At 35.4% G+C, this 144,179-nt stretch overlaps 2 protein-coding genes across 2 annotated transcripts; both read left to right on the top strand.

Moving 5' to 3' along the window:
• Positions 1-55,058: 55,058 nt before the first annotated feature.
• Positions 55,059-55,771, top strand: LOC149183197 (pathogenesis-related protein 1B-like). The gene has a single exon (XM_089414864.1). It carries the CDS (start codon positions 55,059-55,061, stop codon positions 55,566-55,568), a length of 510 nt encoding a protein of 169 aa, XP_089270990.1. The 3' UTR covers positions 55,569-55,771.
• A 2,262-nt stretch (positions 55,772-58,033) lies between these two features.
• Positions 58,034-106,586, top strand: LOC149183196 (cold-responsive protein kinase 1-like). Its single transcript, XM_089418686.1, has 6 exons — positions 58,034-58,216; positions 58,320-58,435; positions 58,522-58,735; positions 58,840-59,071; positions 59,173-59,323; positions 106,074-106,586. Exons 1-6 carry the CDS (start codon positions 58,162-58,164, stop codon positions 106,413-106,415), a joined length of 1,110 nt encoding a protein of 369 aa, XP_089274812.1. The 5' UTR covers positions 58,034-58,161; the 3' UTR covers positions 106,416-106,586.
• The last annotated feature ends 37,593 nt before the right edge of the window (positions 106,587-144,179 follow it).

Here is a 144,179-nt window from a genome sequence, read left to right as displayed (position 1 = left end):
ATGCGAAAAAATCTGCAAACCTAAAAACTATGGAGGGCTTGGATTATATAATCTTGAGATTCTCAGCAAGGTTTTAGGAGCTAAATTATGGTGGCGATGGGTAAAAGACCCAGTGGGCTATGATTTGGAAAGAAAAATATGCCATCAATTGGCAAAACAATGATCTAATAAGAATGTCAGGATATAGAAAGGGATCACATATTTGGAATAAGGCATGGGATAACTGAGGCTTAGTCCAAGGAAATAGTTTTTGGGAAATCAGAGATGGTAACCTGGCCCTATTCTAGGAGGATAGATGGCAACAAGAACCTATTTTGTTAAAAGAAGATCTAAGGGATCTCAAGGAAAAGACATATACCAAGGGGTCACCTAAATTAAAAGACTTTTGGGATCAAACCAGCAGTATGGGAAAATGGAAAACCTAGAGGAACTTTGATTTTAGGGATGACAGCCTCCTGAAAGCTAAAGCAGAGACTGTAAAAAAAATGATAGAACAAAGGAAAATTTTGAGGTCAAAGGGGCAAGATCAGGTAAGATGGGGCAACAATAATGAGGGAGCCTTTAATCTCAAGGAAGCTAAACTCATTCTCCTTGACCTTAACTCTCAAGCTTCAGATAATATTTGGCAAGGCCTATGGAGACATCAAGGCTGGATGAAAATTAAACTCTTCATGTGGCTGGTTCAACATAGGAAAATCCTGACCTGGGAAAATATTAGGAAAAGGGGAATCCTGGGCCCTTCCAAATGTCAGCTCTGTGAAGCCCAAGAGGAAACTATGGAGCACCTTCTCAACAACTGCATTTTCACCTCCAGTTTGTGGGATACTTTTGCCACCATTTTCCAACAGACTGATAGGGACAAAGGGAGTATCATCAATACCCTAAAAAAATGGAGAAGAAACTTTTCAGATAATGAAATTCTTGGCTTAGCATGGGCCATCATTCCAAGCTTCATTATAATATCTAGAAAGAACGAAACAATAGAATCTTCAAGAATGAAAAGGATCCTTCCCAATTCCTTTTTGAGCAGATCTTAAAGCAACTCAAGGAAACGGTTGGCTCTATTGTGAGAACTCTTCCTAAGAACCCACCTTCAGTTGCTGATTTGAGAATTCTCACTGAGTTGGGGTTGCAGGGACTTATTCCTCAGGGACTGGATAGGACTGTGTCCTTCATGGTTTCTGAGCAAGATTTCTAGTATCCATCCCCTAAGGTATTTTTGAAATTCAACATTGATGGGGCTTCTAAAGGCAACCCAGGTACTGTAGGTTATGGAGGAGTGTTAAGGGATGAGAATGGAAGTGTCCTTTTTATCTTCTACTGTCATCTAGGCAAAGCCACCAATAACATGGTGGAATTGATGGCTATGGAGCAATGTTTAGATCTCCTCGAACAGGATAATCGACAAAATGTGATATTTGAAGCCGATTCTGAATTAATCATCAAATCGGTTAAAAGGATCAGTTGGGGAATAAAGCCGGAAAAAGTCTCAAGGAACTGGAGGCTGATCCAGGGCTTTCAATGGATTCAGTAGCATCTCCAAAGCCTTCGTACAATTAGCTTCAAACAGGTACGAATATTTGCCAATAAATTGGCGGATCTTCTGGACAATCAAGGTGTGATCAGCATAGAGAACATGATTGCGATGAGCTGGCAAGAGTGGCCTCAGAGTAGGATAAAAGCAATTTTTAATGACCAGGTAGATGAAGACAGGTTCGTGTTTCGGAGTAGAGCCTTAGAGGCAGAGTTCACCTAATTCTGTGATTCCAGGTGGCAGCTAGACGGGTGGCTCTGGTTACTCGAAGATAAGTAGGTCAGCGAGCTTTTCTTCTTGCCTCAGTTCTGGAGGAGAAGACAATATGGAAGGACATAACCTGGGCACTATCGACGGCTGCATTACCATGGGTTTTCCAACCGAGCACAATATACCGGGTCGGGGGCGGTTTTCCGGCGATCGCAGGCCTCGCAAGTGAGAAATGGTATTTCTGTTTTGGAAGCGATTCCATACAGTAGGCTACACGTGGCGGTGGGGTCGGCTAAAATACCGCCCTCATCGCATGTTAAAATTCAGCGATATTGGCTGGCACGATATGAACCTCTGCCATCGGATCAAGCGAGGTGGATCGACAGCTACGATTGATCATGCAAGTTGTTTATCTAGGCATGTAAGTATAGCGCTTCTTGACTGGGTGAATTAGTCCTTTGCCATCGGATTGGGTCTGCTGGCTCAATGGTGACGATTAAAGCGGCTTGTCAAGAGGTTGGCGGGAATTATTTAAGCTCCTTTTTCTTGGCGGGAGGATTTTCTCACAGGCGGGAGGCTAATTGTTTTGGCTTCGCCGTAGGCTTCTTCTTTGTTTTGACTTTAAGAGTTTAGTAGTTGGGTTTTCAGGGAAGGGGCTTTTGCCTCGAGCTTGTTCTCTGTTGGGTTTGTGGGTGTCTTCCTTGGTCCACAACTCCTTGTGGATAGTTGTAAATTCTATACTTTATTAATGAAATAGAAGGTCCGACTTGTGCATTAGCAAAAAAGAAAGTATGGGTTTTTTAAATTGGGAAGTTGTATTGAGTTCATATTAGTAGGGGGTTAAATAATGTTATTTTTAGAGGTATTTTCCCATATGTAGTCAAATTAAAGGTATTGTTTAATATGCCACAAACACACATGATATGACAAAGGTTCACACAATGAATCCCGAGTGAATGCAATAATAAATTAAAAAAAATAAAATTTATGTGATATTCAATCTACCAAAGTTGATATTTTGATTAAAAGTAAAGAATTATTAGAAATTAATGTTGATTTTTTAAATTATACAGTGATATTGCCATGATATTATTTATTGTTATCATTTGGTATAAGATAGTTTTAAAAACATTGAGATTTTAATGCCTCATTAAAAGGGACACTTTGTTTTGATGGTTGACTTTTAGGTTTTTGTTGTAATAAGATAAGTTGTCTTAGGCTACAATTTGAAAAGAGCTACAATGTTAACCTTTAAGATAAAAAATTTTGTTGGAATAATGAATCTTTCATTTCCTTGTTCATTTTTGAAAATTGTTTTAGTCATATATTTTTGTTCATAATTTAATGGTTGAAATATGTTAAAAACTTAAGGTTTTTAATTTCAATGTTGAAGATTTGTCAAAATATTAAGGTTTTTCTGAGTTATGATATTTTATCTTTAATGCTATTGTTGAAAACAATTACGATTTTAGGGTTTTTACAGTCAAGATATTTTACCTTTAACAATATGGATGGAAATTGTTGTAATTATCAGGATTTGAGACATGATATTTTATCTTTAACATCATGTCCATGAATTGTTGGAATTTTACAGTTTTTCAAAGTCGTGATATTTTATCTTTAATTCCATTGCTACAAAGTGTCAAAATTGTAACCCATTTTTTTTTGTTCCAACATCAACACTTACTTTTTAGGGTGTTTTTTTCATCCACTTTGCAAGAAAAAGTTGGTTTTTAATTCCATTTAATTTATTTTTTGAAAAATTACCCATAAAAAAGCATCGTTATGACATACACAATTTTCATTTTTGGGTTGTTTTTTCATGTTATTTTGGGGTTTTTGGGATAGAGTGCCCATTTTGAAGTAATAGTTCCCGTTTGATTGGTAACTATATTGTAAGAAATAATTCCACTAGTTGTAGTTTCTACGGTTTGATCTATATATAAATCTGAGTGTCTGTGTATGATATCGAAAATCTCTTGAATGAGTCTTCATTTTCTGATATGATAAAGACATTTGACAATGGAAATCCTGAATGGAGATTTACTTTCATATTTATTCTCGTATAACTAGATTCTACCTATAAGAAATATGTTTACAGTAGAAAGATGGTTCTTTTGTTCTGAAGGAAATTGATTTCTTGATAGACCTAATCGTTGACTATGAAGATTTAGTGAATCATCAAAACACCACCGTCCAACTTATATGTTGATATGATCAGCTGATGCCTACTCTACCTTGCCATTGAGCAGAAGTTACTGCTCCTTTCTTGATTTTTTATGGTGACATCCAAGAGTTGGAACATGGGAATTTCATTGAGGTGAGGGAGTGTGTCTAGCTTGTCCTGCCGCCGAATCCTCAATGGATGAATGGAGATTAAATTTCTGTGATGGAGTTGGAACATGGGAATTAGGTTGAGGGGAAATGAGAACAAGCAAGGGGTTGTGATCAAGTCAAGAGTGACCATCATATCAAAGTGATTTCCATCCTCCTGACGGCACAACTTTAACAAAAGAACAAATATTTTTACTTATAGATAGTTTTAATGGAGTTGGAACATTTTGGTGGGGTTGAGGCTCCAGAGAAGCAGCAACCAAAACTAAGTTGTTTTCCTTAGACAATAATGTCTTCATATATAGGGTGAGAGCAGAAACCAAAAGAGTAGACACAGTAGCTTTCATTTTCATGAGAAATGGCATCATCGTTTAGGAAGCTAATTCAAAGGTAATGTAAATGTATATGAATTAAGGAAATTAGCATCATCCCCAGTGTTAAATTGACTTCAACCAATGAGAAAGAAAATATTCAAGATATATACATAGAAACATGTTCCTAGATGTACAAAAGATAGGAAGCTTATTCAGAGGAAATGTAAACGTATATGAATGTGTGAAAAGGTTTTAAATATTTCCCATAAATTATGTTCTCAAATCTTGGTTCACATTAATCACTGATATTTCATTTAGAATAGACTCGAAGATTTTGAAAATCACTTTCAGTTGTTCTAAATTTGTGTTTTTGCATTTAAGACAAACTCTAGACTCAAGAAGAAATCAGAAAACATTTTTAAAATACAACCCAAAGTGTCTATATATAGAGATATTTTTTTAATATATATAGAGAGATATATAAAAGAGAGATGGTAGCCATCTAGGTAAAACAAGAAAGAATAATTTTTTTATATGTTAATAATACTATTGTTATTTATGATGAATAAATGTACTGATAATATAGGGAGGTGATTAAATTAAAAGATTTTTAAAAATTTGTTAGAGTTTATGTATAGGTTAACTATTCACATAGTTTTATGAGTCATTTATGGTGTTTACAACTAATTTATTCAAAGATATTATTTATTTAAAAAGCTAATCATTAATATCATAATAATAATCACAAACATAACTGAATAATAGTTTGCATTGTATTTTAACTAACAATTGTATCACATGTTGCAAAAGAAACATCCTAAGGTGGTCGCATATGAAATAGTAGCATAGAAGAAAGAATAAAAAAAATTATGGAATTTTATTTACTTACAAGCGTTTGTTTGAGAAAAAAACTGAAATTTAAACTTCACATAATTGAGCTACAATAGTTAGGAAGGAAGGTAGTTTGCGGACTATCATCAATATCTTCTTTTTTAGAAGTATGTTCATTGATAATGTGTCAAGATAAAAAAAAATACTCAAGCTATTAGATTCCTATGTTATGTTGAAAGCAAATGTAGTACTCCCTAACTCCATTATGAAAGAGTTCATCATGCCAAAACCCTCACGCTGAAAACAATGGTGCTAGACCACACACCATATGAGAGAGCCAGACACCCTCTTTGTAAAGGACAACGGTATGAGAAACTCTGGCAAGGCACCTCACTAAAATGTTCATAAACCCAAGAAACCTAAACTAATATGGAGCCATGGAAAAAATCCTAGTTAGTGAGAAAAGTATTAGAAGAGAAAAATAGCCGAAGTGTGGAAATAGATGAAGCCTAGATAAATTAGTTGCAGTGAAACCCTGGGTAGTCATTCACTTGGATGGACTGGGAAATATGAGTCAAATTACCAACCTTGGTGGCGAGCTACTTCCTGGGAACCTTCCTTTAGTGGAATTATGAGTTGTTTTCTTGGTATGATCCATGGAACCAAACTAAGCCAAACTAAACCTTCGAATAAGGATTAAAACTAACAACCTATGCAACAAATAAAGGCATTGCAGAGAATTCAAACTAATAAACATTATAGACAATTTGAATTAATAATATGTGTAATAGATAAAGACACTACAGATAACTCTCTGAGAGAAGTTGATATATCCCTAGAAATCAAGGTCTCTCAGAGGATAACATCCAATATCCAAAATCGACAAACAAGAATATCAAACATGCATACCTCCAAAAATCAAACTCGTGATCATGAATATCCAACATGAAAACCTCCATATGGTGTTCAATCCCTAATTATGTGTAATATACCTCTAGATCATAAGTTTTTTTGTAAATTTTCTCGTTAACTTTAAACCTAGTCCCACAAACAATTTGTGTTCTTTTCTTTGTACTCATAGTATGAGAAACCTTCAAATAAATTTTAGCTCTAATGTTTAGTTCTTTAACCTCATTCCTTTAGGTTACAAGTTTCTACACTTGACCTCCTCTTTGTAGAACACTAAAACCTATTTACTTTTGAAATTTAATTTCCATATGAGTAATAGATTCATATATAAAAATTATATTATCAATTACGGTTTCTACCAAGGTTTTGGTTATACTTTCATATAACTATATATTCTTAGTTTAATACGATACATCATATAATCGGTTGGAAAATATGATGACTCTTACCTATTTTTATGGTATTCACAACATCATTTCTTTATGTATGTTCTGACAACATTATTAACTTATTTGAAATAGAATTCCCATGTAATTGTTGTTTTGCGTGGAGTGCTCACATTCCTCCAGGTGTGTTCTCACATGTGATAATCATGTGGAAACATGTCTATATCTGTGATTATGAAGCACTTTAATATGAACGGTTCTGTTCTTCCACCAGAAGATTGACGATTCTAGAAATTAGGGTTTACATTAGGTTATACAATGCATTCTTTCAAGTTTTCTATTCGGACATTATGCGAAGATCCTCAGTTTGGTGTCTTCTTCACTTGAAACATTGTCAATTTGCTATTTGATTCGCTTTATGAATATTTCATAGTGATGCAACCACCGATTGATATAAACCGATTGATATAAATGTATTTTTCTTCATGATATTCTATCAAGGTAAGTACTTTTTATTTTTCTTTTACAACGTTGAATTATTTAAAAGTTCAGGTTAAAAGTATTACTACGTATAAGACTTTTATTAGTAGGTATCTATACTTTGTTGTTGCAAGTGGTTGAACGGTTAGCCCTTGGTCTAGGTTAAGACCTCTAGGGTCTTTGTTGAGATGAAATTGTTTATTTTCAACTCCTCAAAATATAGAAAAAAATTGTTTTTTGTTGGCAAGGTTTATTTTTCTCAAGCCTTCACTCAAATAGGTAATTTCTTCCTAAATTATTTTTCTCAGAGTATTACTCTTGCATTTTTGGTTTTTATGAAAACGGTACTAAAAGTTATTTCTTTTTTAGCATGAACTAAAATTACCTTTTTTTAACATGTATTGTCCGCCGGTTCACTAGTAGTTTGAAGAGTTTGGAGTTCGATGACTTTTGCTTATACAAAATAGGTAATAACTGATAATTTGACTTTATACCGCTCAAACTTGTTTCATACTCTGCCTAGTAGCTTTGTTGTTATTCTTCCTCTAGAATTTGTATCTAATTTTATTCTTTTTATGTGGCATATACTACATTCCCTTGGTCTCGTTTCAGTTTAGTGCAAAATGTGTCGAAAAAACTCTTGGATTACACAAGTAATTTTAGAAAAATAAAACCGTAGTTAATCTTACAACTTTGTTGTTTTACCATTAGTATTTCAGGAAACCGATGGTTGCTACCAATAGTTTTGATTTTCTTTAATGGATCATATATGATACTTGTAACATCTTGTATTATAAAATCTATGAGTTATCTATAGTATCATTTATTGACTTGAAAATCAACCTGGTGTTTATGGAGAGAGGACTCTTTAGCTTCAAAGATTTTGAATAAACATTTCTCTCTGCTTCCTATCTTTTTTGTCTTTGTCTAAATTTTCTGCTAGTGTACCTATCTAATATATGAATTTTTATTTAGTTGTCATTTTTTACTAGGTTCCTTATCGAGCGAGGGTTTTAGTCCAAATCTTGTACAGGTAAAAAATATTTAGCATATTCATCTTGTAACTGTTTAATTCATACATTCTGTTAATCTATAAATATTTACATTAATGGTTCTTTGTCAATTTTTTTTTATTGATAGGTAACTTCAAGGAAAACCCCATTTTATTGGCATTAGAGTTTTATCGAACCAACTCTATCAATTTCACTAACTATTGAACTCTATTTTCCAAGTTGGAAACCTTGTACTCATTCCAAAATTTCCATGTCTGGTCTTTTCTCTCGTACGGAAAGCAAATCCCTCTTTCCTCTGTTAAGGAAAGCTATAGTTTGTGGTCATATTAAGACAAATAGTTTTTAAGCTACTTTGGCTTAATGTTTCAGAGACGTTTCCTTATTTTTTTAGTGGAAAATTTTATTTGTAGCTTATCGCTACATGTCGACATATTTATTTTAATGGTGCAACAACACTATAATGTTACATGTGTATTCCAATTTCCAATATTATTGTTTTTTATGTATATTATTTCATTTCTCTCTTCTTTTTATGCATCCATATATGTACAAAGTTGATTCTAACAACTTTAATATCTATTAAACTTTACTACCCTAGAGGAATGATTTCATGAAGCAAAGAAAAATATTCTCACATAGAGAACAACACATATATTGTATTTCTTATTTTTCTATGGCATAGAACCCTTCTTTGTTTTTATTTTACTACTACAAGAAAAAACATACATTATTTATTTATTTATTTTTATTTATTTTTTTCAGTTACCTCAAAATACAATTGTTTTTCAAAAAACATTAAAAATAACACTAATACAGATGACCAATGTAACCTTTTGAGGGGTTTTTCAACTACACCATAAAATTTGTGATCAATAATGCATATTCAATTTGTAAACATAATATATAAAAATGAACATAGTTTAGAATTACTAACTTGACTCAACTTGACAAATTAGGACTGAAAATGATTAGTTCCTCCCAGCCATGACACCTTTCCACTGAAGGCATCTCAAGCAAGCCATGAAACACACACACATATTTATTTATTTTTTCTTTTCTTTATGTTGTATTTTTCCTTCTCTCCTATAATCAGAGTTACAAGTAGTGTATTCGTACTAGTCAACAAAAACAAAAAAGTCAAGAGCTCCCCTCTCCTTCATCATTTTTCCTTTTATTATTACCCTCGTACCACTCCAGTGTTAGTTAATAGCTACCTCCACCACCTATTATGATTCAATGATGAAAGATCATCTAATCGTATAACACACAAGATCAACGACACACAATGGGACATAGTGGCATGGGAGGGGAGTTCTTCTCAAAGGAACACCTTATGATGTAATTAAGTTTTGTTTATAGATACAATTTTAATTTTATTGTTATTTAAAAACTAAATATATGATATTTTTAATTTTAAATATTAATGTTTAAAATATATTAAAAGAAAATTGATCATTTAAGTTTAATTAAACCATTTATGTAAAAGAAAATTAGATTAAAATAAATGTAAAAATTACCTTCATTTTAATTTAAAATTCACATTCCAAATACTTCACCCATAAATAAAAGAAGCATTATTCTTTTACTATTATAGACACATAATTTTAAAATTAAAATACTATAAAATATAGAGTATGTTAATATTTAGAATATTATGAGAGAAATAAATATAATGATGAAGAAACAATACATAAATCATGTACATAATGATTTACCTTAGAAATCCCCAACTAGAAAAACCAACCAACTATAGATATATTATTTTTGTTGGCTAAAATAGAATCATGACAACAACTTGAGCTTTTACCACTCAGCTTTGGCTCATTACAATGGAGAATACTCAAGCCATTTAATGACTTCAACTACATATAATACCACAAGATTAATACTATGAGTCACCAATACCAAGTGCCAAAACAAATAACTGCTAAACATAATTGTTGGTGCAACCTCAAATCCACCATTGGGTCAAGTTTATATAACAATCCCCCTCTTAAAATTGACTTTGGGTTTTCTTTGACCAAATATGGCTAAACTAGCCATGTGAGCTAACACCGCTCACCTCCAGAAAAAAATACTTGTCGTCTCTCTTCACATGAAATATTAACACACATTTCTAAAAAATTGGGGCATTAAAACTTGCTACACACTTATTAGCTAGAGAATTGCATGGAACTAATAGAAGGTAGTTTTTTAAACCACCCAAATGATTTCCTTTGGGAGCTCAAACATAAAGAATTGATTCATTTCCAATGCCATGGTGGATGATCACCCTCCCCAGGTATTAATCCATGCTTCAGAACGTCACTTGAAAAAATACTCACATCCAAACTCTATTATCATGTAGCTTGGATTATATGAAAATCACCTGGGAAAACAACATAAATAACATACCACCGAATTATATCAGTTGAGGGTCTTCCTCCTATAAGAAAACAAAATTGGAAACCAACTCAAAAGTATATTAAGAATTTATGTCAAAGAATGATGTACACAATGTACATATAAATACATAAATAATTTGTTGATTCAGTTTTCGAGTCTTCCTGGACTCTAATAACCAGTCACCATAACAAAAACCTAATACCAAGGATTAGTTTCCTAACATTCCCCCCTTAATCCAAAGGTATGTATCAAAGTCCAAGAATCAAAGCTAAAAATGAAAAAAATCATATAAGCCAAGAGTTGAATGTCTCTCATAAATGGATTTTAAGGATGAACATAAACTAGGGATGTAGGTTTTAAGAGAAAGCCACAAATTATACCCACTTATGGAACCTTCATAGTGGTTCTCAGAACAACAAAAACTGTCAACTCTGAAACCATCAATTTAGTTCCTTGAACAGTTCCAAATCTTGAAGTGCTCACTCACAAACAAGTCACTCAACAAAAACTAAATACTCTTTGGCTACAAATCTAGTTCTAAACTGGTACAGATAGTGGCTCAAGCTCACTTATGGATCTCTGGTTCAAGCTCACTTAAAAAATCTTGGAACCTGTAGCAGAGCATCACAACTCTATCAATCCCCCCTGTGTCAGATACAAGGTGGGAATATGAAGTATTCTTCATCATTGCAAGGATTGTCAATACTCTCGAACATATCTTACGGTATGAATTATAAATATTCTTGTATTCTTTAGATCAAACCCAAGAAGCAATCAATCGAAAATTAATTACCTTCGTTGCAGTAGTCTTCTTTCTAGAACATATGTTTGAATGGTGATTTCGATTTCCACAATGCTCACATGGGTGAAGATCAAAACACTGATATTTCACATGTCTAACTCTATCGCAATGTTGGCATCAATCAATTTTTTATGGAACAACTCCATCCCTAAATCCATCACTATGAAATTTTAGAGGTTTAGAAAAATTAGGCACATAAAAAGAAACATCTTTATCATATCGAACACAAATTCTATTTTTTTTATGTGTAATTTCTTCCCAAGGTATTATAATAGGTTTCACATTGATACTTTTATTTGCATCCAAATTTGCTCTTGAAATGACTTCATTACTCTCTGACTGCTATTTGGAATTAGGATCATCTCGTTGTACTTGATACTCATGGAGAAGTTCAACTATCTCTAATGCATCATGTAAATTGTTTTTGGCATCAGCACGACTCACTTTGCTGACATGTATAGTTTCATCAGTAGTGGAACTAATGAGATTTTTTAATAATTCTAATACATTCTTAATTTCAGTCATTTTAGTCAATCTCGGGTGTGAGGTTCAACTGAAAATGCACCCATTTACAATGTAAAAAAAAAAAATCATCAGACAACACATAGTGACATGCTCAGATAAAAGTGGAATTGTTGTAACCAAAATGCCCTCTTCTTGCTAGCCAACTAGTGTAGTGAGTATTACAAAATTCAAAATTAACTTCCTTTTTGTTTGTAAAAAAGGAATTATCAAGAATAAGGATTTGAACTTGTGACATTGTAATCTTTAATATCCCAAATTAACTTTTCTAACCACAATTCCTTCTTTCTCCCTTATTAAAATTAAAGTAATATCACTCTAATTAAACCAACAAAAATGACATGTTCTTCCTCCATGAATGCCAACCACACATAGCTTCATCACAATTGTGTAGAGTTATTTTCCGAATCCATCGCATTTAATATTGTTAGAATCGATGTTTCAAACCATCCTCTGTGGTTCATCATCACGATAGATCAATATGTGTATAAGTTAGATCTCAATCAAGTGTATAAATAAAGGTATGAGAATGTGATTGGATGGAAATGATAGGGAGCTGACATGACCTACAGGAAGGAGAGTGAATATTATGTTAAAATTATTTAATTTTGACAATTAATAATTAATTTTTTTTAAATAGTCAATTAATAATTATTAACAATTAATACTAATTATTAATAATTACTAAGAATTTAATAATTATTAACAATTAATACTAATTATTAATAATTACTAAGAATTTAATAATTATTAAAATTAAAAGTTATTAATTTGTTATTTAAAAAAAAATTCTTTCATTGTTTATAATTATATTTTTTTTTTGTGAACTTTGGCAGAGCTGCTATCTATATTCATATTCAAAAATTTACATCTATTATCTATTGCACGTGGTTAACTTTCCTGGAGGAAACCATGTCAGCACCTGTCTGCATTAAAACTAGCCCAAAACATGAAAAGATTCATGTCTATGTATCTAGCATGTCTGTTCTTACTATCTCTACTCATTAACCTATCGTTTATTTTTAAGTTAGTACATCATATTCCAGTTTATCACAAAAAGAAAGCACTAACAGACTTAACATACTGCGTCAATCCTCATCCGAGCAAATTATAGGGACAGGCACCTTGGTGCTTGATCCAAGGATCTCACTACTCTAATCCATTGTCCATTTCAGGCATTTGTTCAATTCTTCCCAAAATGAGGTTGTTGCGAGAGGCCTGAAATTGCATTACTGCAATTTCCTTGAGTAGCATAGACTTGATGTTTTCCATTTCATCCTGGATCAAGTTCCTTTGGTGTTCGTTCGGCTACCGCATTTCTTCTTCTTCTTCTTCTTCTTCTCGGGCATCACAATTCAGGTTCATGGCTCTAGCCACCACATGCTTCATAATCCAGTATTGTTGCAGAGTTTTGTTGAAAAGGGAATTGCGGCTCCGCGTGTTACCAGGGTCTGGCACCATGCATTCCCATTCCTCCCTGGGGACCTCTTGGTTCTTGCTGATAGAATTCAGCTCTCTCTCCCAGCCAACTATCTGCTCTCTGATTTCAGGTGGGTTCCTAGCCATGTACGCATCTATGATGCTCTTCATGTGCTCTACCTCAGATTTTTTGTCTTTCCTTTTCGTAGTTTTGCTGGTGCCCTCTTCCTGTTTTGGTACACATTTCGCTTTCCTCGGGGCCATTTTCCTTCTTGGCTGAGAGTTTGTTCCCTTTTTCTCCTTGTCTCTGAACTGAACGCTGCACTTTACTGTATGTTTCTTACCTATCAAAACATGATAACATAAATTAGTAACACGGTTTAGAATTTGATTTTTGATCCACTTACCTACCATCCTTTCCTTGCCAGGATTCTGGTTTCCCAGGATAGGAGAATGGTATAATGGTGCATCCCACCCCGGGGGGCGGCCTTTGAAATGGCCCATTTCGTTTTCCCCACTCAACATGGCTAAGGGTACCCCCTGCTGCTCAGGTTTCTATCAGTCTGAGGGCCTATACAGGTCGTCTCTCCTCCCTGAATGCCTAAGGAGGTGGCTTTCTCTCCTTTTTACTAGGGATTTCCTACCAATTCTTCCTCTGGCCTTTTCTCTAAATTTTCCTGGTAATTGGGTCTAGATACTTACGGGAGTACCTCTCCTTCCTGAGATCCCCTCCTTCCCCGCTCGGATAACATTCCTAGAGTTGGTCTTTCCTTTCCTCAGGGGTCCATAGGTATTTTTCCCCGGATGACCAGTAGTTATCATTGGAGCGAGGGCTTTCTGGCCTGCTCCTCTGAGAAATTATTTATAATTATATTACATTAACTTAAAATTAATAATTATTAAAATGAAAATTAATGATTAATAATTTTTGTTTAATTAATAACCCTAATTTTAATTTTAATTTAATTCTAAATAAAAATTATCAATTATTAATTTTCATTTTAATAATTATTAATTCCTAATAATCATAATGGTTAATTTTTAGTTAATGTAATTTAATTTTAAATAATGAAAGAAAAAATTTTAAATAACAAATTAATAACTTTTAATTTTAATTTTAATAATTAATAACCTTTAATTTTAATAATTAATAACTTTTAATTTTAATAATTATTAAGCTCTTAATGATTTTTAATAACTAGTATTAGTTGTTAATAATTATTAATTGACGATTTTAAAAAGTTTAATTATTAATTTTCAAAATTAAATAACTTTAACCTAATGTTCACTTTCATGTAGGTCATGTTAGCTCCCTATCATGTCCATCCAATCATATTTTCATACACTTATTTATACACTTGATTGAGATCTGACTTGTACACATATTGATCTATCCTAATGATGAACCATAGAGGATGGTTTGAAATGCCTATTCTAACAATATTAAATGTGATGGATCTGGAAAATAACTCTACAAAAAATATAAATCCATCACAGTTACTGTGCAACCAACACTTCCAATTCAATTCCAATACATTTGAATGTCTGATTCACAAACATGGTTGCCTTTAATGATAAATTTCACATATGGTCATATCCTAGTCATTGAGTGTGATCTACTCCTTATTCCTGTGCACTTACTTTCACCAAATAAACCACTTCATATACCTTTTCAAAGGATTTCAACAATTTTTTTTATTTATTTTTATCTCATTATTAATTTTGCTTCAATTATTCTTAGTAAGTGTTACGATAACAATAGATCTTGACTATACTAATTATGAAACTTCTAATTCACATGACCACGGATCAATAACCACATGCTATAAAACTTACAATATCCTTCCCTAGAGCTTCTTTCCAAAAATAGGGAAGGATGCACATTATGGTGTTGGCAACTCTATTACTAGAATCCTTTTTGTCAGGACTGAACGTTAGACTCTTGCACATGGACACAAAAATTTATCTAGCAACAAACTATCCTCTATTTTACAAAATGAATCATTTCAGAAGCTACTTGTCATCCTGCCATCCTCTGGTGCATCAAAAAATAGAATCATTATCAGGGTACATGAATGAGAAATATTGTTAGCAGATTCACCATTTTGATTCACATGCTTTCCGTTCTTAACCTGTTAGTCCCTCCGATCTTCTTCATGAAAATAAAATTAACATTCTACATCACCAACTTTCATCGATATTTTAAAAACTTGAATAGTTTGAAGAAACTCCAAAGAAGGCATAATCATATGATGAATATTATGAAAAATTACAGGAAGGAAGTGAGGGTTAATTCTTAGAGGAGTCGGTTATCAGCCTCCAATGTTTCTGCTAGTCACGAATCATCAATTTTCCCCAAAAGTGGCGCCAGCCCTACTATACGTCCCAGGTCTAGGAGAACATACCAAAATATAGGAAGAATTATTCTATAGAGGACTTCAAATTGGAGAAAACTTGAGAAGTTTCACTAAATATGATTGTTGGACATGATGATGAAAGATGGCATATTATTTGAAAAGGAAATAATGGACTTTGGTAAATGAAATGATTAGAGTTAATATTTATGTCCTGGAATCACACACCTACAACAACAACTAAACTCTACCATATGCAATCTATTCAACACAAAAACTTTTTATTTCACTGTGTAAGAAAGTAATGGTAAAATCAGTGAAGAAATTGCAACATCAACATCAATAATTTTCAAGCTTGTAGACCCATATTGGAAATATCAACTCCAAAACATCTTAGTCACAATACAATTTTAACGTCGAGCGTAAATTCAAATAATGTTGTTGGGTTTTTGAGGATGAGTTTATATCTTCCATAACACAGAACATAGAAGAATACCTAATCATCATTGAGGAAAAAAATGGGTAGAATGTAAACCAAAAAATCCAATTGATCCTACTAGACCTTCGAGACAAAATAGAATGAGGTCCACACTATAGTTTCACCAAAAAGAAATTCAACGCTTTCCACGCATCAACAACAGTTTGACACACATGTAGGAAATGATCTCCACACTGTGAGGAAACAATGGCAACACACTCATGAAGGCCACAAACAAGTGGCTCAACATACTCAACAGGGTGAAGGAACCTCCGCTCTGATACCACTGTAAGAAAAAAATTGGAAACCAACTCAAGCGTAGATTAAGAATTCATGTCAAATAATGATGCACACAATGTACATATAAATACATAAACAAATCGTTGATTCAGTTTTAGGGTCTTCTTGGACTCTAATAACCACTCACCATAACACAGACCTAATCCCAATGATTCACTGCCTAACACCTCCTTAGAAAATTCAAAGGAGAGACACAACCTAGGGTAGGAGAAAGAGTTTCCTTCTTTATCCCCCTTCTCCACTGTGATTTCCTTTAACCCTGAGACACTCCACTTGTGCTTCCATATCCTCCATTGACATCACTTGTGCATTTAATTCTTCATTTTCTTCTTTCTCCTCATCAATCCATTGCTTAAGAAACCTTGCTAATTTGTACAATGACACATTTCTCACACAACCCTACTACTTTGTGGAATTAATTCCATTATTTGGGACATTTCATTGATGGGAAAATTTTCATGAGATGAAACATATAGCGCTTTCATGTTATGCTCACCACTAACTACCATTGTGTCCACAAGTAAACAAAATATCTACAACTTCGTGATCTAGTGGTGTACAAGCTCTCTCTATGAGAAGAGAACCCATATATTTATCTTGTGAATATAGTGGTTGAAAAATTCACTTCCTTCTTTTTCTACAAATGGCCATCTCAGTCCTTAGATTTTGTTTCTTTCTTGGCTTAAGATGTTAGAAGTTATTTTTTTGTTCTCATTATGATCGGGATCGTCCTTCAAGGATCCTCAATAATAAGAGCTTTGATTCCACTTTTTAATATTCAAAGCATCATGATATAAATAATTATAATAATCAATCAACAATATACACCATGATTTACCCTCGAAAACCCAAACTAGCGGAAAAACTAGCGAATAATAGATATATCATTGTCCTTGCTTATTTCAACTCTCAATTCTAGCTCATTACATTGGAGAGTGCTCAAGCATTTGAACGACTTCAATGACCTGTAGTGCCATGATCTTAATATCATGATTCACTAATATTAGGTGCCCAAAACCCTAAAATTTAATCACAACTATTGACACAACCTCAACTCCACCATTGGGTCAAGTTTATCTAATAAAGTATTTGAAATTTCAATTTCATATTCTTCGGATTCTTTTACTCCCCCTTTTATAGTTATTTCCTTAAAGACAAAAGGTTATATTTGTGAGTGTTAGTCCTTATGTGTTACTTCAAAGGACATTATTTTAAAGAGATGAAGTTGGATAAGTAATGGGTGGTTGTAAGATGGTGATGCCACTTCATGATTTGTTAGTTGCAATGTAGACTAGAAAAACAACAATATGTTAACTTGAGGGATGACCAAAGGAACTTAACAATGAATTTAATGGTGTAAAAATATGAAATGTTGGATAATGGATTTTCTTTTCGAAAATATAATGCTTATTTATAGAAAATATTTATGTGAATTTTTTGTTTTTCTAACAATGATATGTTACTTTTTATGAAAAATATAATACATATGTTTTTGTTAATGCAACCTTTAAGTATCAATGATGGAACCTTGGAATAATTTTTTTTGGAGTTGCACAAATCATATTGTTCTTGTGGATATCTACTTTTCCAAAATTTATAATATTATATTTATATTTTTTTAAACTAAGAAAGTCATTATATCATTCAAATTACAAAGCCCTTCATTAAGGAAACCTAAAAGGATCTTAACATTATCAAATAATTCTTCCTTTTAATATTTTAGGTCATAATGTCCTCTAGATCACCATAATTTTTATTTAGTTGAAATAGATGAGCGATGTTTTTAAATATTTTGATATATCTCAAGAGAAACATGTATTAGAAATAGTAAACATATATATTATATTTTTGCAAAAAATATATATTTGGAATCTATACAATGAAACTTATATGTTTCTATAGTTTTATGGACAAGGAATTCTTTATCATATACAAAAACAATTTCTTATATATATATATATATATATATATATATATCTACAGATATATATATATATATATATATATTCTCAATTATTGATGTTTTCATGTATTTTCATCCCAAACCACTAAGTTCGTGATCTTGAACATGTGTATGAAGAAGTCAATTCCTAATGCATGTAATATTTTATTTAGAAAAACGTTAAATTTAAAAATCACATGCATGTTCCTAGCACCAAAAATGCACATGTTATTTGAGCCAAAAATGTAGGCATATTTCTAGCGCTATCAATGTGCAAGTGTTTGTACAATTAGTGGCTTTAAGACATGGGAAAGGTTGAGGTGGATTTCGGGGCTAGGGAGGGAGAGAGAGGGAAAGGATCGAGGGGTGAAGAGATACAAAGAGAGAGAGAGAGAGAGAGAGAGAGAGTAGGGGATGTGGAAGACTGGGTTGGCTAGTGAGGGGAAAGAATGAGTGAGAGTAAAAAAGTCATAGGTATAACAAAAAAGTGTGGGGAAGGGAGAGGGAGAGAGTTATTTGCAGTCGACATAGAGAGAAAGAGTGAGAAAATTTTGGATGGGGTTGTTTTGAAGGATGGATGAAGAGAGAGAGTGTGTGTGAGTGAGTGAGATTCGTGGGGAGAAAAAGAGAGAGATAGGAAGTGTGAGAGATAGGGAGATTGCATGATAGGAAAGAGAATGAGAGAGGGGGAGGGAGAGATAGAGAAGGGAGGGGGAGAGAGAGAGAGAGATAAGAGGGGGGTCTTTTTTGAAGCACAAACTAAGAAGGGATGGAGAAATATAGGAAGGGGTGAGGAGGAGAGGAGATAATGAGAGAGAGATGGATGAATGGGAATATGGAAAAGGAAATAAGGAGGGAGATAGAAATAGAATTGGAGGGGAAAGAGAGAGGGAGAGAAAGTGGGGGAGAAATTGAGAGAGAGAGAGGGGGGGAAAGAAGAAAGAGGTAGAGAGATAAAGAGAGTGATGGAGAGGGGAGAGAGTGTGCATGACACAGAGAAGGAGAGGAGAGAGAGAGAGCTACAAACATGGAGGTGGTATATAGAGGGAGAAAAATAGGGGAAAAGAGAAAGAGATAGAGATAACAAGGGAGGGAGGTGGAAATGTAGTTAGTAGGTGGAGAATAGAGAGACAAAGAGGGAGGGAGATAGACAGGAGATTCAAGAGAGAGAGAGAGAGAGAGAGAGAGAGAGAGAGAGGGATGTAGGGGAGAGAAGGAGAGGAGGGAAGAGAGAGAGAGAGGGAGAGGATATGGGATGAAGGAGAGAGGGCGAGATATAGCTCAAAGGGGATTTTTGTGAGGGGAGGTGTTGTAGTTTCTACAAAAAACCAATAAATTTTTCACAATATATAATGAACGTTTTGGGTCCCCTCTCTCTTTAACAAGTTTTCATAGATATTACTGATGCATTTCTTAGAAATACTCTTCGAAATGTCCTAATCACCACCAAGTGCAATTTATGAATGAGCCACGATCATACTCAATTTTATTTTTGTGTAGGTTTTATGTATTCTCTTACGATACTTCATCATCAGCTCTTACACTTGTATTTGACTTTGAAGATAATTTTCAATACAGGTGTTCAAATTGTTTAATTCATACTTGAAGGAGCATGGCCATGAAAATGCACTGAGGCTTGCTATAAAATTTTCTTGAAAGACAGGTCTTGTGTTGTTTCAACAACCATGAATGACGAGTCTTGAATTTATAGGATCAAAAGTTTTGTTTTTTGAGAGGATCTTCTTAACTGGCAATTAGTTCTTATGATTTCTTACATTAATATTTTCTTGCAATCAAATTCTTCTTAAAACAATTACATCGAAGATATCAATAGTAGAAACAAAATCTCAGTAAGATCATAAAGGGATAACCAAGAAAGAAACACGAGAGTTTACCTTGGGAAAAGCCCGACAATTTTTTTCCTTAGAGAAATCTTTTAACTATTAACAATTCAGTTATGTATATATAATAGTATGTTGCGGTCAAGTTTATCTGGGTTAATCTTTATATTTGGACTTTTTAAATGATATGCTAGTAATTTCACTTCCTAATTACTTTTGTGATGATTCTAAGGTGACATATCTACTACACTTTCTTTTTTTGCTAATAAAACTAAAATAACACTATATCTATTTACATAGAGAAATTATATATATATATATATATAGAATTAGTATATGTGTTTACTATTTAGGAAGCTCACACTGAAATATATATATATGTATTTCAGATACACCTATTGGCCTATTGTAAGAATCATAACTCCTATACATACACTACTTCATGCAATGATTTTAACACCTAGTTACCATAATATGTCCTATGACTTGTTCATCATATTGGTAATCGAATACAATATAACACATGCAACTTATCCCTTTCTTACTCTTTCGAATGCCAATATATAAACTTAAGTAGGTGCTTAAACTTTTTTAAGTATATGATTTCCCCTAACAATGATGAAAGGCACCATTAAAGCGTTTATTTTGAATAAACGATGGAGCTAACCAAAAGAAACATTTACCAACTGCAATGAAATAGAAATGTTTGTGAATATCATCAAAATTAATCAATGGTATGCAACTTTGAGGGTAAAAATTCATTAATATCAATGAACCATCGTTATAATTTATAGGGGAATTTCTATTTTTAAATATAATTAATAGGGGAATTTCTATTCTTAGGAACAATTGTATTTAAATTAATAATTAAAATTACTTATTGGAAAAGGACTTTCAAACCACTGCATTTACCCTACGAGAGAAATAATGAGTAACCATTTAAAACGAAAGAAATAATGAGTAAACATTTAAAGCAATATAAGAGAAATAATGATAAACACAATTGACAATGGAAATTTACATTCATATTTATTCCCGTATAACTAGATTCTACCTACAGGAAATATGTTTACGGCTGAAAGATGGTTCTTTTGTTTAGAAGGAAATTAATTTCCTGATAGACCTAGTCGATGAGTGTGAACAGCTAGTGAATCATCAAAACGCCCTCGTCCAACTTCTATGTTGATATGGTCTACTAATGCCTTCTTTGCTTGCCATTGGGCAGTAGTTATTTCTCCATTCTTCATTTTTGATGGTGACATCCAGGAGTTGGAACATGAGCATTGCATTGAGGTGAGGGAGTGTGCGTACCTCGTCCTGCTGCTAACTCCTCAATGGATGAATGGAGATTAAATTTCGGTGATGGAGTTGGAGCATGGCCATTAGGTTGAGGGGCAGCGAGAACAAGCAAGGGGTTGTGATCAGGTCGAGAGCGACCATCATCTCAAAGTGATTTCCATCCTCTTGATGCAACGACTTTAATGGAAGAACGAACATTTTTTCTTATAGACAGTCCTGACGGAGTTGGAACATTTTGGTGGTGCTAAGGCCTTGGATAATTAGCAACCACAACTAAGGGGTTTTCCTTAAACAATAACGCCGTCATAAGTAGGGTAACAGCAGCAACCAAAAGAGGAGACATGGTAAATTTCATTTTCATGTGCAGTGGCATCATCGTTCTTACACTTATGCAAAAGGAAACCTCTTATATGAATCTTTGGCGGATTGATCTGTTAGGTGGTTGATGATGGGTAAATACTTAAGAGAATGGGACTTTTGGAGACGTGATTTCCTGATGAGTTGTACTAGCAGATGAAATATTTCGTGCATCCATATAATATAATAATCATATAAAGGGATCGCCTATAAATATGCGAGGGAGAAGGAGCAGAGAAGAAATGGACCCGAGCTTTTAGATGTGAGATAGCGAACAATCTGTATATTGTATTGAATAAGAACTAACTGTAATATCGGCCATGGACAGATTCTTCGTTCGTAGAGCACACGGGAGACAACATACACGATTGTTTTAAAATCGCTCTGCCAAGAGGCATCTAACGTTCAACATTCTACTGTTACATGAATGGTTTCAATTTTGTGCGTTGAATGTTTGAATGTGGGGAGAGAGCGTGGAATAGTAATGTCTGACCGGGTTGGGTTGTTTGACAAGGTCCTCGAAACTGTTTATGTCATCCCCGATGTTGAATTGACTTCAACCGATGAGAAAACAAAGCTTCAAGATAAATACATAGAAATATACTCAGAGATGTACAGAAATTAGGAAGCTAATGCAGAGGTAATGTAAATACATGACTGCGTGGCAAGCAGGGTTGGAATTTGGATTCCTCTTTACACATAGTACAATTTTTTTTTGACGTTTTAGGTCTTTATGCTGCCCTTCAAGAAACGTTATGTTTAAAATTTTGCCCTTCCAAAGGTGATGTTTTGATAATAAATTAACGTTTTACTAATAAAGGTTTCATTAAAAACGCATATCTATCATAAGAAAAGAAAAAACAAAGTGACCATAACACATAAATGACTTATTGAATTCTGAAATTTGGTTTGAAATTATATGAAACACTCACAATAAAATCTGCATAACTCTGAAATCAAATGTCCTTGACTAAGACATGTCATAACATGATATTACTAAGGAGTTCTTATGGGACGTATAAGATGACCAACAAAGTAAAACTATGAGATGGACTATCCTCTGCATCCTCTCCATGATCATAATCACATGGAATCAATGTGAGGGTCCACCATGGAGAGTTTGTAGTCAAATAAGTACAATGTATAAAAAGTGTTCTAGTATTTCATAAGCTTCATGAGCCATATCTTTCAAATCTTTTAAGTGATATGTTGAGACACTCGATATCTGGTGCAAATTGTAGTCGAAGCGACACTTCCACTGTTCCGTAGGTGATATTGTGACATAGGATAACTTTCATAAGTGAGTGGTGAGTCGGTGACACTGTGACAGACCTCTCGCCCAAACAATTCAATAAAGGTGGGTGGCCAATACACTCAGGGAGAGTAAGTGGGAACAAGCAAGATTGTGGTCCAAAATTATTGTGACAAGGAAGAGGTTTTGTTCTTTTAGCTATGTAGGTTCGATGATGCACTAACACACTCATGAATTGATTGTTTGATTCATTCAAGTGAGAATTTTAATGATGTTTGCATAAGAGGTAGATACATATTCATTGGATTTGAAGGAAACTATTTGGACTTAGATTCTAATCCAACTTACCCTTATCAAATGAATGAATTGTGAGTTATTGAACGACATTCCTTCTAAGGAGTACGAAATATATATGTTTTCTTCCCCTTGTACCTTCTAGGTGACACTTATGGGAATTCAATCATATTAAGATTGAGCATTTGAAGAGATCTCATCATGAACAAAACACTTCAAACCAAGCCAAATTTGTTGTGTGTATATATATATATATATATATATATATATATATATATATATGATATAAAGTCTCTATTAGACTAGATGCTTATTGATCACTTAGTTTTGTAGACATATATTTAAGGAGACTAGGTAATAACCTTTGTTGAATGGTCTCAAATCCATTTTCCTGGTTGTGTGTCCTTAGGCTTTAGGTGCTTTTGTGCTAGTTGTAAGTATCGTAATTCCTACTTTAATAAAAATATGTTTCACTTTCTATGTGTGTGCATATTCGAATTCACTTGAGAGCTCTCTTCAATTGGCATGGTCCACTCACATGCACCTCAAGCTCATCAACAAGAAAGCAAATCAATGAAGGTGAAAGGGGCCTAAATGGATTTACCCATGGAAAATTGAAATCTTGCAAAATTAATGGCACAAAAGAAAATAGAGAAAGACCGAGAATGTGAAGCCTATGAATAAAAATACGCAACATTGTTATCTATAAGTTTATAATTCCTATTTGTAATCATTCCTAAAGTATAAACGAGCCAAACAAAGGTCATTTCTAGAAGGTTTTGTTAAAAAAAGGTTTCCAAGGTAAGATATCGACATTATCATGTTTACAATTGAGTTCTTCAACACCATTTCTACATTTATTAATTCTAATAAATTAAAAAATAGTTTTCAGTGATGTTTTAGATGGTATTGTACAATTAATAAATTAGGTTTTGTTTTACTTGAACCCACTTAACGTATTACAAGTATGTGTTTCAATAACACACCTTGTTGGTGATGGATTTTGTAAAACATAAACCATTAAATATACACACACTTCTTACAAATTTTTAAAAAAATTGTGTTTATAAATTGGAATTGTTGACAATTTCTTTTTTAGTTCTATGGTATGCCTTAAAATTGCTTTTGTTTGGCTAAGAGTTTGATTTCATGGAATGTAAGGAAATAGGTTAATAGGCCAAGACTAAGAGATATTTGGTAAGAGCGAAAGTCAAACTCGGACTCGGAGTAGAGTAATTCCAGGGAGGGGTAATTCCAGGGAGTGGTTTTTCTATAATAACCATGACGAGTCAACCTGCATTATGAATTGCTGCCAGTGAAACCATGATGATTCAACCTGCATTATGGATAGCTCCCTCCTAGTGATGATTGTCCCCAGTGTGAATTTCACCACTGAATTATAATCATTTTTCCCAATATTTGAAAAAAAAAGAGAAAAAAAAAAAAGAAATATTAAAATATTATAGAAAGCAATTCACTAAATTCACTTAATAATATATTTCAAGTATATTTTTAACTAAAACATCATAAAAAACACTAAACTTTTTTAAAGAATTATATTTACCAAATTTTAATTATTTAAAATTGGAGAGATTTTTAAATATACTTAATTAATTTAGACATTAAAAAAATAAAAATATTTAATCCACACAAATCTACAATTTCTTGCAATTTCTTTAAAAGATACTATACTTAATTCCAATCCAAAAAAACCATAAAAATTTAAAATACTTAATAATAACCGAACTCTGAATAGCGGGATGGCCATGAATAATATCTTTCAGCGATCGAAACCACAATCACGGAATGAATAATATCTTTCAGCGATCGAAACCACAATCACGGAACTTATAATGCAGACGAATTTTAATTTCAGCGGACCATTTCTGTAAACTAAAGTCGAGGAAACTGCCCTCTAAAGTACCCGGTTTTTTTCTAAAGTTCATTTGTTGATAAGATGATTATCGATTTATTATAGTGTTCCAAGTTGAAGTGGAAAAGTGTGATTCTTGGGATATGATATTAATAACGTTTTAAAAAAACCTTAACCATCAAAAATATGTTCTGCATCCTTCCCAACACATCAATTCAACGTATTTTACGGGTAAACTGGTCTCTTACGGGCAAAATGCCTGTCAAATTCCAACCCTGGTGGCAAGGTATTAAATCTTGCCCATAAATTCTGATCTCAAATCTCGATTCACATTAATCCCTGATTTTGTACTTAGGACAGACTCTAGAAGATTTCGGGAATACTTACGGTTGATATGAATTCGTGTTTTCGTATTGAAGACGAGCTCCACAAGAAATCGGAAACATTTTCAAAATACATCCCCTTTTTTTTTTAAATATAAAATATTGTAACCTCGCCAGCTAAATATGTAAACCAAAAAATAATATATCTTTTTTTTGTATGTTAATAATAATATTATTGTTTATAATGAGTAACTCATTGATAATATAGGTAAGTAATTCAATTAAACGAGTTTTTAAAATTTAGGAACTGATCATGATAGTATGGGGGAGTAGCTTGCAGAGTTTATATGTAAATTATCTATTCACATACTTTTTATGAACCTTTCATAGTGTTTTATATTTAAATCATCCATAGATATTAGTTATCTTAAGAAGTATTATTTAATATTATAATAGTACTCACAAACATACATGAACTAACATGTTTTAGTGTAGTTAATTTTTTTTTTAAACTTAGATTCATGTTATGATATCTTAGACTTGAAAAATGGCAAGTTGTTTAAATTAGTTTACATTGTATTTATACCATTTAAATTTTAATATTGTTCAAAAATGAATGATGTAATATTTATTATGTAATTATAATTTTAATATTGTTAAACAATGGATTATGTAATATTTATGTTTTAATTAGTATTTAGGTATTTAGATCATCTTACTAGCTCATTGTTCTAGAAATTCTGATTTTTAGTAGTAATTTTTTTTGTTGAATTTCAGCACAAGATAAGGAAGCACTTGAGTTGATTTAACTTGGATTGAATCCTAAAAACATTGAAATTGATAACAAAATTTACCGTGCCGTGTTTTTCTTTGATAAGCTTGGGAATTTGATAGGTTAACTCGAGAAACATGCATCTTGTAGCAATCTTGTAGCAACTTGTAGCAGTTTGTTTTCAACTTCTTATTCACTCCAAATTCATGGTAGAATAATATTTATAACCTATGAATGCTCGTAGGCCAATTTGTTTGATTTGATACTTGGTAAGGTCGACATTTAGCTTTTACATTGCTTTCTTCTTGAATGTTAATTTCTGCAATTAGTTTGGATTGTCTTTCCACAATTTACATTAAGCAAAGTGTGATTTCCTTCCTGCAAGAGTAATCTAATAGTTTCCTTTCCTGAAAAATACAATAGATTTGTTTTAATGGCATTTCCTTTCTAGCATGAACGATTAAACTTGCTTGTTATCATTTTTCTTTACACTTTTATAAATGTAATAGATTTTATATATGTCATTTACTTTCTAGAAAAAGTAGAATAGATTTGCTTATTTTTATTTACCTTTTACAACGTAGGATTGGCATCTTACCTAGCTCTTTACTCATTTGAAGTTGTTTAATTTCCTTCTTTTACCTACATCAAAGGGAGTCAGGCTAGGAAGAGGAATGTGTTTTTTGCACATGCAATGTTGACCCCTTTTAAGTTTGTTGGAACCTTGGGTTGATAATTGAAGGTTGTGGTCTTAGGATTTGCAGAATTCATGTTGCAATACTCGGGCTCATCACATTCTGGCATCGTTGTCAAGGAAGGTGTCAAGGAAGGAACTCTCTTGTTCTATGAATGATTCCTTCTTTCTTTTATGCATCCATATTTTCTGCAAAATAAAAAAAAATTTACATTAGGCACCTTTCATTGCATTTGTATTCCCACTCAATTTTTTTATATATATAAAAAAATCTTCAATACCACAAACCCCTCCACTTAATCATGTGGTCCAATCAGAAGCACATATCCATCCATTGTTGCAGGTAGAAGGAGAAGAGGTGGCTGAGAAATTGGAAGGAGGCGTGGGGGAGCCTACTTCGTTAACTCATATCAACAAGATATGAACTACCCCTCCTCTTTCAATACAAGCTATAATTCACAAATTCAACCTTGCTATCCACCTAACACCTCACTTTAGTCTCCATGGTCTTATCCTTCCCAATGGGGTTATTCATATTTCCCTCAATATTCATGGTCTTGTCCTCCCCAATATGTCATTCCTCCTTTTCAACCATATCAACACCAATATCCTTAATGGGTTGATCCATATTTTTCTCAACATCCTCAATATCCTCCATACAAAACTCAATTATACCCATACCATCCACCTCCACCACAATCATAACCATTTGAGAGATCCATTCCCACTCCACTACCTCCACGGCCATTGTCAAACTTAAACAATAAAGTAAACCCACTTACAATGTTGAGGTACAAAAATTCTAAACAGATCCTCTTGATCTTCATCTTAGATTTTGAGGAATGTTGGAAAAAATAAATTTTCTTACTACAATTGAAGACCAACATTAAGAAGATGAAGATACAAAAGAATCCTGGACCACATTTGATGGAGAGTAACTGTTGGAGCTTAAGATTGAAGAATTCCTAGTATTCTTATCATCAAATCCTTTATGTGTTCAAGGGACTAATAGAAAAATAATAGAATTTTTGAATGGCATGGAAGAAAAAGAGATACAAAATGATACATATAAGAAAGTGAATCAAGGACATAAAAACTATATTGAACTTTGGTTCCTGACAATCACTAAGCAGGAGCACCACTCTTCTCAATAGCATTTGGCATCATCAAAGTCAAAGCAATTGATCTCTCATATTCTAGTATATATCAAAAGCATATATTTCAAACCTACATATGAGTTTATTTTCCATCCTGGTATGTACACGGCTACATTGGAAGTATATATATATATATATATATATTTCAACTAAAGTGGGATAGGGAAAAAAAGAAATAAAAGGAAAAAAATTAGGTGAAAACCCCCTTTGAGGCGTTTGATATTGGCTCATTGATTGAAAACCTCTATGAGGCAGTCAATGTGTTGGAAAGAAGAGGAAAAAAAGTGAAAAAGAAGAAGAAGCAAAAAAGTAGGAAATAACACCCTTGGTGAAAGCTTCCTCTGAGGCCCATATGTACACCTACTAGTTAGAAACCTCATTGAGGTAGTTAGTAGGGCTAGGAAAAAAAAATTGAAAAAAAAAAAAATATATTATTTTCTCCATGTAGGTTCTCTCCAACTTGTGCAAGCAACAATAATAAGTTAGCACCATAAGAAGAAGATGATCAGAAATCTAGTCAAGGGAAGTCAAACTTGAGTTTTCACCTCCTTTGACCAGATGCTCCAGTAGGCCAAAGGTTGTGTTAATTCATCACCTGCATCCATTTCCAACATTCACCCATCATTCCCATGTATTTCTCATTCATTTTCCTCATTGTCCTATAGCTGCTACATGAAAGTTTTGCGTTGCTATAGGATATTCTAGAATGGCAGAAAGACATAGGGCAAAAATTGTTTTAACCACATCTCAAAAACCATGGATCCATTGTCCAATTTGTTGTATTGGGAGATGCAAAAGGATTATGATAACATGTTTAAAATGTTTCAGCAAATTCCAGTGAATATTTTTTGAGAATTTGTGAGCCATCACCTACGACTCTTCTTCATTTTCTTCAAGATTCAACATCCATTGGCCAAGACTTTTTATGGGGATATGAATAAGGATGATGGAAACATGCTCAAAATTATCTAGGTGAACCCAAACTAATTTTTGAGAGATATGTGTTAAACAAATATCTTACAGTATTATCTCACAACTGCTACATGATTGACACAAAGTGCTACATGGATTTTTTGGATTTTCTACAAGATTGTGATGAGTACAAAAAGAAGGTAAAATTTGTGTGCTTTCCACTCAGGAACAAGGGTGGGGGGCCACCATAGCCTCATAATTTATTTTACACACCACCTGACATCTTCTCCACCTTCAGTCCCACTTATGCCCATAAAAAACACTCATTTTCACACCTTCTTCCACCTCTTCCACCATTGAAAAGGAATTTGACCACTATCAATAATTTATTCATGAATTATTAATGTTTTTTGAGGAAATGCCTAGAGGAAATTTTGATCCTATAAGGTTTTGTGTGACTGCTAAATGAAGACATAAAGTCTTGTATCACTCTACACAAATCCTATAGGACCTTGGCTAGAGCACCATATCGAAAAGGAAATCGTCATGGAAACACTAGAGGACTACACCTTTTATCTTAAGTTTCTAAAGGCTTCCTATTCTCCAACAAGAAACAACTTCTGATCCATAATAATACCTTAGTCTTGAAGAACCTGCATTATGAAGCCTCAATCAGCAAGGAACATCTAAAAAAAATTTCTAGCAAAGAAATGCATGGACAAATGGAAATAAAAAGATGACATCTTAGAAGACATGCAAATTAGGCTCACGCCTATTCAAAAATTCCGTGCAAGCATCAACTAGTCAATCATTAGCTACAACACTCACATCGAGATCATCTCAATAGAAGTTTTTTTGCCATCTGAACGAGAGATGTGAAGCAACAACAACAACAACAAAAAGACCTGTAATACCTCTAGAAACAAGGCTATCCCAACTAGGACCTCTAGAAAATTATCACATGCAACTTCAGGATCATCAAAGGAATCTTCCACATTTACAACAACATCTTGCACAAAAAAACACTCATGGTAAGGCACGGCTATGCAACTCTTTAACCTCATTGTTCAAACGTATTCTAGCTTGAGAAATTAAAAGTGTGAGAAGGAAAGGTATATTATAGCCAAAATTAATAGCAAGAAGCCTCCTCCTTATCTAGCAGGTCACTTAACCTTTCTCGAAAGGACACCCACACGTGTGGGAGATAAAAGAGAAAAGTAAAAAAAGACTTAAGAAGGTGGGATGTTATCGTGGAGTGAAGAAAGTAGGTGGGGCCAACTCAATTAACTCAAAGTGCTCCAAGTTTATTTTGCATGCAATATCATTAAGGGAAAAAAGAAAAAAATATAAAAAATATAGGTGGGGCCAGCTCACTTAACTCAAAAATTTGAAAATTTTGCATGTAATGTAGTTTGAAAAAATGTGAAGAATACTTAAAAGAATATGTAAAAATAAAAGTAAAATGGAAGACCCACCACCTCTTAGTATGCAAACCAACTGCTACAAGATCCTACAAGCACTACTGTAGGATACAGATAGGCTGCTACAAGATATAGATAGGCTATTACACGATCCTACAAGTTGCTATAAAAAGCTGACGAAGTGCTACGGGAAGGAAAATTTCGCCCATAACAACTATAAGAGCCTCGACAAGAAAGGAAATAAGAAATAGTTCACTGCATAAGAAGCTATAAAGTCTATAAACCAGTGTTGTAGTAATGTTATAGGCTTCTACAGGAAAGTTATAGGGTGTTATACGAAGCTTGGAAATGGAAAAAATTTCTCTCAAGCCCTAAGAAGGAGGAAGGAATCATTGGGGAAATGGTAAGAACAAATTTTCTCACAAATAATTAGCATGAAAGCGTGAAGAACTCTCTCAATTCTAAAAAGTATACTCTGTAGTTACCACATTTTTAAATCTGAGTAAGAAAGATCAGTGAATTTATGTCATGAACATGTTATAGTTAAGGATAAAGTGTTTTTGTCTGTAAGGTGAAATATCCCTTCTCCTTATCATGATGAAAAGAACATTTATTATTCCTCTAAACACTATTACACAAGAAACTTCAAATTTTGTAGCAAATAAAAGGAATTGAGGAAAGGATCATAAGGAAAGATGGAAAAAGGCATAAATATTTCTTGAGCCAAAGGTAAAGAAAGAAATGGAAGAGAATGCAAGCTTTCATTCAGCATGGAAAACTACATTAGCATGGGATTTATGAAAATACATTATAGGCATACATTAAGAACAACAAGAAAAGGATATGAGTAGGTTTCTCACAGTATGAGAAACATTTTCAGCAGGGGACATATGATGGGCCTCAAAATTGGATACAAATTAAGGCCGATATAACCTTTCCTAGGCACCTAAAGGGTATATTCAATACCTCCTTCTGCACTTAATAATGTTTTATTAGCTTTAATGAGTTTTTAGGGAGGTTTAGAGATCATTTCTTATTATGTGCCTAATATAATTTATTTTTGTATAATATTGTGAGAATATTGGGAAAATCTTAAGATTTGGAAGATGACATAATCTAGGGACTTGTTCCCTACCACAAGATGGACTAATAAATGAATTAAATATCATGAAATCATTGACAGATTTTGGAGCTCCACTAATTGAGAAAATCTAGAGATGTGTTTGCTACTATAGGAGAAACCAGAACTGAGTGTTCTCTACTATAGGAGAAGTGAGAACTCGGTCTTTAATGAAGATTCGTATTGTTGGGAACCAGATCCACTTTTTGAGGTATTTTAGAGGGGAAATCTACCTCCTTCTGAGGATGGTTCCCCGTCAATTTTTATAAGTACCAATTCGAATTATCCTCTAGGGGAATATATTTTTTAGTCTTTTTGTGAAGAAACCTTGTTATTTAGCAGTTCTACTTTCATTTCTAGTAGGGATGTACTTGCATTGACTCTAATGATGAAGTTTGATGCCACTTTTAGCTTCTAAGGTTTGGTTTCCTTCATAGGAATCTGAGTATCCTTTGGTTTGAATATTGCAAGAGCCTCAGAGCCTTGCTATACAAATTATTTATCTTCTTTGAATGTTTTGTTCACTTACATTTCTTATTCTTACATTTCCTATTTATGCACTTGATATTCATGCTTCATTTTCTATATGTTTGATTGATTAAATGTTTAAAATATATGGCTTTTTGGGTCATTTATGCAATTACAGGTATGATACATCCTTATAATAGTTATGCAAAGTCATATGCATCATTGAGCTACTTGGATTGGTTAACTAGTTCACAATTTTGGACTTTATGGAAGTATCCTGTAGCAAAATAGTAATAATTTCTACCATGTTAATGAACTTCATTGAAGATTTTTCCACTAGTATTGAAGCCTAAAAGAATCCAACCTAATAAAAAAATTCATCCCATATCATTTTCACATGATTAGCTTATGTATTTGGGTACTTGGATCATCTCACTACATCATTGTTTTAGAATTTCTGGTTTTTAGTAGTTGCCCTGATACCACTTGTTGGGAATCATGATTTCCATTAGACCAAAACTCGTAGGTGTTAGTCAACAATTGCATATCCAAAGATAAGGATCCATGAGAGGTGGTTATTCCATGTTGCGAAACACATAGGGAGCATTGGTTTATCCAATGTCCAACAGTGTTTATCCCCCTTAAGTTTGTATGAACCCCAGGTTGATAATTAAAATTTGTAGCCTTCGTATTTACATCATTCTTGTTTTAATATTGAGGCTCATCACCATTACCTTCTATCTCTTGTCCATCCTAGCTACTTCAATCTCCTACAACCATGGTATTCTGCCCATAATCTTAAAAGATATTTAGGATCTTGAATGGGCCTTTCATTGTGGAGAGAGGGAGTTGCAAAAAGGATTGAAAATAGGGTTTATTTGCATGGTACATGCTCCACAATCCCAAAAGAGATAGGTAGCATGGTTTCATATATCATGTATTCATCAACAAATCGCTTATTGCAAAAGCCTAGTGGGATTACATCAAAAAAGAAAAATAATCACTAGAGTACAATATGGGAAGTCAAAGATGTTCTTACCATCCATCCAAAATATTTTATTATGTTTGATGGAACAATATTAAATTCATTAATATGGAATAATTCCTAGACAAATGGAACCTTGGTTCCACAGCATTAATTTTGGCAAATTAGATGAGGAGAGAAAACTTGGTATTGGGAAGATGCATGGAAATAAGAGCCAAAATTTCAAAAAATTCCCCACCTTCATCAAATCAAACTCAAGCCACTCAAATTGTGGTGGCAGGAAGGTTTCATAGTGTTGGCTCACTTCCCCTTAAAATAATATTTGAATATTCAAAACTCATATCACAGGCACAACCTAGCATACATCTCTCTCGTTCGAGAAATCAATTCTCTTCAATGATTTTTACAAGTTTGGAAAAACCACAACTAATAACATATTTATATTTTAAAGTGGGAATCTTAACAATATGGAAATTTCTAGAAGCACGACATGGTGACTTATGAACCCCATTATTTCAACACGAATGTTGCAATCCCTAAGGCTATCTATTTAAATTATCAACTCGTGTTCGTACAAAATTAAGAGTTGTCAACACTATATGTGCAACATGCAATGTGTCCTTCTTTCATTAATCTGATGCAATGAAGTGAATGTTGTAAAATCAAAGCTTCAACTAATTGTAGAAATAGAATGAGACTATTTTTTCAATAAATAGAAATGATTCTTGCTCAAATGTAAATGCTAATCCTAAGTAGAGAAATGTAAAGGTTATACCTCTTGCAGAAAAGTAAACATTAAGCTAGAAAATGTAAATGTCACGTTGAAAAAACCTAGTATATGGAATGGAAATAACAATGTTTGAAAGAGAAGCCATATGTTAATAATAAAAAAATAAAAATAATCTAACTCACATGAAGGAAATAACATGTAATTAATCACGGCATTCCAAAGGGTTTAGATCCATTGACAGAGTTCATTAGATGTGGCAATCAAAAAAATCATTATTGTGTTATCTTATTCATAAATCTCTCCACTAACACAAATTGCAGAGGTGAATTTTAGCGGATAAGAGGCAAGTATCAAGAGTTATTTGGTATTATTAAATCATGGATTTAGAGACTAGGGGTCATGATTCAAGCCTTAGAGACATAAACCATTCTTTTGGAGCAAATTTGGTTGTGTTTACACATGCTACAAGGTTGCTACTCCTCGAGAGAACTTGCCCAATGCCCAAGAAAGTCAAATGAAAATAAGGTGGGATTTTTTTTATTATATAAATTAAGATTTCCTAAGAGTCCATTACAAGTGGAATCACTAAAAAATACCCTGTCTAACACGTGCTAAAAAATGGAAGAAAATTACTACTCTAAAAACGGGAAATTTGAGGATTAGTGAGCTAGTTAACCTACCAAATTCTTAACCTAATCAAGTGAAATTGTTACGGCATGAATTTTTTTATTAACTTGAATTATTTTATGACTCATTTGAATCAACTAAAATTAATCTCATTAAAATATTCTAAAAAATAGTATAACATTACTACTATTTTGCTACAAGAGACTTCCACAAATTCTAGATTTGTGAACTAGTAAACCAATCCAAGTAGCTCAATGATGAATATGAATTTTAAAAAATGTTCTAAGGATTCATCATCATTGTGACTCTGTAAAAAACATGCAAAAAAAAGTCACTTAAATCATTTAACCAATGTAACCTACAACAAAGAAGCATTAATAGTAAATGGAGAAATAAGAAATGCAAGTGAAAAGGACATTCAAAGGAAATAAAGAGACTTCACAAGAGGGCTCTGAGGCTCTAGTGATGGCCAAGCCCAAGGAAAATCAGAGTCCTATGAAGGAAACCAACATTTACAAGCTAAAAATGGCACCAAACTTCATTATTTGAATCAATCCAACTACATCCCTACTAGAAATGAAAGTGGAGATAGTAAATAACAAGTTTTCTCTACAAGAAGACTAGGAAATACATGCATCAAGAGGAAAATTCGAATTGGTAATTACAAAAAGTGATGAAAAAACATTCTCCTTGAAAGGAGGTAGCTTTCAACCCCAAAATCCATCAAAAAGTAGATTTAGTTCCCAACACCAGGAATTTGCATTAAATGACAAGGAGCACATTCCTAAATTTTCTCAATCATAAGAGCTCTAGAATTTATTCAATAATTTCATAATATCTTGTACATTTATTATCAAATATGATCCCATCCTATAGCAAGGAGGAAGTCCCAATATTATCTCTGCCTCCAAATCTTCATAATCTACCAAACATTCTCACAATATTCTATAAAAGTAAATAATATTAGGCACAAATATGCAATTTTCTATAAACCGTCTTAATGAACATATTAAAGTTAAAAATATTTCAGATAATTCAAAAAGATAGGTCTAATATGCTCAAGTATGGTAACATGGGCCTTAATTTATGTCTAATTTGGAGGCCCATCATAACCTTCTACTGAAAGTGTTGCTCATCCTCTGAGCAACTTAGTGACTTAATTATACCTCATTCATGGTCCTAGTGGCCTCCTTGATTTGTCTTGTAGTTGTCTAATACTCTCCTATAGCAATGTTTTATCTTTTTGTAGTAGCTTTCTTCATTCCTACAACATCTTTTTTTTTCCTATAACAACTTTGTTTCTCATGTACGAGCTCTGTTTCTCCTATAGCACATCACATAATCTATCACATCTTGACCAAAATTTCACCTCATGCCTAATTTTTTCTTCCTACCTTTCTATAACATCTTTTAGGCCATTGAAACAAGCTATAAGAGATCGGTGACACCTTGAAAAGCCTATTTTCATCACTATGGTTCGAGTTCTATTTTGATGGTAAATTTCTTCTTTCCTTTTGTTGCCTTATTCTTCTCTTTTTTGGCTTAAATTATTTCTCAATGGCCTTTAGATTTCTTGATTTTGTTATTTGTGTCACAACAAGTTTGATTAGTTCTTTCTTAAGCACTGTTATTTTAGTGTTCAGCACAATTTGTGCCTCTTATTCTCATTCTTCCTCGATCCTTGTTTTCCTTTTGTCTTGTCTTCCTATTATCCATACTCTACTTGATCTTTATTAGCTTCTTCTTCTCCTTCTTGGTCATGGGCTCAGTTTTCAGAGCAACTTAGAGTTTCAGAGTAAAGATAAGAGGAATATTTCTCTTTTTTTGATTAGGGGAAATGAGGTTTCATGCCCAACTCAAAAAAATCTCATTATCATACAACCATGCTTATCTTACAAGAAAAATGTAGACCTTTAATTTCTTTTCACTTTTAGGAGTTTGCTACAGGATGCTTTTGTGGACAAAATCTGAATAATTCAATTTGTTTTTTGTGCATAGGAGGTGAGAATAATTGGTTACATATACTTCCCTTGGAGGCTCCTTCAAAATTATAGGGATTTGTGGCAATTAATTCTCAAGACAGTTGGGACAATCTTGTAGCAGACAAAGTGTCTCCTGTAGCACCTACTCTGTCTCTTGTAGCAACTGGTCCTAAACCTGTAGCACTTTCTTTTGAACCTTGCAACACCTTTGTAGTAGCCTAGGGAACCCCTTCTAGTGGCTAGCTTGGCTCTCAATGATGTAGTGAGACCCTCTTACCATTTTGGGAATGAAATATTAGTACAAATGAAGTTCAGGATTGTCCTTTTATTCTTCTTGTGGTAGTGGGCTTAACGTGTTGGGTGAGCTTGCTGCCACCCACCACCTATGTATTCCCCTTATACACCTGTTGGCCCACTCGTCATAATTCTCACCCTCCTTTGTTACAACTTTACATGTTGCATGTGTTAGGGAATTAGCTGCACTAATTTTTTCTACGGTGACTGAGACTATTGGCCACCTTATTCCTACAAAACCTTCTCTCTTTTGCATTGACAACAAATTTCTAGCCATAATATGCTCAAGGTAAGAGGTGAATAATGTTCCATACCTATGCCTACATGATGGTGTGTGGTTTCCTTGATGTCTGCATGCTACTTAAGAAATTGTGGTTGATCTGCTGATTGTTTGGAGGTTCCATTTTCTAGGCTATTTGCTTCATGCTATGGCCTTGATTTGAAAAAAAAAAGTTGTATTTTTTTTATAGGCTTCTGACTAAGAGAAATTTGTTGATGCAGGTTCTTCATATGGTGCATCAATCTACTGATTTTAGAGATTAATAGTGACCCTATATCAGTTCCTTAATAGTTGTGTAGTTGTCGAGGATCAGAAAGTTGGTCCTTAAATGCTTTAGGAACGTTAATTCTTCACTTTGGTGCTGTCAAGTGTCTCCAATTGTGGTTCTGTACGGTTTGAGGAGGATGCTATAGGATTTGATTCTTTCTTGTAGTAGTCACATAGACCCCTCTAATATCATGATAATATTCATGCAATTCATTCAAAATCTTTGATAATTAATGGTGAGCTCATGGGTTGGGACTAGAAGTTTCAATGGTGGTGAAAACTGTGGAAGAAGGGGTGAAATGGGATTTTTCATGAACAAAGATGATTTTTTGGGTGGAAAAGTGACTAAATGGTGTGGAGGATGGATGATGAAGGTGTGGTAGACTGATATTTTCATTCCCCTAAGGAAAACATAGGATCTGACCTTTCTCTCTATGTTTATCATAATCATGCTTATCTTACAAGAAAAATTTAGACCTTCAATTTCTTTTTACTTTTAGGAGTTTGCTACAAGATGCTTTTACAGAAAAAATATAAATAATTCCACATGTTTTTTGTGCATAGGAGGTGAGGATAATTGGTTACTTATACTTCCCTTGGCGGCTCCTTCAAAATTCTAGGGTTTTGTGGAAACTAATGCTCAAGACAGGACCTCGTTTTTATCTCTTGGGACAATCTTGTAGCAAATAGAGTCTCTCTTGTAGCACCTATTATGTCTCTTGTAGTAGTTGGTCCTAATCCTATAGCACTTTCTTTTCAACCTTGCAACACCTTTGTAGCATCCTAGGGAACCCCTGATGGTGGCTAGCTTGGCTCTTAATGATGTTGTGGGACCCTCTTTCCATTTTGGGAACAAAATCTTGGTACAAATGAAGTTCAGGCTTGTCCTTTTATTCTTCTTATGGTAGTGGGCTTAGTGTGCTGGGTGAGATGGCCACCACCAACCACCTATGTATTCCCCTTATAGACCCGTTGGCCCACTCCTCATAATTCTCACGCTCCTTTCTTGAAATTTTCCATGTTGCATTAGTGAGGGAGTTAGTTTCACTTAAATGTTCTGGGGTGGCTGAGACTGTTGTCCACCTTATTCCTACAAAAGCTTCTCTCTTGTGCATTGACAACAAAATTCTAATCATAATATGCTCAAGAGAAGAGGTGAAGAATATTCCATACCTATGCCTACTTGATGGTATCTGGTTGCCTTGATGTTTGCATGCTACTTTAGAAATGGTAGTTGATCTACTGACATTTTTGAGGTTCCATTTTCCATGCTAGCTGCTTCATGGTTTGGCCTTGATCTGAAGAAAAAAAATTTGATTTATTTTGATAGGCATGTGACTGAGCGAAATTTGTTGATGCAGGCTCTTCATATGGTGGATCGATCTACTGATGTTAGAGATGAATACTGACCCTATAGTAGTTTCTTAAGAGTTATGTAACTGCCCAAGGTCACAAAGATGGTCCTTAAATGCTTTAGGATGGCTAAGTCTTCACTTTGGTGTTGTCAAGTGTCTCCCACCGTGGTTTTGTATGGTTTCTGCAAGATTCTAAAGGATTGGATTCTTTCTTGTAGTAGTCACATATACCTCTCCAAGACCACAATAATGTTCATGCAATGCACTCAAAATATTTTATAATTCATGGTGAGCTCATGGGTTGCGACTAGAGGTTTCAGTGGTGATGAAAATTGTGGAAGAAGGGGTGAAATGGGATTTTTCATGAAAAAAGATGAATTTTTGAATGGAAAAGTGACTAAATGGTGTGGACGATGGATGAAAGGTGTGGTAGACTCATATTTTCATTCCCCTAAGGAACACATAGGATCTGACGTCTCTCTCTATGTTGATCACAATCCCGTAGCAATTCTGATCAGTCTTGTAGCACTACAAGACAATCTTGTAGCAAACTTGTTTAATCCATATCTCTCAAATGGTAGATTGGATTCACCTAAATGTTTTTGATCATGTTTCTATCATTCTTATGCATCTCCCCGTAAAAAATCATGGCTAATGGATTCATGAATATCGTGAAATTCTATAAATATTAGTAGGTGATGGTGACCAATTTCTCGAAAATTGTGCACTAGAATATGCTAAAATTTCTTGAGCATGTTACCATCATATTTATACATCTTCCCATGAAATAGCTCAAAAAAATTGTGCCTGGTCTTTTAGATATGGTCAAAACAATTTATGCCTTGTGTATTTTGACAGTCATGTAGCAAAACAAAACTTTCTTGTAGCACTTCAGGACAACAAGGAAAATGAGTCGGAAAGGCTTGGAAATGATGGTAAATTTCATGGAAATGGATGTGGGTGATGGATTAACATGGCCTTGTTCCCGTTGGAGAATTTGGGCAAAGGGGGAGAAAGCCCAATTTTGACTTCCTTTTACTAGGTTTTTTACCAATGTTTTTTTCTTTTGGTGTTAAATTTCTCTTGTTGCTTGCAAAGGTTGGAGAGAACCAACATTCATTAGAGATAGATACATGGAGAAAATAAATTTTTTATTTTCATTTTTCTTTTGTTCATTTTTTTTTTCCACAGGCCTATTATTTGCCTCAATGAGGTTTTCAACTAGTCGGTCTGCCTAAGTGCCTCAAAAGATTTTTTCAACGAGTCGGTTTGCCTAGGATCTTATTTCTTTTCTTTTTTAATATTTTTTTTCCAATCCATTGACCAACTCATGGAGGTTTTCAATAAATGAGCCAATATTAGGTGCCTCAAAAGAGGTTTTCACCTGATATTTTATTCTTTTTGTCTTATTTTTCCTTTTTCCATTTTTTATTTTCTTTTTCTATCCTACTCTACTTGAGAGAACAAAATCTATTTCAAGTGTAGGAATAATTACAATGGAGGCATGTGAAAATCAAGATGACAGATAAAATCGTGTGTAGGATCGAAAGATATTCTTTGACATGTGCTTGAATATGAGAGACCAGCTGCTTTTACTGATATGAGATCAAAAATTGTTGAAGGAGAGCATGTTGCTGTAACTTAATAATTGTCTAGAACCATATTTCAACATAGTTGTGACGGCCCTAGTCCACTTGCACATTTGGATCTCTTTCTGTGTCCTATTATACCATGACATTCAAATATTCCTCTTTTTCCCGATTATTCTCTTGAACACATCGAGGGTTTGATAGTAAACACGAGGGACCTTTCTCAATCTTTGATTCTGATGTCTGCTCTTCATCAAGTGTAGCCTATGATTCTTTGGTCTCCTCATTTGAATCTTCTTTTTTTGAATGTTGTCCTTCAATGTAATCAAGAGAATATATTTTTTTCAATACTCTTTCTAACCTAATATTAATTCCATTTATATCAAGAGGAGTTGTTTAGAAGTTTTGTACCTAAACATTGTAAGTGGGTTGAGTTACTAGAGTGTTTGAGTTTGGAAATGGTGGTACAGGTAGTTGAGTGGGAGTGGATGTTTGAGATGGATGCGCTTGAGGTTGTGGTTGTGGTGGGTGTGTATGGTAGGGATATCATGGAGTTGGGTATGGATTATATCGAGAAGGATATTGTATATTTCTCCCATAAGGTCCTTGCCAACATAGTTTCCAAGATTGGTTTTGGGGTTGAGATGGAGGTTGAAAAGGAAAGGGTGTGTTCCAATTACTTTGAGATGGATGTGCATAACCTTGAAATTGTGAATTAGGTTCTTGCATCATACCAAGTTGACTAGGCTATCATGTTCCTCTTGGAGATACATAATAGAGCTGCTTTGGTGATTGACTTGCTCCATTGTCTTCTTGGTAAAATTCTTTCAACCTTGGTAACGATGGGAAATATTTAGTAGGATGTGATTCTGCATGGATAACACAAATATCAACATCTTCTTTTTTATATTTTTGTATTCTTAACACTTCTACTTGTTCACTTAGAGAATTGCTAAAAATTTATGTTTTAAAGTTATCAAGCAAATTTCTAAGTTCAGCTTGACTTACTAATGTTGATGTTGATTTACTTAATCTTGTCCTTCCTCTTGATATGTGCTTTCATATTTCACAAATTTCTTCAAATGATAATTGATATACATCACCTTTACTCATGAGTTCAAGGATATCAATCCACTCATCCCTAATTTTTCTAAGTAAGAAGGTTTTTAGTGTGTCAAATCCTAATTGATGTAATCTTTCGCTCTTAACATTATGCATAAATTTCTCTATTAGATCCTTAAGGCTCTCATCTTCTTTTTGATTCATTATAAATATTTATTCTTTAAGATCGTGATCTTTATATTATTCTAGAAATATATTTGTCATATAATTCCATGATCTTATACAATTAGTTCCTAAACTCATGAAATATTTAAGAGTTCTATCCTTCAATGTTGCCAGAAATAAACTCAATTTTTGAGTGTTTAGTAACTAACCATAATATCTACAAAGGATTTTAAATTCAAAGAGAAAGGTTTCTGGATCCTCTGACCTCATACCATGGAAGTTGGTAAGGAAAGGTGGAGGGATGTTATTTAGATGAACATTGATATATGTATATTGAATGTAAAATCCAAGATGATTTTCCTCAGTGTCATCATTTTCATCCATTTCTTCTACCTTCTCTACTGCATCTTCTTCTTCTACCTACAAAAGTGGATGGTGATTTGGTTCTTACTGCACCACGTGATATAATGGTGGGGTTGGTGTTGGAAAAGTATTTTTATTTTTTATTTTGAATAATAATGCTAATGCAATGCAATTTTATGTTTTTCAAATGAAATATGCCTAATGCAATTTTTTGTTTTGTTTTTGTAGAAAGTAAAATAAATGAATCAACTAGGGAAGAAAAAATGCATACTTTGACACCTCCCTCACAACAACACCAAAAAGTGATGAGCCACAGTATTGCAACAAGAATGTTGAAATTCCCGAGGATATCAATTTAAATTATCAATTCATGTTTCTTACAAACTTAAGAGGTGTCGAAACTATGTGTGCAACATGCAATGTGTCCTTCTTTCATTGATATGATGCATTGAAGTGAATGTCATAAAATCAAAGCCTCAACTAATTGTGGAAATAGAAATGCTACTCTATTTGTAATAAATGGAAATGATGCTTCCTTAAATGTAAATTCTAATTGTAATTGCAAAAATGTAAACATTAAGATAGCAAAATGTAAATGTTGCATTGAAAGGAAACCTAGTATATGGAATGGAAATAACAATGATTGAAATAGAAGCCATAACTTAAGAATAAAGAAAAAAAACTAATCTAACTTGCATGAAGGAAATATCATGTAATCAATTACTACATTCCAAAGAGTTTAGATCCATTGACATAGTTCATTAGATGTGGCAATCAAGAAAAACATTATCATACTATCCAATTCATAAATCTCTCCACTAACTGAAATTGCATAGATGAATTGCAATGGAGAAGAGGAAATTCTTAAGAAGTCTTTCGTATTACTCAATCATGTATTCAAAGCCTAGGGGCCATTATTCAGGCCTAAGAGACAAAAACCAAGCTTTTAGAGTGAATATAGTCAAGTTTACACGTGCTACATGACTACTACTCGAGATAACTTGTTGAATCCCCAAGAAAAACAATTTCAAATGAGATGGGAATTTTTTTTTGATAAATTAGAATGTCCTAGGACTCCATTCTGAGTGGAATTACACAAAAATACTGCTATTAACATGTGCTAAAAAATATTAGAAAACTATTACTCTAAAAACTAGAAATTCAAGGATTAGTGAGCTAGTTAGCCTATCAAATTCCTAACCTAATCAAGTGAAAATGATATGGGATAAATTTTGTTATTAAATTGAATTTTTTTTATGAATAAATATAAGTATAATCAACTCAAATTAATCTCATTAAAATGTTCTAAAAAATCGCAGAAAATTACTATTATTTTGCTACAAGAGACTTCCAGAAATTCTAGATTTGTGAATTAGTAAATGAGTCCAAGTATCTCAATGATGAATATGAATTTTCAAAGATATTTTAAGTATGAATCATACTTGTTTCTTTGTAAATAACCCACAAAACAACTCACTTCAATCATTTAACCAATGTCACCTACAATAAAGAAGTATGAATAGTAAATGCAGAAATAAGAGATGCCCATAAAAAATACATTCAGAGGAAATAAAGAGATTATACAAGAGGGATTTGAGGATCCTATGATGGCCAATCCCAAGGATACTCAGAGTACTGTGAAGGAAATCAAGCTTTAGAAGTTAGAAATGGCACCAAACTTCATTATTTGAATCAATCCAAGTATAGCCCTGTTAGAAATCAAAGTGGAGCTGCTAAATAACAAGTTTTATCCACAAAAAGACTAAAAAATATATGCCTCTAGAGGAAAATTTAAATTGGTACTATATAAAGTGGCAAGGAAGAATTCTCCTTGAAAGGAGACAACTTTCCCCTTTCAAAATCCCTCAAAAAGTGGATCTAGTTTCCAACACTAGGAGTTTGCATTAAATGATAGGGAGCACATTCCTAGATTTTATCAATTATTGGAGCTCTAGAATCTGTTCAATAATTTCATAATATCTCTTTCATTTATTATCCAATATTGGCACATTCTGTAGCAAGGAGCAAGTCCCTAAATTAGTTGAGCCTCAAAATCTTCATAATTTGACCGATATTCTCACAATATTCTACAAAAATAAGTAATATTAGGAACACATATGAAATTTTCTCTAAACGTTCTTCATGAGCATATTAAAGCTAAAAATATTCCATCTAATGTAAAAAGAGAGGATTAATATGTTGAAGGATGGTAAGATGGGCCTTAATTTATGTCTAATTTAGAGGCCCATCATACCCCCCGACTAAAAGTGTTGCTCATCCTCTTAGACACTTATTGACCTAAATGTGCCTCATTCATGGCCCTGGTGGCCTCCCTGATCTATCTCATCATTTTCCAACAATTTCCTGTAGCAATATCCTATCTTCCTATAGTATCTTTCTGCCTTCCTCTAGCATCTGTTTTTTCTCCTATAGCATCTTTGTTTCTCATGTATCAGGTCTATTTCTCCTGTACCACACCACAGAATCTATTATATCTTGACCAAAATTGAACCTCATGTCTAATATTTTCCTCATACCTTTTTGTAACATCTTCTGAGCCATGGACACAAGCTATAAGAGATCAAATATCCCTTGGAAAGCCTCTTTTCATCACTATGGTTTGTGTTCTATTTGATGGTGAATGCCTTCTATTTTGATGGGAAATTTTGTAGCATCATTCCATCTCATTCAGGAGGAAGTCTAACGGTATAATAGATCATGTGGTTGGCTTAGGCATGGATTTGATAGATCAACATTCAGTTATCCATTTGGATTCTCTTAATAATTCCATACTTCTAGAAGAATGACTTAGTACCAACCATAGTGATAAGACTCAACTAGGTGAGATGTTAAGGACACTTCCAAAACCAATCCTCACCATGTGATGAGCATACTAGGGCACTTAATGCATGTTAGTTCATTGTAGATGCCTCCATCCTTGGTGAGCATGAGTAGATGTGTGGTGCGGGACATATGTTTGGTCTCTGTGAATTGATCATGGAGGGATGGTTTGATAATGTATCATTGATTAGTTCAAAACCTAATGAGATTTGATCTTGATGAATGGTTGATTTATGTTGATGTGATGCACAAGGATTAGTAATTCTTCCTTCCCCTATCCTCAATATAAATATATTGACATAAAATGTTTTCCCTAAATATTTAAAAAACCCATCTTTTTCTTGGTGCCACTTTGGAGGAAAGCCCTTTTTAGCAAAAGGTCTAAGAAGTTTTTCTCTTAAAATTTGATAAAAAAAAAACATTCTTACTAGACATTTAGATCTCTCAACCTTTCAAGTAGACTCTTATTTTGAAATTTACCTTTCAAGATCTTACTCTCTACTTACTATCATCTTTGTCTACCTCCAAGGTTATTTTTTAGAAATTTAGGAATATCGAGAGAACCTTTCCCCGGGAAGGGGACGGTAAAGAAAGGAAATGGGCTTTCATGGCTTGGGACAATACTTGCAAAACCAAATTTCTTAGTGGATTAGCTTTGAGGGACATTAGAATTCCTAGGAAACCCCTTGGAGAAAAATCTTGGTGGACTTGAGTTTGAAAATAAAAATATGCATTGAATATAGAGGAAACACAACTTATACACATGGAAGGAAATATCAGTGGTTTACATATTTGTAATACAACTTGGAGAAACATGTTTCTTATCCAAAATTGTAACTTTTGGGAAGTTATAGATGGAAACTTATCTCTTTTTAGGGAAGAGTTGTGGCATGAATGGCCCAAGCTAGGGAAAATATGGGAAACCTAAAATATAAAAAAAAATATTCACTCAAGACAAAGTCATTATGGGTAAATACTAGACTCACTGCTAGGAGTAGGGACAATAAAAGAAATGGAAACATTGCTCTCTCTAGCCAATATACCTAAACTAAGACACCTAAACTAAAATAACAAGAGAATTGAAAGAGAGGAAAATACAAACCAAACAAGGGCCAAATATTCTAAGATGGCGTCATGGTAATGTAGGAATTTACAGGGTAAGTTCCTCAGAAAGAACACCAAAAGGACACTGCTCACAACTAGATCACAGATCAATACACCAGTATTTTTGACGTGGTTAAAACCCTCAAAGAGGGAAACAGTGCACGGCCTGCGCCAACGTGGCTACTACAGGCAATTTATTAATCAAATAATGAAAATTTACATAATCTTCTCTCATGCACGGATTACCCGAACAATGACCCTCCATGCGCTTTAAATAGAACTCATGGACCAATCGGGTGTCAAGCCATGGATCAAGTGTCGGTAATACCGAGGAGAGAGAGAACCGTCGGATCACTACATATCGTGACCGTCGGATTGTAAGTTACAAAATGTACAACGGTAAAGAAACACACTTTACCTAACTCTATACTAGACCAAGTTGAACTTAACTATTTCCTATGTGTCAGAATATCCTAACATCCCCCCTTAAGAACAACTTGGGATAGGATTGAAGGATTTACAAATATGACACAATAGGAGAAGGAAGGAGGCACTAGAGCCTATCCCCCCTTAGTGACAACTTCCTGAATTCCAAGCATATATCGAAGTTTAGTGAACTTCGCCTCTGTGAGAGCCTTTGTGAAGATGTCTGCAACCTGATCATCTGTTGAACAATATTTCACTTCAAGAACACGGTCATGAATGAGCTTTCTGATGAAGTGCATGTGTAGTTCAATGTGTTTGCTGCGCTGATGCTGGACTGGATCTTTGCATAGCTGAATGGCACTTTGATTATCACACCAAAGTGTGGTTGGATGATGCTGCTCAAAGCCAAACTCTGATAGGATCTGACGAAGCCACAAGGATTCCTTACTAGCTTCCACGGCACCACGATACTCTGCTTCTGCTGACGAAAGAGAAATGGCAGCCTGTTTCTTACAAGCCCATGTAATAGGTCCTGAACCAAGAGTGAAGACATAACTGGCAGTAGACTTCCGATCATCAGGGTCACCAGCCCAATCAGAATCAGTGAAACCACCTAATAGAGGAGCTGCTTTGGCACTGTAATGAATCCCAAACTGTATTGTACCTCGAACATAACGAAGTATTCTTTTGGCTGCTTTCCAATGACTTTCACGGGGGTTTTGCATAAAACGAGCAACAAGGCCAACAGCAAAGGAAAGGTCAGGACGAGTATGGGTTAAATACAAGAGTTTTCCTACAAGTTGACGGTATAAGGTAGCATCAACTTCAGGAGAAGTACAAGAGACTGAAAGTTTGACTCCAGACTGAAAGGGAGAAGGGGCTGGCTTACAGTCTTCCATGTGAAAATGACGAAGAATATCACAAGCATACTTGGACTGGGAAAGGGAAATACCCTCCTTGGATTGCAAGACTTGAAGACCGAGAAAATAGTGTAAGTGTCCTAAGTCTGTCATTTCAAATTTCTTTTTAAGGCTGGACTTCACATGGTTGATAAGGTTGGGATCACTACCAGTAAGAATAAGATCATCAACATAAAGAACAAGGATGATAAGAGAGTTGCCCACTTTCTTGGTGTAGACAGTATTGTCAGAATAACACCGAGAAAAGCCAGATTCTAAAAGAAAGCTATCCATTTTGGCATACCAAGCCCGAGGAGCTTGCTTGAGACCATAGAGAGATTTCTTAAGTCGACATACAAGGCTGGAGTCTGTTTGGATGAAGCCAATGGGTTGTTCCATATAGATTTCTTCATGCAAGTCCCCATGCAAGAAGGCAGATTTAACATCCATCTGATGGACTTCCCATTTTAAAGAGGCAGCAAGGGAAAGAACAAGGTGGATAGAGTTCATTTTGGCAACAGGGGAGAAGGTTTCAGTGTAGTCAATGCCTTCAACCTGTGAAAAACCCTTAGCAACAAGACGAGCTTTATGTTTATCAACTTTCCCATCTGGTCCATACTTGGTTCTGTAAACCCATTTACATCTAACAAGTTTGCGTCCCTTTGGTAGAGGAACAAGATCCCATGTATCATTTGTCAACAATGAATGATATTCTTCATTCATAGCTGCTTCCCAATGTGGATGGCCTGAAGCTTCTGCAAAAGTGTCAGGATCATGATTTACTGGAGCTTGAGCCAGTAAAGAAGAGGCTCTTTCAAACTGAGAACGTGTACGTCGCTGATCTGTAGGATCACCGGCAAGATCACCTGCTGCATCCCGAGTAGCACGGACCCATCTTGGAAGTTGAGGATCCTGAGAAGGTGGGGGAGGATTGTCATCCTCACTTTCATCATCTGAAGAAGAAATGTTTTCAAAAGTAGAAGAGATAGGAAGAGGTGGCACATCCGCCGGACTAGGCTCGCAGGCCGATTTATTTTCATCAAATTTTACATCTCTTCTAATGATAACATTTTTGGACTTAAATGGAATAAGTCTATAACCTTTTACATCTTCAGAATATCCAACAAAAGTACATTTCTCACTCTTAGGTTCTAAAGCTTTATGTTTTTCATCTGGAATATGGGCCCATGCTTCACTTCCAAAAACACGAAAGTGACTTACATCTGGTTTAATGGAACTCCAAGCTTCTTCTGGAGTGATATTCTTTAGAACCTTAGTAGGAGTGCGATTGATTATATAATTTGCACAATTAATTGCTTCGGCCCAAAAACTAAGACTGAGTCCTTTAGATTGCAGCATACAATTAGCCATTTCCTTTAAGGTGCGATTTTTCCTTTCAGCTACACCATTTTGTTGTGGAGTGTATGGAACAGTATGTTGCATTTGAATTCCATTTTCGGTGCAAAAGTTGATGAAGGTGTTTTTAACATATTCTCCACCATTATCAGTTCTTAGCTTAAGAATTTGATGTCCAGATTGTTTTTCAACAAAGGCTTTGAAGGCCAAAAATGTGTTAAATACTTCGCTCTTGAGTTTTAAGAAGTATACCCAAGTGCGTCTGGAGAAATCATCAATGAAAGTTAATGAATACTTGCAGCCAGAGAATGAAGCAACAGGAAGTGGACCACATAAATCATTGTGCACAAGATGTAAAGGGGCTGAGGCGTGCCAAGAGGCACGTTTGTCAAAACTGTCCCGATGATGTTTTCCGAGTACACATCCAGAACAAACACCATCTCTGCAAGATACCATAGGAAGACCTGTCACCATATTTTCTTTACATAGATGTTGAAGGGAGCGATAGTTTAAGTGACCAAATCGCTCATGCCAAAGTTTGCTCACTTCATCATTATGAGCAACAAATACTGAGGGAAGATTTGATGACCCAAAGTTGTGAAACTTATACAACCTTGTGGAATCATCAGCAATACCAGTAGCTAGAATCTGTTTAGGATCTCTTAGATCCTTGATTACAACATCATGAGGTGAAAATTCAACAATTTTACCTTCACCTGAATGAGTTATCTGATATACAGATAGAAGGTTGCAGGATAATGTTGGAACACATAATACATCATTAAACTGACCATTGTCTAGATGAACAGTTCCAGTCCCTACAACATTAAGAGATCTATCATCACCAACATATATATTTTTGGTGTTACAATCATTTAAAGAAGAAAACATGGCTTGGTTTTTGGCCATGTGATAAGAGGCTCCAGAATCAATGAGCCACTCATGAGAAGGAGAAGAAGAAGATACATTTAATGCATAACCAGACTGAGATGATTGACAACGACATGCAGAAAGTGCCATTCCGGAAGTTGAAGTTGAAGTATGCTCCACATGGATGTTATGTTTCTTCATTGCGGCTTCCATCTTCTTAAAGCATTTAGATTCTAAGTGGCCATCTCGATTACAAAAGTTACAATGTCTATCAGTCTTCTTCCATTTGTTTTTATTGGTCTTATCATTTTGCTGAAATGATCTTTCATTTTGAGGCTGAGTTTGCTTAGGACCCTTGTTTGGTTTAGGACCATTCTTTTTAGGATATGACTTCTTAGGATTCTTTGAATTTGGTTGTTGCTGGGCGGCTAACGCTTTCTTGGAAGAGTTTCCAAGATTAAGAAGACCAAGGTGTAAGAGTTTTTCTTGTTCTCTTATTAAGGAATCACAAAAGGAGTCAAAGGAAGGGGCCTTGTAGTCTTTTCCTTGACAAATGAAAGCTTCCCTTGTAGAATGGAAAGTGGAAACAAATACAGAGTAGGCTGGTCCCAACTTAGTAAGGATGGAATAAATAAGGTTACTATCTTCTTTCTTAACCTTAACACCTTCCAAGAGATATCTAAGGGTCTTGAATTTGGACAAGAAATCTTCAATGCAAGAAAAATTATTAGGATCCAAAGTAAGCAACTCATTTTCAAGTTGATGGGCTCTAATTTCATTTTTAATCCCAAAAACTTTAGTGATTTTTTCCAATGCTTCATGAGGAGTCTCAAGTTCTGCAATATGGAATCTAAGATCAGGAGAAATAGACATCCCTATCAAACCACGTGCTTGATCTTGTCTATTTTCCCATTTTGCAGCCTTGTCTTCATCTTTTGGTTTCTTCTCTTGGTCTGTGGCTATTCTGTAGAGACCTTTACTTCTAAGTAAATCTTCCATGTAGGCTATCCATTGGAAGTAGTTAGTGCTGTCAAGAATGACTTGGCATGGACTTTCCATTTTTTAAAAAAACTGAAGCTAAAGATGCTGAAAGTAAGTGTTCCAATGGATAGATCTCGAAAAATTAGGCTGTTTAAAAAAAACGGCTCTGAAAAAGGCTTCCGGATGAAGAAGTTATGGCTTTTTGAAAAAAAATTGTTGAAGTTGCCGGCAAAGTGCGCGAATGTGCGGGAATGAAAAAATCCGCCCCCACAAAATGGAGACTTGAACCCAAGACCTCTACTCTCTTAAAATAGCTTTGAACCAATTGATCTATTCAAAAAATTTGAGAGAGAGAGAGAGAGGGGGGGGGGGCCTTGGTTTGCATGCTTGCCTTGAGAAAGCTCTTTTTCCCTACAAAACACAAAACACAAAACCCAACACGGACATGCAAAGAAAACGAACCTTATGGCTCGAAGTTAGCTTTAGCCAAAAAACTAGATATTTTTAAAAAATGAACCTAGTTAGCTTTAGCCGAAAAACTAAATATTTTTCTCAATGTTTCTGATTTTCCGAGATCACACTAAGGTGCAGGGAAAAGAGCATACGCATGAGAAAAATCCTTCCTTTCTGTTTCTGATTTGCCCAGATCACATAGAGTCGCAGGGCAAAGAGCATACGCAGAAATGAAAGGTATAGATCCGGTTAGAAAAAAAGCTAAATAAACCGAAACCGAAATAAGCAGAGAGAAAATAACAGTAAACTGCAAATAAAGACTGTATACCTCCCGATCTGAAAAATGACGCAACTAGGGCTACCGGAAACCTTTTCGCGTGAAACGAAAGGGGTTCCTCACTGGAACAGATGCTCCGAACACAACAGAGCAGTCCTCTCAGCCCGAAAGCAGTCAAAAACAGCAGATCTAGGAAACGGCAGTCGGATGCAGTTCTACCGGCTTCAGATTTGGATCACCAACGGACGCGGCCCTCAAATAGCTCTGATACCATGTAGGAATTTATAGGGTAAGTTCCTCAGAAAGAACACCAAAAGGACACCGCTCACAACCAGATCACAGATCAATACACCAGTATTTTTGACGTGGTTAAAACCCTCAAAGAGGGAAACAGTCCACGGCCTGTGCCAACGTGGCTACTACAGGCAATTTATTAATCAAAGAATGAAAATTTACATAAGCTTCTCTCATGCACGGATTACCCGAACAATGACCCTCCATGCGCTTTAAATAGAACTCATGGACCAATCGGGTATCAAGCCACGGATCAAGTGTCGGTAATACCGAGGAGAGAGAGAACCGTCGGATCACTACATATCGTGACCGTCGGATTGTAAGTTACAAAATGTACAACGGTAAAGAAACACACTTTACCTAACTCTATACCTAACTCTATACTAGACCAAGTTGAACTTAACTATTTCCTATGTGTCGGAATATCCTAACAGGTAATTCAAGGAGTTTTGATATGAATAAATCCTATAAAATTCGTTCATGCATGATAGAATAAGATGCCCAAATTGGAGGCTTAAGCTATGGCATAAGATAACTTTATTTCTCTAGTTTCTTATGCTTAACAAAACATTAACCTTATATAAGCTTCATAGAAAATACTTTCAAGGACCCTCTATATGCCACCTTTATTCTACCAACCTTGAGACTTCTAAATAGATGTTAGTTTCCTTCTGAGTTATGTGATTGTATTTCTATTGTCCTTCAATAATTAGATCAAAATATAATTAACATTTTATCAACCATAGAGGAATGAATATCTACCCATTTCTCCAACCCAATACTAAATGTAGCTTGAAAATTATTTCTATGGTTTATCTTATGGGAAACATGGAAAGAAAGGAATTGCAAAAAATTTAAAAATAAAATAACTCCCATGGATTTCATTTGGCATTCTATCTTGAATAAAGATTAGAGAAACTATTTTTCTAATCCCCTAGACCATCGAATATTGGGATTGTAATCATGAGGAAAAGCACATTCATTGTGGATTAAATCTCAATCAATACATGAATTTTCTTCAAGCTCCTTTGTCCCCTCCAACCTCGTCGAACTCCCAACTATTAGCATCTTCAACTCACTAGTGTCCTAAAGCTAAACTTTGATTGGGCCCAAAGGGTAATAGAGGACCGACCATTTTTGGGGGTCCTTTTAGAACAAGTCTTGGTCACATAATCCATATTTACTCATGAGATATCAAGATAGACAATAACAATGTTGTTGAATTATATGCTTTGGAATAAGGATTATTCATTGCTAGAAGAAGCAATTTTAAAAAATTTGTAATAGAAGGGGACCTCAAAAACAATAATTCGGATGACTAGAAATCTCTAATATGACACACACACTTATAAAGTCTTAAGAAGTTGGAGAATTCATTGTAGCTAAGTAAGCATAGCATAAATGTTGGAAGGAATTATAGATGTCATTCTATCCCATGCTCAGAGAAATGGAAATAGAATTGTAAATATATCAGCCAACAAAGGAATCATTCTAAAATTGATACCATGGAGTCAAGCTCGAATAAATACATTCTAGACTACCTGAAAGTATATTGCAAGATATTATAAATTAGAGTCTCGTTCCCTAAATTGGGTGCTTGAATGTGGGATCTACATCAAAATCAAAATAAACTAAAGAACATGGATAATCATTTCAATATTGGCAAGAATATGGAAAGCATCATGTTCACTCCATTCGATGAAGAAAAAGACTCACGACAACCAATCCAAGTAGACTCTATATCTAGATAACATGATCATACCAACTTGCATTTTTGCTATAGGTTTTTATAGCGGAAATGGGATTGGAAATGTGTTTTTTTTAGTTATGTTTATTCTTTAGATGATAGAATTATGGTGTTGGAAATATAAAATGTTAAAAATTTGTGACTCTGCTAAAATTTCATTTTCCCCTGAGATGTCGACCTCTCTCAGCTCTATGGCAAGAGTGAGGTTGTTAGTAGAAAGGTAGCCTAGTTATAGTCACTTATAAGGCATGTATTAAATCTAATCATGTCACTAGTGGAGATTAGAACTTAGGTGGGGAGGATAACAATCACTGTGGCCCTCTCTCAGCTCTATGGCAAGAGTGAGGTTGTTAGTAGTAAGGTAGCCTAGTTATAGTCACTTATAAGGCATGTATCAAAGCTAATCATGTTAGTAGTGGAGATTAGAGCTTAGGTGGGGAGCATAACAATCATTATGACCAACCATCTGACATCCCAATTAAAAAATACACTTTTATATATCTTTTCACATTATAAGGAAAACATTAAACACCATGCGCTTAACCCATGATCAACTTAGTGCCTTTTCATCCTAACACTTAGCTTTGAATAAAATACTTAGCTTTCAATAAAATGGCATTCAATAAACAAAATAAAAAAATCACCAAATCAACCATTAACTCGGTGCATAATGCTTAACATTCAAATGCATTACAGAGAAAACGGCATACTAATATCTTATATAAATTATAATCATAAACTTACATGAATTTATTTCTTGAAACTTTTAAATTACATGTTTAAGTTTTTCGTTTTTCGTTTTTAATTGCTTACCGTATATTGACTTCTTTGGATGTTTCACGAGCCTGTGGAAATGAAATAGTAAAATGCCCAGATGGGAGGTTTCTATTCTTTCTTCTCCTGGAAGGCACTCCTTCGCTGAATACGACTAGTCAGCAAATTAAAAGTTTCCCTATTTCAATGACCGTATATTATACGACGCTGGACTTTCTCCGAACGCGTGAATGGACAGCGCAATCGTCGGGGCTGATAGTGATGTGAACTCTATCCGTTTAATCGAAATCATGTTTAGAATTTTTCACCGACAGATAAGGCAGGATGGAGTAACGTGATTTCTTAAAACCCTGAATACGAAAATTTGTTGAAAAGGTTTTTACGTGGATATTTAATCTTTTAATAAAGGAAAGATTTATTCTAACATTAATCATTGTTAGAAACAGATACTATTTACTCACTTAATTTGAAAAATTATAATCGTATCCATTTGACGATTTAATAAAGTTTTTTGTACAAAAAAATTAAATTTAAATGTTGGAAATTTGAATGTTGGTCTGGATTTTCACACTTATTGGGAATATAGATTAAGTAGACTAAAGCCATTTTGAACCATAGTTTGAAAGTTTACTAATGGTAATCAATTTTAGTATAATAGAAAACTTGCATGATATCACAGCTAGATTTTCAATCTACCCCACCTTATTTACCAAATCCATTCGATTGACGGATATCCACGGATTTGTTAATATCTATGCAGAGCGCCGCGTCCTCTAAATCCAAAATTAAACCCAAAATAAATGGCGGTGGAGATGGGATCGGAACTATAACTCTGTAGGCGGGTAGGATGGAATCAGAATTGAAAATTTTTCATTCGAATTTTTATCTTATATCGGAATTTAAATTCAAAATGGGTAACTATGCTGTACAGTATTTTTTTTATCTTATATCGGAATTTGAATTCAAACGGGGTAACTATGACCCAGAGCAAATGATTTAAATAATGGTAATGATTTTTACTTCAATTTCAAATAAACTAAACTAAGACGATTTGAAGACAGTCAAGACACGTCGTTCTCGTCGAGCAGAAAAATTAAAAGAGAAAAATCAACTCTTGACTTTGGACTTTTCACCTTATAGTTTCTCCACATCTTCGACTCACATGGAGTCCCACCATATGTTGACAATGTGGGAAGGAAGGAATGTGATGCGTGGTAGTAGATAGGCGATAAATATCGATAATGGCTTACATGCTTTTGACAGAGCAAACGGAATGGGCAGAGAGTGATCCTCCTTTTTTCTGTATTTGGCGTTAGGGTTTAAAGGGTTAGGGTTTTCACTATGAAGTGGTTATTCCAAAATGTTTTTTCCCTGCTATTAACATGGTATTGCTTGCAATTTTCGGTTTTCGCCCACGGCGCAACTATTCAGCAGCAATTCTTATCTCCTCACAATGACGCGCGAGCCCGAGTGGGTGTGGAAGCTCTTGTATGGAATAACACGGTCGCGGCTTACGCACTGGATTATGCAAACCATCGAATAGCAGACTGCGCTCTGCAGCACTCTGGGGGTCAATATGGAGAGAATCTTTTCGAAAGCTTCGGAATATCAGACCCCATCGGAAGCGCCGTGTCGGCTTGGGTTAACGGGGGGCAATACTATAATTACTCTTCCAATTCCTGCGCTGAAGGCAATGTGTGCGGGCACTATACTCAGGTTGTGTGGAGAGATACGCGGAGGCTGGGCTGCGCTAAAGTAAAATGTACCAACGATTGGAATTTCGTTATCTGCAACTATGACCCACCTGGTAATATTGTTGTTGGACAGCGGCCATATGAAGAAGGTAAGTAAATAAATCGTCATGTCGACCGCCTTCCACGCACGTTTTATTATGAATGCATAAATCGTCTGCATTTGGTTGCTAGAGTATAGAAAAATTCGATATCATTGTCTCTGCTTAAAGTAGTATGCTGTAAAATATTTAATGCCGGCTAAACTCGACAAGGGAAAATGTCAAAAAACACTTGGATTAATCTATGTATCTTCAATATATTCGTCCATATTTTATGTCAAGCATATCTTCATGCTAAATGATTAAAGGCCAGGGATAGGCGCTTATTCCTTACCTTTTCCGAAGCTGTGCGCCTTATCCTTTGCCAAAAAGTTTGAAAGGCCAGGGATGAGATTTTATCTCTGGCCTTATTCCCCTCAAGGTCAATGGCTTTGGCAATGTTGTTGACCCGAATTTCCTAGGTTTATTTTTTAAATGGTGCTATTATTAATGGTAGATAATAGAATAATTTATTATAATTTTGTTATCAGATAGGGAAAATTTTGTTATAATTTAATTATTAATTAGCAGTGGAGAGAGTTATTTCTAATTGTAATTTTCTAATGTAAGTATACATTATTGTCTTAGAAGTATTTGTTGGTGATCTATAAGTGATACCTTTCACCGGTACTAAATATCTCTAAATTTTAGATGGTTAATTTGTTTTTAATACCTTAAAAAGAGGAACCCTTTGCCCATCAAAACTAATTTTAAAACATATTCCAACTATTGAAATTGCCCTATTATACCTTTATCATAAAATTTTATTAAATAATTATTTGTTTTACAATAATTGAAATTATTTATATAATTTTATTTGACAAATTTCTAAATATTATAACTTTACTTTCATTTATTTTATTTTATTTTTCGACTTATGAATTCATTTTCACAGTTATTATAATCTCTAAATGAGCACAGCCCTAACCCAGTTTTGAAAAAAAAGTAACAACTAACCCTCAAGTTTGCACAATTTCTTTGTGTCACTGAAAATGAGAAAAGAAAACTTAGGCCATTTAACTGTCGCCCGCAGAGTTCTTTTAACTGCCAACTAATACTCACAAAAGAGGAAGCGGATAGAATTAACAGCATACTTTCCGCGATAGAAATAAAAGCATACTGTCCGCGTTATAATGGTACTGGGATTCTTCTGCACGTTGTTTCCTACGACATCAGATCTCTAGATTTTATGTTTAGAGATTGGGTGTGGGTTTTCCTCTGGCTATTGTTCATTCCTTTACAAACAACAGCAATCCACACGATATCTCTTGAAAACCCAAGGCTGTTTTCTTCATCCTAAAAAGGCATATATATAATCTTATCTAAAATTAGATCACAAAACCTGAAAGGTTCAAACCTCACCACTTAACCTTTGAAACATCCTAGGGATTGAAAAACCAGGACCTTACCCTTACAAATATTAACCGACGCTTCTGCTAATATCGGTCATGCCGATGGCTTCATATATGGTCTTGACCAGTATTAGCCTTACCTAATCCTTAGTGATTGCTGACGATACTTGAAAGGAGCTGGGAATAAATTTCATAACTGTTCATGTAAATTATACGATTTGAATTTATTCTGACCTGATAAATTATTAAAGCTCGTATAAAAATTAACTCCCAATAAAGTACACAATTTGATATTTAATGGGGTTTACTTATATATATTCATATTTATATATTTCTTAGATTTTTTGGTATCTGAATCTGGTTGAAAATTTTGAGATAAAATTTTGATTTGTGTTATTTAAATTAGTTTTTAAAGTATATATAGATTCAACACTCTGAAAAATATTAAGACACTTAGATTGAGCAAGAGTTACTCATCAAACTTATTATTTCAAAAAAAAAATTGCACGATTTTAAAAAAATTAAAAAAAAAACTTATCAGAAAAACTTCCCAAAAAAATCACACTAAAAACAATCAGACTTAAATTTAAATAAGTATAAATCTAAATCTAATGGTAAACCTACTCCATTAAATATACTTTTTTACCAGCCTCTACAGGAAAATCCTATTTCCACCACTATAGGATCATTAATGCGCTCTTACACGCGCGGGAGATAGACGTTTATAACTAGATAATAAAAATAAAAACGGGGCGTTACCCCTGCCCGTGTTATAAAAGTCTATCTCCCGCGCATATAAGACCGCATTAATGATCCTATAATGGTGGAAATAGGATTTTCCGCCTCTACATACCTTGCTTTCGTACCAAACTTTGTTATTAGATAGAATAGTAAATAAGCTTTGCCTTCCGTGAAGGCCATCGTGTCTAGGTGGGCCTGTTTTATTCGCTACTCAAATTATTCGCGTTTCACTGATAACGAGAATCTAGTTGAAGTTTTTTGTTTTTTCTCATATATATCATAAATACATGTGTTTACCGTTTCGTCATGGTAGAAAATGTATGTTTGTTGACTCTTTTAGTTGTGTTTGAATGGTAATTTGACAGCGCCGCCGGCGGATTTGACCAAGCCGCCCAAATCGACGAATTTTCCACGCCCTTTGACACCGTTATCTGGGAATTCGACACATCCTTCCGCTAAAACAACATCGAAAACAGTGTCTATAGTATTGGGAAGCGTCGTCGGAACAGCTCTAATTGTGATGTTGTGCTTGGTATTCCATCGATGTGTACTGTGGAAGAGCTCTGTTAGAACAGGTCAGTATATATGATTGCCTTATATCCTGCCGTTTTACTTTTTTATTTTTCACAACTTAGTCGGATTCGATCGTCCTGAATAAAACTGTTGTTGTGAATTTAGATGCAAGGAGACATTTTGGGCAAGTCTCTTTTGATTACAAGGTTCTCAGAGATTCGACTGGGAACTTTGACAGAAACAACATGCTTGGCAAAGGAGGCTTCGGTGAAGTTTATAAGGTATAATATCATAGGTGATTTTGATGCCTCTGTTCAATTATATGATATGTTCATAGATTAATTGTAATGAGTTCGACAATCTGCAGGGAAGACTTCCGGATGGGAGGTATGTTGCCGTTAAAAAATTGAATGGAAAGCAGACTACTCAAGCTGCCGAGGAATTTCTGACGGAAGTGAAGCTCATCAGCAGCGTCCGTCACCGAAATCTTGTTCGTTTACTAGGATGTTGCAAGCGAGGGCACAAACGCTTGCTGGTTTACGAATTTATGTCAAATAACAGTCTTGACAAACATTTGTTCGGTACGTATTTGGTACTAATGCCACTGTCTTCAGAATTCATGTTGTTTTCAGAAATCGTGTAACTAGTACTGAGGCTTTGAAATAGTATTACTGGTGGTCTGCAGGTGAGATAAGAAATGCTTTGAGTTGGGAAATCCGTTTAAATATCATAGCGGGCACAGCTCGAGGCCTTGCATATCTGCACGGGGAATCCGACGTGCGCATTATACACAGAGATATCAAATGCGCAAATATACTTCTCGATGACAAACTTGATCCTAAAATTGCAGATTTTGGATTAGCTAAATTTTTCCCAGAAAGCCAAACACATGTTTCGACAAGAGTCGGAGGAACAATGTAAGTTCAGCAGCTCATTTATTACTTATTTTCAGATGACTTCTGTTAACTATGAAAGCCGGGCATTAATTTGTGTTTTTCACGGATTTGGTATAAGTCAGAGGCTACACTGCACCAGAATACGCTGTTCACGGGCAATTAACTGAAAAAGCTGACGTTTATAGTTATGGGATCATGGTTCTTGAGATCGTGAGTGGGAGAAAATGCGTGGACGCAAGACTACCCGCCCCGCTTCAACTTCTGCTGGAATGGGTGAGTGTCTATTTCAAATAAGTTTTTTATAATTTTACTTTCCATAAACTAGCAATTGTCTCAAAATGCGTAAAGAAAAGTTTACAAGTTTTTTAAATGGCATGAAGAACGCATTCGTAGATCTTTATGACATATACCTCATATATTTTAATGTTAAAATATATAAATATTGTAAAAGATCTTTATTATATATCATAAATTATATATATATATATATATATATTATTTCAGAGCTTATATTAAATATATTAGTTTAATATATTTTTAATAAAATATTAAAAATAGAGAATGATCACTGTAATAAATTATAATTTATTTAAAGTGATTAGATTATAAATTTATAATAGAATTATTATGTTCACAATAAAAATATTATTTTTATATTATAGTGTGAGCAAATCTCTTTTCTCCGAAATCTCCAAAATTTGACGCAGAAATATCGGTGAGAAACATCGGTGAGCAAGTTTCTTTCCTCCAAAATCTCAAAAATTTGAGGCAGAAACATCAGTGTAAAACACTTCGTGTAGTTTGAGTTTGTTGGCTAAGTGTGCATGTTGTTTAGAATTGAAAAATGGTTGAAAGGGTTGATATGAAAAATCCTGCATCTTGATGTTATCAAATTATTAATAAAATATAGTTTTATGGGGTTGATAATAGATTGTTTTGGTGGTTGGATAATTATAAAAATATTTTTGTAAATTATGATAATGAATAATGAATAGCATTTTCATATTCATAAAAGTCTAAAAAAATTGATGTATAATATAGTAATGAACATTAAAGTAATAGAATCTATGGGAGTAATTCAATTAGCTATGACAATGTTATAAAATAATATCTAAATTATGAAATTTAATGTTTAAATTCTCATAGATTAAGCAGAAAAAAACAGAAGTATTGACCAATTTGAAATTAAAATAATGAATATTTGTATATTTAAATTGTCTTCGAGAGCTCTCCATCAATTAAACTCCGATTTCATTGAACTCTTGGAATTATGTTCATTGAACTCTTGAACTTCCCGCAAATATAAATTCTGGTATTGTATTCCTTGTTTGGAAATATAAACTCTGGTATTGTATTCCTTGTTTTGTCACTTATTTATGGAAACCTAGGATGGTATTGTATTCCTTGTTGGGAAATATAAACTCTCACTTTGTTCTGTCACTAAGTATTTATGCAAACCTATGATTCTACGAACACGTTCATCAAACATAAGCAAAGTGTTCTATCATCAAGAGCTTCAAGGGTTAAAATTTCACTTTCATTTAACTTAAACACAACAACAAATCAAATGTCCTTAATATTGTCTTGGGTGATATCTTACTAGATTTGCTATCTATGTTATTGGAAGGGTTAGATCTAAGTGTTATAGCACTGTGGGAAAAGGAGAGAGAGTCATCTCCAATGAAAGAAAGATGCTTTAGTATCATTCGATGATAATAACTATCTAGTGAAGTCATATCATTCATTTAAAAATTTATGGATATTATATCATAGTAAAATGGTCATAAATTCAAATAAGAAGATAAAACTATTTCTTAAACCAATATAAGTTTTTTCCAAATCTTTAACTTTGAAGAGGACCATCCTGTTTATTTCCAACTGCACATTTTACTATTACATCACATGTCATAAAAATCGTTATAAAAAATAAAACTCCATAATTAATAGAAAATCTAAATTTGTCATCATGAAAATCAATCGATTTACTTTTTAATTTAAATATTTAATAACAAAATTATATATAATGATGAAAAATTTAAAGAAATTAAAATAATTTATTTTCTATATAAAATTAAAATATAAAATAATTTAAAAATAAAATAAATATCATAATTTTTTTTTATAAAATATTTTAGAAATGAAAAATAAAAAATATAAATATAAATTTTAATAAAAACTACTCTGTAAAACATATTAATTAAAATTCAAAAAAATAAGTAAAACATTTGCGCTGATTTTAGGTATCCAAACAGAGTGAAAATATCCCTTACAACCCAAGTTAGTAGTGACTCGATTTTTCCTTATGCAATATTATATGTGAATCAAACATTTATGGATAACTTTTAGCAATGACGCATCCCACTCATGGATATTCTATAATATTTAATTTCCTCACTTTCTGAAAAGTATATATATATAGATAGAATAGAATTGAATTCAACATAATAAAATGATCCATGAGTGGGATGTGTCATTCCTAAATGTATAGATTTTTAATTCATATATATGTATATATATAATTGTCCTGTGCTTTTGTGTATTTATGGGTGGGTCAATAGTAAATATTGGCTTTCCTTACACGTGTAAATTAAAAAAAAAATATCATTTAGTTTCAAATGGTTTCATTCTAATTTTGAATTTAATGCAAATTGATGTTCAGTTGGTCTATATACCAAATTAAAAATCCATACGTTTATGGATAACGCTTAGGAATGACACATCCCACTCATGGATCGTTTTATTATATTGAATTTTCGTACTTTGTAAAATAATATAAATTACACGAGATTCAAAATTAAAATGAAACCATTTCCAACCTAATTTTTTTTTTTTTACCTAATTACACGAATTCAAAACTAAAATAAACCATTTTCAACTTAAAAAAAATAAATTTTTACCTAAAGATGCAGACCAACTGAACATCAATCTGCATTAAATTCAAAACTAAAATGAAACCATTTCAAACCAAAAGTTTTTTTTTTAATTAAAATACACATATAAGGAAAACCAATAAATTTTTACCTAAAGATGCAGACCAACTGAACATCAATCTGCATTAAATTCAAAACTAAAATGAAACCATTTCAAACCAAAAGTTTTTTTTTTTAATTAAAATACACATATAAGGAAAACCAATGTTTACTATTGAGCACCGTAAATATTCGTTGTCCAGACCAATCATTACGTCAATCTGCATTTGCATTTATTATGGACCATTTGCGGATAGCCGGCTGCGCTGGTTGGGTTGCTTGTGTTCAATGAAAAATCAAATCCAAAAGCGCTCACTGTCTGCGAGTGTCGGATATTCTCTCTTTTTTTTAATTGCATCATGTGTCCCGCTTCTGAATCTCGAATGGTTTTGAACGATATTCTCCCCTTTTTTTAATTGCATCATGTGTCCCGCTTCTGAATCTCGAATGGTTTTGAACGATGCTTCCAAGCTCACGGCAGTGCTCCCAATGGTTCTCATCGTCTTCAGAACTGTTCGGAAGAACAAATTTCTTGATTTTGTAGGTTATCACTTTATTCATCACTTTATTTGCTGCAAGAAATTTCGCATTCGTGCGCTCCATAATGATCTTAGAGAACTTAAATTTTCACTTCTTGAGCTCCCCACTTTTCACTTCTTGTGCTCCCCCCTCTTTGAAGGAGGACCCAATTCAATACTTTTCCAAATTTCAATATACTGCATGCCCTTAATTAGTGGAGAAAATTGAAGCTAGAATAATAATTAGCATGGAACGTCCTACGTGGAGGAGAATACCACCTGGATTTGATAGTAAAATGAGGAGCGGTCCCAGTAATTGTACCGAGAGTTGCAGGCATAGAGCTGATGTTAGATAGCTTTGAACCCTTTCACGGAGTCCTGCTTTGTGAAGGAGAGGACACTGATCCCTCTTTATACGAGAACGAGATGTGGGGTTTTCTTCTGAAGAACTTGAAGAAATTAAAAGTTTGCACAGCAGCGATAGTGCCATAGACAGATCGAAGGATTCTATAGAATTGCAGCTTGCACGACGCTGTGTGGAGAGAAATATATCGTTTTTTGGTCTATGCATTTCTTAATGTGGCTTGCGGATGAATGAAAGGAAGCTCTCTAATTTTTCCCTAATATAAAATCACAAAGCACAGAGTTTCAGATTTTGGATATTGAAATTCAATACGTTGCTTGAATTTGATTTCCTAAACTGAGACATGACTTCTCATCACGACACCTTTCGCTTATTTCAGAAGACTAACTCTCAATTCGTGGTATTTATCCCGGATTTCAATAAACCAACAGTCACGTAGTTAAATAAATGTCAAATTATGAGCAAAAGTGTCAAGGTGAGAGGAGAAGAGTCGCCATAAAAATGTGTGCGAGATGTCAAATGGAAAGTAAAAGTGCAGATAATAATGAGAAGTGTATTGATCAGATGTCAAATGGAGAGTAAAGTGTTGACAAAAATGAGAAGTACATTGAGGCCTAATAAGCTCCATGTATCATATTCATAAGAGTGTGTGATATTTTAATATTTACATATTTGAATGACTATCGGTGTGATGTGATACAAATTGAAATTACTAAATATGTTCAATACTAGTCAATACTCCGACCGAAAGGTGTAAATAGGGATGGAATTTTTAAATTCAAAAATTTGTACACTAAATTTTATAATCAATGAATATACAAATTATTTAAGATAAACAAATAAAATTATGTTTATAAAAATAGTTATTTTCTTTCAAAATTTTATATTAGAGTAAAAATTTAATAAAATTTACATAATTAACAATACAGAAAATACATATAAAAAAAATTATATAAATATTAAAATTACTTAACAAATTGGATGCATCAATTAAATTTGATATTCTTAATACATCAAGTAAACTTGATGAAATTATTAGCATTTTTCATAATAATAAAAATTCATTTAGTTAGTAAGGAATTGAGAAAAAAGAAACACAAAGAGGGATAATATACAACGCCAGTATAGATAATATTGCTTTTGAATTTACTCTGACCCCACATTGCAGGAAAGGTGTTGATTGTTGGTCATGGAATTAGAAAGGGGTTAATCGTGAACCAAAATAGTTGGTCATGCAATCATGTGCCATGAAACTTGCTGGCGGAGTCCTAGAGCTACCTTTCGAAAACTAAGTGAGTGGAAACAACGAGTATATCGATGTAATACAATACTTAGAATAAGGCGAAACAAAAGTATAACTTCCTTTCAACCCTCTGTATTTTTTGTAAATCCAAGATTCTCCATTGATTAAGAGGCTATCAAAACCCCCTTCACACAGAAAGGAAATATGCCCTCGAACTTTGACACACCTGTCACCTTATATTTGTTATTGAAATGGAAACCTGGAGTGAATCTTCTAAAATCCTTATACTTCCTCCATGATATTTCCTTCCTACATCTCAACCTCCATGTTATATCACATTCATTCGGTTTGGACACTTGAACAGGCAATTAATAGCTGGGGTTGGTGCAATAGCAATAATATCCTCACCAGTGTGCAGTATGGAGTCATCTTGTTTAAATGTGGCATGTTCTACAACAGAGAAAACATTGGACATTATGTTTGATGACTCGAGTCATGTTGTTTAAATGTGGCATGTTCTACAACAGAAAAAACCTTGGACATTTTGTTTGATGATTCGAGCCAAGGATGTGGTGGTTGATAAGTTATTGCAATCACTGTGATTACCAATACAACAAGCACAAAAAATTAAACTTAATTTTTGTGACCACTTGAGAATGAAGATATCTCAAGGTATATGTTTCACTTGTCAATGAATATATTCAATTTTATTCTTAAAGAAAGCCTATTATTTGTTGGTATTTAGAGCCTATAAAAATTAATTAAATCAGAAAGAAAAATACACAATGAGAAAGATGTAGGACACACAAAACTGGAAACCAAATCAAATGTATATTAATTGATAAATCAATGATGTACAATGTGTACATATTAATACATACAAGAAACAATTGAGTTAGTTTCCGGGAGTTCTTGGATTCCAATAACTACCCAAACTAACCCAAGGTTAATTCCGAGGATTAGCTATTTAAAATTCCCCCCTTAATCTGAAGGGATATACTAAATTCCAAGAACGAGAACTCAAAATGCAAAAATGCATCTCAGCCAAGATCTGAATGTCTCTAAAAAATGGTTTTTAAGGATAACCACAAACCAAGATGGGAGAACTCAAAGTCTCAACCAACACGAACTCTAGAACCTTCATAGTGGTTCTTAGAACAACAAAAAATGTGGTTTTAAAGTGACCACAAACTCTGGAACTATCATAGAAGTTCCTTGAATAATTCCAAAAATGGAAGTGCTCAATCAACTTGATCAATTCAACTCTGACTCAGGCTCACTTGACATCTCAAACTTGAACCTGTAGTAGACCATCAACCATGGAAGTGCTCAATCAACTCGATCAATTCATCTCTGACTCAGGTTCGCTTGACATATCGAACTCGAACTTGTAATAGACCATCAACCATTCACCCCTTGTCGGATATAAGGTGAGAAGTACTCTTTATCACTGCAAGGCTGGCCATTGCTTTGGAACATATTCTTCAGTATGACCTGTAAATCTTATTGGTTGTTTTCGTCCAATCCCAAGAAGCAATCAATTTGAAATTTACCTTCTCTCTTGTTGTAGCCTTCCTTTTCGAACATCTATTTGTATGATGATTTCTCTTTCCATAATTCTCACATGGGTGAAGATCAAAACACCGATCTTTCACATGTCCAACTCTGTTACACTGTTGGCATCAATCAACTTGTTTTGGAACAACACCGTCAAGAAATCCAACACTTCAGAATTGTATAGGTTTAGAAAAATCTGGAATGTGAAAAGATACATCTAGAATATCCTCGTTGTAACCTAAACAAATTTTGTGTTTATTGTGTCTAATCTCTTTCCATTGTCTTATGAAAGCATTTGGAATAACAGGCTTCTCATAAGAACATTCAGTTGCATTTGCTTTTGAAATCACTACATTAGTTTGATAATTTTCTAACTGATGATCGGGCTCAAAAAAACTATTATTCTGAACAAGAACAGGTTCAAAAGTCTTCTTTTGAATTTATTCTCCTTGAAACTGTGACTCTAGCTCCAAGAATTCAATTTTGCTTTTCGCATTTTTCAAACATGACTGCATGTCAGAGAGCGTGTCCTTCCTAACTGTGACATTGTTATGAACACTGGATGACATTAAACTGCGTAATAACTCCAACAAATCATCGAATTTGGCCATTTACTTTAGCAATCAACTTTGAAAAAAAGGGTGTCGGTTACCACTGAAATTGCACCCAATATAAAAAAAAATTACGATGAATTAACCAGGTTTTGGGTTCAATCGAAAATGCACTCATTTACAAAGAAGATTCAAGAATAAAGAGATTATATAGCTGTAACTACACAAATAGGAACTTTTGTCTTTGCTCCATACAATGAATACCATGAAAACTCAAGTTTGTTGTGAGTTATATCCAATATGCATGAGTTGCAAATTTATAAAATAGTGACATGCTCAGGGTCGCCAACTCATGGAAACAAAAATCATGTTCATAACCTCCAAAATACCAAAATCATGTTCACAACCTCCAAAAATATCTCCCAAAATTAGCTTTAAAAAAATATCTTTCAAAATTGTCTCTATAAAAATTTGAACTTGAGACCTTCAATATACCAAATAACTATATAAACTTCGCCAACCACAATTTCATTTCCTCTTCTTGATTTTATATCCATAAAGTCCAAAAATATCTCACTAAATTAGCTTTTAAAAAATATCTTTCAAAATTAACTCTATAAATATTTGAACTTGAGACCTTCAATAAACCAAATAACTATATAATCTTCACTAACCAAAATGTCATTTTCCCTTCTTGATTTTATATTCATAAACTCTGTTATTTAAACTTCAACAAAGACAAAATCAAAATTTGATGCCATTCCCCAAAATCTCATTTTCTCCACCTGATGCCAATCAAAATTACTCCATTTAATGAAAATAAAAGAAGGAGCAAGCCTTACTACTTCTTTTATCTTGGCTCCTTTTACGTAAAGTTTGTTGGTTGACTTTAATCTTTTTAATAGTGAATATTACATGTGAACATTATGGCGGCATCCTAAGAGTTACTCCTTACTCCTAGGTATTTTTTATTCCTTTCTCAATTTAAAGAAAACTTTCACAAATTTCTTAAAAATTATCGTTCACATTAGAAATTATTATTTAAATAATTTTTAAATTTCACCACAATTTAATCTGAATGTCATTTCTTCCATGCTTACTGACTTCTCCTACACTATACCTATCTCTGTTGCAAGCTTCGCATAGTCAGTTACTCACTGGTCTAATATTTCACTGCAAAATTCTTACAGTGCCCTTCACACTCGGCTACAATCTATGTCTAACTAATATATAAACTGACAAAATCTCTTTTTTTAAATCTAGGACAATGAGAAAATTGATCACTCTTCAATTAAAAATTTAATTCAAACCACCAAAAAATATATATCTTTCATTTTAAGGATCCTTCAAAAATCCCTTAGTAAAAACATTGTATCCTTGAAAAATCTTTTATTAAAAACTCCAGTTTATAGTATATGTAAATAAAATCCTTCATAAACTTTACTTACTATGATTAAACTCACGTTTACTGTCGTAAATGCAAATACTATCCTTCATACATTTTACTGTGATTAAACTCTTCTTTACTGTAGTAAATGCAAATACTATCCTTAAAATTTTTTACTGTGAATGCAAACAACCTCTTCCTTAAAGAATACAACTCCATTTTTCATGCAAAAGCATCTCATAAATGACTTTCCTTTTAATATCTCGTGCTTTAATTTTATTAGAATTTTTAATATGTCATGCTTTCATTTTATAATAACTTAATAAACTGTTGAAAGAGGACTACTTCATTATGTGTTGTAAATGTACCTTTCTTTCACAAATGCATACTAGGGGCTTTAGAGGGAAGCAATTGATTTGCAAACCTTTCTCCACATGTCCTCAATCGCTTCACTTGAACCCTATCATGCACAATTATGTCTTGCATTCTCTCTGGCCACAAAACTAGTGGCTTAATTCAATCAACAAGCCTTATCATGTGCACTTATGTCTTACATTCTCTCTGGCCACAAAACTAGTGCCTCAATTCAATCAACAGGCGAATGAACTACCTACTCTAATACCACTATTGGACACACCAAACTAGAAACCAAATCAAATGTATATTAATTGATCTCAATCGATGATGTACACTGTGTACATATTAATACATACACGAAACAATTGAATTAGTTTCTGAGACTTCTTGGACTCCAATAACTACCCAAAGTGACCCAAGGTTAATCTCGAGTAATCTCGAGGATTAGCTATCTAACACAATAAATAAATTACACAAATAAGCACAATAATTTTACGTGGTAAAAATTTGACAGTGTCATTGTCGAGGAAACCTTCACGGAGCAAAGGATTGGAATTCTTATTATTCTAGGTCAAAAATGGCTCTACAACAATACATCAACTCGAGCAACATCATTATAATATGAGGACTTTGCTATATAACTTCCTGTCATTATGTAATTGTTTTAATGATAAAGTCATGCTTACTATCATAATTACATTTTAGCAATCATTGTCATTCCTAACATTATTTTGTCAAACAACTATATATAAAAAGATAAAATTCTCTCTATATATAACTTTTGATCCAAATATGTACAATATCCATATTCACGTTTATCTTTACAAAATATTAATTTAAAATGAGTGATCATTTTCTTATGGATGTGTTAAATAATATTTATCAACTAGTTTTCATATTTATCAACCTGACGTCTAAACAAAACAAAACAAAACAAGCAAATAATAATTTTAAAATATGATAATTTACTATATTAATTAAAATATTAAAAAGATATTCTCATAATTAAAATAAGTGAAAAATTATAAATATTTGCACTAGTTTGCTTTACATGTGCAAGAGTATGAAAATAGTGATAAGTATTTAATATAATTCATTGAAAAATGCATTGGTCCGAGAAGTATTAGGAGAAAACAGCAAAAGTATTAGCAAAAAACAAGTGTCGAATGAAATCCAAGTTGCAAGGAGACTCGCAAATTTAACCTGGAAGATGCAAGGTCTCTACAAACGTGAAACCTTTCATTTAAGAAAGCCAAAAAGAGGAAGTCAAAAAAGCAATCCAAATGCTACATCCCACATCTATGCAATAGCAGCAAGCTCCTCAAGGCAAGTCTCTAAGTCTCCAAAGCAGCAAGCAATGTCACATATTTCCAGCGAAGAGTGCCTCATGTTTCAAACTCACCCAACACCACTTCTCCTCCGCTCCCCCACATCTAAGATTCACTCTCCTGAAGTCCATTTTTCCGATGTCTGGGAACCGTAAAAGTCTCTTCCACAAAAGTGCCCCCTCAATAAAATGAGTGCAGTTCCTTGTCCATTTCAGGATTAATTTCAGAAAAAATCCTCAACTTTTCAAAAATGGTAGAATAGATAAGTTTTTTTACTTAAGTAAACATATTTATTACTTTTAAACTAAATTGAGTAAACATATTTACTACTTTTTAAATAAAGTGAAGCAAGTAGAGATTTAGAAGAATATTTTCAGCTTATTTAATAATATCATATTTAATAATTATTAATAGAAAATATAATAAAATAAATTATGCAGGAAAATGATGGTAATTATTAATATCCACTTAAAATTATAATCTTATAATTTAAAAAACCAAAATCCATGTTGATGTGACCACAATAATTTTAATACTTAGGGATGAAACTTTTATACATTTCAAATATCAAAATGAAATTGTTAACAATATGTCATGCAAGTACAAGACTGAAAGTTTCATCATTAGTTGCGGATGAATTTTCAAGATATTCAATAGAAATGGATCCTACGACGTTGAACTTTATTTCCTAACTTTTAACCCCCAAAATCTATATTTCGTTGTAGAAAATGATCCAAAAACATTAAACAACTCTACCACTATGGAAAAATGAACCAAATGATACACATTCTTGAGATAGATTCAATGTCCTTTGCCTAGCTAGCGTTGCTACAGACCAAATGTTAGGTATGCCAATAATGCTTTCATCAACTCTGATCATAAGTGGTATTTCACCCGAAAAACACAATTATATAACACTAACATCTCAAAACAAGGCTCAAAAATAACATGGTCAGAATTCAAAGTGTCAGTGCATACTGCATCTGCACCTGTTTGCAATTTTCACTTTATCTTCTCTTCTTGATCACGTGAGAATTCAAGGCAGCAAGATGTTGTTCTGTGAGAACCTGATAAATTTTATCAAATTTTGTTCCAAGGTGTCCTCTGCCTAGCTGGCGTTTTTACAGACCAAATGTTAGGTATGACAATAATTCTCTGATCATCTTTGATCATACGTGGTGTTTCACCCAAAAAACACTTATATAACACCAACATCTCAAAGCAAAGCTCAAAAATAACATGGTTGTAATTCAAAGTGTCAGTGCATACTGCATCTGCACCTATTTGCGATTTTCACTCTATCTTCTCCTCCTGATCATGGGAGAAGTCAGGGCAGCAGGATGTTTTTCTATGAGAACTTGATAAATTTTATCAGGTTTTGTTCAAAGGTCTCTCCAGAATTTGGCGTCGTCGTTGGTGGAGCGCGGATTGAAGTCTCACCCAAAGCAGTATGGGGGGATGCTGGAACCAAGTTTCCACACCCAGAGATGATTATGATGTCGTTTTATGCCCTAAACCTTCCATCGCACAGATCGATAAGCCCTTAAGGCTTATCGACATAACTTCCTGTTACCAACCTCCAGCCCTTTGCGAAGGTCTACGACTACATTCCGCAGACCCTAAACAGGGAAATCCACCACTTACACACCTCTATAATTACTCCTAAGTCTGTTATTACCCAGATCAACTTAAGTGTCTGATATCTTTAACATGTATTAATATATTCTTCGCATAAATACCTATTATTACTTTTGTTCATATAACAATGTAAACCATGCAGAATCACACATCAATACAGTATTAAATCATAAACCCAATATTCATCACAGCATAAACACATTCATTCATAACAGAAGTAAATGGACAAAACACAGATATTTCCAAAATAATCTCTTTATTGATACTTCAGATTTGCTTATAGACTCAACACTACACTGCGCACTCAGTTGTAGGGGTCCACGCACTCAACTGCAGAGCCTTTCTTCTACTCTAAGACTCTTCGCTCTTCACTTCTAACGACCCATTACATTCATCAACATCAATTATCTACTACTTAGACTCTCTAAGGCTCTACTTTTTATACAATCCCATGGTTCGTGGGCCATGGATAGGTTTATACAAGCCAACACAATCTTACATAAAAGAAGGGAAAATTGCTTTATGACACTCACTATCTACACACTCCGCGACCACAACTTACGGAGACTTTACACTTTACATAACAAAACTTGGGCTTTCTACCCCAACACTTGGGCTTTTGCCCGAAAATTGACCACAGGGGACCCTACCCCAACAGGTCCCCAATAAAAATATCGTGAATCGCCTCCGAGTCACTCTTCTGGCACGGAGATCTTACTATGGAGACCTCCCAACTCGACTTGCACTACTACTACCTTGATTGCGCTCTACATGGCTTCCTGTTTGAGCTGCTCGACTAGATGATTGATCGCTAGTCCTGCACAGTCTTCTTTGACCTTATGCTGTGTCCTTTGTAGGCCTGCAACTTCTCTTCAATGGTGGTAGAGATGACATAGGCCTCGTCCAACCAAGGCCTCAATCTGGCCGTAAGGACCGCCTCTTTCCATTGCATTTCCTCCACCTGTTCGAACAACTACTTTACCTTATGCAGCTTAGTGAGTCGTTGAGATATAGCAATGGTGCGCACCATCACTCTTGCTTTGTCATATTGTTGCTATAATTCCCTAGTCTCTGTGTTCAACCTCTGCAGGTTTGGATCCTCTTACAGAGTCGTAACAACCTCCATAGACTGCACAAAGGGCGTAGTGCAATCTACCACTGCGGCATCGATTCTCGTGACTGCATCCTTTATAGTTTCCTTACGCTGTTCTCTGACCTCTGGTGGATTTGAAGGCTATGACTTCAACTCAAGCTTTGTGATTTTAAGGTTTAGTTAAAACTAAACCCTGGCCATCTCTGTCCTTGCATCGTGCACACATGTAGCCAATTTTCTAATGTTGGCCTCCACTGATGCTTCTTCTGGGATATGCAGTTCTGGAATGGTTCTACATGCTTTGGCTACCACGGCTGAGGTTCTATCATTCTTCTCCCGAACCTTCTTCCGTGCTTCTAGCATGGCTGTCTTCTCAACGAATATTTGTTCATTGTTTACTTTCTGCTCGTTGATCATGGTCAGTTTGCGTTGCTCTCGAGCCTGAAGCTCTGCAATCACACCTGCTTGGAGCGTGTGAAGGAATTCACTAGGGAGCATGACCAAGTTGAGGCCAACATTTCTAAAGGCGCTGACAGTATCCTTATCAGCTTCTGCCTCCATGCTCAAAGCTTCATCCGACAGCGCGACTACCCGGAGATCTAATGATTGAACCAACTCTATGGCTTGAGTGGTCCGCGGTGCCAAACTGGTTGATGTCGCGCTGCTCTGCCCTGCACCTACCTGCAGTCTAGCTATTTGGATCTGCAGCTCACACAGAAACGTCTATATGGCACTTAATGCCTACTTTTGCTACTACTCAAACTACTACAATAGTTCCATTGTCATATCCCTTACCTTATCTAAAATATCGTCCAAGCTACCCTCCGTCAAGGTGATTGAATTGAGCGATGATTTGGAGGCTTTGGTCTTTTTTCAGTGTCAATCCTTTTCTTGTTCCCTCTGTCACTTTTCACAAAAAGCAGTGCTCTCCAGATCTCCGCCTCCCTGTTCTGACTGTTCTTCATCCTCTCTTTCGGGTGAAGGATATTTTTGACTCTTATCAGAGCTATGGTCTTCCTGCTCTTCTTGTTATTTTGCGGCACACTTCACTTCTGTACATGCCTTTTCCTCAGTCTCTTTCTTCCTCTTTTCTTCCAACTGTTGCACCTTCAGTCGGGTCGCTTCCTTCTTCTACTTCTCCGTGGACTTGCTAGTCCCGACAGCCAAATCTGATGGTGTGTGCCAATCAGCTGGCCATCGCTTGAGGACCTCTGCGATGGCATCATCCGTAGCCAAGTAGGGGAGATCATACCACTTCTGGTCCGGATCCTTCAGCGCCCGGATGTAAACGCGGTGGAAGTCCACTTTGAACTCTACATACCTAGATAACTGCTCAAAAATGGTTGGTGACAATAACTAATTTCGATTGATGGCCATATGAATGCTCATCTCCATTAATACCAAAAAAACTTTAGTTTCTTGAACGCGTGCAACATCCTTTGTGGACTAGAGCAAAGTAAACTTCGATGCTTCTGGTAAGTTTGTCTGAATCGGAGGAAACTGGCTGTCCTCCGACAACTCCCATGCGACCAACACAATTGACAGTAATAGCCATGAATAATGGAAAGTTTTACTCTGGTCCTGTGCCTCTTTTCAGTTCGTGAGGAACTCGCTACACAGGTAGCGTGCACAGTTAATTGTATGCACTCCGCGTACTAAGCCACTAACGAAACTACTGGTGCCAACACCTCATCCATGCGACACTTCCTCATTAGTTTTCCAGCCAAAATTTGGGTGGCCACCTTCACTGCGAGGTCAGTAATACTAGAAATAGAATACTCGCGCGCTTTCTTGACAAGTTTGAACTTGTCCTTCATCTTCTCGATGAGGTTGCGCTCGCCTGTCTTTCTGCCAAATGCGTTTGTAGGATTCAACCTAGAGTGAGGTAACAATGTGATCCTATGGATCAACATATCAATGATTAGTATGGGCTCAGTCAACCATAAGCACTCGCCATGCACAAGGCACAACAACTGCTTAATGACTGTCAAATTTATAGCAGCGTGGTGGTAGTGAGGCACTCATAGTAGGTTCAACAACTCTGCCTTATTTACCCCACGAATCCATTCCACTGGCTCCAGCACGGCGACACCTGACTCCTTGTAGAATACTCTCTTCATGAAGGTATCAGTGGCCATGTGGGGAAACCGCTTAACATCTCCCAAATCTCAGTCTTGAAGTTTCAGGTGTGGGATGCGCACCAAGGGTGGACCTTCAAAAGTGATTTTTTCTGGCAGCAAGGGTGTGTTCAGGAGGAACTATCCCTCATATGGGTCCCTTGGGACCTTCACCTTGCCTTGGATCAGAGGTATGTAGTCCAACAACTTTGAAATGGGGTATATCCCCTCAACATCTATGTCTTGTGTGCCCTCATCAGCCTCTAGGTCTACCACTTTGCCTTTCTCCTATGCGGTCAGCTTTTCTTTCCGTTGGGCCTGTGTGGTTGCATGCTTCCTTGGGGATTCATGCACTGAAAACATCTTCTTCTTTTTATCCTTATTTGGCATGGGAGCCTCTCTCGGTGGTGTAGGCTTTAGCCTAGGCGACCTTGGCACCTTAGGCACTACTATGGGAACCTCTATACTCACGACCTTAGGGGCATCACCCTCAGACGCAACAACAGGTCCCCCAGTACTGGAAGTCTCAGCTAGTGCAGCCATGACGCTGTTAATGAAGTTCTGATTGGACTCAGACATAGGAACTGCAAGAAAATTTGTGATTTAACGCAATAGACAACAACACTTAGAAATTCTCAGAATGAAAAGTGTTTCTTGCTGGATAACCATCTGTAATTTATGGGAAATTTTAAATTCAAATTCAACCGTTCGCCCCAAAATCCCTTCATAAATGTGAGATTGGCGGCATATATCCAGATATTTTGGACTTTATTTCAGCCTTAAATGCCTTAAATATCAGTTGCCTTCTCCTCTTAATATTTTGTTGGCAGTCAAATCATGAATAGTGACAGTAACAGTCACTTTCCGGTGATGTTGCACAGTCTCTCGTCCTGTAGCGTAGCTCCCTTTGCGCGTTTACTGACACTGTGACACCCTTCTATTCCGCGCAGACCCCTCATCATGCATCTCTACAAACTGGCAGTGTAGTTTATAGTCCCACGCCTCCTTGCAGCTACCTAGAGTGTTAAGACTGTGCTACCGTCATATAGTCATCTGGCTAGATCCCTAGCGTATGGCTTCAACCAGCTGCCATTTACCTTTCCAGGAAATGGATCTCCATTTAATTCCACAAGATGAACTGCTACCCATTCGGTAATCTCCTTGATAACATACGGCCCTAGCCAATGCATCTAAAATTTTCCTAAAAATTTATCAAACTTGCTATCATATAATAAAACTAAATCATTTACCTTGAAGGTGCATAGTTTGATGTGCCGATTGTGCCATGGCCTTTTGCACTTCTTTTGAACTTGTTTATGGAATCCGACCAAGAATATAGCTTCCTCCAGCTTTGTCGGATGCGCGGGCCACTCTTCTAGGGCTCCACAGTCTGCGATTTTTGTTAACGTTGCTATGCATAGACTAGGCACAATATACTCCATAGGCATCATATCCTCTACGCTATAGACAAGCCTAAACAGTGTCTGCCGAGTCAACGTTTTACAAGTAGTTCTTTAAGCCCATAGCACCACTTGTACACGCACATCCCAGTTATTGATCTACTCATTGCAGACTTTTGTCATCACATTCTCCAATATCTTGTTAAATGCTTCCACCATCCCATTTTCCTAAGGATGATATGGCATGCTCTTTTGATGATAAACTTGGAACTCTTCCATCAGTGCACTGATTGTTTCATTAAGGAAGTGCGTACCGTGATCACTCATCAAAATCTTCGACCAATCAAACCTGGTCAGCACAGACTCAAATAGGAACTTCATTGTTGTTTCCCCTATACAATCCTTCATAGGATGCGCCTCAGCCGATTTAGTCAAATAATCGGTCGCGATGATGGTGTATCATGCACCTGTCTTCTTTCTTGGAGGCTGAATCAGTCCAACAAAATCAATCGCCTATTTCTCAAATGGTTGTAATGACACTTGTAGATTCAAAGGAAAATCATCCCTCTGCGATGGCCTAACTGTCCTATGACATGCATCGCACACCGTACAATACGCTTTTGAATCCCTATGCAATGTCGTCCACCACAATCCAATGCGTAAAATCTTCTGTGCTGTTGCTTTTCCTGCAAAATTGCCTCCCACAGCTCCTCCATGAGCTTCAACTAGGATACTACTATGTTCAAAATCAGGGACATATCATCGTAATATCTCATCCAATCCCATCTTATACAAGTGATCTGCAATAAGAGTAAAATCTGCCACGTGCACCACCAATTCCTTCTTCTGTTGACTTGTGTATCCTTCTAGAGCCATTCCCATAGTCAGGAACTAGATGATGTCTACAAAATGATTGTCTACCATGCACATCGCAAAGAGTTGCACGTCAGGCATCCCTTCCTCCAAATTACTAGGCTCCTCTCTCGTTTCAATGCGTGATAGATGATCTAGTTCAACATTCAATCTCCTTGGCTTCACAGTGACCTCGAAATCATACTCTTGAAATAGCAGCAACCATCTGCATATTTTCCCCCCCAACACAGGCTTGTTGACCAGGTACTTTAATGCATAATGGTATGTATGCATCTTAAAATGTCCACCTAGCATGTAATGCCTAAACTTTTGGATCACGTACACCGTAGCAGCCAACCCTTCACGCTCCATCGTTGAATAGTTATTTTCAGCCTTTGAAAACTTCCTGCTTGCAAAGGAGATCAAGTGATCCAATTTTCCTTCACTAGCCTACGTCAGCACTGCTCCTAACGTGATACATGATGCATCGACATGCACACGAAATTCCTTCTTCCAATCCGGGAAGATTAGGATCAATGCGGTGACCATCTTCTCCTTTAACACATCCAAGCTCTGTTGACATTCCTCATTCCAACAAAATGTGGCATGCTTCTTCAACACTTTTTCCATCAGCGTGGTAATCTGAGCATAGAACTTTATGAACTTTTGATAATAAATAGCATGACCCAATGTTGCATGAAACTGTTTAACACTTCTTGGTGCCTCCAAATTAATTATAATTGCGATCTTCATTGGGTCCACCATTAATCCCTGTCTTCACACTACATGACTCAACAAGATTCTGATAGGGACGCAAAATAGACACTTCTTCAATTTTAGCATGATCTGATACCTCCGGCATGTATCCAGCATCAAGCGCAAACTAGCTACATGGCACCTGACCAGTCCAAGCACCATCAAATAATCAAAGTATACCTCCAAAACCTTGTGAATGAACTCATTGAGCGCCGCAATGACTACGCGCGAAAAGATTTTGGGCACATTCTTAAGTCCAAAACGCATTACTGTATATTGAAAGCATCCCCACTTGGTTGCAAAGGTCATCTTACTCCTATCCTCCAGTGTGATCTTGATCTGATGGTACCTCGAGAACCCATCAATGAATGAATATACTTCTTATCCTCCTACATTATCCAGCACTTCATCGATGAACGGAGTTGGAAAAGGATCATGTACACAAGCATCATTCAGCTTCTTGAGATCTACGAATATCCTTATCTCATCCTTCTTCTTATTTTCCTAAACTACCATGGGGCTTACCCAATCAGACTCCTCCACTAGTTCAATAATCCCTGCTGCAAGCATTTTATCCAATTCTAAGCAGACATTTTCCTTGTACTTAGGATTAAGGTGATATGGCCTCTATTTCATAGGCTTCATGTTTGGTTTCAATGTTATCTTCATCACTCATAAATTGCCTATTATCCTCTTCAAATCTAAAAACTTTGTAGGGAACAAATCCTGGTACTTATGGAGCAACTCAGTGACCTTATTGACCGTAGCATCATCCCAATAGTCCCCTATATTTGCAAACTTAGCTCTGCCTCTATTTCAATGTTCACTTGTCTAGTTTTCAGTAGCGTGGTGGTATCTGGATTCTCTATCTGTAGCCCCTAAACTTCGTGGTGACCCTCTGTCTCTGGGATATTAATGTTCCTTGGATCCTCCTCTTCTTCCTCCATAGTCACATTGTAGCACTCATGTGCATGGCATAGTTGGGTGGTCCAATCTAGTTGAATCAAATCCAAGGGATCCTACAGGATTCTGAATATCGCTGCCTTGACCTCCTGCAACGGTTCATCAATACACTCAAATCCATCTTCAAAGTTAAATGTCATTGAGAATCCCTGTCTCAAAATATCCCATTCATCCACGTCGTGGCGGAGCCCTATTTCCATGTACTAATTCATTGATATCACATCCAAATTGTTATAGAACAAATGCACCCACTCCGATTACGGTTCTACTCTATAAGAATTAATCCATTTTGCTAAGTGATCACGTGGATCACTCCTCCCATCATATTTCTTTGTCAGTCGTATTTTTGGGTGACCAAACCCCACCCTCATCATTCTTCTGTATTCGCGCCATCCATGAAAATTGTCCTTATGCGTACCCCACCATCTTGCAGGTATAGCACGTAATGCCAAGTCCAAGGCTTGGAAGCGATGCTTCTCTGGCACTTCCCTTTCAAATGCATCCAAAAAATTATCAATGTCAGTTAAAACATCATAATAAGGAAAACTTCTTACCTCTGACGATACACGATGCAACGATTTGGTCATCATGTTACATCATAGCATAGAAACTTCGTGCAATCGATTATGCAGTGTTCTAATTCCTCATCTGAATATGATGTGCAGGAGATTTTGCGGTCCCATGAAATACATCCATCGGCTGTCGGATTCAACCAATCTTGATCGCGCACTGTTATCTTATAAATTTGGTCCAAATCATCGTCACTTTCATAGTCGTGGATCAGTTCAGTATAGAATGGTCCTTTTGCATGGTCCAAAGGCAGTACTATGCAGAGTGATTTTCTTTCAAATGACATCGCCCTCTTCTTCAAATTGATCAGCTTGTTCATGTCAATAGCCCCGTCAATCCTAAGTAGCATGTGGTAGGATTGATGTCATCAAAAATCTCTATTACTTTGAAATCCATCAATGCACTTGCGCCTTCAATATCTACTGTCACTCCCTGCAATCTTCCCATGGGGATAATCTTTTGCTAATTTTCCATCCTCAATTGAATAGGAGACCACCGCAGCTCAGGTCTACCCATTCTCTCCCATGTTTGTTTCAGCAAAACATTCACATATGACCCAAGATCCAGAATAACTTGGTTCATTTACTATTCACCTATTTGCGAGGTGAGCCTCATCTCATGCCCTATTCTTGCCTTATGCTTACCAATTTTCCTGACCACACACGGTCCCTTCAGAGTATTTTCTTTACCAGTGCATTTATTGATCAATTCTTGTAATCCTTTTACAGCATTTCTATTGTATAGCAGCTTCATACATGCCTCCAAAAAGGTAGTAAGCATGGATGGGTCCATTTCTTCGGACTACTTATCCTGACTTCCTGAGGTAGAAGCCGTAGCGAAGCTTTTCTTCGCTTCCATGAAGGTCTCTTTTGTGCGTTCTAGATCAAAGCCAACCTCCTTATCTGGAGCTTTGCATACCCATTCACTTTCTTTTTGTTGCTTTCCCCTATGTTCGCCAGTCATCATCCCACTTCGCAACACAATATTTACATTAGGATCCTCTTCATGGGGTTCATCCCTCATCATTTGTAGGTTCTGCGTAGGTTGCTGAGGCTGCATCCCCTTTTCGCGCATCTTAGCTATTAATACAGGACAATCCTCTGTTGCGTGGTCAAACTGAGTATAGTATCAGCACGACAGGCACATTGTGTTTGTACATTATTGCACATAGTGTCTTGGTCCTCCACAATTGTAACGAATAACTAGTCCCCGACCTCTCGCAAGTCCTCCTCCGCCTTGGCCTCGTTTGTGCCCCTGATATCCTCCTCGCGCTCCCCCAACACCTTGGTCTAGAGGCCTAGTTTTAGTCTGCATCCGATACGTGGGCGTTCTGTCCATCAGCAGCTCATAAGTACGGCAGTTACGCTCATCACGACCCATTGATTTATCAAGGTTGTAGAAGAGTTGTTGCGGTGTTTGTACAAATTTCTACAACAACTGACAGTTGTTTGTCACATGTTTTCCAGCTACCTGACAGATAGCACACCACAGCATAGGCCCTGTACTAGGCCTTGCTTGAGCTTCTGGCCTTAGAGGCATCGACCATCCTCCTGCAACATAATTTGCAAAGACAGGGAAATGATCTTTATCATGCCCTTAACTCTTACATTTCAAACACCAAACTTCTTTGCACCTTAGGCCAAGCCACTCTATCTTTCTTCAAACTTTGGAACTCTAGGTAAAGATTCTGCAACTCCACGTGAATTTGCTAACCTCCCAAAGCAGCATCCTAAATTGGTGTCTTGTGCAATCTCATCACAATCTCCAGGGCTTCTGCCTGGGTCCCAATCTTTTGTTGTGATAAATCAACCCTTAAATGAGGTAAAAGCAAAGCCACAAACCATTTGTGGTGCTTCCCATCTGTAAGATTCATGTTAGCTGCATGGATCTTGCACTTCAATCTCTGATCCAGCTCCCAGGGTGTCTCGCCAAGCTTCATCATGATTTCCTTGAATCCTATGATTGATTGTGCTTCAGACATGGGTCTACTGAATTCCTTATTCAACGCAGTCTGAATGTATTAGCGCACAATCCTGTAAATCAATAACCAACATTTCTTTCCTTATATGATCATCTATAATGTTCTGGGCTTGCCACACAACCTTTGCAATGAACCAAAACTGGTCTGGGTCCTCATTTCCCAAGCCCTTGAAAATGGGAAACTTCACTGTATTTGCCATATTGAATGGTGGCGGAGGTGGTGGCAGTGTGGACAAAGGTGTATGCGGTGGAGGTGAAGATGAAGGTGGTGTGGGTGGATGGGGTATTTGCGGGAACCCTTGCCTTATTAGCTGGACAACGCTCTGTGGTGAAGCCTGTGTTGCTCCTTTGTCGTCACTCAGAGGGGGCTCAATCAACAGGCTATATTCAGGACTTGTTCTCCTTTTATCCCTGAATAAATTTCAAGTTTACATAGCTCCAAACATCAAGGTAATTGCATAACCCACATTTCACATAAGAGCATTTTAATCCAAGTTAAAAGACCTTAAAGACTTACCTCGCGGTCCCTTGAAGAAGCGTTGTTCCGCTTCGCTATAGCTAACCGATGTATTGACCATGAATTCTATCACAAACACTCTGATGAAACGATCAAACCAGTGATCGACGATTCACACGATCTTATCTTCAGAGGCTTCCAATCTTCGCACTAATTCTGGGGTCCACACTATTGGACCGTCAAGCCTCCACCTTCCCTATCTGTCCGCTATTTTAGTGATCCACTCATATAGCTTGATCGGGAAGGAACATAAGAAAATTTCATGGATCTCTGTGTACAAGTACCTTTCCAACCATTTTTCTTTGGTCAATCGTGGATTTCTATTTTCTTGCACCGCGAATTCGTGGATCTTTCTATCCAACTAGTCTTCAATTTCTTTCTTAGTTGGATTCCAATGATGTGACATCACACATTTCTTTATGCAGATCCCAGTTCCGGCAATGAAACCATTTGTTGGCTTAGTGGGTCCTGATCCAGGTTCAAAGTTAAGTTTTCCAAACAAATCCCTACACTACTGGCCCTTTTGGCATCAATCCACGGAGCGTGGACTGAAGTCTCACCCGAAGCAGTATGGGGGGATGCTAGAACCAAGTTTCCGCACCCAGAGATGATTATGATGTCATTTTATGCCCTAAACCCTCCTTTGCGTAGATCGATAAGCCCTTAAGGCTTATCGATTTAACTTCCTGTTATCAACCTCCATCCCCTCGCGAAGGTCTACGATTATCTTCCATAGACTCTAAACACATAAATCCACCACTTGCATGCCTCTGTAATTACTCCTAAGTTTGCTATTACCTAGATCAGCTTAAGTGTCCGATATCTTTAACATGTATTAATATATTCTTTGCATAAACAGATATTGTTACTGGCATTCATATAACACTGTAAACCATGCAGAATGGTGCATCAATACAGTGTTAAATCATAAACCCAATATTCATCACAACATAAATGCATTCATTCATAACAAAAGCAAATGGACAAAACACAGATATTTCTAGAATAATCTCTTTATTGATACTTTAGATTTGCTTACAGACTCAAGACTACCCTGCACACTTAGCTTCAGGGGTCTGCGCACATAGACGCGAACTCTACTCTAGGCCTATGCACACACAGTTGAAGAGCCTTTCTTCTACTCTAAGACTCTTCACTCCTCACTTATAATGACCCATTACATTCATCAAAATCAACTATCTACTACTTAGTCTCTCTAAGACTCTCCTTTTTATACAATCCCTTGGTTCACGGACCATGGGTAGGCCTATTCAAGCCGACACAATCTTACATAATAGAAGGGAAAACCCCTTTATGACACTTACTATCTGCGTGCTCTGCGACCACAACTTGTGGAGACTTTACACTTTACATAACAAAACTAGGTCTTTCTACCCCAAAACTTGGTATTTTGCCCCAAAATTGATTGCAGGGGACCCTGTCCCATCAAAGGTCATACTGTGCATGAATGTGAGGTTGAGATTAAAAGTGTGGATGAAAATGGGAGGTCAACTAATTCAAAAAAAGGCTTATTTATATAATTATCACAACCACATCAATAAATGTGGTTGATATATTCCACCATATATGAATCACATATACAATGACATTAGTAAATTTGGTAATATACACCAATAAGCATCAATAATGAAATCTATAATAAGCTTCTTCTATATTTAATAACTTCTTCCCAACAAATAAAAATAGAAATTATATTGTTCTAAAAATATAATTAAAAATAATAATTTTCAAAAATATATTTTAAAATTTTATAAATGAGAAATTTACTATTTAATAAATATGTAACACAATTAACCTTACTCTATTTTCATCCATTAGATACATAAATCTACCATATGCATAAAATATACCATAAAATTAAAAAAAAAAACTGTCATAAAAGATATATTATATTATATTATTATAGTTGCCATGTTTAGAGAGGTTTAGTCCATAGCCAATGAACCATCAATTCTAGCAGAGACAAAGAAGAGATCAAGGTTGATTGTTGTAGTGTGGATCTGCTACAACCTTGTTGTAGTGGCTATAACCACCTCCAAAAATTTGGCTTGCATGCAAATTTCGGAGCCTACCTTGGATCCTGCGATTGATTGTTCTTTGGTCACTTGTTGGTAAGTTAATGATCTCAAGCTCCCCTCCTTGATCTTAAGAGTTGTTCATGTTCTCATCTTTATGCATCATGTGTCATATTTGTACATAGGGATTGTTGTTTGTCATGCAAATGGAATGTTGTTTTGCTTCAAGGGAAATCTTTTGCGTATGAGTTGTTTTCATTACATAGACATGTTTCACACTCACTTCACACACTCTTGTCACGAAGGTTGTTGCATCAGGCATAATATGTTTTATAAACTCTATATGGTCTACATTGTATCAATAAGTGTTCGTGTGTGATCATAGTCAAGTCCTATCAATTTTTACATTTGTTCCCTGATCTCACACTTAACCAATTTCCCAAGCAACCTAGCCTCATCCAACTTCCCATAAATGTGCACTTTTCTTATGAAACCCTCAATGTTTTTCCCTTGCATGCTTGAAATGTGTAGTACGCAGAGACCCCAACCTCTTGTGGCATCCAAAATTGTGCAGTGGTTTCCTCCAGTGTCCTTCCCCTAGCTGAAACCCAATGTTATCAGAAACTGAATAGTATTGTCCCTCAGCTACTCAGTCTGTCTTGCAACCTAAAACTACAAAGATGTGTCCTCCCGGAACCCATCCCGCAATAGTGCCTTGCATCTAGAAACTGCGTAGTATTGCCTCTCATATGCATGGGCTATGTTGCACTCAGAAACTATGCAGAGCTGTCCTCCCAGGACCCCATCCTGTAGTAGTGTCATGTGCCTGAAAACTGCGTAGTTTTGTCTAAGTTGTCATGTCTGTCTTGCATGCAGAAACTGTGCAGATGGGCCTCCCAAGGCATCATTCTAACAATAGTCACTGCCTGCTAAAACTATGCTGATTTATCTTTCAGTGACTACAGGAAAACGTGACAAGATAAGATAACTCCTAAGGAGTTGAGGAGAAGGACCAAGAGACTAAGTGATGGAAAAATATTAGGACCGCATGAAAACTCTTTTGGATGCATGATCATCTTGAGGGTAAGTATGGTAAGTAAAGAACATCTTTCGAAGTACATCTCTAATTTGAGTTTGTAGGACTGCTTGTCATTTTCATATCATCCTATCTTCAGTAACATGCATGTGTGCAAACACAAAATTCATTTCATGCATTTCCTCTACATGTCTTGCTTCCTTTTCTCTTGTTTGACCAACTGTCATCTTTGGCATGTTGATTGCTATGTCATGCTTGCGACCTTGTTCTGGTGATATTGAAGGTTTGTCTTTATGTGCATGAGTTGTTCCAACTATGTAAAAACCCATCGTACTCACACAAAAAGTTGTAGACACTATCGTGTAAGTGTCATCACGATCGTTCAATGACCCATCTTAAGTGTCGCACTTGTCGCTCTCACCTTTAGACGGTCACAATGATCACATGTTTTCTTGTTGGTTTGAGGTGTCTTATGGTTGAGTCAGGCTAAGTGTCTATTCACAAGGTCATATATACACAAGTTCAATCGCTCCAACACTTAACCATTTTTCTCGAAAATTTGTCGATTGGACAACCTTCCATCAACTAGACCTCCACTGAGCTGCACTACGTAGTCTCAGTCCTCAGTGACCCTACATTGTTGCCCAAAACTATGCAATGTTTGAGGTTGTCCTCCTAGGTAGCCCACACAGCAAAATTCTGGAAATGACCCAACTAACTATCTCCCAGAAGTATGCAAAAGTTGTCCAAGAATCCATTCTAGTATGTGCTTCCTGTAAGACCATCCACCAAGCCTCCCTCTAGTCAACCAGAAGATCTAACTTGAGTTTTGATACAGGGATGCACTCATCCCCAATAATGCACAGTAGTGGTCCAACTTGTCTATCTACACTTCCTACACAAACTGCGTATACATGAGGAACAAACCTTTGTTGTCTCTCACTGCAATGTCCCGAGAAATTTCGTCGTTTTACTAGGAATTCCCCCTACTAGACAGCTCTGTTGTCTTGTTGAAAATTGCATAGTTTTCACTGAGAGTCCTTTTGTTGCTTGATACTCCACTCATCCCAAAAACTGTGCAGTCATGTCCTACTTGACTGTCTCCCAGAACTATGTAGTACTGACCAGCAACCCTTGCAACCTAATCCTGACCTCCTCTAGGAAACTGCATAGTTTTCATGGCTAGTGCTTCCTGATGCCCGCATTCCCTCCCTGGAAAAACTGTGCAATTTTTCCTCCTAGCTCAGCCCTCTCCCGCATATGTCATTTTTGACTTGGACTACTCAAATTAGCCTCCCAGTGACCTCTGCTAGTCTTTCTTGACATTGCCTCGGAGTCCCACATTCGGGCTTGAGCTATGCTCTGCATAGTCTCAGTACCTTGTCCTCCCTCCTGGTCACCCAGACTAATCACAAAAAACAATGCATCATGGTAGATTAGGATATTTCTGGATTTGATGTTGTCTCGTCATGAGTGATTGTAGAAGCAAGTACATGAATGGAACATGGTGCAGAAATGAATGAGATGAAGAAGGAGTGCATTCTCGAAGATTTGCTAGTGGTTGGATGAACACGAGAAGCTTACCAAGTAGAAGGTGAAGGAGACACATGCACATGCATGAACCATCAAGTGAATATAAAGACCATCAAAGACCCCACACTCTTCTTCATGTGAAGGTGAGATATGATACACCAAGAGCATACTCATCACCTAGCAGCATAAGAGCTCGACATGGACACCAGAGTCAGCATGTTCATGTCAGCAGTGTCATGTCGAGTTGTGTCATGAGTCGTCTCGGCCACATCACTACTTTGGGCCATACTTGTTGTAATCAATGTAATGTAACATGGAAGTCCAAGAGACCCATGGATGAAGTTGAAGAGTCATGTAAGTCGAACAGTCATGAGGGAAGTTGAAGAGTCACAAGGGTCAGTTTCACCCTTGGCTATATATACTTCCTCATTTGTACATGCAAAGGAATTTTAACCTTGGCTCTCCCCACACAGCGTTGAGAGTCTATAGTCTTTTCTTTGAGGAGCGAGAAGTGGCTCCAACGCTCCACTACTAGGGCTAGTGATGTATGGTGTATGAACGTGTCTTGGAAATTTAGATTAATTCGGAATCCTATCATGGGCCAACACGTTCTCATGCATGTGTTATATTCATTTGTAAGGCTATTATTTAAACTCTTGTAGTGCATGTTTGCTTAACTTGTACTAGGATAGTTGAACTACTTCGGTTATTCTAGTGCATATATTGTTGAAGATGTGTTGTAATGGTTGCGATTGTTGCCTTATCCATGTGAATTACTCCTTTAGACACTAGATAGATTTATTCTTGTATTTGTTATAATGACCATCACATCCGTGTGGACTACTCTGTTCGGTGTTGTACGTGTTATTCATTTACGTTATCATTTGTGACTACCACATCTGTGTGGACTACTCCATCAAAGGCTGCACAGATCCTATTGTGTTCTGCTAGTATCTACCTAAGTTTGGAATACTCCCTCTCAACCAGAGACTCACTTTAAACCTCCCCCTCTACAATGAAGGAAGTTAGACACAAGTTACACTAAGCATTGACCAGGCACACATACCCCACTTCTTGAAGGCTAAGTATATCACTCTCATGTGATGACAAGCAAGAGCTGAGACATATCTGTAAGATAATGGAAACTGGGCAATCATACCGGATGGGGCTATTACACCAAATGGTGTGAGGTCTAGTTGGGAATTCATACTTGGTAGCTCCACTGAATGTTGGAAGATCTAACACCATCAACAAACCTCCCACGTTTTTTGGTAAGAACATTGAAATATGGTCTGTTAAGATGGAAAATTTTCTATGTTGCAAATATTTGTAGTATGGTATTATGAAGAATGATAACCCCCATGATGAAGAAAAAGATGCGTAAGCTTTGAGTTTCATTCAACAAGAAATGGATGAAACAATTTTGTGTAAGGGGGAAAAAGCTACATCTTCTAAGAAAGTATGGAAGATCCTTGAAGAATAATTTGGTTGAAGGTGGGTGACATGCAAGAACATGTTATGTCATAGGCAAATAAGTCTATAATAGTAGCAGAAGAGAGTGAAAACATTGATGGATTCCGCTTTGTAGATGCACAGGTGGAAGATGAAGAATTTTTAGGGAAAGGTTGTAGATGTGGTTGAAGCTTCCATTGTAGCAACAAGAAATGAAACTGAAGATGAAACTACGGATGAAGTAGTCTGTGATCCAACAATACTTGATGATTTCAAAGAAGATGAAAATGAAGTGAATCAATGGTTTTTGATGAGTATAAAAAATGACAACATTATAGTGGGGGATAGTCTCATTCCAGTAGCAAAGGTAGAGAAGAAGGAAGAAAACAAAAAAACTCTCTTAGTAGAGAAAAATGAAAAGAACCAATATGGTTCATGTTGTGACCTTTCATGTAAATTTAACCATTTTTTCTAGTATGCATGTGTTCAAAACAAAATGGAAGGGTAAGTTGAAAACAAAGTTGTTGATATTTTTGATGCATATTTGAAGCAATGAATAATGGATTGAGAAGCCAATTGAACTAATTGATGATAATATTAAAGCAACAGTTGGGATAAAATAATTAAATGATATGGAGAATGAGAAAAAGGGGAGTAATTATGGTTTTGATTATGATTTTACATGTAATATTAATGATGATATTGAGTGTGAAAATTATAGGAAAAAGTAAACAATACCTGATGATGAAAGTGAAAGGAAAGACATCAAAATGTTTGGAGAAGAGGAAGAAAAAGTTGAGGAAATATTTCAATTTTGGAGTTTTGAAGAAATTAAATTTTACTATGGGCTAATGATATGGCATCAGTCGAGTGATCAAGTGTATGATAATGATAAATTGAATTTTCATTATAAGCTTCATGATAGTGTGCCTAAATAGAAGTAGTCCACAAGTAAGAAAAATATTGAAGAAGAAAGTGGAGAGAACAAGCTCAAGAAGCTTGAGTTAATTTTCAAAATGTTAACAAGCAAAGTCAAGAAGAAATTTTAGCAATAGAAGGTGAACAAGCATGGCGATTTCAACAAGAAATCAAGGCCAAAAATGAAGTTGAAGCTAAAACAATTTAGAGGCTATAGCAATTGGAAGAAATGGAAGAGAAAATCCAACATTTTTTAAGTTTTTTGTCTATGTAAAATCCTAAGCCTAGTTAAGACTTAGACTAGCAGGCATGTTTAAGATATGATGAGTCATGTTTAATTTAGTAGGAGTAATTAAGGGGGAGTGTTAGAATAAGTAATTACTCCCGCGTGTAGAAAAATCTAGAAATATCCAAGTCTAGTGTGAGTTTGCATGAAGTAGTTAGACAAAAAAAAGTCCGTTCTAGTGTGAGTTTATATGAAATCGTTAGTTGGAGTTAGCTTTGGTTAAGGAGATAGTTAGAAACTATAAATAAAGCCCATTGGGTTTAATTGTATTGATCGAGTTTGTCATTAATCAAATATTAGAGCTACAAATCCTAATTTATGGTATGCATATTATGTTTTTTTTACTCTGCCTTTCTAACATCAACCTCTATTGTGGTATTTTTCTTTTTCAGGTCAAGTGTTTTGAAAATATTTGGCATTTTGTTTCGATGTTCAATTTAATAAGTTTTCATGTTGATTTATTGATGAAATATTTGTTGATCATTGAACATATGTTTGATAAGGTGTCCAGGTTAATCTTAAACCTGTAGGCTACGAAACTTATTATATGGGTGGGCATGACTTGTTGGCATCTCTTTCTAGTGCTTTGGTGGTAGATTTATTTTTTATGTTAAGACATTGATATTTTATCTTGGTGTTCTATTCGACAGTCTTGTAAGTCGAGTCCTTCAGGAAATATTAATTTACTATAAGTATTTGAATATTTGTTGGCATTTTAAAGTTATATTTAATTTATAGTAATTTTTTTTGGGTGTTTTTATAAATGAAAACCTCAAACATGTGGGTGTATTATTTAGATTTTATGGTGGTTGCATGTAACACCCCCTCCCACATTTACCCAATTTAACTGGTCCACCTAGGTAAACATGTGACAGATAGACTATAATATGATTCAACTTCCCAAGTACATTTAAGGAAGTGGAACCAACATGACAAGATCAATCTGACCTTCTACACAAGCTACAAAATCTCCAAGAGCCAACCAACCATTCCATGTGGCCAACCCCTAAGACAAATTGCCTTTTCACTACCCTAAAGCCTTGGTCACTCCCATGACACGGCATGCATGCAACTGGGACCCTCTAGTCCCTCCCAAAGCAAGGAATCCATGTGACTATGACCTTTCTCAGGCAGTTTTGTGCCAACTACCCCAGATTTTGTGCCACCTTTTTAGATCTAGGACTCAAGCCACTGCCCAAAACTTCATGAAACTTCTAGAAATTGTAAATAACATTGAAAAACGATTAGTAATGGAAACAACTGACCAGTGAATTGACTAAAACCCTACTATCCATCACATGAGTTTTGTCAAACATATCACAAATATGTAATCTATAGGTCATAACAACAAATATGAACATAGGGGTCTCTTATGTATCTGAGATTCATAAGGATGCATTGATGCCTTATCATAATAGATGCATTATCATCTATTAGGTCATATATTCATTGCTCATTCATTTTCTAATCAGAACATGATGTGATCCATACATCAAGACTACCATAAAACATCCTCATAACCAACATATATTCAACAGAAATAATAAAATATAAAAATCATAAAAACCACATATGAACAAGTATATTTACGCATCAAATACAATAGGAAAGGATCTCTTATTAACCTATGAAAAATGGCACTAGGTCTACGACATCCACATACCACCCAACCATAAATTAACTGAACCATATCTTTCTTTCAGCTAATCACCCTCGTTGCATATTCCAAGCATGAATGTGGGATATCATGAAACATCTCATTGAAAACCAAACCAAGTATTCCAGAGTCCAAACCACCTCAACCCTCAACCAGTGATTCAACGTCATGGCTGAACATCATTAACCATCTTGAGATTGGTCTCTACCCAAGCTAACTAGGGCTCTAGAGTGTTTGTTCCAACCAGGGCTTCCAGGACTAGTAACTCAACCCACAACTGTTATCGGGCTTCTATAGAATTTGTCGAAATAGGGCTTCCAGAGTGTTTTTCCAATCGAGGCTTCTAGGACTAGTAACTCAACCCAAGTTATTATAGGGCTTCTAGAGCGTTTGTTCAACCAAGGCTTCCAAGAACTAAAAAAACAACCCACAGCCAAAGGAACATGACAACCAACCAAAAAAAAATATAAAACCTACAACACCATGGCTATCCAGGAAATGGAAAGGCTAAGAAAATCCACTCTCAATCCAGAAAATCCTCCATGCCAATGACAAATCATGACCAACAAACCACATGCATGTCTCATGCATGCCGAAACTAGAAAGGGAATCATACATGTAACTTGATACTGTAAGAAAAATTCATTGTAGATGTTTATCCTGATTTCTGGTTGCACTTTCCTAATTTTTCCTTTTCCTTCATACTCCAAATCCTAAGTATGACACATTCCTTCAATAGTGCTCCAAGAAACTCTAAGTGTCCCAGAGTATGAGAGAGAGAGAATAGAATGAGAACTCTGATACTAAACTGGTAAAAGCTAAAATTGACAAAAAACTACAAACTGGTCCTCAAAATACTTTTTATTAATGAGGCCACTATTTTCTTCAATTTTCCATTATTTTCTTTCATTTTTCTCCTCACATGAAACCTGTCACCTTTCACCTTCTTTTTCTCCTAATTTCCATTATTGTCATAAATAAATGCTAAATAATGTCTCTTTCCTTTCCAAACCCATTTCCATTGTCTTTGCCAATTTCCTTATCCATACTAAACCAAATGAACACCCATTAGTATGTTTTCCCACTATTGAGCTTGGAATATGTGTCCAATGTCCTTGGTGTTATATATATATATATATATATATATATATATATATATATATATATATATATATATATATATATATATATATATATATATATATATATATATATATATTACATGATTTTTGAACTGGGGTTGTTTCAGAACCTTCCCCCTTGGAGGAACACCATCCTTGGTGTTCAATGACACCTATAAACTAACAAACTGTTGAAAACAAAAAACATTTCTTACAGAGATTCATAACACAACTCATTGTTGTATATACAATAACGACCATATGTACTTATGAACATTTTCTTCAACCAACAAATAATCATATTGTCTATGGAGCTTTATAAATCCATCTCGATATAGTATTTACAATAATATACACATATACATATATGCACATTTTCTCAACTAACAAATAAAAGGATATAATTCTTGTATCAACAACAAGGGAATCCCTTAAAGTAATACTAGGATTCACCTCCTTCTGAGGAAGTCCAGAATCCACTGCCAAAGTCAAATATGCATCCCATGCTGAGCACTACAATCCTGCACTATATTCCTCTCAATGGACAGTTACTAGCTCAATGTTCCAGGGAACACTCCCAATATGCATATGATTCTATTTGGCAATTCTAATGACCCAAAACAAATCCATGCTTGACCTTCCCTTCTCCGCTACATAGTCCCTCAGGCAGTCTGGTCACTCGCTTTTGTGTTGTGACACCCCTTCCAAGTTCCATGTGTATTCCCTTCTCTACTACACAGTCCCTCGAGTGACCCCTCCCTTGGAAAGGTTTCCTTGCATTGGAAGGTCCAAAAACTAAGGCATATCCCTACCTTAGAACCATCATACTGGTCATAGCATGCTCATGGAAATAAATGGACACTATTGGGTACTAGTGTCCCACAATCTCCCTGCTCTTGAAGTGCTTTACCATAATATTAATGCCTCTTCAAATTCCTTTCACTGATGCTACTAATTCTTGAAGTTGATTTCAACCACCTAACCAGGCATTCTCATGCTTTCCTATACCAAGCACATAATTTCCACTAGATTCAAAATAAATTGAAATAAATTCACATAATACTTTATCGATACCTCATCAAAAAGGTACACCTTTAATTCTTCTTACTTCATATCACAACAAGTAAAACTAGTTGTTTAATCAAATCATCATGTATAAACATGTCACATCTGGTTAGCTCAAATGAAACTATCATAAATCACATGAAATCATCATAAATTATAATCATAAATCACATGTAACCATCATAAACTAGAATACTAGATGACATGCATAATAAAACCAATATAGAATATCGATACTTATCCTTTGTCCTTTCTGTACGCACACTGAATTTCTTTCCACACCCGAAAAACACCCACTTCCTTCTCTTCACCCACGTACACATACACAAAGTGTGCATCACACACATACAATGACACATAACATAAAACACCATAAATACATTCACCTACACCTGACATACAACACATACACTTACACCTGTCTTACAACACAACACATACACTTACATATGTTGTATGACACAACACATACACCTACACCTGGTGTACAACACAACAAAAACACCTATATCCGGTCTACGACACAACACATACACCTACACCTAGTGTACAACACAACACATACACCCACACCCAGTGTACAACACAACACATACACCTGCATGTTGTGTATGACAAAACACATATACCTACACCCGTTGTATAACACAACACAATACATATACATACACAAAGTAAAACACAATGAATACACATGCCACGATTCCATGACTACACAATGCACATACGTAGTACTGCATGTACATAACACAACATGTACCACATGCACACAATACCACATGTACACAAGTACCACATGTATAACATGTACACAACACCACATGTATACAGTAACACCTGCACAACATGTACGTAGCACCACATGTACATGACACCACCTACAAAACATGTACACAACACCACCTGCACAACGTGTACACAACACCACATGCACGACATGTACACAACACCACATGCATGACATGTACACAACACCACTTTCACACAACACCCTATATACTACATGTACATGACACCACATGCACACAACACGACATGTAAATTCATACGCATAACACCACATGTACATATCACCATATGTACAACATGAACATCACGCCACACATACACAACATCGCATATGCAACATGAAAAAAGCACCATATGTACACAACACCGCATATCCAACATGCGCACTACACCATATGTACACAACACCACATATCCAACATGCACACAACACCATATATACATAACACTTCATAAAAAACTTGTACACAACACGATATGTACATAAAAACACATATCCAACACACACATAGTACCATATGTACGCAGTGCCGCATATGCAACAAGCACACAACACTATAGGTACAACATGTACAACAGATACACAACAGTGGTACTACACATCCAAATATTGTACACTCACTTTACCAAGTAACCTTACTTCCAGTGTCTCTCCACTATCCATGCTTATCCCAGCATGCCGTAGATCACACTGCTTTCATTCTGTTGATGTATCCCTCTACCTATCCATAACATAAACATAGGAATAGTACAATAATATAATATCAATTCATATCCACATGATATCGACCTTGTATATTTGTTAGGGTTACTCTTCCAACTTTATTCCTCATAAACTAAGAACCTCCTCATGTCATTCACCTACGTAAGAAATCATTCCTTGAGAACAATGATCCCTGACAACCTTGTCAAACAATGACATACATACATATATATATATGTACACACACACACACATTAGCATAAAACAATCATCATCCTAGATGACCTTGTGAGACAATCACATAAATATATCAACATGAGTGCAATCATGATCACAACATAATTACCACATATCATAAGGTAAAGGTTAAGAGAAATCCCTTTATCTAAGAGAAATCCATTAACTTCCTCCTTCCAAGATTACACATTTCAAATTGACTTTAGGATAATTCACAAAACCTAACTTCTAGAGGGCATATCTCCAAACCTATAGCTAAAAATAAACTAAAATTGTTACGAGATGTGCCATGAGATTGTTGGTTAGTTTCTTCCAAATACCAAGACCACTCATTCGAAATTAACTTTAGGACCATTCATTAATATGGACTTCCATAGGGTGTATCTTCAAAAATATAGTAAACTAGAATCTAAAATTTTTAGTAGATGTGTCGTGATATTGCTCCTCAATCTTATAAATATTTTACATTTTAATCTTTCTAGAAAAAAATTATAGTGAAAAATCCATGATGACTCATTTAAAGTAGAAAAATCATAGGTTCGCATGCTCTAGTACCAAATTATCCTTATTTTCAAGATTTCCTTGGATCTCATATCCCTTTAGGAAGCCTCTTGAAGAGAATATTTTCCTTAGTATTCATAGATTTTTGTATTTTTTCCTCAATTTCATCAATAATTTCTTTTTTAAGTTGTTCTTGAGAACTTGATCAATCCATCTTTTTCAACATACTACCATCCATTTCATCAACTTTCTTCTATAATTGGGAGAACCTAAATTCTAAGTCTTTACTTTCTTCATGAGTCTATGATGAGCCATCAGTAGGTTTAATTGGTGTAGTAGATTTTTTGAAGGCATGTTGGAAAATAAAAATAATTCTACTATTTATCACAAATTTCAATTACTCAAAGAAATGGGGTCCTTCTAATAAAATTTTAGGTCACTTTTAAGTTTCATACATTTAAAACCTTATTTTGAATAATATTAGAGTGGTTGACGCTTTTCTTAATATATCTACGATATTTGAGCCCTTCTCACTCTGAAACTTTGATTTGTAATTTTTGACATGTATTACCCACAATTATAGAAATTTATCCAAAATTTTGATGTAGCAACTTAAAAATGTGGTCAGCTTTCCCAAATCTTGAAAATTATTGGTGTCTTCACATGAGAAAGTTGTGTATTATGCCACATGTCCAATTATTTAAATATAAGCATGAAATTTGTACCTAAGATACATTTATATATTTCTTGAAATACCTAAATATTTCAAATTATTAAATGTCCATGAAGATAAGATATAGAAAATACAAAAATCTAACATGTTTGAAATATATTTTAGGATCCTTCACAAACCTTAACTTCCATAGACTATAGCTTCAAATTTATATCAAACCAAACATTGAAATTTAAACTATGTGTACCATGAGATATTTCCTCGACATGTTCCAAGTCTTTCCATCTGAAACCTTCTAGAAATAAAATTTCTAATGAAAATGCCAAAATTAAATGTTTGAAACTCATTTCAATAGCATTTTAGAACCCTAACTTCCTTAGATCATATCTGTAAAATTTTAGCGAACCAAGACCTTAAATTTGAACAATATGTTCATTAATAACTCTCATCAATATAATCCAATTTTCACCATCTTAAACCTCCCTAAAAAATCTATAAATAAAATTCCAAATTTACATGGTTGAAATTGGTTTTAGGAGCATTTGAGAACCCTAAATTCCTTGGACCATATCTCTGAAAATATAATGAACCTGGATTTGAAATTTCAGCAAGATGTTCCTAGCTATTTTCCCTTAATAGTTTCCATGTTTAACCATCTAAAACATTATAAAAATAAGTTGAGATAAAATTCCAAGATGAACTTTTTGAAGCAACAAAATACTGAGATTGTGAGCTCTAATACCAATTTTTTTGAACTTTGTGCCTTAAAAATTCTAAAAAACGAATTATTGGAGTCCTCTTTGAGGGAGAAAGATATGTTTCTACAATGAATTCAATGTACAATAGAATATTCGATGTTCTTAAGACTAAGTCTCCTTAGTGTATTATGAGACAAATGGTGCAATTATAATAAAATACGACTATGAGAGGTTCTCGCCTATATAACAATATAATAATAGAAATTGAATTAACAAATATCTAGGCCCTAATAATGTGTTTTGGGGTTAACATGTGGCTTATACAGGACTTAAGAAGAATGCGGCTAAAGATGATAATTATAATCCACTTTGAGAGATAAACCTATTTTTAGAGTGAATAAAATGCATTGGACAAGACATGGTGATCCTAAAACTTTATATGCATGGTTATATATATGTATATGTATATGTATATGTGTGTATGTATATATATATATATATATATATATATATATATATATATATATATCTATATATATATATATATATATATATCTATATATATATATATATATATATATATATGTATGTATATATATAAACAAAGAGAGATGGAGACAGTAATAATTCAATATATATATTTCAATAAAGGGGGTTTTTAGTTAACATATGGTTATTTTAGGGCTTAAAAAATTATTTAGGTGTATTTCCTCACAAAGAAATTTACAAAATTTGACAAATATTGAGAATTGAAGTGGTAATTGGATTAAAGTGTTAAAAATATATAGAGGATATGAGTATGACTCTAAATATTTTCACAACTTATGCAACTAACATGGAACCAAAAGACAATTCACAATAAGGTACAAACCTCAAAGAAGAGAAACATTGTGAATATTAGTAGAAGCATGTTGATGGACAAAATCTCTCAAATGATTTTTTGGAGAAGTAATAGCTTTCTTAGATACTAGTTTAAGCATATATTCCACTAAAAGTGTGAAGGATAAAGTTCCACAAGAAGCGTTGATAGGTATGAGTTGTATCATGACACAGCTAAGGGTATTTGATGATGAAACATATGCTTATGCACCTAAAGAGTTGAGAAGGAAGTTAGATTAATAATGTGAAAAATCAATCTTTATTGGGTACAATTTCCAAGGCATAAAAATTGTATGACCAAGTTACAAAGAAGTTGACAATCAAAGGAGATGTCAAGTATAAATAAGATGAAGCATAGGATGAAAGGATTAAAAAGTTTATAACTATTAGAGAAACGATACCTCAAGTAGAAGATGAATTATCAGAACAAATTTTACAAGGATTAAAGAAAGGCTTGAAAGCCCAATTTTCAATTAGAGATTCCCTAATAATAACTTAAAGAAATTTTATTCGAGGTCAATCATCTAATGCAATAACTTATTCTTCTCCTACCACTCAATTAGGTAGTTGTTAAGGGTTAGAAAGACTAAATGTATGAATTAAATATATGGCATTTGGATGTGAATTCAAATTTTGCATTATTTACTTATCAACCCACTTGTTTAAAAAAAAAAGATAAAAGAAGAAAATTACGTCAAAATAATGGACAATGAAATGGATTTCATAGATAAGAATGATAGATGGAATGTATTAGAGATACCAAAAGGTAAAGATTCTTTTGGCATAAAATGTTTTTTCAAAAAAGAATCTTAATGACATAGCCAACATGTCTCTCCTAATGAAACACACTAAATTCAAGGCTTCAGAGCTCAAATATTTCTCCAACTGGACCTTTCTTCCCATTTTTGCAGACATGACAACTTAAAATAACATAGTCACATGCTTCACTCCATGTGCCTCCTCGTAGAATATAATGTTATGATAGTATTACCTTGATGTTCAACCATTCACTTCTTCAACCTTGATTATTCATAGTTAGTGTTTAGAGCAATGGTGCTTAGACCTTACACTCCACCTATAAGCCTACTGTGGTGATAATTGGGTGTTTCTATTGTGAGGTGGCCCTCCAAATTATTTTTTTCGATCCCACAAGATAATTTTCAATGCTGGTGAATTATGGAGGGGTTGGACTAGTGATATCAACAAGGTGGAGTGTCTAAACTTGTACTTACATTGCAAGTTGCACTCTATCAATCAACCAATCAGGATTTTGTGGTGGAGGGTCAATGACCCTCATTGACTATAGGGTGGGGGGCATGACCCATAATTTCAGCCCACTAGAACCTTGTAGAGGATTTTTCACACTAATACACAAGTGTACCTTCCTAAACCACAGAACATACTTTGAATTTTCCCTAAGTTCTTAGTCAATGTGTGGCTAGAAAGAAACTATGTTTCATGTCAAAGTGTGGCTCTCAACATTCCCTTATCTTGAACTCTGTGAGGAGAAAATATACATTCCCCATAGGCTCAAATCCATGTGGAATGTATACTCATGTATAGTCAAACAAAAATCCCTCATTTCCGAGCACTCGTGGTGGTATGAATTTTTGATTAGGCTAAGAAGGAGAAAGCAAACATGAGATGTTAATATCTGTGTCCCTATTTAATTATCAATCGATGCCAAATGATACTACCCCTCCTACAGTTCGATTACATACTGCAAATTCCAAGTGAAAAGACAAGCATTCCCATGTATCTTCTTACTACAATACATTACACTTAACACAATGATTAGTTGAAACCAAGCTACACATGACATAACACAACTACATAGAATATAAACATTGGTTCTATAGTGATCAAAACACACCCTGCATGTACAACAACTCAATCATTTGATTTCTTCCAACAATATATTTTCAGAAATTTCCTTATATGAGCTACTAGCTCTCATACTCCCATTCAAGCTATCTTTTCTTAAACTACCCGAGCTCTGCTTACTAGATGTAAGATCTAATATCCCTTCACTAAATCAAGGCCTATTTCTACATATATATACCTTCCTATAATCAAGAAATATTCTAAAATATCAAGAAAATTGGTACATCTATCCTAACAACCTAAAACTGACTAACACCTTAACCTCAAATTTGCCATTATTACAAAGGTCCATTTGGTTAAAACACCATCTTAACAAAATAGTGAGACCACAAAAAATATTCTAAGTTCTGGACACTTGTATTACATAAAAAATCCTAATTTTATACAAATTACAATTGAGGGAATTTCTTCCCCTTAAGATAATTTCATGATCCTCTTAGGTCTACACAAAAATGGATTTCCCAGGTTTGGTGCTCCTACATCAGACTCCCTAGGAAGAAATTCCATGACCTCTTGGTCATAGGTTTTCAATTTTCTCACTGTTCTTAGGTCCCATATATATTATTTCTTTTGTCCAGATGTCTAGTTGTATTGTTGCTTCACTACTGACCTTAGTCTTACAAGATACCAAACTTGATTTCACAGTACCCCATGAGACTTGTTAAGGTAAACTCACATAGTTAGTTGTATTCTTTTGTTGGCTACCCTTCTCTTCTTCTTAAATCTTCTCTTGTACATCCTTTTCATCAACATCCACATCATGTCAATCTCGCCATTTAATTATATCCTCCGTTTAAATTTGTTGCTTCCATATCTCGTGTCATACGCTGGAAAATTCTTCTTCTTTTCATCATCCTCTTTTGGTATATGGAATATAATTTTATTTCCATGAGACATTATCATCCTCACCTCTTCTCCTTTGGAAACAACAAACACATAATCACTTTGGAAATAAAAAAATCTCTCTTCTCTAGTCCACTATTCTAGGAATTTAACCTCTTCAAAGTTCATGATAACTTCATCCAAATGTTGTTGCTAATAATTTATTTTAACCTTATTTTGGCTATCAATATAAGGAAAAATTGTCGTACTCAATGGTTCTTATAATCATACTCCATTTACTACATTAGTTGTCTATGTATGGCTTCCTCAATGATTCACTTTATGAGACTGTGTTGTTTCATCTTCCATTTTAACGAGATTTAAATTCTTTCCTCCCCCAATGCGTTGAGGATGTATTCCTTCATATTATCCTATCATTATGATATTTGTAGGTAATTGTCCTCCTTCATCACTTTTGGGTCCCACATCCATACACAACATATGCTATTTAAAAATACAAGGCTCTCTAGTCTCATTTGAGATCTCTAATCCTAGATCTCCAAGTTCGTCTGAACTATCCTCGTAGTACATGAGACTCACATTCAGTCCCTTATCATTGTCTTCCTCTTTCGTAAAAGTCACAAAACATTTACTCAACACTAGTTCACATGTTTCATCTTCTTCCAATTCCAATTTTTCATGTTGAATACACACCTTTAGGTATACTATCCTTTCTTCTATCAAATTTAACTATTTATCTAAATCAACAAAATTAACTTGAACTGGATTTGTAGACTCTATGAAATTTTCATCCCTTATCTACCATTCCTCTAAGAGGCTCGTCTCTTCCTCAAGATCTATGATCATTTCCTATAAATGTTGACATTGAAGTTCACCTCAATTTTTAGGAAATGACACAGATTCTATCTCCTTAATCATAGCTTCATGTTCACTATCTCACTTTGTATCTACAAGAAAATGATCAACTTGACAATCAAAGTTTATTTCTATGCCTTTAGATGCTATGGGTATTTATCCTTTACTAGATACTTGTAAAAATTCCTCATCATTGGTTGTAATTTCTCCATCTTCCTCAATTTGTAGCTACAACTCTTCAAACAACTTAATTTTTTCATTATGATCCGTGAGAATTGTATTTGAACATTGTTTAACATCTACCTTGTCCACTTGTAGAGATTCGTTTTTTGGAACTATGTCATTATCTCTATACCCTAAGGACAATTCTGCATTTTCTTCTTCCTTTATGACAATTTTTAATGATTATATACCTTCATGATCTATATGACCTTCACATGAACACATTTGATTATTTTAAAAACATGAGGCTATTGAGCCTTTTCTAATTCTCCCAGCATCATCTATTTCTGGTATCAACATTCCACACATTTCATGGGACTTCCATGAAGCCTCACATCATCAGCCTCATCATCATTTTATCGAAGGAGTGATCCTTGTTTTGGTTCATAGAGGTAAATGTTATCCCCTTCATACTCAATTTACCAAAGTTATTTCTTCTCCAATGAGGCACTCAAATCGTGTTTCAACTTTTTTTATAGTATAGGCCATTTGACCATTTTCCTCCTTAACACCCAACAATGTCTTTGGTCTCTTTCATTTTCTTGTACTAGTTGCATTAGTATGTTGAAAATTTCCTTTCACTCAACAAACGCTTTGCCAAATTCCTTTTGAAGCATCCTTCTCATTCGCCTTGGAATATTCCTTTCCTTTGTTTCAACTTGCACTTGAACCTTTATAATTAATATTAGTAGTCACATTCCTTCCTCCTTTATGAGCTTCATGTGGCTCATTAGGAACTGCAATCAAGCCTTGGTAATAAGTCTTATCCATTAGTTGGTTACCCCAATACCTCACTAAGCCTTCTCTATATCTTAGCCTTTTGGAATTGCTATGGTTCCCCACTCTAGAATATATTGAGGACTCCTTTCTCTTGTAGGCTTCTACACCTACTACTCACCTCTTTCAAGAAATTATCTTGTTCTCCTCACATATCTTTAAGGACTTTCTATATCCTCTTCTCCTTTCCATCCTCAGTTGGACCACCTTTGTTCTAACCTCTCTGTTTAGCAAGGGCTCTCTACCACAACTCCTTTTTCTCTCGTTGCTACCTATAATTGTCAACTTATTCTATAAGTTAAATTAAAGCCATAATACCATGTTTACCTCCAAGATCTCTTCAACAATGAGATCTTTTTCATTCACTAGCGCCAATGGTTCCCTCTTCGTTTGTGTCCATTTCCACCATTTATTCTTCACTCATTACTCCAATATGTTTGGACTACAATTTTTCCAAATTTGTGTATTGCTTGGTCGATAATCTCCTCAATATGCTATGTCCCACTTCTTTCTCTAATCTATGTACTAAATATTTAATTCCTTGTTCTACATGTAATGTTCTAATACTTCCAACCACCTCCATTTTCCATAGATCTCCCTTTGTATGCGATTACAAGAAATTCAAAATTCGAATAACTGATAAAATAAAGAATTTTTTGTTGCACTTAAGTACAATTTAACACACATATTGCATTTTTAGTTATTACTCATGCAAAAATATATTGTAGGTTGATCACATGATATTATTTAACACACTTAGATTCATTTCGAATATGAACCTTGACTTCATTGAAATGGAGAGCTATGTTCATAATACTTAACAACCTATAACTAAATCTCATAACCCTTACCTTGAAGTATTAAGACTACCAAATAGGCAAAAAAATCATCAACCATCTCAGTATATGAGTGGATCGAATTTACCCTTTTACTAATTTTAAATATGATTTGGGTGTGTTCTCTGACTCACTCCTACCTTCTCTCTCGTTGGATGCAATTTTCTCTTCTATTCACTTATAAATACCCAAATAATGAATATTGTTCTCTAATACCACTCCAGTGTAGCCAACATGCCTCTCATGATGTAACCCACTAAAGTCTGGGTTTCTTCTTTTTAAGTGCTTAGAGATTTATCCAGCTAGATCTTACTTCCCAATGTTGCTCACAATAGCCTAAATCATCACAGTCACTTGTGTGACTCTACGTGCCTCCTTGTGAAATATATCCTTATGTAGGTCTTATCATGATGTTTGGCCTTTCACTCCTTCAACCTTGACTATCCATAGTTAATCCTTAGCAAAAAATCACTCATACCTTACACTCCACTCATAAGCTGAATATAGTGATAATCAAGTGCTTCCACTATGAGATGGCCCACCAAATCAACATTCGCTATTAAACAAGAGAATCGATGATGCCAGTGAATTGCAGGGAGGGGAGGAGGTGGGGGGGTAGTGTACCTAGTTATGTCAACGAGTGCAGGGGAGGGGAATCTGCACTCAAAGTTCCACTCAAGTTTCCACTCTATCAATCGAACTATTGGGATTTCATGTTAGAGGATCAACAACTCTGGTTGATTGTGGGTGAGGCTAGGGGTTCATGACCCATGATGTTAGGAAGGAGAGGGGGGGTGATCTACAATCATGCTTTTTCTCTCACTGGAACCTTTTAGAAGACTTTGTGCACAAATAGGCCAAAATACCTCCCCAAACCATAGAAATTACTTTGACTTTTCCCCAAGTGCTCGGTAAATGTGTAGCTAGAAAGAAAATATTTTTGTGTCATAGTGTGGTTCTCCAAATTCCCCTATCTTGAACTCTGTCATGAGCTAATATATGTGCTCCACAATATCAGCTCCACCCCTTATTTATATACCTGTAATTGGTGAAATACTTAAATGAAAATCCCTCATTTTTGAGCTATCATTGTGGGATCAATTTATGATCAGGCCTAGTAGCTTGACACCAACAGGAGATGTTAATATTTGTTTCCCTATTCAATTTCCAGCCAATAAGAGCCTCTACAATGCGCCTTGTAGTTTGATTCCATAGAACAAATTCTAAGTTCAAATACAAAGATTCACGTGTCTCTACTGACTACAAGACATTACATTCAATATAGGGTTTAGAGAAAAACATGTTACACATGAGATAACAAATATATGGTATGTAGAGATCAAAATACACAATGCATGTGTTAAACAACTCAATCATCCAATTATTGCTAAGAATAATATATATATATATATATATATATATATATATGAGCTACCGACTCTCATACTCCCAATGGAGCTCTCTTTTCCTAAACTACCCAAGATATGCCCATGTGTTGTAAGCTCTAACCCCGTTTTAGTGAATCAAGTTCTAATTGTAAATATGTATATCTTCCTACAATAAATAAATATACTCAAAAATCAAGACAATTGGGACATTTATCCTAACAACCTCAAACTTCCTTCAACTTTGACTTGACATTTGTCATCATTACAAAAGTCCATTTGGCCTAAACACCAACTCAAAGACTATATAACCACCTAGATTCTTCTACAATCTACACACTTGTATTTATATCAAAAATATTAATTTTATACAAATTACAATTGAGGGAATTTCTTCCCTTTGGATAATTTCATGACCCTCTTGGATCTAGACCAAAATGCACTGCGTAGGGTTGATACTCCTAAATCACTTGATGAAAAAAGAAAAATAGAAAAGTACAAAGGTAGGTTGTTAGAAAAACGTTTTTCACAATAATATGGAGTGAATTATGGTGAGACCTTCACATTGGTTTCAAGGATAGATACAATAAGAGGCGATTTAGCCATAACAACTCAAAATGGGTAGAATTTTATTAAATGGATGTAAAGTCAATGTTATTAAATGAAATTTTCTAAGAAGAAGTATATGTGGAGGGTCTACTACGTGACATGATAAAAGATGTGAAGATAAAGTATACATGTTGAAGAAAGGTCTCTATAAACTTAAGAAATCTCTCTATGGACTTAAGAGAGCTCCCAAAGCTTGGTATAGCAAGATTGGCTCATATTAAGTTAACAATAGATTTAGCAGAATGAGTTGTGAGCCTACACTATTTACAAAGGTGAATAAGTGAAAGAATTTTTTTTTTTTTTTTTATTGGTGATATGATTTTCTGTAGTAATTCTATCACTTGACAAGTTGAAATCAACTATGAAGCAATAATTTGAAATGGTTGATTTGGGGTTAATGTGATTATCTCTTCTTATTGAAGTCATTCAATAAGATTGATGTATATATTTCTTTTATTTCAAGTAGGTTATGCTATGTATATCAAGCTTCAAAGTGATGAATTGCAAACCCACACCAACTCCAATTGCAATAGGAACAAAACTCAGCAAAGTAGATATATGATGCAACTTAGATCGAATACTATTCCAAAGATTGGTTAACAACTATTCCATATATTGGTTAACAATTTTATGTATCTTAGTGTCACTACTTTGGACATTATGGATGGTGTCAGTTTGATTTTTGTATTTATGGACTCTTTAAAAGACTGATATTGGAAGGTTGGAAAAAAAAAATTGAGATATATTACTCGTGCAACAAAATATGTATATTATACTCCAACACTAATAGTCATATTTTGGTTGGATATACTAACAATTCTTTTGGAGGTAACACATATGACATGAAGACTACCTCAAGATATGCTTCCCATGATGGTTCATACGCGATTGCATGAAAATTCAAGAATTATTCACAATCACAATAACATGAATCCGATTACTTAACAACAACAACAACCTATTAAGCACTTTGGCTAACTAGAATGTTTGACGGTGTGCAATAACAACAAGAGAGATCAACTCAAGTGCATTGCTACAAAACTTAGTAATAAGTCAATGTAAAAACCTTATTTTCTATAATAAAAGCAAGCATATTGATATGAGAGATCACTTTATTAGAAAGCTTATAAACAATAAAGAAATTTATTTAAAATCTTGTAAATAAAAAACCAGTGGACAAAAGACTTATTTGAGTTTCATGGAGAAAAAATAATAATTGTTATAAGGCTATATAGAACTTAACCAAAAAAGTATTCATGTGATCATTATAAACTCATAAAGGCATTTTCAAATAATCGATTACCCAATATCACTATTGTTAACATTACTAAAATCTTTCTAAATACCTCATAAAATTTTATATCCTAATTATATTAAATCAGAGTCACAACTCTTTCTTTTATAATTCATGTCAACTTTTATCCCATTGTAACTGAGAATTCATTAAGTCCTTCGTAAATGAGTGGTAGTCACTGAAGATAAAATTGAATCTTTCATTATTATTTTTTTAATTGTAACGTCTTTAATCATGCTTCTTTACCACTAAGAGTCTAGGCTGAGTTTCATTCTCTACCTATCATGTATTGAACGTATATGCCATGGAATATTTATGCACTCACCACATAGTGTGTGTTATAATATATCCACCTATAGTCACTACTTCATGCGATGTCTATTGTGCCAATTCACTTATCTTGACCCATTAAGATTAAGCACTTAACACATGACCTTTTCTTTCGAATGCAACCTTTCAATTTTGAAATCCCAAAGGGGAAAATGCCTAATAGAAATCTAGCCTCTCTATGGGTATATCAAACTATAAATATGCTTGTAAACACTGTGTTGATTTTTTCTTGGTGATGGTGCAGGCTTGGAATCAATTCGAGCAGAATGAAGTTTTGAATATTGTTGATCCATTGTTAGAGGGGCAGTACCCAAGAGAGCAAGCGCTAAGAGTGATCACTATCGCACTTCTATGCACTCAGGGCTCATGGACGCAGCGTCCGGCAATGTCAAAGGTTGTGTCAATGTTAACCGACAATTCAGATAGAATTGCTCAGCCCACACGTCCCGCTTTCATAGATGCCGCTACAGACACACCAGCGAATTTCCTTCCCATACCGGATTCTGCGACCCAAGCTGCTACCCAAACTGCTGCTCCGACTCAGGGATCACATGGATCTATCAGCGTGTCTCTACTTGCACGTTAGTCTAACGGACCGTTGTTTATCCTTTTACAATCAACTTACTCAGCCTATTAGAACCAACTTTTTTAACACAGGCACACCAAGTGGCCTTTGTAACCAGAACGTTTGAGGTCCCTCTCATTGATCAAATTCAGTGAATCCTCACAGCATTCCATGTCTCTTTAACTATTTAATTTTCTCCTGTAACAATATCTAAAATGATAAGCTATATATATGTCCACAAATGAAGATGTGATTGGGTTGGGAGGTTTATTTTACAGTCCAGTATAAAGAAACTAAAAGAAAAAAATAAATAGAAATAAAAAAATGTATCAGATGTTTAAATTTTATACTTTTCAAAAATATGTCACCAAGAGATATAAACTATTTGAAGATCTACCTTAACTTTTGTGTTAGTATTTACTTCATCCAAATCTATATATAGAAAACAAATTATTAAAATAAAACTGGTTATATTTTAATAAGAATTAATATTGATATAGGCTTAAAAATATATTAATAATAAAAAACCATTTTAATCGTATAAATGTCATATATGTGATGTAAAATATTTTATATATCCTGAAAAAAATAAATTTTGTATTCTATTTAACATTTAAAATTACAATTTAAACAAATAAAAATAACACACTGTATTTTACATTCTAAAAATTTTTTTACATAAAAGAATTTAATCCCTCCAAAATCATGTTCAATCTATCCTTAAAATAAATATATATTGATTTATTCAAATTAGTTTTATTCAAATTTATTAGTAAAATAAAATAAGAGGTGTTACATTAACACACATCCAAATATTACTCGTTATATTATCAACGAGGGCATGCAGTTGATTAGCAATCATGAAGCCTGACGAATTGATGAATTGGTTAAGCCTGTCGTGGGATAACATAATCATGTTCAATCTATCCTTAAAATAAATCTATATTGATTTATTCAAATTAGTTTTATTCAAATTTATTAGTAAAATAAAATAAGAGGTGTTACATTAACACACATCCAAATATTACTCGTTATATTATCAACGAGGGCATGCAGTTTATTAGCAATCATGAAGCCTGACGAATTGATGAATTGGTTAAGCCTGTCGTGGGATAACATGGTACAACCATTAGAAAAAATCAGGAGGATGGATTTTTGACACAACAGACGATACATCGCATAAAGATATACATCCAATAGAAAAAAATCAGGGGTATGGATTTTTGACATAAACAGACGATACATCCCATGAAGATATATACGGTTTCATCCCATTTTTCAATTGAGTGTATCATCACAGCATTCAAGCATCTTTAACGATTTAAGTTTCTCTAATTCAGTGTATTTTCACAGCATTCCATGTATTTTTAACAATTTAATTTTCGCAGTGTATGCAGCTGAATGCTGTAACTTAATGATCTCTTTAATATTGAGATGGAGTGAAATTATATAAAAATAAAATAAAATTAATATAATATAATATAAATTAAATGTTCTGATTTAATAAAAAAATCAAATAAAAATAATTTTATAAAAATAAAATAAAAATTAATTTTGATATTGATATATAGTATATATGTGGAATATAATTTATTTTAAATAAAATAAAATAAATTTAGATTCATCTTAATTTAATATTTATTATATATTAAAAAAACAAAAAAAAATATTTTAATAAATTCAAAATTGAAATAAACTAAACTAATTATTCATGAAAATCCAGTAAAACCAAAATCGAAAATGACAAATCGCAGGTGAAGTTTTTTAAATAGACGGGTGAAGTTTTGATTTTAATAAATGCAGTTACGTAGAGAATGTATATAGGTTCACCAGATATTCAAATATTACTGGCTTATTACGGGTGAAGTTCTGATTTTAAATATTACTGAAAAATTAATATATATTCAATTTGAACGGTGAATTGGAATGAATGTGCTTAAAAAATAAGTTAATTAAAAAAATATAAAATCATGTTATGTTTTTTAAATAATACTGAAATACTAATATATATTTATTTATATTAGTACATAGTTATTTTTATAATTAAAATTCTAAAATTATCAACCAAACTTTTATACCTCCCTTAAAGAAATATATGTTTCAATATATTAGTTGTATATCACTCAAAACCTAAAGTTAATATAAATAAGATACAGATAAGAAAAATACAATAAATATGATTTGTATATAATTTAAAAACAACTTGGTCAACATAATTGTTGTGGGCATATTTTTTATCATGTTCTAGTTGATATGATTGATCATATTGATAGGACCATAAAAACAAATACCAAAACCTCATCTTCAATGAAATTAACGAGAAGATTAAATAAACAAGATGAAGAATGCAATCAGGTCTTTGCTTACCTTAAGGAAAAAGATTTTGTTTTAAGTATCATTGCTTTTTAACTTATATTTAAGGTAGGAATATTGATAGATAATTATATTAGATTTTGTATTATTATATAATATTATTTTATATTATAATATTTTTGTTATAATAATAGATTTGTATATGAATTGTTTTTTTTACATTTCACTTATATGTGAGAAGCAAAGTATTAAGGTGTGCGTCGCAAGGCTGTAGCCATTCCATGCAATAAATCAAGGGTAAGTTTCATTCCATTCCTATCCACACACTTAGTACAATACTCCCTCTTAATGATATCTCCTTAATGCTCACTTTAACATTGGGCAACCCATTTATCAGTTTTGACACCATTCGCTTACTCTAATTTACTCTGGGATGTTTCTTTGTTTGTGGCCACTCTTGATTATGGTGGAGATCTCACACTTTTTCTTGGCCTTGACTTACTACATGGATGTTCTAGCCTCTCTTTTATGGACAGTAGTTTTTTTATTTCATGCTTTCTTGACAAGCTCGATTTTTAACTTTTACTGGGGAGAGTAAAATTACCAGCTTCTTGTCATCCTTTCTTTTTCCCTGTTTTCGGCTCCATTACTTTCATCTCTCTATGTCTTATTCACTATCTATCGCCCACTCTCGGTCACCACCTTAATGCACCATTGAGATCATAGTAATAAGCGAATTAGGCCTCAGGGTTCTCAAGGTGGCTAGAATGAATGATAGAGGGTCGAGTATTCAACATGAATGTCTCACAACCAAATCTTGCAAGGTATTTATTATGAGCTATATGAGAATCTAAGGAAGAATTCTTCTAAGAAAGGGGCTAAGGGGCTAAAATTTGGATGCTAACATCCCTTCTCATGCCTTCTCATGTAGCCATTTTGATTCCATATACTAGTCACACTCGTCGATGCTAGAATCAACACCTTCACGGCATTTATTTGTATGGATATTTGAACACCCTATTTGATAAGATTTTTTTAGAATGCAATGATGGAAAATGATAGGTTTTCTTAGAAGGTAATGATGTAAAAGGATTAAATACATTTTAGATGAAGGATATGTGAAATTTTTTAGGGCATGTGGGCTTCATTCAATGAATCTTATGTGCATTTCGTAGCATATTAAACAATACCTCTAATTTCACTACATATTGGAAAATATTTCTAAAAATAGCATTATTTAATCCCTTACCAATATAAACCCAATACACATTGCCAATTTAAAAAACTCTTACTTTCAATAAATATTGTAGGTATACATTTTTTCATTAACATTTTGTATACTCCTTTATATTTTTCACTAACTTCGAGCTCCATTTTTTATACTTGCCAATATAAAAAACTTTTACCCTTATTATATGGTCAATATATTATCTTAATTCTTCTTCAATATATATCCCTCAATATAAATACACATGGTATGATATTACTTTTCAATAAAAATTCTATAGTCTAAAACAAATTAAAATTAATAATATCCTCATTAATATTATTGTTATTCACATTAAGATAAAACGCTTTAATTCCTCCTAATATTTTGAATGATCATAGAACCACAAGCTACATTATTTTTTAGTACGGATCTTCTAGAATAAATAAGCCTAGACCCGTTAGACTTTTTAATATTTATTTATTCCGATTAAGTTTCACGGCCATATTTAGTACAATTTTGAATTGCAGCTTTCCAGTGACAAAAAAGAAAACCTATTGCATTGTTAATGATCCAGTTTGCCAAATTATACAGTAAATATTTATAGCAAGCATTTCAACATGTAAATTTGTGAATGATTAATGAATTTAATTTTAGCGGTGAAATAATTTATACATTTAGAATTAATTAAGTATAGCTTATTTTAAGTTAAACGATAAATATTTTCAAATCATTTATAAAAGATATAAGAATTAATATTTGTAAATATTAAGTTGTTATATTTTTGAAATAGTTAGAAAATTTTATATGATTTAACATTGCTTTATGATCATCTTATTTATGTAGTTTTGTGTATTTATTTAAGAGTAATGTTTTGAAAATTATAATTTATTTGTTATTAAATATATTATAGAGATTTATTTTTTATAGAATTTTCTAAAATATTTATTAGTAATAATTGCAAATTAAAGGTTGAGGTTTGTCTTAAAAAGATTTATGCTCTATTTCTTTTATAGTTACCATGATTAATTAAAAAAATGTAATGTAAATATGTGCTATGTTCTTTTAGGCATGCAGTGTTAATAAACCATCAAATTAGTTAATAATATTCTAATCAAAACTATTCATCTTCATATAATAATTCTTTTTATAATTAATAATAATCTAAAATAAATTATAAATAAGTTAGTTTTTATAAATATTTAAAATTTTTACAATCTAATAATATTTATTTACCATTTAACTTAATTATTATCAATGTATTAATATTATATTCTTAAATCTTTCCCCATAACCTTTATTATTATCATTAAACTATATATATAATATATAAAATTTGATGCTATATAATCTAAAATTTGATAATGGATCATTTATAAATATCGTTAATATATTTAAACCATGTGTACATATTGGGATTGGAATGAGCTGTCGATTGTCGTAAGATTATGTATTTCTACAAAGTACTAGCTCACGATTCTTTGTTTACATCAAAGATTTGGGAACGTTCATTTTCTTTCCCACAAATATTTTAGAGTTTTCATTCACTCGATTTATATATAAATTTATGAATTTAATAGAAGCGTTCAAACTTAATACTTCAGTTAAGTCATATATGTATGTATGTATATCTATATATAAAAGTATTGATTTAGATTCTAAATAAGTGGTATGTATTGGCATTGCATATAATTAGTGGACGTGAGATTTTAGATTTTAGGATGAGATTCTACTTTAGCAGATGTGAGTTTAGGTGCATGCGTTGCAAGCATTTACTTTCAAACAGTTATGATTGATTAATGCGTAATTAACAGACATGAGATTCTAGATTTTAAGATGAGATTCTACTTTAGCAGACATGAGTTTAAGTGCACGCGTTGCAAGTATTTAGCTTCAATCAATTATGGCTGATTCATGCGACTGTTTAAGTGTACCGGTTGTAAGTGTTTAGCTTTAAACCGTTAGGGTTGATTTATGCCATTTTAATTTATTTTATTATTAGAAAGTGCACCATATGTTACAAAAGAAACGTGGTAAAGCAGGAGCTTAAGAAAAAACAACATTTAAGAAAAAACAATATAGAAGAAAGAAGTAAAAATATCGTTTTTCTGTTTATTTACTAGGGTGTCTGTAGGAAGAATTTTGAAATTTTCTGTGAGAAAGACTTTGAAATTTACTTTGCAGAATTGAACTATATCATGAATTATAATTACAAGTTGGGTTCATTGTTAAAATTACTCTCTAGAATTCAGAGAGTATTTTATTGAATGTTTCATCATTTCAAAAATATACATTTTGTGGGAAGTTTTTTTTCGTTCCTTAAATGATTGAATAATGAAATTACTGTTGAGTGTAGTATCAAAATCGAAACTCATAATGACCTTTCATCTATATTTGAACTATCTCAATTATAATACCTACAATATTTTTATCAGAAACAGTGATTTACTTAAATATAGCCAATTTACCTATGATACGAGGTTCTAGTTAGCCAAGCATTGATATCAGCCATTGTTGTGGTTGGCACTTAAGCCACCCTCGATTTCAATATTATAGGGAAGAGAGACGGATCCCATAAGGTTATATATATATATTGATTGGTGTATGCACACAAGTATTATGTGTTGGATCGGAGGGGTATCTATTCTGCCAACATCATCCACGACTTGCTGCCAGCTTCCTCCCTTGTTTGAAATATGCTAGTTTTGTTGAAAGACCACGGTGAGAATCAAACCCTGATGGATTAAACCGTGATGGTCTTAGTTGCTAATGTCAGAGCTTGTATTGAGTATACATGCATTTTTATGGCATATAATGGTTGAACATAGAGCAATATTGCATTGTGTTTATTTTTGCTTCTTATAACATACCTCTGAAATATTTTATGCATCGAGATCCACATCTCAAAAACACCTAATTTGACATTTTTCCTTTGTCATACTCTCCTTTTGATAATAACCATCTTCTACACGAAGAATCCAATCGATCGAAAGAGTTAACCTTAAGCATCATAACTATTGATATTGATTAATGAATCTGTGTCTGTGAGAGGAGAGAGTGTAGTTTGGGATTTAAATTCAACTGCGCTCCAATTGTTTCTTCTTTCTTTCTACAACTGAGATGACACCATGGGCATTTACGCTCTCCTGACTCACTGGATTGTAGTTTCACATTATCTTCTTGTTTTGCGGTGGTTTGCTCTTATCTAAAGTAACCAGTAGAGATCGTTGGCGAGGCAAAATAACTTAGATATGAAAACCCATAATTTTTCTCTAGCTCCAAATGCTGAACTATTTTCTGCAATTCTTTTATGAAATCTAGTTGTTCTTCCACCTTCTTCCTATTAATCTCTTCCCCTACCTCCATAAGGATTGTTTTTCTATTATGATTTTCCAGTTGGCCTTCATCCTAAGAATTTGTTTCCTTGTGTGCCAAAGCATGTAAGGGATGAAGACCACATTGTTTCAGACATTTGTTCAACTGTGGTGTCTTCCCCTGTTTCTGCTGCTTCTAGACGGATGGCAGATTATTGTAATTTGGATCATGTTTTGGAATTTACAACTCCAACAGTTCCTCTTCAGTATTTTCCCAAGGTACTTGTTGTGAAAACCTATTGTGATTCTAGTTGTTGTTCTGTCATTGGCTCTTCATTAATTAATAGGAATAATTCTTGGTTTCAAAGACATTCATGAAAGGATGGAGGGATTCTGAAGCTGAATCCATGCTCTTATTCAGTCTTGTGATTAAGCAAATGATCATATCGATCCACGCTAATGCAGACGAAGTATCTTAAGGCTAACAAAAGATGAAGCAAGGGCTTTATAAACTGCGTGAGGAGATTTTCACTTCGTTGTAGGCTTTGCCAATGACAGGAATCCTGTTGTCATTTATGGAGTTCTCCATCAGCCAATTTGGAAGAACAACATGTTCTAAATAAGCCCAATTCCACCTCTGATTCGATGATGTGCACCGATGTTCTTCCTTGACATGCGAATTGTGGAGATCTAATCTTTAGTTGGCACATTTTGCTGGCCTACTAATCCCATAACATCTAGTTGCTATATTTGGTGGCAAGTTTAAGTCATTCAGAACTGCAATATAATCTAAGTCCTCCCTTGTTTGATATGACAAGAAAGGATTCAATCTAGGACTGCTAGCTGGAAAATCAATAGCAGAGAAAAAAATTGAATTTAGATTAAGTTCCTTGATTTCACTTGGACCCGAATGGAAGTGATCCCTCACATTTAAGTTTTCTTCGACTTTTGGAAGAAAAAGTTCAAAGTCACTTTTAGAAATGCCTTCCTCTGAGATTTTGTCCGTGCAGAATTTTTTAAGTTGAGTTGCAACCATTCATCGTGAGGTTCGTGTTTTCCATTTTTCTCATTTCGAGTGGTGCATTGTACCATTACTCCATTTACCTCTTAAGTGATACTTAAAGAGCCTTTATCACATCCAAAAGGCATTTGTACTTGTTTAACACACCCAACATTTGAACCTTCCACATTATGATCTTTAGATGCAATGCAAACACCATTCATAAAACCTCTCGTGTTTGAGGTTAACCCTTTTGTAACTCCCATTGAACTTGGGCTACAATGTATGATGTCCTCTGGTTGCTTTGAATGGAAAATTTCATAGGAATTGATAGGACCTAGGCCATGGTACCTGTTCCTATATCTGCACACAACTAAAAAAAAAGAATTCATGTCTCTTTCTAGAGTCATCAGAATCACTCGAATAATTCTCATGATGTCTTTTGTTATTATGACAGTAATGTAATCCAAGGCAGTATTTATTTATTTATTTAATATTATTATGTAATTTAATATTATTAAAATTTTTAAAATATATATATATATATATATATATATATATATATATATATATATTATAATTTCTATTTTCACTTGACTTTTTTTTATTATATGAAATGTTTTTAATATATTTTTAGATTAATTAATTTTTAAATGTAAACTACTGTATTGTTAATTTTTTATTTTATAATATTTATTTTTATCTATTACTTTATTTTTCAAACAACTTGTCTTAAAGAAAAATATAATCATTTATTTCTAAATAATTTTTTAATGGTAGATATTTCTCATGCAATATTTTTTCTTTTATATTTTAGGTAGTGTTAATAACATTTAAAAATTAACAATTAAAATTGTAATTTTATTGCAAAGTTATACATTACACATATAACAAATTGGTTATAGTATAATAACTTTTTTTTAATTGTTTTTCTTCTAACTTACAAATAGTCAAAAATTCAAAAAAAAAAAAAAATCATTAAAATAAATTAAAAATAAAAAATATCCAAAAAAATATTTAGACATTATAGTGAAGTGCCTAAACATTTTAATTTTATTATAAAGAACCAAACATATTCTTTCACATTAAATGTAAGTAAAAACAAAAACAACCATATTCCCATCAGTAAAATTACTTTAGAAAAAAATACACAAAATTATAAAAACAAACACATTAATTAAAACATACCCACTTTTTATTACTACCCAATTGAAAAAACAAATCAATCAAATACATCACTTAGAACATACCCACTTTACACTACAACCCATTTAAAAACAAACACAATACTTTCATTTTAGAACGTATCACATATCCACTTCATATTCCCTTAAAAAAAACATTTCTTACTTCGAAAGGTATCCATTATGTAATAATGTTGGAACACTCAATGTCATGGCAGCTTTATTTCCCAACAACTCATGCACGAATACGAATTCCCATGATATATAAATCCAACATTGAAATGTCCAAAACCGAGGACAAGACCCATCTAAATATTATTTATTTAGGCATCTCTCCCATTTTTTGAGCCAATTTGATTCTTTCTAATTTCTAGTAGGTGGTGATATCAATTTGGCTCTCACTACAGATATAAGCTCCAATATCTTGGTCAGATCAACAAAAATGCCTTTCACTTCTTCGACATTCGAAAATTGGTCAACCCATGCACTTAATAGCGGGATTTTCATTGGATCTATTAGAATTATATTGCTAACCTTCTCGAGTGTTTTGATGAATACCAATGTCTCGCCCAATGCATTGTGAAGAAACCATATCTCATCTCCAAAATATTATTTTTTGGACAAAGCTTCCTCCAACAAAAGGAAGTTTTCCATTGATTACTTGGCCGATTTCTGTTGTTTCTCATCTTGCTCGTTGAAAACGCGCATCCTTAAGTCGAATGCAGATTTCCCGAATATTCGGAAATCCAGAATATTTGAGAAATCTGCAATCGACTTAAGCTCACCGGTTGAAAACTCATAGAATAGATTAAATCGGTTGTAGCTACCATACTATTAGAGATAGAATATAAAAAAATTAATTAAAACTTTCAAAGATTCAAATGGTCGATGATGAAGGAATGGGTGAATTACCTTATCCCCAGGAATGCAGCTCAAAAGCGGGCAATGGCTTGGTCAAATTGATCTTTCGGCATAAGATCTGGTGTCCTAGTGTTCTATGTGTCGTGAATGCATTGCAAAATAATCATCGAGTTGCAAATAGGCTTCTCATCATGGAATAACATGATAATATTCTCGTGAATAGGGTTTGATTACAATAACAACTCACTCTTCTTGTGATGTCTTCTTTGATGAATTCGAAATGGATTCCTTTAAGAACAAGTTACATGAAAACCCATGCCATGAAAGGACTGTGTGTGACACCTAACAACTTCACTTGCCCACCTCATCTGCAAACATCCATTGTCACCGCACTATAGTTACAGAGTTCTAAAATGTATTTCATTTCAGAAAATTCACGCACAACCATTTAATTTGAAGGCGTGGATATAACAATTTGAAATTTGAAAAATTTGGCGTGGAGAAAGCATTGAATGCATAGAGTGGGATTGTCTTATTCAGGAATCAGAGCTACGTAGCGGACATGCTGGAAAAGCTGCGATGAGGAACTGCAGGGAAACCGATATACCTAAGCCAGGTATGTATGACCATTGATCGAAAAATGTCATATCAAACTCCAAAAAATCGCACTTATATAGACAACACCAAATACGATGACCCTATTTCATTCCTCATGGACTTACCGGTGAAACCTTAGTGCCGGAAGAATGAATAATCTTCTTTGTCTTGGGATATATTCACATTGATTCTTTCGTGTGGAGCCCTTAGAGGCAACCCTCAGAAGCGACTTCAGGCAACTATTCATTTACAGGTATAATAGGTGGTAGCACTAACATGAGCAAGTGGGCATCCATATATTAGATTACTAATAGTCCTACTGCTTGCTACAGTTCATCCAACTGATTCTCCTTCCTGCTATCCACCTGAAGAAATAGACCTATATGCCCTCAAGCACTTCCTTTATGAACCAAGGGGTTTACACTTCATCCTTATTTTTCAAAAGAGAAATCCATGTCTTGCATGATGAATCATCAATGAGGCCAATTACCACTATCACTCGACCATATTACCAATTACGCATGCTTACCAATAAATGAGATGGGATAGAAGCTTAGACTTCTTCTTTGGTTGTTGCTTTCTCTCCAAAGTAACCAACATAGATCGTTGGTGAGGTAGAATACCTCAGATCTGCAAACCCAAAATCAGATAGCTTAGCTGTATAGTCCTAGAGAATACAAATAGAATGAGCAGGGGATTTAATTCCAACTTGAATAGAAGCAATTTTTAAAACTTGTAATGAGATGTATCAAAAAACACACACTGAGCTTTTAAAACAAGCCATCCTGTAATGAGATGTATCAAAACACGCACACTGGTTTGTTGTTAGTTCAATCTTTTGGGCAGTCGAACGCTGTGATTATAAGAAAGACCCATCAATATGAACAGAAGCCAAGTTGGTATAAAATGTATTCAAAATAATTTTCTTAAAGGATTTTACACATTAATATACTACTGGGATAATACTTGAGTATGGCTAGGCGTCCATCCAGTGCTAGGTAAGGAAGTGAAAATTTATTTCGAGCCCATCTCACTGTAGATGTCACTGCCTTTGTTAGGGTTTTCTCTTCTGCTGGTGGATATCTAGACCTATATATATATATATATATAGCTTTGATGCTCGAGAAACAATGCCTATTTAGTCCCATGCAAAACTGGTAGACCAGTCACTGCTGCGGAATCAATCGTTGGATTTGTTACATATTCGAAAGCGAAGGCACTAGATCGACTGTGAAAAATAACCGCTCTGTTGCGTATATTCCACCGATGCGTATGATGTCAGAGTTGGATCAGTGGCATCAAAGGACAAAATTGGTATTTGAATTCCATAAGCAAGGTCAGAATATTGTGGGCCAATAAAAGTAACTATGTATGTAAACAACAACCAACCAAGAACTGCAAGTCAAAAACTTAGCCAAAATGGCTAAAGAGAAACAAAACTCTAATGAAATGCTAAAAAAACATAGGTCATAAATTTTCTTTACAAACCGTACGTCCATTAAACAAGATTGTGTATGGGGAGATTCTTAAGGATAACAGTAACTTTCTCAAAATATTTCAACAAATTTTGGTACATTTTTTTCAAGAAATTGGCTTCCATAACCTATTACTCTTTCTAGTTTTTCTAATTATTCATGCATCCATTGACCAAGAATTTTTATGGGTAGATGCATAATGATGATGGGCATATGCTAAAAAAAAATTAGGTGAATAAAATCTACCTTCTAAGAGATATTGGCTAAACAAGTCTGCTACAAGAAAGATACAAAATATTATATGAAATTTATTACAGAGGAAGAGAAGACATTAAAAGACTGATATTTTTTTATTATCTCTGAGCAAGGTGGAAGATCCTTAGGACTCCATACGACTAATACACCTTACCATCACCCACAAGTATTTCCACTGTTCCACCTTTTCACCAAAAAAATTTCCATTTTCCCCTTCATTTTCACTTATCCAAAGAAAAAATTGTCCCCCCATCACTATCAACAATCCCCTCCTAAATTATGGAAAATTTCTAAGGGATATAGGAAAAAAATTCAATGAGTATGAGGGGTCTTTGTGGCTGCTACAACAAACCACACAATCCTTCAGCATCCTCCAAAAACCATACAAACTTAGCATGCACGAACACTATAAAATTATATGGAAATTTACCACATTCCAGAAGGAAAACCATGACCCTGAGAAACTACAAGACCCCCTATAGGCTACTACAAGATCACCCTTCATCTAGAAGTAGTAATATGAAACACATTGTTCAACCATTTTATGAAGCAGAGTATCTGCTACCATGATGAAGTGGTCAAACAAGCCTCCAAAGCAATAGAAGCATCCATGACTTCAAGATAGTTGAAAGAAGCTCCAAGAAATAGTGAGTTTATAGAGCCCTTGTGATTGCTACAAGAAAATTTGCTTCCTATAGCAACTTTAAAGGGCCCAAGAAAGCCACTATTTACCATCACAAATTGAAGGAAAGAGGTGATGAGGGCCTTAACATCACCAAATTTATTAAGGAGGGACCTTAGCATTAAAAGCAAGGATATGAAATAATGAAAGAACCATATATCTTATTATAGCCAGCCATGAAGACACAATCTTTGCCTCCATGCAATACCTAAAAAACCCTAGATCTATAGATAGAATTCATAGTCTAGAAATATCAACACCTAGTGTTCCATAGGAAAGAAATGTATTGAAATTGAACCCTTAAGATTCCATGAAACACTATGTAATTTACCTTGTGTTTTTCTAAGTTTCGGAGGTCACTTCATGGCTAAAAAATGTGTCCATCTACCTCAACTCCCACATGAGGGGACATGAAGAGGCAAAATAGGAAATCCCATGCAAAGAGGGATCCATTAACTTATGTGGTGAGGTTGTATGATCTAATGATCTCATAATCTCATGATTTTAATTTTAAATTATGAGTGATGAGATACTTTCTTCTATAGACTAATCCCACCTACCACCTCATATCAACAACTCTAGCTACCATCTGCCACCTCAAATCAAGGAGAAACAATGAAGGAAGTTTGCATGCTACAAGGGAGTTGTTTCTCTAGGAGAGTTATTATATATAATAAAAAAAGTATAGGAGAGTTGTTATTTTTCTACAAGAGGGCTTCTATATAAAATACTTTCTACACTGGTGTTGGAAAATAATTAATTAATTGCTACATGGTGTAGAGAAACAAAATAGAGCCGCGAAGGGTTTTTTACAAATAGTTTGGCATGCACAAAGGTAAATTCTCCAAGGGTGAAAGGTATCCAATAACCAAGATGGTCATCGCATCATCCATATCCTTTGCTTCAGGTTATCTACCATCATTTCTCCCTCTTTAAGAAGAAATAACTTTGTGTTAAGTATTTTCAATTCCTGGATGTAGTGAACAAAGTAGAATTCAGATTTCTTGTCAAGGGTATTGTAGGGCGATTTAATTGTATGGTAAATCCCTGTCATTTAATTTTTCAACCTGGGTGTTTTGTAAACTTAGAAGAAAAGAAAAATATATGGGACCTCAGATGAAACTATTGTAGAAAGTTTGTTTAGAATGGAAATTCATATTACAAATAATTTCCACATTTGAAGAAACTAAAATGTCTATGATTCAAGATGAAGTAAGCGAAGGAAGAGGCTCCTAACTTACGAGGACTTGATTTTCCTTCCTCACAGTACTGTCCTCAAGAAGAGAAGATAAAGAGCATCAGTTTGTGATGTGTAGAAAGAAAGAGAATAGGATCCTAACTTAGGAGGTCCTAGTTGTCCTTCCTCACAGTTTTACTCCAACAACATTACCATTACATCAAATCATAAACTGGAATTCAAGGAAGCTAAGGAGCAGTAGTTTGTGATGTGTAGAAAGAAAGATAAGAGGCTCCTAACTTAGGAGGCCCTGGTTTTCCTTCTTCACAGTTCTACTCCAACAACATTACCATTGCATCAAATCATAAACTATAATGGAAATCGAAATGTAAATCACACCTACATGAAAGGAAATAACATAAATTAAACTATGTTACAGATGTATGATAATTATGGTTGATGGGGATTTGTCCATTCCTCAATGAGCACACATGAACAACTATCACTCCTTAAGAATCAAGAAACATTCATAACTCATAGTTGCAAGAAAATAATATTATTCATGTTGAATGAACACTCATAAATTTGATGCTAGTTAATAACTGCAACCATTGGCTTCCTTTGAAGGATGCTCCTCTTATTTATACATGAATTAGGGATATCTACTCAATAAATGTAGATCCCTTAAATATCTACTTGATCCATACTTGTCTCAACTCATCCCTAAATACTAGATACAAATCCTATGACACATCAAGATCTCCATGATATTTCTCCTTGGAATATGGTCCACCTCTTGAGTTGAGAATAGAATTTGATGTTGGGAGGCCAAGTAAGACCCTTTTAAAACCTCCAAATAATTCAACACAAGTCACAAAAATCATAACACATATATAGATATATGAAACCATGTTAATTTCCTAGTTTTTAATCATAAATTCACTTTATATACATAAAATAAATAACTTCGGAAAACAAGGATCCTAACCCACATCATTATGAAGATGATCACTTGATGTAGGGCTTTAGGCAGGGGTAAATGGTTATGAAATGATGGAAATATGGATGAATATGAAAGGTAATTTTAAGACTCAACCTAGTCTCTGCAAAAGGTTTTCTTGTTGCAAATAAGCCTGTTGGGAACTTTCAGGCTTTTGATATGCCCCTCTTGTACATCCATGAGGAGAAATTCACAATCAGTGAAGCAAAGATGGCGTTAAAGCCAAAATTATATTAAAATCAAATGCCGGAGCCCTTCTAGAACTAGGTGTATATGAACATTCGTAATGTCATGGAATTCGAAGTAATGTTGGACAATTCTTTTATTTGCCACAGAAGAGTTTCAAAATACCTTCCATTTACGTTATAAAACATAGCTCATTACAACAAAATTGGGATTCTTTGATCATGTTAGAGAATATTTGGCATGATCTCTTCCTTATTTTGCAAACAAAACCCGATTTTTCTCATGGATTTGTTCCCAAATCTTGCTGCTTGCAATTGTGCTTCTCTTCCTTTGACAACTGTAATGCCAAGCCAAACCTCTCGACATGCTGGTGCTTCTTCTCCAAGTCCGACAAGTGTAAAGGATCTGGCATTAGAATCCTCTTCGAACAGAAATTTTGTATCGTGGACTTTAACACATAAACAGATGGATTTTGAGGATTGTAACAACCAAATTTCATTTTTTTTAGCTGAGATAATTATTTACGGAATTTGTTGTCATCAAACAGAGGTATCGTTGCACCTCTATCAATATCAAAGTCAACTTCTCTTGCCTCGCACCATTGGTAAAAGATGCATCCATTGCTTGGCTGGCTAGAGTTGGCAACACACAACACAATAAACCTTGCAGAGCCAACAAACAACTCATGTTAGATTTTGCCCAGGTATTCATGAGATAATCTAGTTTAAATAATAAATATACCCTTAACAGACTGGTTTGATGGGGAGATGTATCAATTGATGTCTCAAAGGTGGGTTAGAATGAATTGATTAATAACGCATACAGTAATTTAGACTTGTGAGTATGATCTAGTAAGAAATCTTCTTCATGAATATTGTGACTCTTTAACAAGTGGTTTTATTGCTCTTAACTACTCCTAGGGTCTCCTCGAATTGTTTTAGTTTTTTATTTGTTATTTTTATGTTGCATTAAATTTAAAATCTTTAAAAAGAAATGAGATTTTATTCTAACTCTAAAACAATCTAGAAAATTTATTGATTTAGGATGATTATTTTTTTAGCAAATGGGGACAAGCATACTGCAAACCCTTGATTTATTCATTCTTGAAAACGTTTATAGAAATCTTACTTTCTGACCCTCGAGATCGTTCGAAAATGTAGGAGGAGAGCATACTTATTTGAAACTGAAAATCACATCCTACCTACTTTACGTGTAATTAAATTTCCAATGTAACCATTCATGGAATAGTAATAAAAATATATTCATTTCCAATTTCATGAATTTAAAACGAAAGTATACAAGAATGATTGAATTTAATTTTTGTGATTGTGATTTAGTGAAATAAAAACAAAAATGAAATTGGTCTAACCTGGTATTTGCTTGAAACCATCGAAACCATCTTTCGATAAGGCTTTCATAGGCATGATTTCCACTGATTCAGATCATGCTGCAACTTCACTTTGTCGGCCTCAGTATTTTGTTTGAATAATTGTTCCTCATTAGATGTATTGGATACTTCGAATGTTGATTCGTTGTTTTCTTCTGGAGGAGTAGTTAAGCTTTTGGTCACTCTCAAGATCTCTTCTTTGCAAGAGGAGGGGATATTGACTCTTGCTAGGATCTCAGTGAGTTGTTCCAAACTTATACTCATTGTTCTTACAGATATACATATGGATTAGTTGAAAAGGGTTCTTACAGTACCCAAAACTTAAAATATGAAAAACTTAAAGGTTGTTGCAATTGGATTTTTATTGTGTTTTTATTTTTTATTTTTTAGTGAATGGGGGTTTTTGATTTGTGGAGGTTTTGTTTTATTTCTATGTTTTCTATATGAAAATGTAAAATAAACTTAAATAAAAATGCCTAAATGCAGTTAACCCTAAATGAAAAATGCTTCCTAAACAATCCTCCTAACTAGCTTACATCTAAGTTTGCTTCCCTCGCAATGGCGCCAAAAATATGGGGTGATTTAATTGTATGCTAAATCCCTGGAATTTAATTTGTCAACCCTGTGGTTCCGTAAACTGTTGAAGGTGTTGGACCCACCAACATTCAGGGGATCACCTCGGTATGAAGTCCCAACTAGAACTCACGCCGTTTGGTTTGGTAGTCCCATCCGGTATCACGGCTCAGTTTCCATTATCTTAAAGATTTGCCTTAGCTCTTACTTGTCAACATAGGAGAGTGGTATGCTTTGTCTTTGGGTAGTGAGGTTCGCATGACTGGTGATTGCTAGTGTACTTGTGTCAGTGGTTCTTTCACTATAGAGGGAGAGGGTGGGAGTGAGTCCCAAGTCAGATGGGAGGAATACCCAACTCTGTTAGGAACACACAACACAATAGGACATGCACAGCATTTGAAAGAGTAGTCGACACGGATGCAGTAGTCACAACACACAAGGAAAGATAACATGTAAAACACACAACAGAGGAGTCCACGTGAGTGCGACGATTGTTATAGAAAATTTACTTAAAAGGTCTGTCTGTTGTCTAGGGAGGTAACCAATACAGGCAGGATGAAATTAACATCTCATACAACAAATATTCAATAATATATATGTATTACAACAATTGAATTAGTTCAAGTATTAAACAAAGGTTAAAGAAACATCCATTACAAGTGTTCAAGATCATTCTTACAACATTTACAATACATGTGTGAAAACCTGCTGGTTTGTTAGTGGGATTCTAAATTAAGTGAAAGTTCCAGGATACCTCTTTAAACCATACATCACTAACCTTGTGAGCGGGATGTTGGAGCCACTACTTACTCCTCAAACAAAATATTACCGACTCTTCAGGCTATGTGGGAGGAGCCAAGGTGAAAAGTCCTTTCCATGTACAAATGAGGGGGTATTTATAGCCAATGGTGAAATTTACCCCTTGTGGCTGTTTGAATTCCCTCGTGACTATTTGACTTCCATGACCTTTCAATTTTACATGACTCTTCATATGACAAGTGGGTCTCTTAGACTCCCACATTACATTACATTGATTGACAGTTTGGCTCATAGTAGATATTTGGATGACATAACTCATGACAAGACTCAACATGATAGTGCTGGTACATTCATGTTGTTGCTAATGTGCATGTTAAGCCACATTGTCGTTGGGTGATGGATGTCCTCATAGTGTGTCACAACCTCACCTCCACATGGAAAAGTGTGCGAAGTCTTCGATGGTCATTGGGTTCGCTTGATGTTGAATTTGCACGTTGCTCCTTGCTTGCATGTTGGCATGCTTGATAGGTTCGCATGCTCATGAAAAGTGTGTGTTTGTTTGTCCGTTCATTTATGAATAAATCTTGCATGTTCGCTCGTCCGTCCTTTCGCGAACACATCTCTTTGAATGCATCGTTTGTTAGTTCGTTTGTGAACATGTCATTTTGCATGTACTCCCTTTATTCATCCCATCTGTCATCACGCCATGTTTGTTCGTGTACCTGTATCTGCAGTCACTCATGACGAGATGACATCAAATCCATAAACCTCCTAGTCTACCATGATGCATGATTATTTCAGATGCAGGTGACCAGGAGAGGAGACAAGGTTGCGAGGTGTGAGATAGGATGGAGTCTTTGGGCACTATTGAAGAAAACTACGCAGAAGTCAATGGGTGATGGAGATGATAAATCCGAATAGAAACTAACTGTCTGCCAAGTCTGGCTCAGCTGGAGGACAAAACTGCAAAATTTTTGAGAGGAATATTCTGGGCTGCGGGAAGGTTGGGCAGGCAAAATCTGCCCAATTTTTGGAAGGAGCAGGCAGCGGGAGCTTGGAAACCAAAACTATGCAATTCCTGGAAGGAACTGGCAGCTGGCTGCTCAAACCCTGGCATCAAAAACTATATAATTCATGGAGGGAACTGGTAGTTAGCTACTGGGACATTGGAAGAAAAAATTGCAGAATTCCTAAACGGAATCAGCAGTTAGCTACTGGAGCATGGCAGCAAAAAATGCATAATTCCTAGAGGAAACTAGTAGTCAGCTGCTGGCAGTGAAAACTGCGTTGATGCTCGGAGGTTGGCCTATTGGTCACCTCTTCGCAGTTTTTGAGCTGAGTAGACTGTTGGGTAGCAAAGGCTTACTCAAGAAACCTGTGCAGTTTTCTGGGTGAGTCGCTGGTCAACTGACTGAAGGTCTGACTAGTAAAAATGTGCAATTTTCTAAGTGAAGCAGGGATGGGCACTGGGTGTCTATCTAGTATGTCTATGCAATTTTCTCAGTTAGCAAAGAGGGCAAGGTCTGCACCCTTTGCATAATTTTCTAGGGGAGACAGTCCCGAGGTGACTGTTGGGTCAAATTCTCCAATTGACCAGCATGAAGGTTGATTGATCTACTTGCGGGTAGTGCAGCTTGAAAGGGATTGCTTGGTTCATGTACATTGTTTTAGGTGACAATCGATCGAGCCGATGGTGGGGTGAAGTTCTGGTTGTCAAAGGGGAATCTTTTTCGTCAGAACTTCAGCAAAATGTCTAAGTGTGTGAATGAGTGAAAAGGTGCATACCTGATCTTGCAAACACACACTTACATGACTTGATGACAAGACAACTCAAACCATCCAGACACATATGCTCAACATGAATAATCGACGGTGTGAGCGATAAGTGCAAATCTTTTGATTGATCGTTCGATGACTGCGATGACACTTGCATGATAGTATATATAACTCTGTGTGTGAGCGCGATAGATTTTTACATAGTGAACACAACATGTACACATGAAGCGAAGATATTTTGTATGACCATAAGATGGTCACAAGCATGACATCAACCTCAACATGCAAAAGTTGTCAGCGGAAAGATCAAGCAAGTTGGGTGTGAAGACTCACACGAGCTCACGGAGTGAACCCAAGTGCATGCAATCATCAAGAAAAACTCTCAAACGAGGCTCTAAAATTGGATGCAAACCAAATTTTTGGAGGGTGTTGCATCCGCTACAACACTTGGTGACACACATGTAGAACTACAGCTTATCTGTTTTGGTTCATCGATAGTATAGGGCCTTGGTCTTTCGGGGAGTATTAAATCACTGTGTGAGTTACTTTGGATTCGCCACTTACCCCATGGACATACATGGTTCACCGTTTTCCAACTCAGTCAAACACAATCAGAATTTCATCTTGATCATAGTGTTTTGAAATTGGGGAGAGTAGTTTATCTTGCGAGTTGAAGATTTTCAGAGTATAAGTTTTCATCTCTTGTGTTGCTCTGTTGCCGAAAGGCCTGGACAGTACCCTGACAGAGTCACGTAGGAACACACACATTACTCCACCACTAACGAACATGTTTGGTACCTCAGTGGAGTTGCATGCTTCACCTCTCTACGCATCAAGCCTTTCTCTTCTTTCGCCTTTGCATATGTTTTTTTATAGGACTGTCAATAGGAACTTACTTATTTTTGTAGTGGAAGAGGGATCTCGACTTATTGAGAGCAGAAGAGGTTTTTGCATCAGAGAAGCATGTAAGACCTCTGACATAGGTTTTCTCATTTAGATTTTCCCCTTCCCCATTTCTACTAGTCAGATGAGCTTGAACACATAGAGCAGAAGGTTGAGTACAAGCATGGGGCTTGCTAGTGTGGACACACGTTCATGGTTGGACCAAAACTTCCCTTGCAGATGGCTTGTATTTTTTGTCAAGACTTCATCGGCCAAAGGTTATTACCAAGCACAAAGAAGACGGACACAAGATTGGCCAAGTGCGGCAGTGTCACAATTCTCTTCATATCTCAGCCACATACTCATTCAAAAGCTAGAACACAGTAGATGGAAACACTTATTTTCGGAAAAAAAAGTAGCAAGTCATTAAGCAACTCAGAAAAATGAAAAAAAGATAGTAAGCTAAGCAAACAAAATGAAAACAAAGATAGTAAGCAAAGCAACCAAAATGAAAACAACAAGCAGCAAGCAGACTATGTACATGGCATGAGGCATAGCTCGAGCTACTAAAAGTAATTCTTGAGATCTTGGTCATTGATAGGAAGTTTGTCAATCCTCCCATCAAGTGATTGTAGATGGTATGTGTATGGGCCAAGCTTCTCATGGACTATGTACAGACCAATCGACAAGGACTAGAACTTCGTATGCTTTCCTTTGTATTCATGGGACTTGTCCCATTTCAGAACCAAGTCACCAACATCAAAGTTATATTTCCCTACGGACTTCTTATCAAACCATCTCTTAATATGGTTCTGGTGGAGTGTGAATTTTTCTTTTGCTTTCATCCTTTCTATCTGGAGCTTGTGGATTGTATCCATCCTACACTGAAGTAGCTGGCAAGGCTTGCCTTTGGATTCTTGGGATAGTTGAAGTGCAGGAAAGTACATATTAGGTGGGAGGATGGCTTCTTTACCATAGACCAAGAGTACGGTGAGGTATTCAGAGAGGGCTTGGGTGTTACGTGGTCAACCAATAGTGCATTCGTTAGAGCGATATAATAGTTACGCTGTGAAGAGAAAACGGTCTTTTTTATTTTGTGGATGAGATTTTTATTTTTGGATTCTCCTAGACCATTTCCTTGCAGGTAGTAGTTGGATCAGTATTTTAGTACAATACCATTTTTTAATGCACAATCATAAAGCTTTAAAGACAAAAAGTATGTTGCATTATAAGGAACATGTGATACCGAAATGTAGAAGCATGAGATGATGTTTTTCTGGAGGAAGCTGATGACCTCCTAGTCATTCACTTGTTTGAGCAGAACTACTTCTGTCCACAGCGTGAAGTAATGAGCTGTTGTTAGAATGTAGCATTGTTTTTTTGATGAATGTGGTAAAATCTCCCCAATGATGTTTAAACCCCATTATTGGAACGATTTAGTCACTGCAACAAGGTGCAGTGGGGCTGCTGACCTATGTGTTCTGTCGGCGCATCATTGACAAACCGGGCATTTACGGGCATAAGCATTTGCATCCTTGAATAATGTGGGAAAGTAAAAATAGGCTCACATAACTTTGTGTGCAATGGTGTTTCCTTAAAAGTGACCCTTGACAGGTCCATCATGCGTACCCTGTAATACCTTCTCTGATTCATGTGCCTTTAGGCACCTGAGAAGAACTATGTTGTTGTGCTTCCTGTAAAGCACTGCATGCACTGACTAATATGTTAAATATTGAGGCACAATTCTCTCTTCTGTCCGATGGAAAAGTGAGAGGGTAGGGTGTCATGCTCAAGGTACTAGCGCACATCTTCATACCAAGAGGTTTCATCTTCCATGGATGTTTCTTGCCTTATATCATACATCTCAACTTCACTCTTCAGTGCATGTATTGCTTTAGCTGCAAGTCTACAGATATCATGTCATTTGATTGTGTGAACTGGCTTGATTTTAGGATCATACTCTTGCAAGCCTATCATCTAGTTCTAACATCGTTCATCCAGTTCTTATTTTACAAGCAATGTGCAGACTACTGTGTGAGGGACGTAGATTATTCAGTTGTTCTTTAGCAAGTAGGGTCTGAAGTGTTTCACCACCTTGTAAATTGCATATGCTTACTTGTCAATGGTGGGGTAGTGGATTTCTGGTCCCTGAATGCTTGCGCTCATGAAGAATATGGGTCGTTCATCATTCATCTCGTCCTTCTGACTGAGTACTGCAGTAAGAAAGTTATTAGAGGCAAAGCTGTATAACATGAAATCCTTCTTGAAGTCTGGGATGTAGAGTGCAGGTGCTTTTTCAATGGCCTGCTTGATACGAGTGAATGCATACTTTTCCCCTTGCCCCTGTTGTAGACTGCATCTTTCTTCATCATGTCCTGCATGGGCTTGACTATCTGCACATAATCCAAGATGAACTTCCAGAGGAAGTTTATCTTGCCCAGGAAGGACTCCATGGCTTTCTTGTTGGCTGGGTGAGTGATAAGTATAGTAGTGTAGACCTACTCTGGATCCACCTTGATCCCACTTTTGGAAACAATGTGTTTGAGAAGGCTTCCCTCAGACACTGCGAATATGTTGTTCTTGGGATTCAAGGAAATCTTGTCTTTTCGGTTTCTCTCAAATAATTTATTCAGATGGGGTATGTGGCCCTCACGTCTTCTTAAGAACATAGTCACATCATTGAGGTATACCACTAGGCTATGTCTGATGAGTCCGTGAAAAATGATGTCCATGGTGCGCTAAAAGGTTGTGCATGCATTCACAAGCCCAAAAGACATTTGTCTGTAAGTGAATGTACCCCACTTGGTACAGAAGGTAGTCTTAAGTCTGTCAGATTCTGCTACAAGAACCTGATTGTATCCTGAAGAACTGTCGACTAGGGAAAACATTTGGGCTCTAGATACTGTTTGCAAAATGTGGTCCATAGATGGCACAAGGTAGTTGTCTTTGTCCGAGTCGTGGTTCATGTTCCAAAAATCAACACACAAGTAGATTTCCCCAGACTTCTTGTATACAGGGACAAGGTTTGAAACCCACGTGGAATGAAAAAATTTGTATATGATCCATGCATCCAACATCTTGGTAAGATCTTTCTATATGAGGGGTTCAAGTGACAAATGTACTTTTATCAGCTTTTTCTAATACAGCTTGACCGCTTATTTGATTGGAATGATGTGTTGGATTATCCGCATGTCATAGGTTTTCATATCATCGTATGTTCATGCGAACACATCTTGTTATTATTTGAATAAGCAAATAAAGGCTTGTTGCTCTTGCTGTGTGCAACATGTGTTGAGATTGACGAACTTCAGATCTTGTTATGTTCCCAGGTTGATCAGTTCATGCATCATGGTGGAGATGTTGGTTTTTCAGTTCCTTGGCCTATGAAAATGTTCTTGCAAGTCATAAAGCTTTTCCAAAGATTCCACACCCTTCTTGATAAGGTGGCCTTTCCTGGTACCAACTTTTGCTTGCAGAGAGCACTCGTGCTCATCATCATCTATCACTGTATCTTTGAAGATGTTAACATTGGCCATGCAATGTAGTATCTGTTGATGATCTTTAAAAACGCGTAAGTTAGTTATGTTATCTAGGATAGCTGGTTTGTACAAAATCTCAATAGTAAATGTATCCCTAATCAGTGACATTCTAGACGCTGCATTTGCAGAGCATTGGTAGATGCATTACGCATACGTGGTAGAACAGTGATGTGAAATGCTTGGAAGTTAGAGATTAGTCACCATAACTCTTGCTAGTAACTTTAGAGATGTGGTGAAAAATAGTGAAAGGTGCTATGTACCTATCGTACCACTATCTCTGAATCACCTACCACTTTGAGCGCAACAATGTTGAGGCTGATGGATTTCTGCAAGCCCAACATGAGTGCTTCATACGCAACAACGTTGTTTGTGCACTCGAACTCGAAGCGACTTGAAACCAGATGGTTCCTATTGTATGGGTCGATCAACACACTCTTGGCTCCTGAGCCATCCTATGTCTTTGATCCATCAAAGTACATGGTTGACAACTTGTCTACGCACCGATCGTTTGATGCGCTTGTACTACTACTACTATTGTTGCTACTGCTACTACTACTATTGGTACATTGTACTGTACATGTTTCATTACCATCAGTTGCGCAAGGAAGGATTCCCAACTGTTTGTCTGATGTGGTTGGATTTGGTCCTACAAGATAGCACACCAACATTGTTTCTAGGAGGCAGTTGCCAAGCATGAGTTCTGCAAAGGCCAGTGGCTCATTCTCGCCATTGATGGGAGTGACATTATACTTCATATACCTCTCGGATAACACCCAAATTTGGTTATTTTTTTCCGTTGTATGGACGCCACATGTGCGACCAGTCTATAGAAAAATATCCATTCAGCTTGCTGGACCAGTTTCTATTGAGTAGTAGACAGTATGCCTCCAGTATTTCCACAACAACTATGTTGATACATTGGTGGACTTGACTATCATGAGATAGTCATACGATTACATCTCAGAGTTCAACAATGGTTGGTACAGATAATCAATCAAGTTGGATGATCTACATGCATGTCTTGCTCCATTGTGCATTGATATTTTTAGCAATGGAGAGTGGGATGACGTTGGTTGCCATGATAGAATCAATGAAGAACTTTCGAACATTACAGTTAAAAACTTCAAATGAGAGTAGGAATGGAGGGCAACTCGTGTTTCCTTCTTCCATCTAGAGTGTGTTAAGCATAGTCAAAAGTGATTCGTGAGGTGTGCTTGCTCCCTTGCTGGTAGAGGTTGCAATGTCTGTTTCTTTCTATCCCAATGTGCACAATAAGATGTCTCGCTGACTCTGGATCTTAGTTAACTCCAACAAATTGATGTCTGTATGCATTTTTTTCATGTCATCTACAATGTTGTAGTATAGAGGTGGTAGACTCACCAAGGTGTCTAGGGTAGGACTAATCTTCTTGTTGTCGAGCGGAGTGTTCTGTAGTTTACTGCTTATGGATGTACTTTTCTCTGTCGTTGTCTTCTTGGACTTGTTCTGTGTTTTCTACTTTGGGGCATCTAGTGGATCATCCTTCGTCAATAGTAGTCTCATCTTTCCTTTTGCTTCCCCAAGTGTAAGGGGAGCCCCTTTACTCCTAATATTGTAACAGTCATTTTGCTTTTGGGGCTATTTCTCGGTGTTCATCTCCAGCATTTCTTGTGAGCACTGGTACGTGTTCACCACATGCCTAGAACTTGATGCTTCATCAGGTGCGACACCTTCGTCATTATCGTTACCTTCGGTTGTTCCTACATATTGTCTTCTACGTCGAATGTATGGCTACATATAGAGCTCGCGACTTGCTTCCAATTTGAACAAGAGTTCTCTAGGTGAGGTTCCTCGTGGAATGAACAAAACTCATAATTTGTGCACTGATCAATTTGGAACACAGAGATCTGTGCAGTTTTTGGAGTGTACTGGTTGTTGCCTAATCACATGCTTCCTTGTCTCTGTCTGGGCAGATGGCTTCTTGCAATTGTGTCTATTTTCCGTTGTTTAAGCTCAAACACTTCTACTATTAGGTTCTTGATGAGGCAAGTGAGGGTTTCAATATCATTTGTTTCCTTGTCTCTACCTTTTCTTGCCATCGCCTGTGATTTCCTGCTCACATATTTGGGGTCCTTCGTTGGTTCATCATCCTTGGTGACCCCAATCCTGTGCAGGTATTTCTCAACAACGATAGCCTCTTTGCATTTTTGTAATAATGTTGATTTCACAGCTCGCTTGATGAACTGCACAATACTGGTAGTGTTGACGTGTAGTAATCAACAATGATGGAGTCATGAGGTTTGGTGTCCACTACAAACTTGTTCAATATGTGTGTAAACCTATGATTCAAATATTTTACTTTTTCTTTCCCCTCCATCTTCAGGATTCCTAATTCCTTGAGTAACATAGCTGGGGTCTTGTCATCAACAAAATTTTCAACAAACATAACTTTGAATGCACCATAGTTCTGTATGGAGTTTGGTGGAAGGTTGTGATACCATACAGTTGCATGACCATCCAAGGTACATCAAAACATTCTACATGCTACGTCATCGTGCCATACCTCAAGGGTCTGCAGATGTAGGTAGAAGTTGTCCAAATGATCTTTTGCCTTCGTAATGTTGTCAGGGTTGAACATGATGTTGATTCTCTTCGCTCACTTTGACATCTTGTGTAAAGCACCTGGGAGAGCCAATGGTCCCTGAGTCATCCATTCCAAATTTTGGTTACCCATCTCTGCTTCTTCTTTGTCCTCCTCCTCTTCTTCAGAAGCTAATGGTTTCGGCTCTGAATCTGTTGGTTTGTCTCTACCTCTACCTCATCCACTGCTCTCCCCTCTGCCTCCTGTACTAGAGTCTGAGCCCAAGACTACGAGGGTGTATTGTTCCCCTTGTCGAAATACTGGAGCTTCCTCTCCATATTCAATAGCTTTTACTAGACCTTCAAGTGTGGCAAGAACTACTTCTTCCACTGACAATATAAAAACACCTGTGGGAGTGGCTTTTGGCTTCCTTGATGTGTATAGAAGATATTTTATTCCTAGGATCAGTCTGACTGCTTTCGCAAATTGGCGGGTGATGGGATGAATAAAGCGAAGGTGATGATATGGAATTTCGTGTTCAGTCCTAAGAGGTGAGAAGTAACCAACTACAAAGTCGTGCGTAGTTGAGAGGGAGTGTGAGTTACTGCCTTGACTAGATAGTTGATGATTGAGTGTGAGAGGATGTTCAAGCATATACAACTTTCGACCCTACTTCTAGCGCCATAAATTTTGATGGTGCTGGACCCGCCAAAATTCAAGGGATCACCCCAGTATGAAGTCCCAACCAGACCTCACACCGTTTGGTGTTGGAGTCCCATCCGGTATGATGGCCCAATTGACATTATCTTAAAGACTTGCCTCAGCTCTTTCTTCTCAGTATAGGAGAGTGGTCTGTTTTTTCTTCGGGTAGTGAGGTTGATGTGCCTGATGATTGCTAGTGTACTTGTGTCAATGGTTCATTCACTGTAGAGGGAGAGGGCAGGAGGGAGTCCCATGCTGGATGGGAGGAATCCCCAATTATGTTAGGAAAACACAACACAACTAGTCGTGCACAACATCTGGAAGAGCAGTCCACACGGATGCGGTAGTCACAACACAAAAGGAAAGATAACATGTACAACACACAATGGAGGAGTCTGCACAAGTGTGACAATTGTTATAGCAATTTTACGTGAAAGGTTTGTCTGATGTCTAGGGAGGTAACCAACATGGCCAGGACAACATTAATAGCTCATACAACACATTTTTATTAATATATATGTATTACAACAATTGAATGACTTCAAGTGTTAAACAGAGGTTAAATCAACATGCGTTACAAGTGTTCAAAATCAGCCTTACAACAGTTACAATGCATGCGTGAAAACATGCTGGCCTATTAGCAGGCTTCTGAATTAAGCGAAAGTTCCAAGACACATTGTTACACCATACATCACTAACCCCGTGGGCAGGGCATTGGAGCCACTACTTACTCCTCAAAGAAAAGATTACAACTCTCAAGGCTATGTGGGAGGAGCTAAGGTGAAAAGTCCTTTGCATGTACAAATGAGGGGGTATTTATAGCCAAGGGTGAAACTGACCCCTTGTGGCTATTCAACTTCCCTCATGACCATTTGAATTCCATGACCTTTCAACTTTACATGACTCTTCATATGACAAGTGGGTATCTTAGGCTTCCATGTTACATTACATTGATTGACAGTGTGGCCCAAAATATAGATGTCGACGACATAACTCATGACAAGACTCAACATGGCAGTGTTGGTACATTCATGTTACTACTGGTGTGCGTGTCAAGACGCAATGTTGCTAGGTGAGGGATGTCCTCATGGTGTGTCACAACATCACCTCCACATAGAAAAGTGTGTAGAGTCTTCGATGGTGATTAGTTTTGCTTGATGTTACATTTGCATGTTTCTCCCTGCTTGCATGTTGGCATGCTTGACAGGTTCACCAGATCGCGAAAAGTGCATGTTCATTCGTCTGTTTGTCCATGAATGCATCTTGCATGTTCACTCCTCTGTCCATTTGTGAAAACATCTCTTTGCATGCATCATTTGTTAGTCCATTGGTGAACATGTCCTTCTACATGTACTCCCTTTGTTCATCCCATCCGTCATCATGCCATGTTTGTTCGTGTACCTATATCTTCAATAACTCATGATGAGACAGATCAAATCCATAAACCTCCTAGTCTATCATGATGCATTATTATTTCAGATGCAGGTGAATGGTTGAGGAGACAAGGTTGCGAGGTGTGAGCTGGGATGGAGGCTCCGGGCACTACTGATGAAAACTGTGCAAAAGTCACTGGGTGATGGAGACGGGCAATCCAAATAGATAGTGACTATCCATGGGGTCTAGCTCAGTTGTTGGAAAAAACTATGCAATTTTTTAGAGGAGCAGTCTAGGCTACGGGAAGGCTCAACAGGAAAAATCTATGCAATTTTTAGAAAGAGCGGGCAGCAGGTGCCTGAAAACCAAAACTGTGCAATTCCTAGAAGGAACTAGGAGCTGGCTACTGAGACCTTGGTAGCAAAAAATACCCAATTCCTAGAGGAAACTGGTAGTCAGCTACTTGGACATTGACAACAAAAAACTGCGCAATTCCTAGAGGGAACTGACAGTCAGCTGCTGGAGCTTGGCAGCAAAAACTATGAAATTCTTGGAGGGAAATGGAAGTTAGCTGCTGGGAGCTGCTGGCGGGGAAAATTATGCTGATGTTGGGAGGCCAGCTTACTGATCACCTCTACGCAGTTTCTGAGCTAAGCAGACTATTGGGTGATAAAGGGCTTGCTCACGAAAACTGTGCATTTTTCTGGGTGAGCAACTGGTCGATTAACCAGAGGGCTGCCTAGAAAAACTGGGTAATTTTGTCAGGGAGACATAGACAGGAACTGGGCATCTGTCTGAATTGTCTATTCATCATTCTTAGTCAACAGAGCGGGAAAGGTCTACAACCTCTATGAAATTTTCGAGGGGAGTCGATCCTAGGTTGACCGCTGGGTCAAACTCTTTGATTTACTAGCATGAAGGTTAATTGATCTACTTGCAAGCAATGCAACTTGAGATGGCTTTCTTAGTGCTTATGCATTGTTTTGGGTGAAAATCGATTGAGTCGATGGTGGGGTGAAGGTCCATCTGTCAGAGTGGAATCCGGTCGCCATAACTTCAACAATATGTCTAAGTGTGTGAACAAGTAGAAAGGTGCATATGTGATCTTGGAAACACACACTTACATGACTTGATGACAAGACAACTCAAACCATCCATACACATATGCTCAACATGACTGACTGACAGTGTGAGAGAAAAGTGTGATGCTTGTGATTGATCATTGGACGACCGCGACGATGCTTGCTTGACAGTGTATATGAATCCATGTGTGAGCACGACGGATGTTTACATAGCGAACACAACATGCACACATGAAGAGAAGACCTTGTGTATGACCAGAACATGGTCACAAGCATGATATCAACCTCAACATGAAAAAGTTGTTGGTGGAATGATCAAGCAAGGTGGGTGCGAAGACTCACACGAGCTCACTAAGTGAACCTGAGTGTGTGCAGTCATCAAGTAAAACTCTCAAAGGAGGCTTCGAAATTGGATGCAAGCCAAAATTTTGGAGGGTGTTGCAGCTGCTACAACATAAACTTAGAAGCAAACCAAAATATATGGGACCTCAGATGAAATTGTTGTATAGAGTTTGTCTAGAATGGAAATGCATATTATAAATAATTTCTAAGTTTAAAGAAACTAAAAAGTCTCTGATTCAAGATGCAGTAAGTGAAGGAAGAGGATCCTAACTTAGGAGGTCGTGGTTGTCCTTCCTCACAATACTTTCCTTAAGAAGAGAAATTAAAGAGAAAGAGTTTGTGATGTGTATAAAGCAAGAGAAGAGGCTCCTAACTTAGGAGGTCTTGGTTGTCCTTCCTCACAATTCTACTCCAATAACATTACCATTGCATCAAATCATAATCTGGAATGCAAGGAAACTAAAGGGCAATAGTTTTTGATGTGTAGAAAGCAAGAGAAGAGGCTCCTAACTTAGGAGGTCTTGGTTCTCCTTCCTCATAGTTCTACTCCAACAAAATTACCATTGCATAAAATCATAAACTAGAATGGAAATCAGAAAGTAAATCACACCTACATGAAAGGAAATAATAGAAATTAAACTATGTTACAAATGTACGTGAATTGTGGTTGATGCGGATATACCCATTTCTCAATGAGCACACGTGAACAACTATCACTCCTTAAGAATCAAGCAACATTCATAACTCATAATTGCAAGAAAATAATATTATTCATGTTGAATGAACAATCATAAATTTGATGCTAGTGAATAACTAACAACTGTTGGCTTCCTTTGAAGGATGATCCTCTTATTTATACATGAATTAGGGATATCTACTCAATAAATGTAGATCCCTTAAATATCTACTAGATCCATACTTGTCTCAACTCATTCCTAAATAATAGATACATATCCTCTGACACATTAAGATCTCCATGATCTTTCTCCTTAGAATATGGTCCACCTCTTGAGTTGAAATTCGAATTTGATCTTGGGAGGCCAAGTAAGACCCTTCTAGAACTTCCAAATAAGCCTATGCATGTCGCAAAATTCATAACACATATATAGATATATGAAACCATATTAATTTACTAGTTTTTAATCATAAATTTACTTTATATACATAAGAAAAAAGTTTGGAAAAAAAGGATCCGAACCCATATAATTATGAAGATGGTTACCTGATGTAGGGTTTTAGGCTAGATAGTTATGAAATGAGGGCTAAATGGCTATGAAATGATGGAAATATCGATGAAGATGGAAGACAATTTTGAGACTCAACGGGTATTCATGAGAGTTTGATTGATAGTATAACATGTCATGGAAAAGAATACAAAAACCATTCCTGCAATTGAAAATTGAGGCCATCATTATCAAAATTCTTCTTGTTTTAGAGTTGCTACAATAAACTTTGTTTCTTACAGTATCCCCTATTAGCCACTGGAATGTTTCTTTTTCTCCAAGAGGAGTTTTGAAAAGGTTGGAAGGAAAATACATCGGGGGAAACCCTCATTGTACATTATGGGAGGTATCAAGGACACCTAGCCTCCTATGAATTAAAAATTGAGCGATACAAGAAAAACCCTATCCCTACAGATAGAATTCACAGTCTACAAATATGGGAGGAGGATTTAATTGGAAAAAACCAACCAACATGGAGAGAATCCATTAACCTCCTAAATTTCTTGCCATTTTCAAAAATTCCAACTCGATGGGATCATTTAAAATTCTGAGAGCATATACAATTATGATATTCCACTTGAATTTGTAGACAATTAATGAAATCCAAGTGACCAAGAGTTTGTGATGGCAATAAGAGAATTGGAGATCCATTTCAATGAAATTAAGTGAAAAATATCACTACCTTACCCATGGGAGTGCATTAGGATAAAGGATCAAGAAATGAGGCAATGCGTGTCAAGAAAGCCTTCTTTTGCAAGGAGTCAACACATGGTGCTACAAGATTCTGTACAAAGTACTATAGAAAGAATATAAAGGGCTACAAGATTTTGTACATAGTGTTATAGGAAGAATACATAGTGATACAAGAGGCTAATTTTTCCCAGAACTTCAAACAACAAAGGCAATCATTAGGATAACGGGTGAGTTCCATCTCTTCTCACCACTATTTGACATAAAAGTTACCCCATAGTTCTATGAAGAAATTACTTTGTAAATTGTACAACCTGAGTTTCTATAAAACAATGAATATGATGTGGTAAATGAGGCATTGATTGAGAATTTGTTTAAAGTGATGGTGTGGTGAGTAGAAAGGAGTGGACGTGCAGATAACAGAGTAGACAATAAAATATATAGGGAAACCAATAAAGCATGAATTGGTTCAACACATAGAGCAAGAAACGAGGGAACAAATGACAACACAACAATAGAGGCAAGTCGAGGATAGTCGAAATACAAATAATTGAGTTTCTCAAGCATGAGAAATAGTTCGTGTAGGGGGAGATGATGGGTCTCTAAATTGTATATATTTTAAGGCCCATATGATCATTACTAGCCACTCAAAACATTTGTTTGACCCGCTAACCTTCACATTATAGAGTTAATTCGTAGTCATAATGAGTCCTTTGGAATTTAATTTTCTCTTCCATATTATGTGCTCGTAATTATTTATTTTATAGAACATTGAGTGAATGTTAAATAAATTATGAATATCTATAGAATAAGAGAACTTAGGGACTTTCTCCCTACCACAACATGCTACAGGATGGATCAATAAATGAATACGACATTATGAAATTGTTGAACAGTTTCTGGAGCTCCACTGATTGAGAAAATCTAGGATGTGTTCCCTACTACATAAGAAGCTAAATATTAGTATTTAATAATGATTCCTACTACTCATAATAAGATCCACATTTTGAGGGATTTTGGAGGGGAAATGTACCTCCTTTCAATGAGGTTTCTTCCCCATAAATTTATGTAAGTGCCAATACAAATTAGCCTCTAGAGGCATGGATTTTTAGTCTTCCTATGAAGAAAACCTTTTATTTAGTAGTTATACTTTCATTTCTAGCAGGGATGTAGTTGAATTTATTAGAGGAATGAAGTTTGGTTTCATTTTCAACATCTAAGGCTTGGTTTATTTCATAAGACTCTAAGTATCCTTGGGCTTGGCCATCCCAGGTGTTATCACTCAGGTTGTCCCTTGGCTCCTTAAGGGATACGACCAAGGTAACCACAAACCAATCTTTGGACTGCAGGTCCTAGCCTACCAACAGTCAGAGAGGGCTCTCTCTTTATTATTTAGCTTTGTTGATGATGATTTTAGGCTAGTTATTGAGTTCAAGGGGTTTTTTTTAAGTTTTGGTGGGAAGGATGATGCTTTCAAGTAGAGAGGCAATGCACAATGTGGTAAGTTTCAAACCATTGGGCATGGAGTCATGGAGTAGGACTGCTGGTGCGTTTTCTTGGTTACAAGAGATAAATATGGAGCAAGCTAGCTGCATATGAAACAATGACTCAAGCTAAAAGGATGGAATGAGGGCTAAGGAATGAGAGGCAACAAAGAATCTCTCATTCAGCTTAACAGAAGGAAGGTGAAAGAGCTCTATCTAGGAGGAGTCAAGAATCCCTAGATAACTGTCAAACATGGGTGAATTAGAGCAAATATGAGCCATAAGGAATCCATATTTATGCCTAAATCAAGAGGAAAACATTAAGAAGCCACAGAAAGTGAGCATAGAGTGTAGCTAAGCAAATTCTAAACCAATCCTTTGTTCTGTGACTTGTGCATATATGAAATTGAAATAACAGAGGTAAGAAACACTTATTGATTCATATAGCAGCACAAGAATTCCATCATTCACTCTTCAGAACCATTAACAACACATCAAACAGTCCATTCTCCAAGCTTTCAACAATCTTTGATTAAGTAAAACATATCAAATACAGAGCGAGTCTCTCTTGGAGTACACTAACCAACCAACCCCTAAAACAGTGTGTAGGGTGGTTTATAAAGGAAAATATTTACAAAACATCCCTTGAACCGGTGTCAAGGGAGAAAATATCTCAAAAAATATCTCTCAAACAGATCAAAAACAGATGTGTGTAATAACTATCTTCAATGCTAAGTTGTGCTGGAAATAAATGCAATAAAATATCTGACACAGGTGTTCATGAGGCAGCAGCCTCATCAAAATGGCTCTCCAAGGCCGTGCATGGTCCTGCGGCTTCAAAATGGATTGAGTGAGTTCCTCGAGCCACGCGCTGTCCTTTGTCATAACTGCGCATGGGGCTCAGTAGCGCCACTCTAAAATGTGGCTTGAAACAATGTCTCTGCAATAACTCTGCCTTGAAATCCTTCATCTATGCCTTTAAGTGGCTTTAAAGCCAAAAACTGCAAGTGGGTGAGCCCTTATGGCTCAAATGATGCTTTGCTGACTTTGCCGCTTCCCTGGTCCTTCTTTGCTTCTGAATGCTCCTAAACTAGCAAATCACCATTTACTGGCCGCTGATTGGCCCTCTGCTGCCTGTGGGAGCTTATCGGCCTTTTCCGACCAAGAAAAGGTTTCAGCGATACTAAAAATTACAATCTGGAAGACTAGAGGATGATGGAGGCTTGCCGACGTGAAATCCCTGCATTGGGCGCATTTTGGGCCATGAGCCACTTCAAAATAACAAAGGAAAACATTCCTCCCTTGCAACAGTGGTGGGCGTGGGGCCCTTATATAAAACCTGTGTAAATGGCCCATTTTCCTTTAATACTAAAAAATGCCTTGAAAACAAGCAATTTTGAACGAAAATTGCGCTTATAACAAAATTGCGACATAACATATCTATCATATGCACGATATATGTAATATATCGCGTCGGCGGTATCGGCGGGGATAACATATGCCATTCACTGAAACATGCAGAAGCCCGATCGCCGATGTGCAATGGCGATGTGCCATCGGCTCAGAGCCTTTCGTTAATACAAAACAATGCCAACACTTGATACCGCCCGACCTCCGACAGCGATATCGCGTCAGAGGGAGGGCATATGCCTTTCGGAAGTGCCATATATTGCTTATAACAAACCATTGCCCCCTCCTGATAGCGATATCGCATCGGAGGGGGACCCAAATGAAACTTTAATGTATTGGACCCATGTCTTTGTGAAATGCTAAGCCTTTTGGGAAATCGGAAGGGTTTCTTTAGTGCTTTTAATGGTTTATAAGGCATCGGAAGGGGTCCGAAGGCCTAAAAAGGAGGAATTTTCATGTTTTGAAGGCTTTGATGGTTTTTTGCATGGTTTTAGGTATTTTCATGTCTTGGAAGGAGTCCAAAATGCATGAGAGGATGGTTTGAGGGGGAAAATGAGGGTTCTTGCTATGTTTCAGATAAACTTAGCAATTCCCAAGAGTACTTAAGGTTATTTTTCAACTAGGGGGAGGGGATAAGTATATAGGGGAGTTATTAACATAGTTTTAATAGGGGGAGGGGAGATAGATAGGGAGCTACATAGTAAAGTTAGTAGTTGACATGAAATGCGATGAGAAAGCACTAAGTATGAGATATTACGCTATTAAGGGGGGAAAATGACTCAAATAAGAAGTATGGACTTTCCTCGAGTGAAGCAGATCTTCACCAAGGCAAATGATATGGAGAATGATGAGACTAAGAGACATCAAGCAGGTCTTGACCTCTTTAGGGGAAGTTAGTGAGTGATTTGGGGAAATAGGAAGAAGGGGAAGTTAGTCATGCCTAGCTTGAAGTCCTCCAACTGAAAAATTGCCTCAAACTTGTGATGTGAATAGATATGACATTTGAAAATATGAAATAGATCACAAGCCATGATTCTGCAACCACAAAGCTACCCACCCGACCTACTCACCTAGCATTTTCTCTTCTTTTGGTTTGGGTGCACTTGAACTAGCATACCCATCTTTTCATTCTTTTCTTCTTGCTGTCCTCCTATCTACATCTACACTTATTGCATCCGGGGCTCAGATTAAGCTGTTGAGCACCCTTGATTCTCTACCTATTTACAAATCTGCCAAGATTAGGTTGTTTGTCCTTCCCTTAATTGACAACTCATCGAAAACAGATTACTCATCAAAAATGGAACAAAGCAGTGGTATTTAGACCAGCACACTCTTATGGTCACTTCTTTGGCCTCTATAGCAAATATGGAACATTGCAGCATGCAAAGTATGACATATTTGGAATGTAAAAATGTCAATCATGAAAGATGAATACCTGCTGTAGTAGGAGGCTAACAGTGGCTCCACTTGGGGATGGATTTTCCTTGTGAAAAGCCAAGAACAACAGGTCAGACTGCCTTGATCTTCTATTGTTGCTGTAACACTGAAAACATCTTAGTGCTGATTGCTGAATGTATGAAACTTTTTTTTAAAATATGTCCAGCACTAACCTTCAACTGAATTACTGTGACAAAAATAGCATCGCCTGCTTTCTTCTACGTGCTTGATGTTATATACAATTTTGCCTGGGAACTGCCTTTTGAAATAAACCCAAAAAGGGAACAAGCTGGAGCAGCTCCTCTTAATTTTGTCTTTGAACAGGCTGTAGATGTAACACTAAAATGCCCCTCTGTTTTGAGACTATTGACTGAAGAGCTGAAAGTCTCAATGCAACATTCTTAATTGAATTTACTGTTATAAATATAACAGCGTTGTCCCTTGCCTACTGAGCACTCTAAATATATCCAAAGTGCCCTGAGTGTTGATCCTTTGATATGATTCAAAACAAAGAACGCAAAGAGCATTCCCTAGCTGGCTGCCACACAACAGAAGTTTTGAAATATGAATGCAGGTGCCTTTTTTAACATTGAATCGCTGTACATAACAACACCGCCTCTTTTCTCCAATGGATGCCTGGGATATGTCTGAAGTGGCTCTAAGCATCATCCTTTAAAACACTCCTGTTGCGCTGTTCTTATGATCGGCCTGCTGTATAAAAGAAATGAAAGCGCTGATATATATACAAACATTTATGTACAAATATATATACAGGGCTTTGTATTGTGCACAATTCCCTTTGGCGGCTGCCTTATTGATCCTACCTACCTACCTTAACCAGCACTTACTTTGCTGTTAGGTGAAATGAAACAACCAATGCAGCCACTTGAGCAATTGTAGAAAGAAATGAACTGGCTGACTGATTGTTAATGAAATTGGAAGCATAATTCGGTCATGTGCCCCCATAATTAAAATTGTGACATAGAAAGGCGACTGCTGATATACTTGGTCCTCATAGAGAGAACATGTTACAGATTTCGAGTCGAGAAGAACCTCCATGTAATCTGCTATAGGATCAACAAAAGCGTCATGTGGGATAGTTTCTTCTGGGCTTTCTTGGTCTAACTGAATAGCTGTATCCTCAGTAATGAACCCTGCAACCAATTCTTCAGTCTTTTCCTTGAGAGCATGATTATCCTCAATCTGTAAGTCAGAAGGTAGTACAATTTCCTCATGACTTGGAGAAGGAAGACTTTGCAAGAATTCTTTAGGATCGCGAAAATCATATAACTGGATTTGAGAATGCAAAAGTTC

This window comes from Pinus tabuliformis, chromosome 3_2 (assembly GCF_031772625.1).
Source record: "Pinus tabuliformis cultivar Carrire ecotype Pingquan chromosome 3_2, CPIR1, whole genome shotgun sequence".
Taxonomy (NCBI): domain Eukaryota; kingdom Viridiplantae; phylum Streptophyta; class Pinopsida; order Pinales; family Pinaceae; genus Pinus; species Pinus tabuliformis.
Note: the sequence above shows the minus strand (reverse complement) of the source record. Positions and strands in the feature narration are given on the sequence as shown.

What these genes read in the sequence shown, in the direction of transcription:
- LOC149183197 (XM_089414864.1), top strand. Translation starts at nt 55,059, where the DNA reads ATGAAGTGGTTATTCCAAAATGTTTTTTCCCTGCTATTAACATGGTAT.
- LOC149183196 (XM_089418686.1), top strand. Translation starts at nt 58,162, where the DNA reads ATGTTGTGCTTGGTATTCCATCGATGTGTACTGTGGAAGAGCTCTGTT. An exon ending in GAAGAGCTCTGTTAGAACAG is followed by an intron (nt 58,217 to 58,319) that starts GTCAGTATATAT and finishes TTGTGAATTTAG; the next exon opens with ATGCAAGGAGACATTTTGGG. An exon ending in ACAAGAGTCGGAGGAACAAT is followed by an intron (nt 59,072 to 59,172) that starts GTAAGTTCAGCA and finishes GGTATAAGTCAG; the next exon opens with AGGCTACACTGCACCAGAAT.